General features: G+C 39.1%; 10 protein-coding genes across 11 annotated transcripts; 7 read left to right on the top strand and 3 right to left on the bottom strand.

Moving 5' to 3' along the window:
• Positions 1 to 5681: 5681 nt before the first annotated feature.
• On the top strand, positions 5682 to 6289 carry LOC110721316 (uncharacterized mitochondrial protein AtMg00810-like). The gene is made up of 2 exons (XM_021900455.1): positions 5682 to 5831; positions 5930 to 6289. Exons 1-2 carry the CDS (start codon positions 5682 to 5684, stop codon positions 6287 to 6289), a joined length of 510 nt encoding a protein of 169 aa, XP_021756147.1.
• A 23881-nt stretch (positions 6290 to 30170) lies between these two features.
• On the top strand, positions 30171 to 32849 carry LOC110721637 (thioredoxin-like 4, chloroplastic). 2 transcript variants are annotated; one of them, XM_021900827.1, is made up of 4 exons: positions 30171 to 30304; positions 30822 to 31476; positions 31622 to 31675; positions 32296 to 32849. In XM_021900827.1, exons 2-4 carry the CDS (start codon positions 31006 to 31008, stop codon positions 32425 to 32427), a joined length of 657 nt encoding a protein of 218 aa, XP_021756519.1. In that variant the 5' UTR covers positions 30171 to 30304; positions 30822 to 31005; the 3' UTR covers positions 32428 to 32849. The 2 variants fall into 2 exon arrangements, with proteins under 2 accessions (XP_021756519.1, XP_021756520.1); XM_021900828.1 differs by having other exon boundaries at positions 30181 to 30304; positions 30800 to 31476.
• Positions 32850 to 66922: 34073 nt separating this feature from the next.
• LOC110721344 (prolyl endopeptidase-like) lies at positions 66923 to 71769 on the top strand. Its single transcript, XM_021900480.1, has 12 exons — positions 66923 to 67106; positions 68063 to 68282; positions 68393 to 68593; positions 68741 to 68811; positions 68916 to 69075; positions 69286 to 69879; positions 70019 to 70399; positions 70503 to 70578; positions 70670 to 70733; positions 70899 to 71034; positions 71264 to 71377; positions 71466 to 71769. Exons 1-12 carry the CDS (start codon positions 66997 to 66999, stop codon positions 71532 to 71534), a joined length of 2196 nt encoding a protein of 731 aa, XP_021756172.1. The 5' UTR covers positions 66923 to 66996; the 3' UTR covers positions 71535 to 71769.
• A 1228-nt stretch (positions 71770 to 72997) lies between these two features.
• LOC110721635 (prolyl endopeptidase-like) lies at positions 72998 to 83116 on the top strand. Its single transcript, XM_021900826.1, has 12 exons — positions 72998 to 73366; positions 73550 to 73769; positions 74807 to 75007; positions 75104 to 75174; positions 79076 to 79238; positions 79414 to 80007; positions 81000 to 81380; positions 81512 to 81587; positions 81672 to 81735; positions 82239 to 82374; positions 82550 to 82663; positions 82747 to 83116. The coding sequence occupies exons 1-12, from the start codon at positions 73035 to 73037 to the stop codon at positions 82810 to 82812; spliced, it is 2418 nt and encodes an 805-aa protein (XP_021756518.1). The 5' UTR covers positions 72998 to 73034; the 3' UTR covers positions 82813 to 83116.
• Positions 83117 to 83333: 217 nt separating this feature from the next.
• LOC110721315 (putative tRNA pseudouridine synthase Pus10) lies at positions 83334 to 92353 on the bottom strand. The gene is made up of 16 exons (XM_021900452.1): positions 92166 to 92353; positions 91433 to 91776; positions 91179 to 91299; positions 90871 to 90988; positions 90398 to 90488; positions 89846 to 89852; positions 89693 to 89761; positions 87178 to 87246; positions 86999 to 87079; positions 86804 to 86923; positions 86627 to 86701; positions 86164 to 86244; positions 84945 to 85017; positions 84771 to 84832; positions 84324 to 84379; positions 83334 to 83774 (listed from the first exon to the last, which is right to left on the bottom strand). The coding sequence occupies exons 1-16, from the start codon at positions 92259 to 92261 to the stop codon at positions 83690 to 83692; spliced, it is 1548 nt and encodes a 515-aa protein (XP_021756144.1). The 5' UTR covers positions 92262 to 92353; the 3' UTR covers positions 83334 to 83689.
• Positions 92354 to 95137: 2784 nt separating this feature from the next.
• LOC110721314 (phosphoglycerate kinase, chloroplastic-like) lies at positions 95138 to 97711 on the top strand. Its single transcript, XM_021900451.1, has 3 exons — positions 95138 to 95150; positions 96871 to 96968; positions 97346 to 97711. Exons 1-3 carry the CDS (start codon positions 95138 to 95140, stop codon positions 97553 to 97555), a joined length of 321 nt encoding a protein of 106 aa, XP_021756143.1. The 3' UTR covers positions 97556 to 97711.
• Positions 97712 to 100483: 2772 nt separating this feature from the next.
• LOC110721312 lies at positions 100484 to 103657 on the top strand. Its single transcript, XM_021900450.1, has 5 exons — positions 100484 to 100552; positions 100992 to 101756; positions 101841 to 102130; positions 102232 to 102918; positions 103066 to 103657. Exons 1-5 carry the CDS (start codon positions 100484 to 100486, stop codon positions 103655 to 103657), a joined length of 2403 nt encoding a protein of 800 aa, XP_021756142.1.
• Positions 103658 to 104224: 567 nt separating this feature from the next.
• Positions 104225 to 108499, bottom strand: LOC110721634 (DEAD-box ATP-dependent RNA helicase 36-like). The gene is made up of 5 exons (XM_021900825.1): positions 108275 to 108499; positions 108107 to 108188; positions 107923 to 108021; positions 105574 to 105726; positions 104225 to 104892 (listed from the first exon to the last, which is right to left on the bottom strand). Exons 1-4 carry the CDS (start codon positions 108454 to 108456, stop codon positions 105598 to 105600), a joined length of 492 nt encoding a protein of 163 aa, XP_021756517.1. The 5' UTR covers positions 108457 to 108499; the 3' UTR covers positions 104225 to 104892; positions 105574 to 105597.
• A 2617-nt stretch (positions 108500 to 111116) lies between these two features.
• Positions 111117 to 112426, top strand: LOC110721311. Its single transcript, XM_021900449.1, has 4 exons — positions 111117 to 111341; positions 111473 to 111616; positions 111709 to 111842; positions 111898 to 112426. The coding sequence occupies exons 1-4, from the start codon at positions 111117 to 111119 to the stop codon at positions 112424 to 112426; spliced, it is 1032 nt and encodes a 343-aa protein (XP_021756141.1).
• Positions 112427 to 127398: 14972 nt separating this feature from the next.
• On the bottom strand, positions 127399 to 128343 carry LOC110721310 (DNA damage-inducible protein 1-like). Its single transcript, XM_021900448.1, has one exon. The coding sequence runs from the start codon at positions 128341 to 128343 to the stop codon at positions 127399 to 127401; it is 945 nt and encodes a 314-aa protein (XP_021756140.1).
• Between the last annotated feature and the right edge of the window lie 7831 nt (positions 128344 to 136174).

Genomic DNA, 136174 nt, shown 5'->3' with positions numbered 1-136174 from the left:
TAGGCAGCTGGTATATATTAACTGAATATGATGCTGTCGTCATTTTTAAATGGAATGTATGTAGTTGTAAAAACAATTGCTTGCATTGTTTGATCATCGAACGTACTATATATATATTGATTAATATGATATTGGTCGTATGAATGTATACCTGATTAGGCCAAAAAAATGAATATGCCTGCCTTAGTGGCCTCCATTATTATTTCTTCCATTCCATCATTAATCACGATATTTCATGAATAATGTTATGATTTTCATTTGAAAATAAATTATCAAGTTCGCAAATACGAGTTAATAATTAGATAATACTCCGTTTAATTAAAAAAGACAATCATGATAGAATAAAAATACATGACTCCCTCTCAAATGCACAAAATAAATACTCCGTAATAAATAAATAAATAATTTTAAAACAGTAAAAATAAGATGAAGTTGTTTCTTCGCCTTTACATACAAAAATTACAAATTACTCGGTATGAAAAGGAATTTATATGAACTTGATTATCTAGAAAATTAAAATATCAAATACCTAGCAGGATTTGTGTTTAAAATTATAAATTACTTTTGTTTTAATTAATTTGTTTATAAATTCAAACAATATCCTCCATTATTGTTTTATTTCCCTTATAAATTACTTTTGTTTTAATTAATTTGTTTATAAACTCAAACAATATCCTCCATTGTTGTTTTATTTCCATTATAAATTACTTTTGTTTTAATTAATTTGTTTATAAATTAAAGCATGATATGGAATACTTAATATGAAGTGCTCGGTATAACTTTAAAAATTGTATTGGACGCATTTTTTATGTCCCCAATATGATGTTTTTAACAATCCATTTTATGTAGATGAAATAAACTAAATATATTATTGTAGTTAAAATTAAAGAACACATTTTGTTTTCTTCTTTTTATGTTCTTTTGTCACAAATTAAATGTCATGTTTTTAAAATTTTAAATAGATTTTCTTAAATACCATTATATATATATATATATATATATATATATATATATAACACTTGTATTTGAATTGTCAATGAAAAAGTACGCTATGTATATAACAAAATATTTAAACTAAAGTCACACATTAAAAACATATTACGCACTGTGCACTTGAGTATATCTGCTAATTATTAAGTTAGCTTATAACGTTCATATTGGCTAACTTTTTTCAAACACGTAGTAAGCCATTCTATCCATATACTTCATAGAAAGGAGTGTGTTTGTGTGTAAAAATTTCAATGAGTCCAAATAATCGAAGAACTCAAAGTATGGAGTAATAAGGTTGCTTTTTGAGGGTGATACTTATATCGACAATATGAATATACTATGTATAAATACGAAGTAATTCTTAATTAAAGCACATTTGACTTTGCTGATAGTTTCTCATAATGCATAATGATGACATTAAGGAAAAAAGTAATGGGTTAAATGTCTTTTTGACGTGATGTAATGAAGCGTCTGAGTGTGAAGAGTGATATTGTTTCGGCTCTGATAAAGTTCCACATGCATATCGGATACGTAGCTGGGTCCTTTTGTGCTCACAACTTTTCCAAAACCTCATTATTATTGCTACCAAATATACTTGTAATATGCCTTTTAAGTCTAAGGTACGAATATATATGAGGCCAACTTCTACCAAAGATGCGCACATCAATTGCAAATAGCTAGGGAGTGTAACATGTACGTAACCAATTAAAGGATACAAATTAAGAAACCTGAACACTAGACAAACGTAAGTAATCGATCTGATCACGTGTATTTTAATAAGGTAAAGGTAAGGAGAAGGATCTTGATGACATTACCATCTATGCATGTAAACCCACATTTAGATCATAGAACATTTTGTATGTGAAGGCCATGAATTAGGAGGTGGCTCAGGAAAAGTAGTTACATATAAGAAGGATCTTCATTCTCTTAACATGATCTCCAATACAATTGTTGAATACAGTCCCAACAGCTCAGGTTCTAGAAGCATCCAGAGTATTCCAGAAACTTCCTCTAAGAATCAGTTATCCTACCTGGCAGGTTGTTACGATAATTTTCTATTTTGTTAGGTTGATGTAATATTTAGAGCTAAGATATTTTGTTGTAAATATCTACACTATAAATAATTGTATGCTTCCCCATTTATCATTATTCAAAAATATACCAAAAGTTCCAGAAAGTTCTCTCTACTTCCTTCAATCTGTTCTTCATTTTTTCTCCAATTTTCCTCTGATTTTAACATGGTATCAGAGCTGTAGAATTAGCTCGTGAATTCTTGATTTTTCTAAAGTTGTTCTACTACATTTTGATCCTGTTGAATTGAAGATTCGTTTGATTTCTGCGATTGAAATTCAGTTTGTAAGTAATTCTTTGATCGATTTCTGGTGATAATTTTCTTTTAAGGCTCAATATTGATTGAAGTTGAAGATATTGTTGTTTTTGAATTGAGGATTGACTCGATTGCTTGATATTGTTGATTCTGGAGCATTTCTGCAATTTTCTAAAGTATTTTCTACTTGATTGCAATTTTTCTGAAGTTTTTCTCTGCATTCGCAAGTATCAATTCAATCAATTTTAACCTAGAAATATGGCTGCTACTTCTTCTCAAAACACTGATCCTTCCTTAGATCCTGCTTCTCCTTACTATCTTCATCCTAGTGATTCTCAGTATAAGCTTGTTCCTATGAAGTTTGATGGAAATAGCTATAATGATTAGAAGAGATCAGTGATAATAAGACTATCTGCTAAGAATAAGCTAGGATTCATTGATGGAACAATAATCGTTAAGCCTGTTGTAACCTCACATCTGTATAAAGCTTGGGAGAGATGCAATTGTACTTTGATTTCCTGGTTTATCCAAGTTCTTGATGCAAACATTGCTAGGAGTATTCTGTACTTTGACACAGCTAGAGATATTTGGCTTAATCTGGAAGAACGTTTTGGCCAATCGTCTGGAGCACAACTCTATTCAATTCAGCAACAACTTGCTGAGATTCATCAAGGATTTGAGAATATTTCTACATTCTACACAAAGATCAAGATGCTTTGGGATGAATATGATGCTAATGATTCGCTACCTACATGTCAATGCTCTCAATGCAATTGCAACATCACCAGAAAAATTCTTAAGTCACAGCAAGATCAGAGACTAACTCAGTTTCTCATGAAGCTAAGGGAAGAGTTCAGTTAAGTTAGAGCTAACATTATGATGCAGTTTCCTCTTCCTACCATTTCTCATGCATATCGCCTTCTGATGCAAGAAGAAAGGCACAGAGATGTCTATAATTCTACTCATTCTAATAATACTGAAGATGCAATGGCTCTTGCAGCATCAAACAAGAAAAGGTATTATGAACAGCACAATTCTTATAGAAACAACAACAATCCAGCTACAGATCAGAACACTTTCAATAGGAATGGAAATTCTGCTCCAATTGGCTCTTCACAAACTGGCAATATTAGAGGTCCTTGGAATCAATATATCGAAGATCTTCACCATACTTTTGTGAATATTGCAAGATTTCTTGCCACACAATTGACAGATGCAGGAAAGTGCATAGATATCCTCAATTCTCTAAAAATAATTAGCAGAACAAAAGAGTTGCTGTTACAGCCTATACCAATGATCAAGATGCTGAAACTTCAGAGCAGAAGAGTCCTATCATTACAGTTGAGCAATACAACAATTTGTTGTCTCTCTTGGACAAGCAAGTGACTGTTGAGAATCAGAACAATAACAATGCTGCTATTGCTCTGATTCTCTCTGCTTACTATCTTTGAATAATCAGCATTGGACTATAGATAGTGGAGCCACAGATCATATGGCTCATAATTTGAATCTATTTGATGAGTATTTTCCTGCTGGTAATGGTCTAAACAATATTACTATACCTGTTGGAAAGCAAATTGCAGTAATGAATAAAGGAACAGTGATACTTGGACATGATATAATCCTTAAGGATGTAATACATGTTCCTGGCTTCCAATTTAACCTCATTTATGTTCCTAAACTCTGTAAGGACATGCAATGTGAAGCTTATTTTTCTTGTGACAAATGTTATCTTCAGGGGCCTGCTTTGAGAATGCCACTGCTGCTTGGTAAACTAATTGATGGACTGTATTGTCTAGAGCAGTCTTTTGTTGATGAAGCTCGAGTGTTCAAGAATAATGACTCAAGTCTAGATGTTGCTAATGTCACTAGTTTGTCAGTCTTAGATTTTGCAAAATTATGCCATTTGAGGCTATGTCATATGTCATTTTTGCATCTTAATAAGATAAGACCAGAAATAAATGTCAAGGAATATCTTGATAATTGTACTTGTCAAGTGTGTCATTTTGCTAGACAACCTAGACTACCTTTTGGACATAGCCAAATAAAAACTTCTGGTGTATTTCAGTTGTTGCATTTAGATGTTTGGGGTCCACATAGAGTGGGTACTCATCATGGTTGTACACTCTTTCTTACAATAGTGGATGATTTTTCAAGGTTCACTTGGGTTTTCTTGTTGAAATATAAATCTGATGTTGCCAAGATATTCAGAGAATTTGCTGCCTTGATTTCTAATCAGTTCGGTTGTAAAATCACAGTTGTAAGAACTGATAATGCACCTGAACTTTGTGAGGGTGAAATTAAACAGTTTTATTTTAAAATGGCATTTCTCATCCGTCTAGTTGTCCTAACACACCATAGCAAAATGGTGTTGTTGAAAGAAAACACAAACACCTTCTAGAAACTGCTAGAGCCCTATATTTTCAGTCCAAAGTTCCTAAGAAATTCTGGGGTGATAGTGTTTTAACAACTACTCATTTAGCAAACAGAATTCCATTACAAAGCCTTAATATCTCTTCCCTTTTTGAAATCCTTTTTGGTCACACTCCTCAACTAGACTACCTTAGAGTGTTTGGTTGTCTATGCTACATTTCTACTCTTAAACAAGGTATATCTAAGTTAGATCCATGTGTCTTTATTGGATATCCTAGTTCTCAAAAGGGTTATAAAGTCTTTAGTCTGAAAACTAACAAAATTTCACTTTCCAGGGATGTTGTTTTCTATGAGAAAAATTTTCCTTTTCTCTTTCTAATTATGATTCTCCCATTTCCACACAAATTTTTCTGCCTTTAAACACACCTCTTCCTGATATTTTCTTTGATGATTTCCCTCCCACTTCTCCTACTCAGAATTTCAATACTTCTCCTCCTCCTATTTCTTATCCTTCTCCTTCTCTTTCTCCTTTTCCCTCTCCTCCACCTATTTTTCATCCTATTCCTGATCCCACCCTTCTCAGAAGATCTGTCTGAACCAGATTCCACCCAAATACCACAAAGATTATCTTGTCACTGCCCCCAACAAACACTGGTGCAACATGGTTCTGTTTACAGAACTTCCTTCTTCACACTTGACATTTATTGTAGCTCTTGACCATCTGTCAGAACCAGCTACTTATGCTGAAGCTTCTCTGGATAGTAATTGGGTGTTGGCTATGAAAAAAGAACTTGCAGCATTGGAAGAAAATCATACATGGGATTTGGTTGATTTGCCTAAGGGTAAAAAGGCTATAGGATGCAAATAGGTGTTCAAAATCAAGCTCAAAGCTGATGGAAGCATTGAGAGGTTCAAAGCTCGATTAGTTGCCAAAGGTTACACACAGAATTTTGGTATTGATTACTAAGAAACATTTTCACCAGTTGTGAAAATGGCTACAATTCGATGCATCATTGCATTAGCTGCACATCATGGTTGGGAATTGTTTCAACTTGATGTTAATAATGCCTTTTTACACAACACTCTTGATGAGGTGGTGTACATGAAAGCGCCTGATGGTATTCCCAATCCCTTTGGAAAAGTTTGTTTGCTAAAAAAGTCCTATATGAACTCAAACAAGCCTCACGTTAATGGTTTGCTAAACTACTAGCTGAGCTCAAGTTCTTTGGTTATTCTCAGTCTCAATATGATAGCAGCCTGTTCATTAAGAAGTCTAGCATTCACACTACCTTGGTTGTTGTATACGTTGATGACATTATCATTACAGGTAGTGATTTAAGCAGCATTAACTCCTTGAAGACTCATTTACACCAAACCTTCACTATCAAAGATTTAGGAAAGCTACACTATTTTCTTGGAATCGAGGTTGGTTACTTGTCTTCTAGCATATCTCTTACTCAAAAGAAATCCACCAAGGAATTACTTGAAGCTTCTGGTATTTCAGATTTCAAAAAAGTAGTGACTCCTGTGCCTGTTCACTTGAAACTCTCAGCAGATGATGGTGATCTATTACTTGATCCTGATTTTACAGGAAAATGATAGGAAAACTTAATTTCCTCGCCAATATAAGACCAGATTTAGCTTATACTGTTCAATGTTTAAGCCAGTTTCTTAAAGATCCAAGATCCTCTCACCTATAAGCTCTACATCATACTCTCAACTATGTTGCTGCTACTACAGGGAAAAGCATCTTACTTAATGGTTCAGCCACCTATTCTTCAGGCTTATTTCGACTCTGATTGGGGGTCTTGTCTAGACAGTAGAAGGTCAATTACAGGCTTTGTTATTATGCGTGGTAATTCCCCTATTTGCTGGAAGTCTAAGAAACAAGGTACTGTTTCAAAATCATCAAGTGAGGCTGAATATCGAGCAATGGCATCTGCAGCAAGTGAAGTTACTTGGTTGGTTAACTTGTTAGAAGAACTTGATGTTGATCCTTTGAGACCAGTTGTTCTGCATTGTGATAATCAAAGTGCCATTCACATAGCACGAAATCCAGTATTCCATGAACTTACCAAGCACATAAAATTCGATTGTCACTTTACACGTGACAAGGTGCTTGAGGGGCTGTTAAAACTGACATATGTTCCCACTTCAGCTCAACTTGCCGATGTCTTCAATTCACAAAGGTTCTGCCTTCTGCACAACAAGACCTTTTATTGTCCAAACTTGGCATGACGTCACCTATGCCAAGTTTAAGGGGGGATGTTGAATACAGTCCTAGCAGCTCAGGTTCCAGAAGCGTCCAGAGTATTCCAGAAACTTCCTCCGAGAATCAGTTATTCTAACTGGCAGGTTGTTACAACAATTTCTATTTCGTTAGGCTGATGTAATATTTAGAGCTAAGATATTTTGTTGTAAATATCTGCACTATAAATAGTTGTATTCTTCCCGATTTATCATTCAAAAATATACCAAAAATTCGAGAAAGTTCTCTCTGCTTCCTTCAATTTGTTCTTCATTTTTTCTCCAATTTTCCTCTGATTTTAACAGCGATGACTGCCTAGATCTATATTAAGTTAATAATACTACATCATAATTCAATTTCTTATTACATATACTAAATTTGATTAAAAAGGATCATTAGATCGCACTTATATTCGGAAAAGCACAATAAGGTTATCTTTAGAACCACCTACTTGTTCTCCAAGTATTTATAACTTACAAGTACATATATATGATTCAAATCCCTCCATGCTTATAAGACCGTCTCAAAAGTAGCTTAGTACTCGTATATGTGAGAGTAACATTGTAACTCCTCTCGACCTTTTAAGGCATGGACACATATAATTAAAGAGATAAATTAATTATAGGGAAATTTGTGACAATTTTAGCAAGACGAAGGTATACCTTGGATATATATACTTTTATTGTTACTCTGTCGTTGTTCTATATTGACTTTTATGTTGTCGGTACACAAATTCAATCATACGTATTATTTTTAATTTTTCATTAGTAAAAATCATAGAAATAAAGTTAAGAAATTGAAAACAATACACACGAGGAAAAAAAATAGTAAGATTCAACACAATTATAATATCTATGTTTATGCTTATATTGTATAACTATTGAAGGTCATCAAGTTTGATCATGTTAAATTTAAAAGTTAGTGTGGAACAATTTAAATAAAAAACGGAGAAATAATTTATTATAGTATGATCAAGTCCTATAATCAAATATTAGAATATAGATCTTATTCCTCCATATCTCTCTCCTCTCTCCTCTCTTCTAAACCTTAGCCTCCATTTTTTAAAGGGCTTTCATCAGTTTCAACTGATGGAAAGCCCCCAATTTTTTGTTTTTTTTAAAGCTTTTTTAGGTTTATAATAATGCTTCCTCCTTTTGGAAGGAACTTTTCTCCCTCGAAAGAAAGGGTTTCCGATCTCCTTCGAAAGACAAGGGTTTTTAGACCTCTTTCGAAAGATAAGGTTTATCTCCTCTTTTCTGGGGAGAAATTTCTTAGTATTGAATCCATGATATTAGGTCTAATGGATTGTTGTAAAATTATTTCGTTGGTGAAAAATTATGCGAGATCGCAAAGGTTATCAAGATTTCGAATACAAACAGATGAATCAGAAGGAAAACATCCTCACGACTACAAAGAATCGTTAGATTATCTCTTCAACAAGTTGTATTTTTCAGCGAGATAAGCGGGAGATGTTGTATAGTGCAAGATCTATCCGAAGATCGTAGTTTTTATGAAGGAAAATTTTATTTGATTCAATATTTTATGTATTTGTTAAAGTTGAATCTCTTTTGTAGATGTCGTATGACTTTTTAATAATGAACTAGTGTGTGACCCGGGCTTTGCCCCGGGTGATACTTTGAATAATTTCATTTTTATATTAGACGCATTAAAAGACTTATTAATTTTTTTTAACGTGGGTAAATTAGAATACAATGACAACAATAATTTATTCTACATTCTAATACATGTATGTATTTATATATAAATTTGGATTAATAGAGCATGAATTAATTCTAGTCAAGATTGTAATACATATTGTTTCGGGTTTTTCTGATGTTCTGCGGGAGAGTTACAATTCCGAGACTGGAACCGGACGCCTGTACCTGCAAAACAACGGAGACTCCTGGTGGTGGGAGCTCCGCCTCCAACGATCAAGTTAGTACTAGATTAAGGAGTAATTAATGCGGAAATTAAAGTGATTGGGTCTCTCTAGGTGAGAGTGTTTAATGTAGGTAATCTGCTTTTTTAGCGTGATCAGCCTGTTATTCCTGTAATCTCCCTTAATGAGGATTAAGGGAGGTATTTATAACCTTGGGAAACGTGCTAATCCTAGGTTTAGGTTAACCTAGGGCTGATTGGGCTTCCCTCGGAAGTTGGGCCTGGGTGGCCGGTTTCTCCATTAGGCATGGAGTATGCCACGTGTCATGACATAATAGGTCCAAGGTGGACGAATAAGCGTGTGCCACGTGGCAAGCCCTGACAGTTCCAACTGGGGGACACTTGGCAGGACCTGATTGACCCACGTGGCGCATTCCGATTGGTGTGAGCAAAATCCCCTAATCATTTGCCCCTCACAGGTGGCACGTGACTGGTCACGTGTTACCTGTGACAGGTGTCGCACTGTAACAGGCGACGGCCTGCTACAGGTGTCACTCGGCGAAAGGTCGAGAGATTCTCCCGCCCAAATTATGAATTCTGGAAGTGACCCTTCGCCTTCTCACTTCGCCTATATAAGGGAGTGTTGACTTCAGTCATTTTCACACTTTAGAACTTTGTGAGAGAACATTCGGACCCCTGAACTTGCTCTGACAATTTGGACCCTTTCTGCCTACCGCCTGTTCTGACAAGCCGACTGCACAAGATTTTCAGAACTCCATCAACGTCACTCGTTCAGGTAACCGTCGTTCTCTTACTCTTAATTTTCTCTTTATTTTATTCTTTTTTGAAATGGCACCACGGAAGCACACGACACGACCTAGGTTAGTGATCAGCCGGTCACCGGGGACGGCTGAATCTAGGACTAGGAGTGCCGCCTGCCCTTTTCGGACCCATCTTTGCCCTTTATACAAAGTCCGACTGTATCTGTGTCTATGCAGAGCATGATGGCCAGAACAAAAAAGACTGCCAGGATCTCAAACTCAGACGTCTCCTCCCACAGGGTGCCGATTAGTGAAACATCTGACCAGGCACCAGATGTGGAAGTGAAACAAGCGGCTTGAAAGCCGGCAGTTCTGAGGGAGGAGTCAAGGTGACCCCTTCCCAATTTACAGTTGACAATTCTTCATTCTCTCCTGCTCCTTTTAAAGGAGAGGAGGCGGGCCCCTCCGGGAGAGGGGAGGAGTCGTCCTCTTCGGACTCGTCAGAGGACGATTCCGAGTCTATCTCTTATGGCCATGCTTCTCTGGACACAGAAGAGAAAAACAGTCGCCTGCAACAGGCGAGGCTTTCTCACGCAGTTGAGAAGGGGGACGATTGGGCGGAGCCATCCGCCTCTCACCGAGAGCAAAATACCCCCTACTACTGCACGGTACCTCGGGGCCGGATCACGGCCATGCAAGAGAAAGTGGAGAGCTTTATCGCAAACCACACAATGGGCCCCGGCTTTTTAGTGTTTGTGCCGGATCCAGAAGACACAGTCGTCTGGCCGGCTGGTACCAGTTATGATAGCGCCTGCTTTGGCTGCTACGAGGCGGCCATCAAGGCTGGGTTGCGCTTCCCACTACATCCAGCTGTTCAGCGGATCTTGGATGGGTATGAGTTGGGGTTATGGCAGTTAGCCCCAAACTCCTGGGTCAACGTACTCGGCTATGTGGACGGGTGCGAACTGCACGGGGTGGAGCCGAGCTTCGAGGCTTTCGCCCACATGAACTATCTCAGCCGGACCCCTAAGGCAAGCGGTACCGGCTGGTATCAATTGACGAGCCACAGGGGCTACCTCATGACGAGAGGTAAAACAAACAAGTGGAAGGTCTGGCGGAGCACCTTCCTCGTCATTGAGAGTTCAGACAGAGAGCTGAACAAGCGCTTCAACAGGTGGAACAGGAATCCGCCCCTTCTTGTAGGCGGCCGAAGCATGCCGCCTGTTCCCCCCAAGGCTAAGAAAGAGATTCTGGATAAAGGACTCTTCAAAGTAGAGTCGAAGGTGAACTCTACTTCAGGGGTACGAGAGCAAGTACCCCTGCATTGCGTCCCGAGCTTCAAATGTCTCTACGACGAGTACTTTTTGGCCGCCTGTGGCCTCAGCAGTCGGTGCTCCAGAGGTAGCCGGCCTGTCGAATACTCTGTTGTTTCGTGCATTTCTTGTTATGACTTTTATTAACTTTGATATTTGTTTTTACAGCGGACGCCATGAGCAAAATTACCGCCTCCAAGACTGCGGCGGCCATGTTGCGGGCCTCCATCATGCAACAGTCTTCAACCGACTCCCCCAACAAGGGGGCACCCTTGGTGGGCTTCGAACCTTTCACCCTCTTTTTGGAGTTGTGTTTATGCATATACTGACTTTTCTTCTTTTTTAGACGGGCGCTCCAAGAGCTTCTTCTTCCCAACAGCCGGACCCCAAGGCCCGGAGGACGACTGTTGCAAGCTCTCCTGGTTCTGCCAGGAAACATGCGGCGGCTGAGAAACAGCCGGCCACTTCTTCTAAAACTCCAGTTGGGCCGCCTAGAAGTATGAAGTTTTCCTTGTAAATTTTAGACTTGCTCCCTTCTTTACTAGGTCTAATCCGTTTGTTTATGCTTGATGCAGCCGGCCCTCAGGAGCCTGACTTGGTCGAGGTGGCCAAGTCTATGATCAAGGTCGTTCCTCCAGCTGAAAGAGAGGCGGTCAGGGGTGTCGGCACCCTTGACCTAGACGGGATTGCAGGGGTCCTTGCTGAGGTATACTTGGCATATTTTTGAGTATTTGAATTCTAGGACGCCAGTTTTCTTTTTGTTTGGAAACTGACGCCTGTTCCCCTTTTTACTTAGGCCCTGCTCCGAGTGAACGGCCTTCGCAAGCCGCTTGACCGGAAGAACAAAGAGGTAAAGGCTGCAAAAGCTATGGCCGCCTCTGACTGTGATAAGGCAATGTTTCAAATTGCCCAAAATGAAGTTCTGACCATTGATATTCTTTATTATCAGGCGCAGGCTACCGCCGCTATCCGGGCTCAGTTAAAGGCGGCCCAGAAGAGGATTAGCGAGCTGGAGGCGACCATCAACAGCCTCAAGGCCGAGCTGAGACCTCTTCGCCAAAAGATGTCCTCATACGAAACCTTGGAGAAATCCTTGGCGAGCGTAAAGGTACGCCTGGTGACCCAGGAGAAGAGTCTTACTCAGGAGCTCTCGGAAAAGGCCGAGCAAGAGAAGAAAGAGCTGGTCCGGGAGATGATGGAAGACTCTGCTCAAATCCAGCGCATGACTTGGGGCCTCCTCTTCCCCAATGCCGACTTTGCCTCATGGGAAAAAACGTACCGCCAGTGTTCTGATAGATATAATCAAGAGATCCTGGCGGCTGCTGAGAAAGAGGCGTTGGAGGAGGAGGAGGAGCCGGTAGTGGCGCTTGTGCCGCTTGGGGGTAATGCATCAAAGAAGGATGCAGCTGAAGCCGAGTCCAGCAAGAAGAGTGCTGACCAGGCAGCAGCTGCTGATATTGAAGATCTGCCCCCTTCTTAAGCTTTATGTCTTCTTTCCACGGCCTGCGTGCCGTTTGTTTGTATTTACCCGACCAGGGGGCCGGGGCTCTGAATATTTTGCCGGTCTTTAATGACCGGCTTCTTTTTAATGAATTTTTTTTGTTTTGCTTCAAATTTGTTTAAGTATTGAATATTCTGATATCCAATTGTACACTATACCGACTGTTTTACATGGCCGATAGTTGCAGACAGGTACGGATAGTTAGTCACGCCGCCTATGCCCCTGGACGACTGGTTGTCTGTTTCCAGGCTAGACGATCAGTCGGCCATTTATCCAATCGGTATTCGAACCATTTTAAAGACTGGATCCCCTTTAGGCAGGCGGTCCTGTCATTTGTAAAATTAACCAAGTAGGAAAGTGGTTTGACCAAGTAAACATGATTGTTACCTAGTCGCCAAGTAACTGAGTAGTAGAGGTATCAAGCGGTTGGTACCGGTTGTTCCCCTTTATTCGCCAATGTTTGTTGGCTTTTAACTCATAGGTTGTTAACCTAGAAGGAGTAGTGGTTCAGAGCCCCTGTTTGCTAAAAACAGGCGGACGACTCATACCTTTTAGGCTCCATACTAAGTTTGAGAGAGTGACTATGAGTTAACTTTGGTGTTACTCAGTCGCCGTCACTCCTGCTTGAGTAATAAAGGTACCAGGCGGCGGAGGCCGACTGAACCTTTTGATTCGCCAATGTTTCGTTGGCTATTAACTCAAGAGGTACCCCCTGCATTTATCCCAAGTAATACAGGCGGTCATTTGACTCAGATGTCAACTGTTACCACTAGTTTGGTTAGTGATAGAGTTATCCTTGTCTCAAAAACGGCTACGTGGTTGCCCTTGGGGACAGTCGTATAGGTGCCGTGTAATTAGTTTATAGAGCAATGTTCCACCCAAAAGGGAGCTGCTCTCTGCGACGAATTTCATCCGGAGGGATGCCGCCGGACGCCTGCTATGATGTTGGGACAGGTCGTATTAGTTTTGAAGATTGGATCAGTTGGCTTGGCGCCTGGACTGATCATTTGGCCTGTGGCCTTGGTTAGTTCTTGGTGAACGTAGGTGCTAAGTAAAAGGAGGGTAGCCGCCTGTTTAGGCACAGGGTCGGCCAGGCCCTAATGATTTTTAGTTAAGTATAATGGGGGTGGCTGTGTGTTTGGAACCAGTCGGCCCTCTTCTATGGAGAGTAGCCGACTATATGTCCAGACGGCATGCCCCTATGGTGAGTAAAATACTCAATGGAGAGTAGCCGACTGTAAAGGTACAGGCGGCATGCCCCTCTGAAGATGAGAAATACTCAATGGAGAGTAGCCGAATGTAAAGTTACAGATGGCATGCCCCTCTGAAGATAGAGTAAAATACTCAATGGAGAGTAGCCGACTGTAAAGGTACAGACGGCATGCCCCTCTGAAGATAGAGTAAAATACTTAATGGAGAGTAGCCGACTGTAAAGGTACAGACGGCATGCCCCTCTGAAGATAGAGTAAAATACTCAATGGAGAGTAACCGACTGTAAATGTATAGGCAGCCCCTCTTAGTACAAAATTGAATATTATGCAAACTTTTATTAAGTAGCCCTTGACTATTTACATCATTCAAAAGAAATATTTCTTAAGATTATCTACATTCCAAGTTCGAGGCAACGGTTGGCCGTCTGGTGTTTCCAGACGGTAGGTACCGTCCCTGACCTCTTCACAGATTCGGTAGGGTCCTTCCCAGTTGGGAGTTAGTTTGCCAGACTCATTCGCCCTACCAACTGCTTCCATTTTTCTAAGTACAAAGTCCCCCACTTTGAGTGGACGCCTGTGTACTTTTTTGTTGTATGATCTAGTCATTCTCAAGCGGTAAATTTCATGGCGCAAGACAGCATTGCCCCTCCTTTCAGGAAGTGAGTCTAATGCCAGGCGCATGGCTTCCCAGTTTGCCTCTTCGTCATATAGCATTACTCGAAGAGTCGGCTTGTAGTGTTCTATTGGAAGAACAGCTTCCGCACCATAAGTTAGGAGGAATGGAGTTTCTCCAGTCGCCCCTTTTTCAGTCGTCCTAATGGCCCAGAGAACATGTGGTAATTCATCCGCCCATAGGCCGCCTGCACGTTCAATCTTTTTCTAGAGACCGTCTGAGATGATTTTATTAAAGGCTTCTACCTGGCCGTTTGCTTGTGGACGGCCGACAGATGCAAAGTAGTGTGCAATTCCTTGGTCACCCAACCAGCTTTTGAGAACAGGCGTCTCAAACTGGGGACCATTATCAAAAACCATAGACATGGGAACCCCGAACCGAGTGATGACATTTTTCCAAATGAATGAAATTACATCCTTCGTCTTGATTCCCTTTACAGCCTCCGCCTCTACCCATTTAGTGAAGTAGTCGACGGCAACAAGTATGTACCTCCTTCCGCCTGTAGCAGGCGTATATGGACCCAGAATATCCATGCCCCACTTAGCAAACGGTAGTGGGCTATGAATAGTAGTGAGGTCAGTAGCCGGACGGTGAATTAGCTTGCCAAACCTTTGGCACTTGTTACATTTTTTCACCATCTCCATTGCATCTGCTTCTAAAGTAGGCCTGAAGTAGCCCTGCCGCCTTGCCCGTTGAGCAAGCGTCCTAGGTCAGTCGATGACTTGGCTTTCAACTAATCTCTTTCTTTGCCACCTATATGAGAAGCACAGTAACCAGAGTGAAGATCGTCTAGTATCTCTCGTCCCTTTTCAGGAGTAACACACTTTTAAGAAGGATTGAAGGTACCCCTTTTTGTGAAGTTCTCCCTTTATCATTTCAAAACTGGTTGCTCGTTTTTTCAGTGCGGCCGCCTGTTGATGATCATCCGGCAGGATACCGTTTGTCAGATATGCCCTGATTGGATCCATCCAGGTTGAGCTTCTGTCTAGGATTGCAATAGGTTCTTCCTCAATGCTTCTCCTAACCATTACTTCCCAAAAAACAGTTCGAGGAGTATCACAGGAGGCGGATGATGCTAATTTCGAAAGTGCATCCGCCTGGTTGTTTTCTGATCTCGGCACTTGGACCAGATGGAAATCCTCAAGGGAGCCGACTGCTTGTCGGACCGCCTGTAAATACTTGATCATGGCCGGATGGGTTGCTTCGTATTCGCCATTGTACTGACTCACTATCAATTGTGAATCGGAACAGGCGTCTATTTTTCTTGCCCCTGCCGCCTTGCACATGCGGATTCCGGCTAGTAAAGCTTCATATTCTGCCTCATTGTTTGAGGCCTGAAAACTGAAGCGTAGAGCATACTCGTACCTGTCGCCCTCTGGCGACTGACATATGACGCCTGCTCCACAACCATTTGAAGTAGAGCTTCCATCCACATATACCTTCCAGACTTGGTCTGGAACTTGAGAGTCAGGAGGACGAGTCATCTCAACAATAAAGTCAGCAAAGGCTTGCCCCTTCACTGCTTTTCTAGGCTCGAAAGTAACTTCGAGGCTCTGTATTTCTATGGCCCATTTGATCATTCGGCCTGACGACTCCATGATGGTCAGTTGCCGCTTGATAGGTTGGTCTGTATACACGACGACTGCATGTGCCAAAAAGTAGGGCTTCAACTTTTTAACAGCCATGAAGAGTGCAAGACCAAATTTCTCCACTAAGGGATACCTCAACTCGGCATTTTTCAGTACGTGACTGACAAAGTAGACCGGGAGCTGACAGCCGTCTCTTTCAGCAAGGAGAACAGCGCTTAACGCATGATCAGAGACGGTCAGGTACATGTAGAGTACTTCTTTGGGCAAAGGGCTGACCAGCCTCGGCAAGGAATGCAAGTGAACTTTCAATTTCTGGAAGGCGGCCTCAGCATCCGGCCCCCATTCAAACCTTGCCTTTTTCTTAATTGCCTGGAAAAAGTATAGGCATTTGACGCCTGATCGGCTTAGAAATCTTCCCAAGGCCGCCAGACAACCTGTTAACTTCTGAACCTCTCGGATGGTACGAGGCGACTGCATGTCAATGATCGCCTGCACCTTCTCAGGGTTCGCCTCTATTCCTCTCTGATTGATAAGGAATCCGAGAAATTTCCTAGACTCAACTCCAAAGACACATTTCTTGGGATTGAGCATGACATGGTGCCGCCTGAGTGTGGCGAAAGTTTCTCGGAGGTCCGACAGATGATCTTTCTGATCTTTAGTCTTGATAATCATATCATCAATGTATGCCTCGACATTTCTCCCAATCTGATCAAAGAACACAGTGTTTATCATTCGCTGGAAGGTAGCCGGGGCATTCTTAAGACCAAACGGCATGACCGTGTAACAGTATAACCCCTGATCAGTGACGAAGGTCGTCTTCTCCTGATCTTTCTTCCATAAAGGAATTTGATGGAAACCAGAGTAGGCGTCCATAAAGCTCATCAAAGCATGGCCGGCTGTTGAGTCGACCAGGTTATCAATTTTAGGCAGAGGGTAACTGTCTTTGGGGCACGCCTTGTTTAAGTCTGTGTAGTCTACACACATTCGCCAGGTTCCATTCGGCTTTTTAACTAGCACCACATTTGCAACCCAGTCTGGGAAGTAACATTTCCGAATGAACCCTGCATCAAGTAATTTTTTAACTTCGGCGGCTGCCGCCTGACTTCTTTCTTCGCCATGGTTCCACTTCTTCTGCCGTACCGGCTTCTTTTTCGGATCCACGGCCAGTTTATGTACCGCCAGATCAGGACTAATGCCTGGCATTTCATGGACTTCGAATGCAAAGATGTCCTTGTATTCTTTCAATAGTTTGTGAAAGTCGTCACATAGGACTCTTAGAGCAGTCGTCCCAACTTTGACTGTTCGGTCAGGACGCGAGTCCTCTAGGATCAGGTCCGTATGCTCACCAGCCGGCTGAGGGCGGAATTCATCCGACCGCTCCTCTGCCAATGATTGCTATTTTCTGTCTTTTCTTGCGGCCCCTGTCTGGGATGCCTTTCTCTTCTTGCCGCCTTCTTCTTGAACAGGCGCACTCTCCTTGACATTGTCAAGGTCTATTTTTCCACCACTCGACCCAGTGGCCATAACAGTGGGCTTGACATCCGAGAGATAGCACTCTCGGGCCATCCTCTAATCTCCCCTTAGGGACCCAACTGTTCCATTATCCCTCTCAAACTTGAGCAACATAAGAGATGGGATTATAACAGCCTTGGAATTATTCAGGGTTGGTCGTCCCAGAATCATGTTGTAGGCCGAGAGTTCTTCTACTACCAGAAACCGGACTACCATGTGTCGTCCTTCCCCTTTTTCGCCCAGGCGAATGGGTAAATCCACTCGTCCCACTGGGTGGACGACTCCTCCTCCAAACCCTACTAAAGGGTGGGATGCCGGATGTATGCAATCAGTCTGATATTTTAGTTTCGACAGACATTTGCTACTGATGAGATCTGAGGAGCTTCCGGTATCTATGAGGATTCGGCCAACTCTCTGGTTGGCCACTTTACATTCAATAACGATAGGGTCGTCATGCGGCCCTCTTACCCCTCCTAGATCTTCTTCAGTGATGACAATCTCAGGAAATGAATATTTGGAGGGCTGTTCTTGGTGAACGGAATTTACATATAACCGTCTGATGTTGTCTTTGTTGCCCCTAATAGTGGGGCCGCCTCCTGAGAAGCCGCCTGCAATGGTGTAGACGACTGCATCATCTGTATCGGAGCTGTCGGCCTGTTGATTCTTTTTGGCCGACTGCTTTTTCGAGGAAGTGTTCCCCGTAGATTTCTTGACATAAGTGTCAAGATCACCTTGTTCAGCCAGGCGGTCCAGATACCGCATGAGACTGATGCATTCATTGGTGTGATGACCAACATCTTCATGATAAGCACAGAATTTATCTTGGTTCCGGTTGTTTGCAGAACCCTTCATGGGGACCGGCTTCTCAATTGAGATCCGTCCCTTGATTTCCTTTAGGATAAACTGGCTATCCTTGTTAAACGCATACTTTGGGGAGTATGGTTTGAATTCTTTTTTCTTTTTCTGGGCCGGCTGTTTAGAGGAATCAGCCGCCCAGACCTCTTTTCTCTTGTCTTTGTTTGACGAATGTTTCTGTCGTCCTTATCTTTTGTCGGACCTTTTCCCGTCTGACTGTTTTACCGTACCACAAAGATCAGTCGCCTGTATATAGGCTTCCGCTTCAATCAAGGCCTCTTGAAGAGTCGCCACCCTCTTTCGGACCAAATCAAATTTGAAGGTCGACCCGTCTTTGAGACCTCTGAAAAAGTCAGTATAGGCTACTTCATCCGGTAACCCTTGAATCTGTATTCTCATCAGGTTAAACCGCCTGATGTAAGAACGAAGCCCCTCCTTCTCGCCCTGCTGAATTGTTCCTAAATCAAGGGTCGTCTTCTTCGCAGGGATGTTCATGGCGAAGTTGGAGGTGAATAAGTAAGCAAGCGTCCTGAAGTTATTTACACAACCAGTCGGCAGGTTGCCGAACCATTGTTGTGCGATTCCTTTGAGATTCGCTGGGAAACACTTGCACCAAGTGGGATCATCCAACCCTTGAAGGTACATCAGGTTGGTGAATGCCATCAGATGGTCTTCGGGGTTAGTAGTGCCGTCATAGGCGCCTACTAATACATTTTTCACTTTGGCCGGCTGAGCGGCTTCAGTAATTTCCTTGGAGAAGGCCGACGGCTGTTCACCAAGTCTAAGCAACCGAAGCTGCCAGTCCATAGGTTGGACATTTTTTGCTGCATGACCACCAAACGGAGGTGGCTGTAAAAAATACTGTTGTTGCGGTACAAAGTTTGGTACCGCCTGGTCGCTATGAAAGCCGGACTGACGGGAGGTGCCGCCTGACTGACTCTCACGATACGACTAAGTATGCCTCATTGAGGTATTTCGCAGACTGTCTTCGAAGTTTGAAGTAGAGGCCGACTCTGACAATCGGTCACTCTTCTTCTGCTCTAGCAGTAGCCGAGCGTCTGTGTATGTTTGCTTCGACCCGTCCGCCTGAATATGACGAACAGGTTTCCTATTTCCTGGAGTAGGAAAACGGTATTTTGTGAAATCAAGGGCAGTCGGCTCCCGCTTCCTAGATTTAGGATGAGGAGTCGCCTCTCGCCCTTGAACTGGCTTCCTCTTCAGCGAAGTGGAGGGTTTCTTAGCCGACTGCTCCTTGCCCAGAGCAGGCGGCTTCTTGTTGATCAACTCTTGAATTTCTCCCTTGAAGTCCCTCATGAAGGTCATGAGTTCACTCCTTGTGATGGGAGCAGACCCATCAGTCGGCTGTTGCCGAACAGGCGGTGCGCTTGCTGGCTCGCTTCCTGTATGAAGATGTTTCTGTTCCCTCCTTTCGGTATGACGGGTACGTCGGGCCCTTAGGGTCCCGTCTGAAGCTGTGTGAGCTTCAACTTCAAATTCATTCTTAGTATCGTGGTCCGACTGAACTTGAGGGTCGTCTAGGGGACGCCTCTCTTCAGGAGTCGGTACAGACTTGGATGCCATCTCAGAAGTACTCTCCCCACAGACGGCGCCAAATGTTTCGGGTTTTTCTGATGTCCTGCGGGAGAGTTACAATTCCGAGACTGGAACCGGACGCCTGTACCTGCAAAACAACGGAGACTCCTGGTGGTGGGAGCTCCGCCTCCAACGATCAAGTTAGTACTAGATTAAGGAGTAATTAATGCGGAAATTAAAGTGATTGAGTCTCTCTAGGTGAGAGTGTTTAATGTAGGTAATCTGCTTTTTTAGCGTGATCAGCCTGTTATTCCTGTAATCTCCCTTAATGAGGATTAAGGGAGGTATTTATAACCTTGGGAAACGTGCTAATCCTAGGTTTAGGTTAACCTAGGGCTGATTGGGCTTCCCTCGGAAGTTGGGCCTGGGTGGCCGGTTTCTCCATTAGGCATGGAGTATGCCACGTGTCATGACATAATAGGTCCAAGGTGGACGAATAAGCGTGTGCCACGTGGCAAGCCCTGACAGTTCCAACTGGGGGACACTTGGCAGGACCTGATTGACCCACGTGGCGCATTCCGATTGGTGTGAGCAAAATCCCCTAATAACATATAGTTTCCATTCAATGAGGTTTGGGGTTCAAATCTCTTTGCTATACTGGTGTATGAAAGGATACACGTGGCACATACACAATTTTATGAACGTCTTTTAATATATAATATAGATTATTTTTATTATTTTAATACTTAGCTTCTTATGTGATAAATTACTCATCTTGATTTATATTGATTCTTGTAATTATAATCTTTTTGTGAAAAAAGTGATCAGATTAGTATGAACAATCTATTTTTTTTAACATAAAACAGAAGATATATTACTTTCTTAAAGATATATTGATCAGATTAGTGAGAACAATCTAAAAAGAAAGGAGTAAGAACATTCTACATAATAAGTGTAAGATATTAAGTCTACACTATAATTTTTTTTTTTGATGGGATTAAATTTCAATATGGACTATAGATTACGATTATAACTTTATCGTTGCACAATTATGAGGTACAAATGCAATTAAAGAAAACGTAGTAATTAAGAATATAAACATCAAAATAGACAAACAATTAGTACAAGCACAGTTAGATTGACAATGCGAAATGACATAGATTTTTTTCTTCTTTTTACTGTTTTGGTTTAAAGTTTTTATCTAAAAAATTGAACTTTATTTTTATTTTGTTATATGACATTTATAAGACGCGCACCAAAAACTCTCAAATTCTCTATCCCACACCATCTTCTTAAATACCCACCCAAACTGACCCTACTTACTTCTTCCCCGTCTCCTTCTCTTCCCTCTCTCTTTCTCTCTCTTAAATCTTTCTTTCTCCCTCATCCATGGAAGCAACTCTTAATCATCATTTTTCTCTTTTTCACGGAGGTTTCGCAAAGGACAGCTTTACAGAGAAATCTTTGGCATTCTGTCCACCTCCTGTAGAAAAGGGGAACTCTTGTATAACTTGGGAGGTGGGCATCCTGCCAATAGAGCTCTGTTTGGCTTTCCTTTGTAAAACCTTCTTGATCTTTATTTCTTCCTTATTTTGCTGCTTTGATTTCTCAACTAGGTAATCTTTTTTCTTAATTTTTTTTTAAATTATAAATTTGATGTCAAAAGTAAAACTGTTGGACTTTTTTCTACTGTTGTGTTAATCCAACTCCACTAATTTAGTGGTTGACTTTTTATTGCAAGTTTGGTTTCTTGTGAAATATCAGATTCCCTTCAGATTTCTCATAGTTATCATTATTTTTGCCGTGTGATTACTAACTCATACTTTGAAACCCTAATTATTTGTTTGTGTTTTATAAACTAAAATATATGTTAGGGTTACGAAGTATTCTATGTTTTTGTATTTTGTTTATCTATAACTACGTACTTACTGTTATTAATTTTCTGGTTATATGTAGAAGAAATTTGTTTTATTACACCTTTACATTTTTTTGGTTGATGTACACCTAACGAGTTCTTAAGAGTTCAAGTGAGCTAAATATTAAAGAGAATATTAAGTTATGATTAAATAAAAATCCCTTAATCTATTCTCGACGGAATTGATTTAGTTGTCACGTTACTAGTTATGTTGATTCATACTTTCAACACGACAGTTAATTTAGTACAGATCTAAGTTAGGGAGCGAAAGTAGTACTATGTTTCATAAAGTCAGCTATATTTATTTAGTGAGTTGTGAATTTTAATTATTTGGAGGGTATCCTCTTGAATGAGAAAATGATAATAAAAGCTGTATTATTGTTGTTGTGGCTGCCTCTTGAATATTCATGGTCCTGCTAATCCATGGATCTGCAGTTTGGTAGTAAGAGTATTGGAAAGAGGGTCCCAAGTCTGAAGTAAACAACTCTTCATGATTGCAATACCTGGGATTGTATGTTAAATTATATTGTGAATGGCATGATTCGTATCATAGTTTCATAGTCTATACTCCGTAACTGTTTAGCTAAAGTGGTTAGAGTTTTTTTCCCGATTTCAGGAGATTCTGGAATTAATTTTCATCACCCGTCCTTAAATCTCTTTAGATACCAAATAAAAAAAAATGAATATAATCATATGATTCAAACATAAATTTGGTATTACAAGTATCATTTTGGTCTCGTATTGTTTCATTTTCAACTGTCTGTCTTGGATTGATATGGACTATTGTTTTGTGGTTTATTGAGAGTCTTAGATATAAGTCATGTAAACGAGGTTTGATCTAGGTAAGTTTGAATTTTACTTGGCTAGACTATTGATGAAGTTGTTGACATCTTTGGTCTACCTTAAAATCATGATGAAATTAAACACAATTTGATGAAGGTATGAATATGACTTTTATACATATGTTTGAGTACACAATATATACTTTCTAATGTCAAAATTTTATTGTCTTCTCGTTAGCACCTTTACAACATCGGCATAGAATATGATGAAAGGTGAATACATTTTTCACTGACCTTTTTTTAAGGGAGATGATGAACAGTTTCAAAAAGTTATTGCTAGAGTTTTGAGTGTTCAAATAGTAATCTTGTAAATTTAACTCTTTTTTTTTCTTCTTTAATTAAAATTATTATTGCATTAAACTCTTGTAGAGTTGTAAACGTATACTCCTTCATTACTCCATTCATTTCGGTTATCGTTTGTGTATTCTATTTACATTTATTCTGTATTTGCGGCATGGGGTTTAATTTCATACTTTGTACTCCGTATTACTTTTCAAATAGTCTTCTGATCCGTGTAATGCACGGGTCACTCATTGGTATATAATGTAATTTTTTGTTTTATAATATGTTTTTAATTTAATGAAAAAATAAATACTCTCTTCGTCCCATAACCGTCCCATAATATTGTTTTCACGGTATTTAAAAAATAGAAGAATAAAGTGGATGAAGTACATTAATAAAAGTGAAAAGTATAATTATACACAAAAGTTAGAGAAAAAAAGTACAAAAAAGTACAAAAAAGTACAAGGTATGTGCAAAATTTAAGGGTAATTTAAGGAGTATAATAAATAAAGTTAAAAAAGTAACTATAATAGTCTTTACATATTATTTAAAAATCGAGACAGAAATAACATTTTGGATCTCCAAAGTAGGAAAATAGGAACTATATTATGAAACGGATGGAGTAGTGTATAAAGGAGAAGTAGGGTTGGAAATTGAATGAACTTGAAAGAGATAATAATTAGAGGAAAATGGACAAAACAACATTTATATACGTATTAAATTAAGGTTTATATTTATTTATTTATTTTATTAAATGTTAGGAGGGGGATAAAATGGATAGGGTAAATGAGATGACATGTGGTGATGTGACATTGTCTAAGAAAATGGTTTGTGTTTTTAAATATATAGATTTGTTGTATATGATTCAATTTGTAGTATAATTTATACTTCATATGTATGTTTTTAAATACGGTGCTTTATTTTATGTAATAAAAAATGAACTATTACGGAGTACGTATAATCTATGATATTCCGTAGCTTGTGTTAGCCTAAGCATTGTAGTCTTTAGTTGTAACACTTGTTATAGATAGAAATCTGTTTAATTTGTTTTATTTATGAAGAGGGTGGGCTTTACTGTGCTAGAAATTTCATGAAGTCTAATTAAATTAAAGATGAACCCACCATAAGAATAAGAATGAAAAATTCGAGTGTGTTTTATGATGATGTTTGTTGATAACAAGAAAAATATTTAGATGTGATTTGAAGTTTGTAAGAGAAAGATAGTGATTGAGAGAGAATATCAAGGGACCCTGCAAGGCTGCAAATGCATGCTGCTGGCAATTAAATAGGGTTGAAAGCGCTGCAAATATGTTTGTCTGCGCACTCTTTCCATCCCTTAATATTAATTTCATTACTTGACATTAATAAATAAGAAAAATATACATATATAATCATATGTAGGGTTTTCTTAAATTTGTTTAAAAGTTTGTTAATATATATATGTGTCATACTCCGTATTTGTTTTTTAATAAATTTACGCGTATAAACCTTTTACATAAATATAAATAACTACGATTTATAGTGGTAGATCCAGGATTTTATAGGTGCTTGGTCACAGCCAACCATCAACTGCTTAGTTTCTCCAAAATCCAAACCCCTAAAGCGAAGGTTAAATATTGCAAAGCAATCGACAATCTAAGATAATTAATTTGAGTAATTGCATATTTATTTATCACAACTAGTAAAATTGAACAAAGAGCATACTCAATTATAAGACTACTATCTGTCAAAAACATTACAAGACTACTAGTTGCATAATATTGCTTTGTAGCCTCCAAATTAACAGGAATCACGGTCACAACATTTCACCTGATTTGGTCAAAAGTTGACAAATTCCTACAAAATTTGATACTCCGCATACCCATATGAAATTTCTTGTTCTAACTGACAAAATACAACATTGAGATTAATGGGTGATCTAAATTGCAAAAAATCACAACCAAGTCTGACTAATGAAATTAGAAATACTCTGACTAGCTAGACTTGGTTAATCAAAGAACATCCCTTAGCACCCTTACAATACTACCCATACCAGTATTGTATAAGATAATTTTAATTAGTTAATTGATGTATATAATAAAATACATGTACAAAATAAAACGTGAGGAAAAAAAAACATAAAGTGTTTGGTCTAGGATTTGATCCCGCGCCAACATACTAAAAGCTTTCAACCACTGAACCATAGGGATGCATAAGTTCTACACATGCTTTCATTTAATTTTTAACCTTAAATTTTCCGTGACCCAACAAAAACAACGTTAGGTCCGCCACTGACGATTTAAGGCGTGAAATGAAAATTAAAAAGTCATATTGTGCAAGGGTTGTAAGAATATTATTAAGATCTTGCTAATAAGCGTTTTAAGGGCGTTAATAACTAATTACTCCCTCTGTATTTTAATAATTGTTACAGTTTGACTTTTTTTACCATTTACATAATGGTTTCGACTTGATTAATTTACTAATATATAAAAACAAATGTTATTATGTAATACATTGTTGGAATCGTTATAATGTATATTTTCATATTATAAAATTTCTTATGATTTTACTGACATATAATTAGATAAATTAATGGTCAAAATCGTGTCTCGACATACGTATTTGGTTAAATTATAATACTTATTAAAACACAGAGGAAGTAATATATTACCAAAAATGGTATAAAATTTGAAATGTATGTTAAAATCACGCGTCAATTGTCGTAATTATTGTTTATTTTACTTTAATATTTATAATTTTACACGTTTATTCGCTTCTGCCATATTACTAGCATTTGTTAAGAAAATTACAAAAATAAAAAATAAAAATAAAAAATAAAATAAATAAATAAATAAATAAATTACTATTACAACTTAGTTATAACTTATATAAGGTGGGGTTCATGATTGATTCACGGGTTTTGAGGTATTTTGGTCAATATTTATTGCTTCCACCTTTCCTTCCTTTTTAATTTCCTTTTCTCTATTTTCTTCACAAAGTTTGTGTTTTTACTCACTCATTATTACCTTCTCTTTGTTTCTAAAGTTATTGCCCATATTTTTACTACGGTCAATGAGTTTTTATGCTTTTTGTTATTTTTGTTTAGCTCTTTCTGCTACCTTTTTCCTTCTAAAGTTAAACCCTGGCTTAAAGTGTCCTATGTAATGGTGAATGGAGTATGATTTTAAAGGAATTGTTGTACTCTTTCCGTACTTTAATTTGAAATTTATTTCTCTTTATTATGTGAGTAATAAATATTAAAAATAGGATTTTGATAAAGGAACGAAGGGAGTAGAATTTATTATATTGAGATCAATAATAAACACCTACCCCTTCCTTTTGTAGAAGTGATTCTTTTTGTTAGAGGTTGTGAACGGATTGTTTAAATTGGGTTCACATTTGTTGAATTATTAAATGTTATGCATAATTTTGGACTTTTAGGCTTAGCTCAAAATATCGAGTATGGTCGAGGTCTTGTAATTACGGAATATTATATTTCTAACAAATATAGGTATTGTTGCACAACTTGCTACAATTAAGATTCATCATTCATGTAACATCTTTTTTCTTTTTGGTAGTTTTCAAGCATTTCTTAAACGGAAACTACAAATTATGACTATATCGGCTCATTTAATTATAAGCGATATAAATGGTGGTAATACCTTAATATGAATAAATATGTATGTGAATTTGTAACAAACAATATCCATTCACATGGTAATGAATTAATGATATGTCACCTCAAATTATTTTTATTTCTTCATTCACAAAATTGTATTATTACCTATATTATCAATTTGGAAGTTGAAATTTGGAGTTAAGATAGCATCACTGTGAACTTTAGGGATGTATAGAGTGCGGTTTAGACCGCACCAAACCAAACCAAACTGCGGTTTGTGATTTGGTGCGGTTTCAAAAAATATTTAGACCAAATCGCACCGCAATCCGCACTTTAATGCGATTTACGGTTTTTATACTATATTTTTATTAAAAAAATATAAAAGAACTAAAATATATGAGCTAATCTTTGACTATTAGTTAATTAGAGGTAAAAAAAAAGTATTTAATATTTGAATTAAAAATTAATAATTACAAAATAAAATAAAAGTTTGGTTAAAAAGAATAATTATAATTTTAAAAAAGTATGGTTAAACTGCAAACTGTACCGCACCAAATCGTATTTTTGCCAAACCGCATTTTTGGGTGCGGTTTGGTGCGCTTTTTTAGAAGTGCGGTTTGAAAAAATTGCAAACCGCAATTTTACGGTTTGGTGTAGTTTAAGATCCAAACCGCACCGCGAACACGCAAAATGAATTTAACGGTGTTACTTTGCTAGTGAAATTAAACTTCAATTCTTTTCGCTACTGACTACTTATACTCCCTCCGTCCCTTATTATTTGTACCATTTGACTCAAAAAATTCTCATAAAAAGTAGGCCATGATGCAACAAAAAAGGATTAAGGGAGTAATTGGTTATCAAATGGGTTGTACAAGAATAAGGTGAAGCATTTAATGCATTAGCATCTTTCAAATTTCTGATGGAGTTCAATCAATGGGATGTATGGAAAACCTTTCTGATATTCTACAAAGTGTCAGTGTGTAGAAGTCTATGTGTATTACAGTACATCTCAAGTTTGGGCATCTTTTTGGTGTGAAAGTAAATGCAAATCATACACTTTGGTTAGGTCGAGGATATGCTCAACAATGAGCTTTTTGCAACTTTTATTTTGTGAACGATGGGCCCTTGACTGGGCTTGCTTATGTTACATTCTTACAACCCAACTTATTTGAATATGGTATCTTGGCCCAATGATATGATCCTAAGTGAACTAATCTAAGATGGGTTTTGTTGAATTGAGATCTTGTTGGATTGGTTATTTTCACCTGATTTAGATAGTTCGACATTAGTTTTTGAGTAGCTTTTAACGGTTTGACCAGGTTAAACCACTACTCCCTCCGTATTTTTTTACTTGCTTCATTTCTCTATGCGCAGAGTTTTAAGTGGAATAGTAGAAAGTAATAAAATATGATGGAAGTGGGGTTAGTTGAAGAATAAAAAATTTAAAAAGCAAAAGTGAGTATAAGAACATGTTCTCTTCACCTAAAAAAAGGAGATCTGGTATGATTTTATTAAGGTCTGATCTGAATTTTTATTATTTGGTCTGGTCTGATCTGATTTAATAATTTGACTAAACTTTGATCACATTTTAATACTAATCTATAGAAAAACATTATCGAAATGGATCGATCTTGTTAGATTCGTCTCATTATGAACTTTCAAATATGTAATTTTCATAATTTATTTTAATACGCAATTAACGAGATTTAGCAATATGTAGGTGATAATTAAAAGTCCTAATCTAATCTGATCTAAATGTTTCTGTTCTGGCCTGATTTGATACAAATTTATTAAGGAATATATAATAAGTATCTGAAACAAGTTGAAGAGAACAAGTCCTAAGTTGGGAAGAGAGAGAATATGAAAATATTAAAGTATGATATGGGGGGACCACTAGTGGGGAGGGAAATAGTAAAACATTGTTAAAATTTTCCAAAAATGAAAATGGAACAAGTAATAAAATACGACCGCAAAAGAAAAGTGGACACAAGTAATAAAATACGGAGGGAATACTTAATACAGAGTAAAAAAAAATGAGTGTTTGTCACTATAGTGGTCCGGGTATCTTTTAGTATTAAAGTTTTTATCAAAACCTAAAATTATTACTCAACTTTTGAAAATTAATAGTTGTTGAGAATTTTTTTCTATACTTTTAGGAAGAATGTTAATTTATATATGTAACTAGATTAGTGCCCGTGCGATGCACGATAGTAATAATCTTTTTTCCATAATAAATTATGATATAATATAAAAATGAGGCAACTCATGTGGAATAAACAAATGCAATGCATATTGAAAAATAAAATAATAAGGCAAAAATTATTAAAATTACAATTGAGAAAAAAAAAATATTGTTGATTAGTTGTGTTGAAAGTATTTTAAAATAGTATATATTATATTACGTTAATGATTCATATTATTCTCAATAAAACTATACAATTTAGTGACTGTATGACTAAAGACTTATTTATAAATTCCTTTTGATAAACATCTAATTATTAATCAAACAACAGACTAAAATCTACAACAAAATTATTAGTACAACATTCATGTAAAATATATAAATTACAAATAATATATCACCTTTGTATCCAATAAAATAATTTCAATGGAAATAAATACTACTTGGATCATTAAAGGCAATAATAATCCATAATTAGAAAACACTAACTTATATTATTAGTAGTACATTTTCTGTTTAAGGATTGATGCTCTACATATGATCGTCTCTCTTTGTTATTATATAAAAATGTGTTTGAAGCTAACCAATAATTGTAGTTTGACATTGTTTGTTTATTGCCTTAAAAGTTTATTTGTAGTTGATAGCTATTTATCCAAAAAAATGGGATATTTAAGAAGATGTCACTTGTCACTACGTCCGACGTGTCATTTACTATGCAGCTTATTTATGAAAGTCGAATGTAATTAATTAATTCTCAATCAAATGTTTCAGCAAAACATGATAATTTTTTTTTGTATTTACTAAGATATTAATTATTTTAAATATGTAATAACAAAAAAATGATTGATATTTTACATTTTCCTAGAATTATATATATGATATAGTTTTTTAACACAATATATCATATCTAATACTCCTTTAGTCTAAGAAACAAAATATTAGAGGTACTTGGAAAAAAATTAAAGTGATGTTTTTAAGTAATTTCTTTAATATTTATCAATTATATCAATTTTATTATTATTTTTTTGACAAAATTCAATAATACTCCGTTCAAAAGATGTCTAGGCGGTAATGAAGTATCTTGTACTTGAATCAGTGGCTCACTTTTTCTAAAATTTAGAAAGAGTTAGAATAATATTTTAGGTAAATGTGTATGGGAGAATTAAGAACACGAAATAAGAAGAAATACATTTTAATTTATATAAAGATAATAAATATAAGATTTGAAATAATATTATTATAGTTGTATTATACAAATATTCCAAAAATAAAAGATTTTTTGTTATAGGGGAGAGGGAGCTTTAGAGGGGAAAAAAAGCACCAGAAAGTGACATGTATCATTTCTTATGTTTGTTTTAGTATTATGTTATTATTATTGATAGCTAGTTAACAATTACTTCACCTAATACTTATATTTAATTTTCAATTTTCAGAACTAATAGTTTATTGATATAACAATTACTCGCAGAGCTTATAACTACCTTTACAACTATATTTACTGAACATTGCCTATATGTTTTTTTTTTCCAAATATGAGGTAAGATTAATGGGACATTAGACCAAAGTGAAAATGAATAAAAAGAAAGTCAAGAAGAGAGAAATGGATAAGGCGATATTTAAACCCTTTGAACTTTGCTTTGTTGCTGATCACTCGTTACAAACTCTATCTCGTGCGCGGGAACCACCATTCTAATCCAACCATTACACTGCCCTGCTTTAAGGTATTTCCCTTTATTTATATTTTATTTTTAACAATTTGTAATTTATTTATTTTTAATTTCATTGATGTATGTAATGTTACTTGTATAAGTGATCGCAAATTGTATAGAATGAATTACTTGTTCAGGATTTAAAGTGTTTTATTTTATGAGAAAATCCAAATATAATATACATATGAAACATAATCAGACTATCTATTTTGAATTACTTGAATTTTTTTCTAATTTTGAATAGATTATAATTTATTAATAAAACATACCCATTTGAATATAATCTGAATTTCTGCTAAGATTTTCAATTTCGCCTATCAAAATTAAGTTGCATTTTATTTTAGTGATACATACTGAATATGTTTCTCAATTGTATGTAGCCTTTTAATTTCTAGTTTACGGACTATAGATGATTAATTTTTGGTTCATATAGCTGACCCCATTAGTGGGTTTGATATTATTATTTTGTTATGTATAAGTGTAAGGTTCCTCACTTCTGATTCACAGAACGAATGGCATCATTTTGCAGATCATAATTAAGTTGAAGGCCTTCTTTTGAAAGAATGCATTGGGCTATTCAATTGTAGCTCGGTTTCATGCTTCATAGTTGTTAAGATTTTAGGAACATATAATTAGAAATGTTATAATACTGTTATGTTATTGTAAACACATCTGTAATTTTACCAACTTATAATTGCCGATATTCTTAGATCATGCCAACAGTAGGATCCATATTGCGTCTGTGTTACAATTGCTGTACATATAGATCACCAATTCATTTGAGGAACTACTGTAACGAGCAATTTAATTTCAGAACTTACTCAATATTTGTGTCGAGGCCTAGAAATCCAGCTATTTTTAATGGGTTTGTAGGTGTGGTTTCCGTGATCAATGACTCGAGTGTTAAGCAGCAATCATTGAAGTCTGTTACGGATGAAAATCAAGATTTTATACTTGATGAAGAAGAAGAAGAAGATCTGTGCCCTGTCGAATGTGTCAGAGAATTCTATACTGATGAAGAGTTCTTGAGAATTTTAGAGAAGGCCAAGAAGAATAATACTTTGGTTGTGGTAGACTTTTATCGTACTTCTTGTGGCAGCTGCAAGTACATCGAGCAAGGGTTTTCTAAACTCTGCAAAGCTTCTGGTGATGATGATGTTCCTGTCATATTCTTAAAGCATAATGTGAGAACTCAATTCACTATTTTTGCCTTTGATCTTGCAATATTTTCTTATTTAGTTTCCTTGGTTTATCTTTCTGTTATTGCTTTCTGTCAAGGAGATTTTAGCAATTGATTTGAGTCTGTACCTATGCTTCCATGTATTCCAGGTGTTAGACGAATATGATGAGCAATCAGAGGTTGCTGAACGACTTAGAATCAAGGTAAATAACTGGCTCTGTGTACTCTATGCTTCAAATCTTTCAGTTTGATCACACATATATCTCATTCAGATCACCTTAAGTTTTCATTAAGGAATAGGTTCAGTAGAAAGTAAAGTAACTTTTTACATACAATGCATCTGTTACAGTAGAGCTCATAGAGTTGTACTACTGTTGTCCCTATCTCTGTCTATAGGGTGAGACTGCCTGCATCTGGAAGTTCTTGAATTGGACACGGCATGATTGCATAGTTGATAAACCTTTTTACAGATGTAGATAACAAATCCTCATGTCCCTCATTAGTTCAATCAATTGGCAGTCTATTTTATCAGGCAAACTCTCTAGTTTGCCACATGCTTAACAATGTGGTGGGATTTTCCCCGTATAAGCCTTACTGTTTTTACTGATACCAGTTTCATTAGTCCTCATTCAAACTTCTTTGAACTAAAGTTGTGAGTTGAACTCGAGTTGCCCCTTTGGAACTTATTGGCTCTTACCTGAGATTTATCATTCCTGAAACTTAACTCTATACGGTGAAGAGAACAAATTCTTACATGTACACCTAGCCTGTTACCAAGACATTTTCATTCTGATTATGATAGAATGGTTCTTTTCAAATGCAGACAGTGCCACTATTCCACTTCTACAAAAACGGGGTTCTGCTGGAAGCGTTTCCTACCAGAGACAAAGAGAGAATCACAGAGGCAATTTATAAGTATTCATCATCTCCTGCACCTCAAGAGAGTACAAACTAGTCCCTTCAAATGCTGTATTTCTGCTATACACATTATTGGTGATAAAGAGGGCCAGCCGTTGTTTGGAGTGAATGTATAAATTACCGATTTAGAAGTCTTTGCTTGGCAATATAGAGACACTCATAGCCTGGAACATTGAACTTCAGGGAAGCTGTCTTGACCCTTCCCCATCATTTTCTATTCCAAACTAATTATTCATACACTCATACTTAGGAGATGATGTTGTTTGATCAAACTCTATAATCCTAGCGAATGGTGTGATAGTTTGTTTGAATAATGTTGTTACCAGTGTTTGAATTTTTTTTTTTTTTTTTTTTCTATATATTTTGTCCAAAGAAGTTTCTAGAAAACTTTTGAAGCATGTACTGTTAAGGGAATTCTTAAACGAACGGAACTCTGCTTGTAATGCAGCTGTAACCAAACCTAGCTTGCTTGTGTAGCACTTGGTCTTGACTCAATCAAAACTCAGCGAGCCTATCAAATCTTTATAGTGTATAGATGCAAGTCCAAGCCCTGTTAATTTTGGCGTAGACAGGCTGACTGGCTGAGTGTACGAAGCATTGTTTTATTCGATGAATATGGCTCATTTTATTTTCAAAATAATTTGAAGGCACTTCAAGCTTGGGCCTTAAGCTCGGCAGCTTTGAGCCAACCTAGATTTCAATTCGACCTTGGAGGCTTGTGTCTTTACACCTTTATATAAGAGACCTTGAAAGGTAAGCTACTTTTTACATTCTGAATGGTGAAAAAGGTTTGGATCCCATAAATAAAAGGGTTAAAAATGGCAGGGTTTGGAGAGTAATGGACATTTTACAAGATCATTTGGTCATTTGAGCCTTTGAGGGTAGTGTATAATCCCTTGGTATGTAAGTTAGCGTTGTTATGCTTAATATAAGGTGGAAAATGAGTATATAATGTTGCCTTACTGTTATTAGCTTTTCGCGAAACAATACACATGTTTGGAATGGAGGGAGTTTATATGGTTACTGATTAGGGAGATACAAAATGCCAGAGCATTAAGTTACAGAAGTTATGTTATATACACATGTAAAATAAAAAGGCAAAATTCATCTGTTCTTCCTAGGCATAGAACTTCATTTGATAGGCTGCAAGACCGAAGTAATAGAGAGACAAGAAGCCGGCCAATGTGACATCCTTCAGAGCTCTGTATCAACATAAAATTTGCAACTGTACATCTCATTGAAATGGAAGATTATAACTTCAATGATGCTCGTTCAGGGAAATAGCTTCTTGTTTTTCAGATTCAGACCTTTACTGCTGATCCGAGGCCCTAGCATTACCGCTCTTCAATGTCCCAAGCTCTCTTTTTCTGTTAACGAGTAACATGGAATCAGTTGAATCCTCTGAGTAGAAATGATCAGAAATAATTTGTTAGGAAGATTAACCAATCATTATGAACATATGTACACTACACTGCTTGTCAAAGCAAATAAAAAAAATGTACCTTTTCTATCTAAGTTATTTAATTACATATAATTTGTGTGTATATACACTCGGATGCATAATAGACTTACCTAGGCGTGCCTTTTGCCGTGGAGAAGGACATGAACATGAAGCTTAAATAGAAAATGTCTTCTCCTTTGTTGCATCTATTTTAAGTTCCTTGTTCATACACTTCTCCACGGCAACTTAAGCCATGACTTCAGTAAAGGATCCTCTCTAGTGCATAGGAAGGTTAGATTACAAGAGGGTGGAGGAAAATATAGATCGGGTCGACCTCCCGTTATAATTTTCTCCTAACTCTTATAATCGAGTATGCAAGACCATCCCATATACTGGACAAGAACCAAAACCGATTTCTTTTTATAGATTATATCGACCAATCACCTTTATTATAAAAGAATAATAAAGACGGAATTTAATAAGAAAGAGATAGATTGTCGAAACTAAAAACTATTTTCCAAACTAATGTGTTTCCACTTTTCACAAAATAGTGCTCTTCATGAAAAAAAAAAATTGGCAAAATTTTTTAGGAAATTTTATAAAGTAATATTATTCCAAAACTTGGAATTTTACTTCTTGGATTGAATATTTGAAATGAATTAGAAGAATACGTTGAGGTTGAGTAATATATACCTCATAAAGAGGAAATATAAAGGATTAAAAGGTACCTACCCAAAAAAAATGGCAACATACTTTTCATAAAATGACCACATATTTACACCATTTTTAATGTACCTAGTAATTTACCACAAAAAACAGTCATCAAAGTATTCTTTATAATTATATGCGAAGATTCCTTGTACAAAATCTTGACATTTTCATATCATCGTTAGAACATCCTATTTTTTTCTAGTTAAAAAAAGTATTAGAGGTTGATTTTGAAAAATTTAGGTGTGTAATGAAAAATCTAGAATGGAGTAGAAAACTCAAGTGATGTATCTAAAAATATCTTGTAAAAAATCTAAGTTGAGTGATGTATTACGTATTAGAGGTTAATTTAGAAAAATTTAGGTGTGCAATGAAAAATGTTAAATGGAGTAGAAAACTCAAGTGATGTTGTATCTAAAAATATCTTGTAAAACATCTAAGTTAATCTAGATACGTGTAATATTAGACAAGTGTTGAAAAATCTAGAGAATAGGAGACTGATAAAATATATTCATAATATATTAGTTAAGTGTATATTTTGTGCATATCCTTTCCTAGTTCGTTAGCTTAATTATAGCCTAGGATTGCTATTGTAGCATAATTAGGGTTCATGACTTACACAATCATATTATTCCTCCTACGGAGACGAAGGAGAAAGCCACTTATCAGGCCACCAAAGATGCGGATCCGGCTCTATGGAAACGCCTCGACGCTGCGGTTTTACAGTGGATTTATGGGACTATTTCCACCGACCTCCTTCATGCTATTCTCCTCAAAGATGACACCGCTCAAGGGGCACGGGCTCGTCTCGAGTCAATGTTCCAGGACAACAGGGCCTCTCGTGCCACTCATCTTGAGGAAGAGCTCGCGGAGATCGATTTCGAGAATTTTTCTTCCATTGATGGCTATTGCGATCATATCAAATCTCTCGCTGATCGACTCGCTGAAGTTGACGCTCCTATTTCGAATAGCAGATTGGTTTTAAAGCTTATGGGTGTGTTTCGGGTGAAAACAATGGGACCTTGCCGAAGGTCCGCTGAAACGGAGAAGGCTGGATTCGGTCCAAGTTATGTTGGGCCGAAGGTTTCCTGCACAGTAAACACACGTAAACTAGCCTCGGGGGTGTTGCCGAGGAAGGCCCCTCCGATGCTAAAGTCAGTACAATGTGTAAGAAGAGGACACTATGCAAGAGAGTTTGTTGCTTGAGGCTTTAATGGAATATATCAGAATATATGAATGAATATATGAATGAACATATGAATGAACATATGAATGAATATATTGATGGCTTTTATACCTCATCATACATGGAGAGGTTGGGCCTTAGCCCAATTGGCTTGCTTTGTGGGCTGACCTTTGACTTTAGCACAATTGGAGAGTTGAACCTTGACCTTGGGCTTTTAATTGGATCATTTAGTGCCTAGGCCCAATTGGACTAAATTGGACCCAAACAACTTGCCCCCCAGACCCGATTTGGAAGGATGACGGGTCGGGTTTGATTTAATTCAGAAAAGGAGGGAAGTAAATGATTTAATTAATCCAAAAATTTGAATTTAAACCGTAATTAATGAGATAACAACGGTTAAGGCGGATGATTGTGGAAGTTGGACGGATAATGGGCAGTTTAATCACAAGATCATGTGTTTAACGGTTACTTAGTGGAGTATTTAAGAGAAATTAAAACGCAGACTCCTCGTATCCCATTCCTGGAGATATAAACAGAGGCGCGTCATCTCTCCTCACTTATTCACCAACACAAACCCAGAATTCTCGAGAGAGAAACCAAGAACCCGCATCAAAACTTCGCAAATTCCCCGAGCATTAAGCTTAGAAACTGAGACTTGCCACTACGAACTCGTAAATCGGCAACTTTCGCTTCAGATTAAGGTAAATTCCTTTGATTTCAGTAGAGCTGATAGATACCCTACAAGATAGGGTAGACGCTGCTGTGCACGACAAGAAGGTAGCTGAAGAGGAATTAAAGCTTGCTAAGCTGAAGCAAGCAGCAGCTGAAGAGAAGCAGCAGAAGGGTGAGGAGTACGAGAAAAGAGCTGCTGAAGCCCTTTAAACCTTCTGCGACGCTATGGAAGGGGAAAAATTCCTCCAGGAGCATATGGGAGTGGACGTCTCCAAATTCAAGGCTGCTGTTGAGAGCCGTATTCAGGAAGGAGCTGCTGCACAAGCTGAAGTGCAGCAACGTCTAGAAGCTCTTGAAGCCAGCCGAATGGCTGCTGAAGAGCTGCTCCAGGCCAAAGATGTCCAACTCTCAGAGGTTGCTGCTGCTGCCGAAGCTCAGAGAGCTAAACTCCATGAGGCTGAGGATCAACTGATGACCAAAAAAGTTGAAGTGGCCCAGGCTCAGACAAAGGCTTCCCAAGTTCAGCAGGAGCTGAATGAGCTGAAAGGTTCCTCCTCCAAGCTCGCTGATGAGCTGAAGAAATCCAAGGAAGACTTGGAGGAGACCCAGAAGAAGCTGGCTGATGCTGAGGCTGTACTCAAAGTCCGTGTCTATACCCAAGAGGAATATGAGATGGGTTTCAGAAACGGGTTCAGAGTATGCCGAAGAGTCTGCCTTCATGCTGAACCGAAGCTGGACTGGTCTAAATGTGCTGAATGGGTCCAGAATCCCGAAGACCCTCATATGAAGTATGCAACTCCAGTCGAAGCTGAAATTCTTAAGGCTGAGGAAGCCGAAGAGGAAGCTGAGAGAATGGAGTTGGAAGCTGAACAGAGGGAAAGGGAGGCTCGGCAGAGTGCAAAGCCCGCTTCTTCTGCTGCTGGGGCTGAGGCCACCATGGGGCTCAACGCTGATCAATCTGATCCTCAGGCTGAAGCATAGGAACTCGGGCAGTCGTCTTCAGAATCTTGCTGTTCATCATGCGCTTAACTTTAGACTTGCCGCTTTCTGAATTTTTTGCCTTGTTTTTTTGCTTCAGCTTGCCTTGTCGTACAACAGTTTATTTATTTTTGCTTATGTACGTATTTCGGCAGCTGTTATTTTCCGCTTGTGGGCGGCTGCCGATACAGTTTAATTGAACTTGTAGCTCAATTTCTGAGCATGAATTATTAATCTGATGCTCTTTTCTTCAGTTGCTTTGTTTTTGAATGCTTTACTGTTTCTGTTTCTTCAATTCTGCCGAACATACTTCAATTCTGCCGTACATACTTGCACTGAGAGTGCTTCTTGCCCCCCCCAGAAATTGAAGTATGACTTCAGCTGAATAAGCAATTTCTTCACTTCTTCAAAATGGGTATCCGAAACACAGGGCCAACTGAAGGCAATGCTTCTGGGATACAAGTCTTACTGAAGATTGACTTCATCTGAAAGTTGGATATCCGAAACACAGGGCCAACTGAAGGCAATGCTTCGGATATTAGCTTTCTGGGATACAAGGCTCAGTTAAGGCAATATCCCAGAATTGTCCATGGACTCATGTCTTTGGAGAACAAGTCTTACTGAAGTTTGACTTCAGCTGAAAGACCAGCGTTCTTTAAAAAGACGCATATCCGAAACACAGGGCCAACTGAAGGCAATGTTTCGAAAAATGGCTTTCTGGGATACAAGGCTCAGTTAAGGCAATATCCCAGAATTGTCCATGGACTAATGTCTTTGGAGAACAAGTCTTACTGAAGTTTGACTTCAGCTGAAAGACCAGTGTTCTTTAAAAAGACGAATTTTGTCAGCCATCTGAAACCCAGTTACCCGAAGGCGAAGGTTTCAGACGAGGCTGATTTAAAAATTTTCAACTGTTGCTGTTATCCTTGATTTTCTGTCTATCTTTGAAAATGGATACCCGAAACACAGGGCCAACTTAAGGCAATGTTTCGGATAATGGCTCTCTGGGATACAAGGCTCAGTTAAGGCAATATCCCAGAATTGTCCATGGACTCATGTCTTTGGAGAACAAGTCTTACTGAAGTTTGACTTCAGCTGAAAGACCAGTGTTCTTTAAAAAGACGAGTTTTGTCAGCAATCTGAAACCCAGTTACCCGAAGGCGAAGGTTTCAGACGAGGCTGAATAAAAAACCCTTAAAGAGTAGACAGAACAAAGAAAATTTTGAAAGGATAAAAAGTTGTAAACATTTATATAAATGGCGGCTCCAAGGCCTTTCATTAATTCAAAATGTACTTACAAAGATTGTTCTGCCCCGAAGGGTTTACACATGGTATTTTTTCAATACATCAGCGTTCCAGTGATTTTTCAACTCAGTTCCATCCAACTGCCGAAGTCGGTATGTCCCTGGCTGAAGCTCATCATAAATTTCATAAGGTCCTTCCCATGCAGCTGAGAGTTTCCCATGGATTCGGCCTTTCTGAACTGCAGCAGCATTCCGAAGGACAAGGTCTCCAATTTTGGGAGGCCTTGCATGGACCCTTCGGTTATAAAATTTGCTGATTCTCTGCTTATAGGCGGCCATTCCGTCTCGGGCTGAGTCTCTTACTTCGTCGAGGAAATCGAGAGATTCCCTCATCAGTCGCTCATTCTCAGCCGAGAAGTGGTGCACTCGAAGGCTCTCAGAGCCAATTTCCACTGGAAGGACGGCTTCGGCACCATACACCAGTTCAAAAGGTGAGTGGCCCGTTGCCTCTTTTTCAGTTGTCCGAAGGGACCAAAGGGTTCCAGGGAGCTCCTCTAGCCATTTGGACTTTTGATCTTCCACCCTCTTCTTGAGGGCATTTAAGATCTGTTTATTTGCAGCTTCGGCTTGTCCGTTACTTTGCGGGTGGCATACCGCTGAATATGCCAGTTTGATGCCGAACTGATCTGTATACCGCTTCAGCGGCAAGTTATCGAATTGCCTCCCATGATCGAAGACAAATACTCTCGGGATGCCAAATCGAGTGATGATATTCTGCCAGATAAATTTTCTGACAGTTTGCTCTGTAATGTTCGAGGCTGCTTCGGCCTCGATCCATTTACTGAAGTAGTCGACACCAACTATCAGCCATTTTTTCTGGTACACAGCCTCCGGAAATGGTCCCAGTATATCCAGTCCCCATTGGGCAAACGGGAGTGGATTAAGGATCGGCTGAAGATCCCTTGCTGGCTGATGGATAACTGGAGCGTATTTTTGACATTTTTCGCATTTCCGAACCAGCTCCTTAGCATCTGCGATCATGGTGGGCCAGTAATATCCAGCCCTCAATGCCTTGTGGGCTAAGGTTCTTCCCCCAATGTGGTTCCCACAGATGCCGAGGTGAATCTCCCGTAGGATATAATCTGCATCTGTTGGTCCCACGCATTTCAGCAATGGGGCTGAGAAGGACTTTTTCAGAAGTTCCCCCCTGAAGACAATGAACCTAGAGCTGGTTCTCTTCATCTTGGAGGCCAAAGCTTTATCTTCAGGAGTTTCTCCCCGAAGCTTGAAAGCTAGGATGGGGTCCATCCAACTAGGCTCTGGGTCAGCGCAGCACACTTCAGGTGCTTCGTCGACACTTCTCTCTCGACGCACTTCTACATATACAGATCTGTTCAGCTCGGTAAAAGATGAACTAGCAAGTTTGGAGAGTGCATCGGCTTGAGTATTCTGGCCCCTTGGGATCAGCTGAACCTCAAAAGTTTTCAGCTCTGCAATGACTGATTTGATCTTGGCAAGATAAGCTATCATGGAGGGCTCTTTGGCCTCGTAGCTGCCACTGATCTGATATGCAACTAGCTGAGAGTCTGTTTTTAAGCAGACATGATCGGCTTCCAGGGAGATGCACAATTCTAGGCCGGCGATTGCGGCCTCATACTCGGCTTCATTGTTCGAGGCCTTAAAAGAAAACTTTAGTGCATACTCAAAGGATTTGCCTTCGGGAGAAGTTATCACTACTCCTGCCCCTGAACCGTTTTCGGTGGAAGATCCATCCGTAAACACGGTCCCAACTTTCTTTTCACTGTCTAGCGCTTCTTGGTATGAGCATTCGGCCAGGAAATCTGCTAGAGCTTGAGCCTTAATGGAAGCCCTCGGACGGTAGCTGATGCTGAATTCGGTGAGCTCAAAAGCCCACTTGGCTAGCCTACCAGATTTTTCAACCTTGCCGAGAACTTTTTCCAACGGCTGATCAGTTAAGACCACTATCTGATGACAATCAAAATAGGGCCTCAGCTTCTGAGCAGCTACTACTACTGCGAAAGCAACTTTCTCGAGTAGTGGATAGCGAGTCTCAGCATCCGTCAGTGTATGACTGACGAAGTAGATCGGTTGCTGACTTTTACTCTCTTCCTTCAGCAATACTGCGCTGATAGTGGAAGGGCTAACGGCCACATATAGGTATAAAGTTTCTCCTTCAGCTGGGCTAGCCAGCGTTGGGAGTTCAGCCAGATGCTCCCGAAGCTGTTTAAAGGCGTCTTTTTTCTCTTCCTCCCAAACGAGCTCTTTTGTTTTCGGGAGTTTCAGGGCTTTGAAGAAAGGTAACCCCTTATCCGAAGCTCTGGAAATGAACCTCGAGAGGGCTGCCATTCTTCCGGTGAGCCGCTGAACATCCCGCTTCGTTTTCGGCTCAGGAAGGTCGAGTGCCGCTTTGACTTTAGAGGGATTGGCATCAATCCCCCTTTTGCTGACCATGAACCCAAGGAATTTCCCTGACTTCACGCCGAAGACACACTTCTTCGGATTCAGCTTCATTTGATGCTTTCTCAAGGTGGCGAAAGTTTCAGCCAGGTCCTTTACATGGTCCTCTAGTTTTTTGCTTTTGACGATCGAATCGTCAACATAGACTTCCATGTTTCGGCCCTTTTGATCGGCGAAAACTTGATCCACCAGCCTTTGATAGATTGCCCCCGCATTTTTCAATCCGAAGGGCATCATTTTGTAATTGTACACCCCAACGTTCGTGACGAATGCTGTCTTTGCTCGATCGTCGGGGTGCATAAAGATCTGATGATACCCCGAGAATGCGTCCATGAAACTAAGCAAGGCATGGCCACTTGTCGAATCGACTAGCTGATCGATCCTCGGCAAGGGATAGAAATCCTTTGGACAAGCCTTATTTAGGTCCGTGAAGTCAACGCACATCCTCCAGGTACCATTGGGCTTCTGAACCATCACCACATTTGCCAGCCATTCTGGATATTGGCAAGGTTCGATGAATCCTGCCTCCAATAATTTTTTGACCTCGGCTGCGATGTCTCGGTTCTTATTGGCGGAGTAATTCCGCTTCTTTTGCTTAACTGGTCGACACGTCGGGTCAACATTAAGCTTATGGGAGATGAGGTCTGAACTTATCCCGGGCATATCAGCTGCGGAGAAAGCAAACACATCTCTGTTGTCCCGAAGGAGCTGAATAAGTTCACAACGGGTGTTCGGATCAAGGTCCATCCCGATTGTTACACATTTCTCACCGTCTCCTTCGGCCAACTCAACTGTTTCAGTCTGTTGGTCCATGTCCATTGCCGATGGACTGGACTCTTCAGAATCTGGCCTGCTGCCAATGTCAGCAGGTGTCCCAGTCCTTTTGTTCTTCGGCTGGCTCTCTGAGTCTTGCGGCTCAGCTGAAGAGCTAGCCTTTTCCCTTTCAGGCCCTTTTTCTCTGGGCACAGATCCTTGGGCCGAAGCACTTAGGCCTTTTGGCTTTTTTGTGCTTGGCTCTCTTTCTTTTTCTTTCTCCTCCTCATCCTTGTCGTCATCTGGGCGACTACTGGATGGCTTGAGGTAGTTGCACCTTCGGGCGTCCTTTTGGTTGCCCTGTATCCTTTCGGGGAAGCCGGCGTCTGAGACGTAAATCATCAGCTGATGATAAGTTGAGACGACCCCTTGGATCTCGTGAATTATGGGTCTCCCCAAAATCACGTTGTACATTTAAGGAGCGTCGATGACCAAAAATTCAATCATGACGTTCCGGGCTGGCTCATCGCAACCGATGGTGACAGGAAGTGTCACCTTCCCATCTGGATAAGTTGAAGCCCCATTGAACCCGGATACCGGGTAGGGTATTGGCGTAAGGTGCTTGGGCTTCAGCTTAATTTGATTGTAGGCCTTTCGGAACAGAATGTTTGCTCCACTGCCACCGTCAACAAGGACCTTACTGACGTCGTGGTTGGCCACCGTGGCGATGATCACCAACGGATCCTCGTGAGGGAACGTAATCCCCCGGCAGTCGGCGGCTGTGAACGTCATGTTCGGCACCGGCGACTGGGGAGATTGAATGTCAGCGTTGTTCACCTGGTGAGTCAAAGATCTAAGGTGGCGCTTGTGCTCCCTCCGAGAGTATATTCCTCCCGAGATAACATTGATCGGAGGGAATTTCCCCTCTGGCTTTTTACTGTTTTTCCGGGGGAAGTCGAGGTCCTGCCGAGGGTCCTTTGCTGACCTCTCGGATTCTTTTTTCTCGCGGTGATCCGCGATGTACTTTTTCAAGTATCCCTTCCGGACCATGTCCTCTATCTGGTCCTTCAGTTGGATACACTCCTCAGTGTTGTGTCCCGAGGACTCGTGGAACTCGCACCACTGATTTTTATTTTTTCGCTGATACCACTCTGGGAGTGGTCTCGGCTTTCGGTAACTCTGCTCCTCCTTCGTCACGCTGTAAATTTTGGCGCGTGAAAGAGAGAGCGGAGTGTAGGACTCGTATCTGCCTGTGTATGAGGAAGATCTTTCCTTCTTTGGGTCGATGGCCAAAGATTGCTCCGGGGCCTTTGACTTTCCCTTTGCCTTATGGCCTTAACCTTCAGACAAGGGTATTTGTCTCTGTTTCCCTCCCCCAAATTGAGGTTGGGTTTTCTCTTTGTTCCATTCTTCGGCTCGGATGAACTTATCCGAAGCATTAAGAGCTTCCTCCAAGGTCTGCGGGGTATGCATGACCATGAAGTCTAGGAACTTTCCGGGCTAAAGGCCATTCTGCATTGCGAAAACGGCTAGCCCCTGGTCCAGCTGGGAGACGCTTGATGACTCGTTACTGAAACGGGTCAGGTAGTCTCGGAGGCTTTCGGTTTCCCCCTGTTGCAGACTCATGAGCTCTGCGGTAGTCTTCTCTCGGCGGTTTGCCGTGGAAAACTTGCTCCTGAACTTGGAGGACAGATCATCCCACCCTGTTATGGAGCCTTGCCTTACTCCCTTGGAGATCCACGCTTGCGCGACCCCCTTGAGAGTGGTTGGGAAATATTTGCACCAAGTCGCCTCGGATCTGGGGCAAAGATGCATATGAGTCTCATACGAGGCCACGTGATCCTTCAGATCCGTGGTCCCGTCATATGTGATGTGCGACGGTATTTTAACCGTGGGTACGCGCTCTTCCAGTATCCATTGCTCGAATGGTGAACTGGCGAGTAGCATAACGGCCTTGCCCTTGTTCCTGGCCGAAGGGACCGCGCTCCGCCCTCTTAGAGAGGTAGGAGTGGTTTTCGTCCCTGGCTGGGAAGTTTGGGCCTCGGCTGCAGGGAACGAGAGGCGACTGTGCACGCTCGGTTCCTTGCCGCCGAGTCGGTCAAGGACACTTCTGCGAACAGTCTCAGGTTCTCGGTGAGTAGATTCTGGCCGAGAAGCTGAGCTACTGCTCTTATGCGCTTCTGGTCTTGAGGATGAGGATCCTTTTAAAAGTTGAGGGTTCTTTTTCCTCTGTTTTTCATTTTTCCAGGAATCCTTCTCCCACTCTTCCAGTTCCCGGAAGGAAGGAAGCTTCCCACCATCATGGTCTAACTTCCTCCGCTGATGCCGGGTATGCGGAGGAGTTCGATCACGAGGTGGTGGCATATTTTGTGCCCTCATCGCCTCCATGAGTACTGCCAGCGCTCTTGCCACCTCTTCCGAGCTGGGCCCCGTCAAAGGGGTCCTCGGCCGAGTGTGGGAATGAGGGCGCGCAGCCGATGGTTGGCTTTGGGACACTGAATGTGTCCTATGATCGGACTCACCCCTGCTAGACCGAGAGTGACCCGGCCTATAATGAGAGTCATGAATTACGGGAGATAGGGAATCCTCCTTGTATGATCCTCCCCCCGAGCCGGCACCCTTAGGAGAGTTCCGGTCCGGCGAGGGTGATGGTGTAGGGGTTTTAGGCTTTTCGCCCGCTCCTTGACGGAGGCTTTTGCTCTTGCGGTTCTTAGCCATTGCTGCTAAGATAATTGCAAGATGATCTTGGTTAGGAATTTGGCTTAAATATTTTTGAAAGTCTTCCCCACAGACGGCGCCTAATTGTTTCGGGTGAAAACAATGGGACCTTGCCGAAGGTCCGCTGAAACGGAGAAGGCTGGATTCGGTCCAAGTTATGTTGGGCCGAAGGTTTCCTGCACAGTAAACACACGTAAACTAGCCTCGGGGGTGTTGCCGAGGAAGGCCCCTCCGATGCTAAAGTCAGTACAATGTGTAAGAAGAGGACACTATGCAAGAGAGTTTGTTGCTTGAGGCTTTAATGGAATATATCAGAATATATGAATGAATATATGAATGAACATATGAATGAACATATGAATGAACATATGAATGAATATATTGATGGCTTTTATACCTCATCATACATGGAGAGGTTGGGCCTTAGCCCAATTGGCTTGCTTTGTGGGCTGACCTTTGACTTTAGCACAATTGGAGAGTTGAACCTTGACCTTGGGCTTTTAATTGGATCATTTAGTGCCTAGGCCCAATTGGACTAAATTGGACCCAAACAGGGTGGTTTACCAGAAGCATATGTCGGCACCGTGGATTTCATACAAAATCAGGAACCACTTTCCATCATTTGAAAGTTGTCGTTCTCGATTGAAACTTGCCGAACGTACTATCAAAAATCGTTTGGCTACGGAAAATGGCTCCGGCAGCCGCACCACCTCTAGCTCCACTACCCTCCTTGCCTCTACTGGCCGTATTGACTCGGGCTCCTCTTCCTCCTCCTCTCGCCAGAGTTCAAAGAGCAACAAGCAGAAGAAATCCTCTTAACAAAATTCTGGAAAAGGCCGCAATTCTTTAACTGGGAACTCGACCCAACAGCAAGCCGGTTTAGCAGCAGTAACCGTGGGCTGCTTGGGCTCCATGGCTAGCACAATGGCCCAATCCTCCTCCTTGCCTATATCTTGCTTCCTCTTGGGCATCGACGGCTGCTTCCGCTCCAAACAGTGGGCCTCGGCCTGCTGGGCTTGGTATTCTAGGCTCTAGACCTCAGGCATACAGTGCTATGGGGCCTTCTAGCTACACTCCGACGAATGTTGAAGCAGCTATGAGTGCTCTCGCCTTTCCCCCACCGGAAAGTATCTATTAATTGGACACCAGCGCCACATCTCATATGACTTCGGACTAAGGTATTCTTTCTTCCTATGTCAATTCGAGCATTCCTCATAATAACAATTGTTGTTGGTAATGGTCATTTAATTCTAATAGTTGGTCACCGTAGTACTACTTTGCCTTACCCTTACCCACCCCTCACCTTAAACAATGTTGTCCATAAATTCACCTCTGACAATAATGTTTCCATTGGATTTGACCCGTATGGATTTTCTGTGAATGATTTACAGACGGGAACCAAACTTCTGAGATGTGACAGTTCGGGGTGATCTAAACCCTCTTTTCTCCAACTCACAAGCCAGTCCTCAAGTCAATCACTCCGCTCTTACTGCTATTTCTTCCGATCATCGGCACAGTCGCTTGGATCATCTTCGTGATGCCGTTCTTAGATCTCTAAGTAGTAAAAAGTTTATTGATTGTAATAAGTCTTGTACTTCCTTTTGTTCTTCTTGTCCTTTCGGGAAACATTCTAAATTACCCTTTTATGATTCTATGTCACATACTGTTTTTCCGATTGTTATAAATCATAGTGATCTTTGGACATCTCCTATATTAAGTTCTTCCGGCTATTGTGTTTTATTTGTATGGACATTCCCTATTTCTAACAAGTCTCAAGTTAAACACTTGTTCAAATCTTTTCACTTGATTGTCCAAACTCAATTTGAACGTAACATTAAGACTTTTCGATGTGACAATGGCACTGAGTATATTAATGGAACTTTAAAGGAATTTTTTATCACCATGGTATGTTGTTCCGGCTTTCTTGTCCTCACACCTCTCCTCAAAACGAAAAAGTAGAACATCACATAAAATCAGTAAATAACATCATTCGGACCTTACTTGCTCATGCCTCTTAAACTCTCACATTTTGGCATCATGCTTTAGAAGTGGCTACTTACTTGTTAAAACATTCTTCCCACCAAAGTTCTAGGATTTAAGTCACCCACTCAAATTCTATATCAAAGTGATCCCATCTACTTGGTATTACGTGTCTTTGGTTGTCTTTGCTTTCCTTTATTTCCATCCACGTCTTTACATAAATTGCAACAAAGGTCCACTCCATGTGTCTATCTTGGTCACGCTTCTAATCATCGTGGCTCTAAGTGTTACAATATCTCAAATGGTAAAATTCTAATTTGTCGTCATGTGAAATTTGTTGAAACCGAGTTCCCTTTCTCCACACTTCACACACCTCAAAAAGAGGATTATAATGTTATTGATTATAATCTGACCCTCCTCCATTTGCAATCACAACATGCCACAGTTACCCCTCCTACTCCACCCGTCATAAGTGAAGCAAAAGCAGCAGGGGCATCACCCGTAGCTCGGCCTTCGGGCGCTGGGTTGCTGCGTGACACCCCCCACCCTCGCAGCTACTGCTTGACGCTATGGATATCTAGTGCCTGCTAGCTCGGCATCCACGCCATCCTCCCCCAGAAGGCCTCACCCCCCCGACTGTCACACTCTCCCCTACTGCCTCCTCCCAACCTACCCTGCGCACTCATACACCTGAGTTGCGAATTGGCCAACCACTTTCACACACAAACCAATCCCCACAAAATCCCGATACACAAAGCAACCAACCCCAGCCCGTACCTATCACCCACGGTATGACTATAAGAGCAAAAAATGGCATCTACAAGCCAAATTCCAAATACTTTCACAACTTAAACACCGTGACTACCCCTAACATATCTCCTATACCCAATGACCCTGTTAGTGCTATTCATGACCCGAATTGGAAAAATGCAATGTTAGATAAATACAATGCTCTTATTGCTAATAATACATGGGAATTGGTACCTAAGCCACCGGGTGTTAATGTTATCAGGTCCGTGTGGATTTTTTGCCATAAACGTCTCTCTGATGGGTCGTTTGAAAGGCATAAAGCCTGGCTTGTAGGTGACGGGAAAACTCATAGGCAAGGTATTGATTGTGATGAAACTTTCAGTCCGGTTGTCAAACCGGCGACTATTCGTACTGTTCTAAGTCCTGGCCTATTCATTAGTTAGATGTCAAGAATGCTTTCTTGCATGGTTATCTCAATGAAGCAGTTTATATGCATTAACCCATGGGATTTCGTGACAAGAGTCGTCCTAATCATGTTTGTTTACTTAAGAAATTCCTCTATGGCCTCAAATAGGCTCCACAAGCCTGGTATCAGCGTTTCGCAGATTATGTTGCTACTATTGGTTTTTATAATTGTAAATCCGACCACTCTATTTTCATTTATAGACAAGGTTTCGATATGGCTTATATTTTGTTATATATTGATGATATAATTCTTACAGCATCTTCTGATCATCTCCGACAGCAGTTTATGACTCTTTTGGGTAATGAATTTGCTATGAAAGATTTAGGTTCCCTAAGTTTCTTCTTAGGGATTGTTGTGACTCGAAGTGCATCTGGTATGTTCTTGCCTTAGAAACATTACGCTACAGAAATCATAGACAGGGTAGGCATGGCTAACTGTAATAGTTGCTCCACACCGGTTGATACTAAACCGAAACTCAGTGCTTCCAAGGACATTCCATACGAAGATCCCACTAAGTATTGAAATTTGGCTGGGGCATTGTCGTATCTCACTTTCACCAGACCTGACATCTCTATGCAGTTCAGCAAATTTGTCTCCACATGCACGATCCCCAGAACGAGCATATGAGTGCTCTCAAGCGTGTTATACACTATCTGCAAGGTACTTTGTCATATGGTCTTCATCTTTATAAATCTTCCTTCGATAAGCTTATTTCTTATACTGATGCTGATTGGGGTGGATGCCCTGACACCTGACGTTCTACTTTGGGTTACTGTGTTTATCTTGGTGACAACTTAATTTCTTGGTCGTCTAAGCGACAACCTACTTTGTCACGCTCTAGTGCTGAAGCTGAGTATCGTGGAGTTGCTAATGTTGTCTCTGATTCTTGTTGGATCAGAAATTTACTACTTGAGCTACATTATCCGATTAATAAAGCAACTCTGGTATATTGTGACAACGTGATTGCCATTTGTCTCTCGGGTAATCCGGTGCAACATCAACGCACCAAACATATTGAAATGGACATTCATTTTATACGTGAGAAAGTTGCTAAAGGCGAAGTATGGGTTCTCCATGTTCCCTCTCGTTTCCAGATCGCATACATTTTTACAAAAGGACTCCCACTGGTTCTATTTGATGATTTCGGGACAGCCTTAGCATTCGTGAACTACCCGCTACGACTGTGGGGGTGTGTTAGAATATATTCATAATATATTCTGAGTTTGTATATATCACTAAGTTAGTTAAGTGTATATTTTGTGCATATCCTTTCCTAGTTTGTTAGCTTAATTATAGCCTAGGATTGCTATTGTATTTTGTATAAAATCGCAACACTGCTAATGAGAATCCTCAAGCAATTAATCTCTTGAAGAGAAAAATAGGTTGTATGTGCATGGGTAAGGAAGTGAGCTAAACAAGAGAGCTCCAACAATGGTTGATAGAAACTAAGGGTTCTATCAAGAGAGTGAGAGACATGAACTCACACAAACATGTTTGTACAATATAATTTATGAAATTTTAAAAATTATTATATGATATTCGGGTCTAACAATCTTCGCGTGCGCCCAAATTCTATCATGGTATTAGAGTCGGAACGTGATTACGAAGAATTTGAAGAGCGAAGGACTGAGATATGAAGGATCTTAAGATCAACATTGAAGATGTATATATGGAGGAAGAAAGCAAGGGCAAGTTTTTTGAAGATTAATGTTTTTGAAAAAATATCAAAAGAAAAAATTTAACTTGAAGAGATATTTTATAGAAAAATCAAAGATTGAAGTTAAAATAAATAAATATTATTGGAGTTGCTAATGACAAGAGTATTAGCGCGGTGGTTGGTGACATGAGCAACAACAAAGTAAAATTGTTGGTAACATGAGTACCAACAAGAAAGTTGAAAAGTTATAATTACGGCCTTACAGGGAACAAGTTGGTAACACGAGTGACAACACAAATAAAAACATTGGACAACAACAAGATGTGACGAAGAAGCAAAATTGGGATAGTTGGTAAAATGGGTACCAACACAAAAGATCAATGGTTGGTGACATAAGCACCAACGTGCATAACAAGAAAACCTATATATATACATATATATATAATTTGGAGATTATTGATTAAAGAAGCATCAACAAAGTTATTTTTCAATGAAGATTTTTCAAGATTAGGGGGAGTATTAGAGGTTAATCTAGAAAAATCTAGATGTACAATGAAAAACATTGAATGGACTAGAAAACTCAATTGATATTGTATCTAGAAATATCTTATAAAAAATCTAAGATGAGTGATGTAGAAATATCTAGGTACATGTAATATTAGACAAGTGTAGAAAAATCTAGAGAATAGGAGACAACAACTATAACTAGGTTGTATGTGCATAGGTTAGGAAGTGAGCTAAACAAGAGAGCTCCACTAATAGTTGATAGAAACTAAAGGTTCTATCAAGAGAGTGAGAGACATGAGCTATCACAAACATGTTTGTATAATTTATGATGTAATTTATGAAATTATAAAATTGTTATATGATATTCGAGTCTATCAATCTTCCGCGTGCGCCCAAATTCTATCAAAAAGTTGCTTAATTAATAATCTATCTGCCTACCTTTTTTTTTTATTCTGGCAACATCATAGGGGTGAAACTAATTCGGTTTAAAATCGAACCAAACCGCAAACCGAACCGAATTAGAAATACGGTGTAGTTTTTTTCGAAAGTGGTTCGGTTTGGTTTTTTTAAAAAAAATAAATTTTGATTTTCGGTTTGATTGAAAAATCGAAAAAAACAAAAGCAAACCGAAATTTCGACCCAAACCCCAAATATCCCTAATCTAACATTCCTCCTCTGAGCCTCACACTCTCTTATTCGGCTACTTCTACTCCATCTCACTAAGACACTGACTCACTTCATCAGTTGGTCACTCCACTGTCCACCGTCGTCCGACCACCGTCCCACTGCACTCACACTCGGAGGCCATCGCATGTCCGCATATCTTCTTCGCGAGTCTTTTCTCCTCCGAAATTCTGAATTTGTTTGTTTAATTTTTTAAAATTAAACATAATTGCTGATCTAATTAATTGCTGAATAATTGAATGTGAATTGTGATGTTACTCAGTTATAATTTTACTTGGTTTTTAAATTGATAATTAAAAGTTCTTTTTGTCAGATTTGTGTTTATTGGAATTTTGTTTTATGTGTAATATCGTTTTTTTGCAATAGAATTATCATTTAAAGAATAATTCGGATGCGGTTCGATTTTTTTTTTTGAAAACCGAAATTCATATGGTTTGGTTTGGTTTGTTTCAAGAGTAAAATGGTGCGGTGTGGTTTGTAAAATCCAAAAACCGAATTAGAGTGGTTCGATTTCGGTTTGGGCTATAAACCAAACCGATAACCGAACTTTCACCCCTACAACATCCTACATTATTTTTAATTCTTCTTAACATTGTAATGTTTGTTAATAATTTTTATGGGTTTCCTCAAACTCTCCTTTTTTTTTTCCTTCTTTTGACCGGTTCCTAAGATTCTCCTTACTATTTATACATATCTAAATTTAATTTCATCAATTTACTAAATTCCTTTCCTAAGAGAAAAAATGGGGTCGTTTCTACTATAGATACACCGTTGAAGTATCCAAATGCATGTTGTGTGAATCTGTTGTAGACTACTACCATAGTTTTCCAGTCTCTGACCCGTATTGTTGGTACATCTTTATTGAATTTAGGCCCTATTTAGTTCACCTTATTTTTGCTTATTTGAACTTATCTGATCTAGTCTGATCTGATTTTATTGTCTGATTTGACAAAACTTTGACCTTAAGTGTACGATATCTGTAAGGAAAAAATATATTAATTGGGATCTTGTTAGATTTGTAATAATGTGTATTTTAGTAATATGTAATTTTCATAATTTTTTTATTACGAAATTAAAGATATCTAGCGATAAAAAAAATTGCACATAAAACGATAATCTGATATGAACTTATTATTTCTTATCTGACCTGATCTAAGCTTATTTTTTCTGATCTGATCAGATCTGAACTTATTTCTTCTGAAATAAGTATAAATATTTTTTACGGAAAATAAGTAAAAATAAGTTGAACTAAACAACACCTTAATTCCGTTTATCGTATACCAGTGTGTATCTACTGTCTAGAAATTACGTAGTACTTTGCATGTTGGAAGGACCAATTTCAAATTTACTCTTTTCATATATTTGTACATATTTACTATTATGTCTACAAGTAGTACATTTACAATCTGGCTTGTTGTCAATATCAGCAGGCTTCCCTGACTTCAGCTAGTGCTCTGAGTCTTTCGGCTCAGATGAGGAACCAGCCTTTGCTTTCCCCAAAGATTTTTCTTTTTGCGTTGGGGTACCTTGGGCCGAAGCACTTAAACCTTTAGGCTTCTTTGTGCATCGGTCCTTTTCTCTTTCTTCCTCATCATCCTTGTCGCCGCGACGACTTTTGGATGGCTTGAGGTAGTTACATCTTCAAGCCTCCTTTTGGCTGCCCTGGATTGTTTCGGAGCGTCCCTCGTCCGAGACATATATCATCATCTGATGGTACGTCGAGTTGACTCCTTGGATCTCGTGAATTATGGGTCTCCCCATAATCACGTTGTACACAAACGGAATGTCCACGACCCAAAATTCGGCCATGATATTCCGGGCTGCTCAGTCTTTGCTGATGATGACAGGAAGCAAAATTTTCCCATTAGAATATGTTGAAGAACCATTAAATCCAGATACCGGGTAGGGTATTGGAGTCAGGTGCTTGGTTTCCAATTTCAGCTGGTCGAATGCCTCCTGAAAGAGGATATTTGCACCACTTCCACCGTCGACGAGTGTTCGCCAGACGTTGTGGTTCGCGATGTCCGTAACAATTACCAGCGAGTCATCATGGGGGTATGCCACCCCCCGGCAATCTTCGGTTGTGAACGTGATGTTCGGCACGCGAGATTAGGGTGCTCGGATGTCGGCATGATTTACTTGATGAATCAAGCCCCTCAAGTGGCGTTTTAATGCTTTCCGAGAGTATATTCCTCCGGAAATGACAAGGATATCAGGATTGTCTTTGCCTTGCGGCTTGTCCTTTTTCCGGGGAAAATCCAGTTCTTGGCGAGAATCTTTCTCGGCTCTCTTCTCTTCGCGGCGGTCCGCGAGATATTTTTTCAAGTAACCCTTTCGGACCATATCCTTGATCTGATCCTTCCGCTGGATACAATCCTCAGTGTTATGCTCAGGAAATTCGTGGAATTCACACCATCGATCCTTGTTTTTCTGCTGATGCCACGATGGTAGTGGCCTCGGCTTTTTGTATCTCCCCTCGTCCTTAGTTATGTTGTATATTTTAGCATGTGGAAGGGTGAGAGGAGTGTACGATTCATATCTCCCCATGAATGGGGTTTTTTCCTTTCTTCGGCTCAGGAGTCGAGGACGGTTTTGAGGCTTTTGCCTTCTCTTTCCTCTGGCCCTGGCGTTCGGACTGTTGTCCTTTTCCCTTCCTAGCCCCGGATTGGATTGGGATTTGGTTTTGTTCCATTCTTCGGCTCGGATGTATTTATTCGAGGCATCCAAAACTTCCTCCAAGGTCTGCGGTGGATGCACGACCATGAAGTCAAGGAACTTTCCAGCCTGCAGGCCGTTCCATAGTGCGAAAACGGCTAGCCCTTGGTCCAGACTTGTGATTGTGGACGACTCGTTGCTGAAGCGAGTTAGATAGTCTCGGAGGCTCTCGTCCTCCCCTTGTTGCAGACCCATCAGTTCTGCAGTCGTTTTCTCTCGGTGGTTCGCCATAAAAAACTTGCTCTTGAATTTGTTGGAAAGGTTTTTCCAACCAGTTATTGAGCCTTCCTTTACTCCCTTGGTGATCCACGCTTGTGCAACACCCTTAAGAGTGGTTGGGAAGTATTTGCACCGGGTTGCTTCGGACCTGGGGTTAAGGTACATGTGCCCCTTGTAAAAGGCAATAAGGTCCTTCGGGTCCGAAGTACCATCATAAGTGATGTGCGTTGGGATTTTCGCCGTTGACACATGCTCCTCCAGAATCCAGCTTTGGGAGGGTGAGCTGGTAGGAACCATTACAACCTTTCCTTTATGTCTAGCTGACGCAACCTCGCTTCTCCCTCTCAGAGAGGTGGAAGTAGTTTTTGTCCCTGGCTGTGACAACTCGGGATAGGGCTTAGTTCCCTTTGGGTAGGTGAGGCGACTATGCACGCTCACCTCCCTTGAGCCAAGATGTTCGTGAACGTTTAGGCGAGTAGGCTCTTGCCATGCGGAGGTGGTATTGCTGCTTTTATAGCTTCGGGAGTCTCGGGTTTCGGAATTTTCAAAGAACCGAGGGTTATTTTTCCTCTCCCGCTCGGTCCTCCAAGCGTCCTCCTCCCATTTATCCCCGAGCTCCTTGAAGGATGGGGCTCGTCCAGTTTCCTCTTGGCCGGTCCTCCTTCTCAGGTTTCTTGGAGAAAGAGGTGAGTGATCACGGGGCGTTAGCGGAAAATTGCCTCCTTGGGCCTTCATGAGGTCCATGAGTACTGCGACGGCTCTCGCCACTTCCTCCGTAGAGGGCCCCGTTTGAGGAGTTGTTCTCGGTTGACATCGAGAACGGAAGCTTCGAGGGGGACTCTTTGCGTTGGATTGACTCAGCTGATGTGAGCTAGTCGGCTGGTGAGTATGATGGGACGGTGACCTCTCCGGCGCTACCCTTTCGAGGGAAGAGGGAGCTTTCGAAGAAGAAGAAGAAAGTTCCAGTGATGGTGGAATAGGTGGATTCCTTCTCCCCGTAATTAGACCTTTCCTCGAAGAGGAAGGATCATTCTTCTTAGTACACTTTTCACTCTTAGTCATTTTTGCTAAGGTTAATCGATTTTTGGCTTGTTATTTTTATGTATATCCTCATAGACGGCGCCAAATTGTTTCGGTTGAAAACAATAGGACCTTCGGATCGGCCCTTTTCTTGGGTTGAAGACTAAACTCGCTCCAAGTTATGACTGGGCCGAGGATTTCCTGCACAGTAAACACACGTAAAATTGGCCTTGGGGGTTGTGCTGAGGAAAGCCCCTCCGATGCCGAAATCAGTACAGAGTTAGAGAGAGAAAGCTATGCAAGAGAATAAATGCTTGAGGCTTAATGTGGATGGTTGTAAGAAGAGACAATTGAAGGCTTTTATACCTTGCTCAAATAGGTAAACTGAGCCATGAACCAAAGTGGGCTTGCCACAGTGACTGGGCCTTGACTGACTTTGCATTTGGACCGAAGAGTTGAACCTTGCTTTTGGGCTTTTGATTAAAACATTTGGACCGGCCCAATTGGATTGAATTGGACCCAAACAGGTTCAAATCATAAATTTTAGATTATATAAAGAGTTGTAATTTTCAAATTTAATAAATTATAAGGTTAGGGTTTTAAGTTATTTAAAAACATGGTTTTTAGGGTTCTTATACAAATTGATTTGGGGCTCTTGTATATCTAATGATTTTATTGATTAATTGGGCATAAAAGTATGTTTTAATAAAGTATTTAAGGGTTTTTAATCAAGGAATATTGCTGGAATTTTATTTAAAGTAGTAGTGTTGTGATTTTAATGAAAGGGTTTAATTACCCATTAAAAGGGATGTTAATTAGGGGTTTTTAAATAATTTTCAGATTATTTTAAGTAGTCTAAAGTGAATTTAAGTTGCTGAAAAATTGTGTATACAAGGAGAAGTAATATAGTGTTATTGTCCCTTTATGTAGGAGACTTGGTTCGGGAATTGTTGTAGTGTATTCGGCTACTTTAAGGGCTTATTTGAGATACATACGCGTACTCGGAAATTTATTAAGCGTGTAGAAACATGCTAGGATTTATTTAATTGATTTCAAGTTAGTATCATGCTAGGAATTGTTGAATTGAAATGAGATTGGTGATTTGATTGGATTGATTAAATTGGAATGGTTTTGTATAATATTTGTGAAGCATGATTGGTTAAATAAATTATTTATTGGAATTGGTGATATTGGAATATTGTTATTGAACCATACTTTTATTGGCATGTTTGAAGGTTTGCTTAATTAAACTAAATGTTTAATTTGGTTTGGAATATTGAAAGAGAATTTTATTATGGTTCATATAATTTTTATTGGTGCTTTTAAGCATGAGAATTGAGCTATTAAGTGTCTTAGTACACATGGATAAATTATATTGCGGTGCCTACATGCACTTCAGATGTTTATACACTGAGGGATAGGATTTGCGGTGTTTTATGCACTTAAGGTGTTTTTACACCGAGGTAGTTTTAAAAAGGGTTCAACATTAAATTAAATGTAATCACTAATTATTCAAGAATTGAATTGGAATGTTTGATTACTTGAATGATTTATGTTGATTGATTGTGTTGTGGTTGAGAGTCATCACCAAATATAAAATATGTAAAATCACGTAAAGTGAAAGAGATTACGCACTAAAACTCTTGGAATGTATATACCTCGAGTATGAACTTATGGGGGGAGTTATGCGTCTTTATATTTAACCATAACTTCTACTAGGAGTACAAGATGCTGTATTTTCCTTTTTATTATTTTATGCGCAGGACGTCCGTCACTCTCATGTGACATTTGCCTACTCGGTTAGCTCCGGTGTAGTTTACCTCAATTTATTTGGGGCAAGGATTTGGTAAGGAACCCGTTCGATGCGTAATTAAATTAAATAAATAATTTATTTATTTAATTATTGGTTAAGTTGTATGTTGTATGCTTGTAAACAGGTACAACAAGGTAAGTTGTGTAATGCTAGGATGTAAGCATGTTAGTGTGACTCGTTTACGCTTATGTACTCAGCATTGCTGATTGTGTGTTTGTTTGGTCTGGTCCTTATCTTGACCCTACGACGACCCATTTCTTATGGTGAGTAGTAGGGACAGTTAAAGAGAAGCTTTTCAAGTGATGCGGCATATTCATATTGGGGTTTGAGTGAAGAGCGAATCTTATATTCAAATTTTATCTTGAATATGTGTTTATTATTGATTATTGGTTTATTATTGTTGTTTACTGAGACTAACACATTAGCTTTAAACATTCATTTGGTTTTGAAAGGGCCTACAATGGTTCCAAGTTGTAAGTTTGACTTCATTCGACTTTGGTTTGACTTTACTTTTGTTTGGTGGACTGTTGGACTTTGACTTTGTTTTGAAAGGTTTTGAAAATGTCTTCCGCTGTGTATCTTTGATAAATGTCTTAGTCATTATCTCGGTGGCGGTAATACCTTTGCTATTTCCTATTTTGTATTTTAAAAGGGTAAAACAAGTATTTTAAAAGGGGAAAATTTCCAAGGTGTTACAGTACCCATGAAAAATGCACGGGATATATATTATATTAGAAAGATATTAAATATATAATAAAAGAAAAAATATATTTCAAATACGGGAAGTTGATTGTGATGTGGTAACTTATGCCTAATTCTTTTGAGCTGCTGTGGTCTGCCTTATTCTGCTAAAATTTGCTTAGCTCTACTCTATTGAAATCTAATGTGCCTTGCTCTGCTCAAAAAGTCAAAAGAACAGGCCTTACTCTTATACGTGGGTGGCCACGCAATTAGCCAGCTATGATGGGGTTACTTTGTGAAAGGTATAAAGGTTACCCATTTAGTGTTATAGGAGTTACTCGGTTAGTGTCATAGGGGTTGTTCCATCAGTGCTGTTGGGGTTACTTTTTTGTTTCTCAAGCAGCTATTCGGTGAGGTTAATCGTGCAAAAAGCATGTTGTACATTTTTTGTTTTTGTTTTGATGATTAGAGAAGTGGAAGTTGTTTGGAGGATGTCTCCAAAAAAATGCATATAATTGAAGGGTTGGGAATTTTGAGTGCTATGGTGATTGTTGATAGCGGAATTGTATACCCGTGCTGAAGCACGACATATATTATACGCGAAAGTGAAATGCTAGTAGTGTTTCAAAAGAGAAATGTTATTAGTAGTTATTGTAGTCTCTTGAAAAAATACAAATAAGAAAATAAAATAAAATGGGATGGGTAGTTATTGATTTTTTTTTTTTAAGTTAAAAAAAAAGTAGTGGGATGGGTAGTTATTGGTATTAAAAAAAAATAGTTCCAAAAAAAATGACACAAGGTGAAATTTTGAGTGCTATGGTGAATTGTTGATAAAGGAACTGTATATTATACGCGAAAGAAAATGACACAAGGTGAAATTTTAGTAGTGTTTTCAAAAAAAAAAAAAAAAAAAAAAAAAAAAAAACAAGTTATAAATGCAGTACAAAATAACCTAAATGCAGAAAAAGATTAAAAATATGTAAATAAAAAAAGACAAAAATATCCTATTCTAAATTAATTCCTTTATTTCACTAATTGTTTCTTCACTCTTCCCCTAATGTAATCCTTTAAACCACTTCTACATTGACTTCATCTCTTAAACATTTTTGGTTGCTTAATCGATTAATTTAACAAATTGTTGTTATTGTTTCATAATTAGGTTGCTTAATTCTTCTATATACATGTCTAGTTGGTAAAAAAAATGCCATATAGTTACTGTAATCAATCTATGGGCATCATAATATAAATATCTTGTGGCTCGAATATTGACAAAGGTATTTGCCATGACCATCGGTAACACCAACCGGTAGGTAGCTTAGATCCCTGGAAACATCATCCGATAGGCAGCTTAGAGCCCTGGAAACTTTATCCAGTAGGTAGCTTAGAGCCCCGGAAATATCATCCGGTAGGTAGCTTAGAGCCCCGGAAATTTCATCCAGTAGGTAGATACAACTTTTGAAAATATTGTCATAATGCAATTCATTACTTCTGTCAATCTTTTAGAGCGAATCTTCCATCAATCTCACAAAGAGGGAGTTTGGTGCGTTAAAGAGGATGACTTGGAGACTGGTGACTGATTTTTACAGGGATCTCTTTACATCTTTGATGCCTTCTCAAGCGAGTTGTTCGAGGGTGCTTGAGTCTGTGAATGAAGTCATTTCCCAGGAGCAAAATGATTTGCTTCTCCGGCCTTTTTCTAAAGATGAAATTTTTGCTGCTATTGGTGATATGCACCCCTGCAAGGCCCTAGGACCGGATGGTATCTATGCCATATTTTACCAGAAATTTTGGCACATAGTTGGGGATGATGTGACTGCTCAACTATGTGGGATTTTGCATGGTTCTTGCTCTCCGGAGCTAATCCAACAAAACTTACATTGCCCTCATTCGGAAAATCCCTTCCCCCACCTCTATGTCCCAATTTTGGCCTATTGCATTGTGTAATGTTCTCTACAAACTTGTGTCAAAGGCAATTGTGCACCGGTTGAAAAATATTATTCCTGGTATTATTTCAGACAATCAGAGTGCTTTTGTTCCAGGAAGCCTAATCAAAAATTATGCTCTTATCGCCCTGGAAATTTTTCATACTATGAAAAAGTGGAGTTCCAGTCGAAAGGGCTCGATCTCTTTGAAATTGGATATGAGCAAGGCATATGAAAGAGTTGAGTGGGATTTTTTAGAAAAATTGCTTTTGAAGATGGTTTTTTCCTGGGACTGGGTAAGAGTTGCCATGAGATGTGTAACTATAGTGTCGTACTCTTACATCATCAATGGAGTGGTGTATGGTGATTTGTCCCCGTCTAGGGGTCTCAGACAGGGAGATCCACTTTCTCCATATCTTTTTATTCTGATTGCTGACGCTCTTTCAGGGATGATCGGGAGGGCGGTGGAGGATAGATCTTTACATGGTATCTGGGCTATCAGGAATGGGCCAGAAGTTTCTCATCTCTTCTTTGCAGACCACAGTTTACTCTTTGCTAGAGCCAACCGAGTGGAATGCTAAAAAATAGTTGAAATTCTCAACCTTTATGAAGCAGCTTTCGGGCAGAAAATTAATTATGAGAAGTTGGAGGTATCTTTTAACAAAGGGGTTTGTGAGTCGAAGCAAAATGAGTTAATTGAATTACTGGGAATGAGACTTGTTGATGAGCATGAAAAATATTTGGGAAGTCCTACAATTATTGGAAGATCCAAAAAATCAATTTTTGCAGCTTTAAAAGATCGAATTTGGAAAAAACTTCAAGGGTGGAAGGAGAAGTTGTTGTCTAGAGCCGGAAAGAGGTCCTCATAAAATCCGTGATCCAAGCCATTCCAACTTATTTAATGAGTGTATACCGAATTCCTTTCGGGATTTTAGATGATATTCGGTCTCTTACGGCCAAGTTTTGGTGGGGTAGTTCGGAAGGTAGACATCAAGTCCACTGGCAAAATTGGGACTCCATGTGCACACCTAAATGTCTCGGGGGACTCAGATTTCGAGACATGGATGTGTTTAATCAAGCTTTGCTGCACTTGGACGACAGGTGTGGCGCCTTGTCCAAGCTCCCTCCTCTCTTTTTGCTCAGGTTATGAAATGTAAGTATTTCCCAAATTCGTCGTTCCTGGACTCTTCCTTGGGTCTGGCTGGCAGCTACTCGTGAAAAAGCATTTGGGGGTCAAAATCTTTGCTTAAGAAGGGTTTAATATGGAGAGTGGATGATGGTGCTAGCATTGACATTTGGAGCGACCCTTGGGTTGTAGACGATCAAGGGTGGTTCATTACCAGTGATAGAATAGGGTATGTTTCTAATGTCAGAGATCTTATTGATACTCAACGGAAGGAGTGGAATTATGAGCTCGTGACATCCCTGTTCAACGAGAGAGATACAAACTGTATCATGGCTATTCTGCTTGTGTCTTGCGATGACTTGGGCATTCACATTAAATGGACTATACTATGTCAAAACGGCTTATTTGCTGGGAAAATTGTGCAACCTCGACAATTTTCACCGTGCCTAGGTCTGAATCTGGAAGTTAGAATCCACTCAAAAAGTGCGACATTTTTTGTGGCGATTATGCACTAAGACACTACATGTTCGCACCCTGCTTAAGAGGAGGCATATGATTGAAAGTGATTGCTGCCCTTGGTGTGATAGTTCATAATCAGTGTGTCATGCACTATTTGATTGTCATACGGTTAGGAAACACTAGGAGGAAATTGGCTACGAGGACATAAGGTCAAACGCGGGAGGATTAAGCATTGTTGATCTGGTAGCTTCGTGGGAGCAGGTGGACAGCAAGAAACGCCAACTTGGGGCTGCTTTGATGTGGAAAATCTGGTGCAGGAGGAACGAGAAGGTCTTCAATAACAAAGATACTCCTCACTTGCTCATCCTTGACAGAGTCCATAGACTTGTTGCTAACTACAACAAGTACGCTACCAGAATTTACAGTTGTGGCTCCAAGGCTCCCAAGCACAGTCTTAAGAGATGGATGGCTCCACGTGGTGAGGTATTTAAAATTAACTGTGATGCTTCTCTTAGCGACGAGGAGTAGGTTGGTCTTGGGGATGTTGCTAAGAACGAAAAGGGTGAGGTTCTTTTTGCTGGTAGCAGGCATATGAGGGGCAGGTGGCCTCCTGAGGTGGCTGAAGGTATGGCCATCAGGTTCGCAGTGACTCTTGGGCGTAGATATGGGATCAAGAAAGTCGTTGTGGAATCGGATTGCAAGGGTCTTGTTTCAAGATTGAATGCTGCTGCCACTTACTTCTCAGATCTAGACAAGATTTTGCATAATATTTTAGTGTTAAGTTTGCATTTTGATTTCATTAGTTGGTCTCATGTAAATCGCGAGGGCAATTTCGTTGCACACCACCTCGCTAAGTTAGTGCCATTTGGGGTAGAGCAAGTTTGGGAGAATCATTGTCCAAACGAAATATCCCTGTATGTACTCACGGACCCTTTGTCTTTGAACATTGATTAATAAAAGCATTAACTTGATTTCAAATAAAAAAATAATTAAAGGGTAAGATTGGAAATCTATTTTTTCATAAAAATTCTTTTGTTATGCATTTAGGTGATTTAGTACTTGCATTTAGTACCTCCCAAAAAAAAAAGTGAAATGTTATTAGTAGTTAGTTCAATCCCTTGAAAAAATACAAAAAATAAAGAAAATAGTGGGATGGGTAGTTATTGATGTTTTTTTTTTTAAAAGTTAAAAAAATAAGTAAATAAAATAGTGAGATGGATAGTTATTGATATTTAAAAAAAAAATTAAAATGCATGAGATTTGAGTATTGGGGATTTGGAGGGCTGTGGTGAAAGAAAAACAATAGAAGTTGTGGAAGTTATAAAAAATTAAAAAAAAATAGAAAAATGGAAGTTATTTATTTGGATGTTCTAAAAAAAAAAAAAAAAAAAAAAACCTAAAATGCATAAGATTTGAGAATTGGACTTTTGGAGGGATGCGGTTAAGTGGATCTTGAATTATACAAGTATATAAGATAAGAACAAAGAAACCTGATCTCTGTTACAACCGGTCTCTTTGTATTTTATTTTTTTTAAAAATAAAAAACCGATAATATCGTTAGCGGTTTTATTAATAAAATCGTTAATGACATTAGCAGTTCTAAGCTGAATCAAGCATCGATCCTACTTGAACGGTATCTTGAGAATTTATTTTTAAACCAATGTATAATGGAAATTAATTTTTGATTCAACTATATCGAGGGAAATCATTTGCTAATTATAAGACTCTCCTAACTACTTATCTAAAATTCATTTCATCAGGAAATTACTAAATTCGATTCTTCTAGGAGGAAAAATGGGGTTGTTGTCTACTATAGATACACCGTTGAAGTATCCAAACACCGTTGAAGTATCCAAATGCACGTTGTAGTGATGAATCTATTGTAGACTACTACCATAATTTTCCAGTCTATGATCCTTTTAGATGTTTCGTTTTTATATACCAGTGTGTATCTAGCAATTACGTAGTATTTCGGAAGGACTAATTTCAAATTTGCTCTTAACTTTGTATGATGCACGAGTGTTTATTTGGTTGTTATTCTTGTAATTGACTTAATTATTAGTGTAGGTTGAAAAACTGTAAAATCAGAAATAAAGATTGAATGTGGGCCGAATTTCTTAATGTATGTAAAACGCTATGACGTGTTAGAAACACTGTCATAGAAGCAAAATTCGCCCCCGACTACGGTGCAATCAGAAATGGCGTTGCCCCCCAAGATTTAACATAGCGATCTCTCTTAATGTGCACTCAAAAAGAGAGATTAGGAACTCACAAAATGACCAGAACAACTGTAGAGGAGAACCGAAAACAAAAGAGGAAGAAGATGAAAGAATTTCTGGGTTCTCTAAAAGCCACAAAAGTACCAATTTTTAAAGAAAAAGAAAACTGTAACTGCTGGAGATAATCAAGCCACGTAAATAATCGTGGAGGAAAATCAGCGAACATTTACAACGTTTAAAAGATCGAGTCAAACGTTGTTGTGGACTTCGTAACTGAACAATCTCATAAAAGCTGGAATGTCAGCTACGACTTAGCCCAAAAAAAGGTAGACACACCACACCGCGCACGTGCCACGAACACGAACCAACCGGACGACAGTAGCAGCGCGAAATCACACCCCCTTCTAGCCCACAAGATTAGGGAAAGCACTTCAAAGTATGAACACACATATTTAAACCAAGTAAAATATACTTCTCCCACCAATATGGGACAAAAACCCTTTTTCTCCCAATATATAAAACAAGTAAAACTTCCCTATCCCACCAATGTGGGATAAAGGATTTTCCTTCAAAACAACATAAAACCTTCCTTAGCATTTATTTCCAACAATTAGTACCAATATTGTCAAAATTTACTCATATAACATGCTATTATCTTTTTTAATTGAGTGTCTTATGATGAAAAAAGTCAATTTTTGAATTTTAGTTAAACATGAGTTATCGTATTTCCATAATTTTTTTTTTTTTTTTTGAATAATGGGCAATTGACTAATTGCATATGGGGTTAGCATTGCTCATTGCTTTAGCCATTCCAATTTTATTTTATTATAAATATGCTAGTATGAAGAGGGAATTAAACATGGGTATATATGCATTTAGTAAACTAAGAAGACATCTTTCCTTAAAAAAAAAAAAAATAAAATAAAAAAAAAAAAAAACCAAACTAAGAAGACAATAATAACACAGGACCGTCAAAAAAAGTGGGATTGCTAAACATCGCCCGCAAATCTCCACATAAAGCCCGCAAACTTATATTGAAGTTACAATATTGCCCTTGACCTTAAAAAAAACACAACCTCAATAAAAATCAAAGTACGGGGATGTCGAGGCTCGTGGCGGCAAGGTGGTGGTGGCGCCAGGTCCGGCAGCCACGTCCACCGGCCTGGCGTCTGGGCAGGACGCCCAGCCACGGTGAGTGGCGTTTGGGACAGGCGCCAATCACTGTGGCTGGGCGTCCTGCCCAGACGCCAGGCCGGTGGACGTGGCTGTCGGACCTGGCGCCACCACCAGCCATCGGCCGTCCTGGCCAGGCGCCCCACCACCTTGCCGTGGTTGTTTTTTATTTTATTTTTATTTTTTTGTTTTTTTGTATAATATTTTTTTTTGTTGGAAATTGAGATTTTTTTTTCTATTTTTGTGTAATATCATGTTTTTTTTTTTGTTTTTTTTTGTTGGTAACTGAGAAAATTTTTTATTTTGAATTTTAAGCAAGTCAAATGTGAAAAAAAAAAAAGTGGCCGGACCACCACCCTGGAACCGGCGCCTGGCCGGGACGCTGCCACCATGGTGGTGGCGCCTAGCCGGGACGCCAGTACCATGGTCATGGCGCCTGCCCTGGAAGCCTCAACCATGGTACAGGCGTCTTGGCTAGCGCCACCGCCATGGTGGCGGCGTCCCGGCCAGGCGCCGGTGCCACGGTGGTGGCGGCTCCTCCGGACGCCAGCCGTCTTTTCCGATGACATTCGTCCCCCGGATCTCCGGCCTCCCCTGGCGTCCCCGTACGACTCCACATTTTTCGGTGAGTGAAATTTTCGTTTTCAGAGAAAATTGACAAAGGGGCAAAACTGTCAAATCATATTAATTTTGTGGGCTTTATGTAGTAATTTGTGGGCGATGTTTAACAAATCCCCAAAAAAATTGGACAACCTTTTGAAGTGAATTGAAGTAGAAATTATTAGTTCATGTTGATAACTTAAGCTATCATCATCTTGTGAGTTACACTTTTACTTATTTTGTGAGGATAAAAGGCCAAAGTGATCAAAGAAAGACATACAAAATTCATGAGCCTTTAGGGCTTTTTCCTTATTCATATACGGAGTTATTCTCTATACCAACTTAAGTAGTTCCTTTTGGTAAAGAACCCTCTTTGGTGCATACAAAGAAAGGTTGGATTACAAAAGAGATAGATGAGGAAATTATAGATGTGGATCATCGATCTCCCTTACAATATCCTCCTACATCTCATATTCAAGTATGCAAGACAACATCGTCCCATGCCTACCATGCATACGTCTGATGAATTATTTCACTTCTCAAGTGAAGGTTGTCTTAATTTTTAGGTCCAAGTTATGAGTTTTGACCAACACTTCTCCAACTTGTCTAGACGCTATTTGCTGTTAGATTCTTATTGACAAGTGCTACTAGTGTGTCTTCTCCTACAAATACTAACTATTGTCATGTTATCACCCAAATTGCTGTCTAAAATAGTTCAGTTTAAAGGAGTTGACTTAACTTAATCATCCTACTTATGGTTGGTTTGTTGAAACTCTTAAAATTGACATGTTCTCTTTAGAGTGTATAGTATTTTCTTCGCCTTGTTGGACATAAATCTATCTGAAATTTAACTTATCTGAACTGAACTTGACTGAACTTATCTAGCCTTATTAAACTTATTAGACTTTATTGAATTTATTAGACCGATTGAACTTATTAGACATAATTAGAACTTATTGGACCTGATTATTATTAGACTTGATTAGAATTTATTGTAACGTATTAGAGCTTATTTAACTTATTTAACTTATGTAACTTATCTGAATTTAAATTGATCTGAATATTTGAACTAATTAGACCTTAAACTTAATTTTATTATAAGTTAAAAAGAATATGGCATGGTGCTAACATGTTTAGCTGCATGTCATTGATATACTTCCACGGTTGTAGTTCCACATGATTTTATCCTTACAAACATTGTTATAGTTGTGGACTTGTGTTGTGGCAAAATTTACCCCCCAAAAAAATCCCTTCAAAGAATCAATTAATCAATCAATCAAATTCTTAATCCCATAAATAGGATCGGCTACATGAATCAAAATGATTATTTCGTGTGGTTGTCTGCAAAAATCTTCCTCCTCCATCCCTTACGATCCAATACCTCACCCTCATGCAAGTCCATAAACTTCATATCCTTCCTAATTCCTTCCAACCAAGTCATTTTCGTTCTCCCTCTCCCTCGTTTAACCCCTCCATGGTCCCACCCTTCCACTCTTCGTACCGGTGCACCCTCTGGTCTCGTCTTACATGCCCAAACCAACGCAAACGATTCTCCCTTAGTTTGTCTGCAATGTCTGCCACACCTACTTTCTTGCGGATAACCTCATTTCTGATTCTATCTCTTAGAGTGTTCTCACACATCCACCTTAACATGCGCATTTTTGTAACCTCCATCTTTTTTAATGTGCTTCTTCTTAGAAGCCCAACAATTTGTAGCATAGAGCAACACTGGTCTAATGGCAGTCCTGTAGAATCAAAGGGGAAAAAAAATGTATTTCATATATATTGAAAAATCTTGAATTTGTTATATACACCCGGGTGCACCATACACCCAACTAATTCAAAGTTAGTTTTTAAAAGAAAAACAATCATCAAAATGAGAACAAAATACTCATAGGTGTATGATGCACCCGGATGTATATAACAATCTCTCGAAAAATCAAGTTATTCGATTTCGTTTAAACCGAAACTAATTTAACACGTTGAGTATTGAGTAATATGTACTCCATAATTCAAAAATGGAAAGCCAAAGTAGTTAATTTCTACCAATAAAAATGGCAACAGTATACAATAAAATGACAACATCCTTACACCATTATTTAATGCTCCCAATGACTTAAGCCACTAAAACTTCTAATTTTCCTTCTTTAAAATGCCAGGAACTAGGAATCATAGGAAGATACCTAGAATAAAATCGTAACATTTTCATAACATTGTTACAACATCATATTCTAAAGTTTTATTTATTTAAATAAAGTTGCCTAACTAATACTCCAAGTTTCCAACTGTTCCACCTGTTAATTCTTTTAAGTCATTCTGGCGACATCCTATATTCTATATCCTCCTTTTAATCTATTTTTAAGGGCTGCAAAATTGCACTAAAATTTCATTTCTTCTAAGACAATATAATTTCTGGGTTATAACATTGCAACAAGAAATGGGATCGTTATCTATCATTGATGCACCATTGAAGTATCCAAAAGCACGACGCGATGAGTCTCTTGTAGATTACTACCATGGTACTCCTGTTTCCGATCCTTATAGATGGTACGTAATACTTTTATTCAATACGTATATGTAGTCCTTAAAAGAAATACCAGTTTTCGTTTTGTCGCGTGACATATTATAAGTAGTAGTAAGTACTAGCCCTACTAGGTAACACCACATCAATCCTATTTTTTTAATAGTATACGAAAAAAATTTGGATATTAATGTTTATTTATATTTAAAAATTCGATACATCCGTTTACATTTCTTAAATATTCATTTGTTGGTTTATTTTATGTTTTGGTTGAATGGTATATGTTCGTTTAATTAATTGTTCGTTAGATTATGAAGTTGTAAAAGATGATGTCGTGGTCAACCAACTAGGGTGTGGACTTGTGGTTCCGTAGTTGGAAAAATAAGTTATCATTAAGGTGAGAATACTTTAGCAAACTCAATCAAGACTCAATCTCTAGTTGATTAGGGATTTTAGGGTCATATTCAACTAGTCTATATATTATTATGTACTTCTTAATTTCGTATAAGATATGGTATATAGGGCCCTTCTCCTTAATGTGTAAGATGGATGGATACATGGTGTAGTCGTGTAGATATAAATAAAACAATTTTGAAGGTCCAATTATCGACTTAAGATTTCGGTTGAGTTATCTCTACATAGTACAAGCGGATACAAACAACTTTTCTTAGCCTAATATCTAGGAGAATAATTGACTAATCATATAAAAATAAATAAATATATAAAAGAAGTTGTGAATACCTTTAAAATAGTGGGAAAATAACTTAATGTGGGTACTTATTTGATTTATTATTGTTGTAACTCTTTGACAACTTTGTTTTTCACATAGTTACACTTACACAGTGATTTATTTTATGGGGTGAAAAATCCTAAAGTACAAAATTAAGTGAATAAAGCAAATATTAGTGTTTTCCTAACATACTATCTAGCTTTTTATACGTTAACTATGACTAATGTGCTTGGTTTAACAACTATAATCAAGGTTGGAAGATCCGGATTCAGAAGAAACTAAAGAATTTGTGAAGAGTCAAGTGGAACTCACAGAATCTCTGCTTAAACCTTGTGTAATAAGGGAGAAGATTAAGGGAAGGTTGAAGGAGGTTTTCGAGTTTGAGAGGTTTCAAGTGCCTTTCAAACGCGGTGACAAATACTTTTTCTTCCACAACAAAGGTCTTCAGCCCCAAGATGTGCTCTATGTTCAGGTTTAAGGAATCATATTTTTTAACCCCATTTAAAATTAATAGTCACGTACACTATTATTAATGATATGCATTCGTCTTTTCATATGTACTAATTCTAAATTGATTGACAGGATAGTTTGGACGGTGAGCCAAGAGTGTTGCTTGATCCAAATGAGCTTAGTAAGGATGGAACCGCGTCTCTCCACATTTGTGCAGTAAGCGAGAATGCTCAGTACTTGGCATACGGCCTAAGCACTTGTGGAAGTGATTGGATTACCATAAAGGTTATGAGTGTCGCGGATCAGGCTTCCCTACCTGATACTATAAGATGGGTTAGTATTTATCTAGCTACATGTAACATGTTCGTGAATTACTGTATTAAATTTCAGACAAATCAAATTCAAGTTACATTACTGAATCACTGAATTTTCTTGCAAAAAATCTTATTACTATGTTTTTCATAATGTTATTCTTGGCAGGTCAAGTTCAGTGGTCTCGCTTGGACTCATGATAATAAAGGATTTTTCTACAGTCGATATCCTGCCCCTAAGTAAGCCATTTAGTTCATCATGAACAAGCATCAAATCTGATGATGTTAAACTTGAATTATCAATAATTTGCTCCATTAGTCATTATTATGTACTTCTTCTGCAGAGGAGAGTGCACAGGTTGTGGCACTGAAACGAATATAAATCTGAATCACGAACTATATTATCATGTTCTTGGTACGGATCAGTCTGAAGATATTCTATGCTGGAAAGACCTTGAGCATCCTAGATACAGATTTTACCCTCGTGTAACTGATGATGGAAAGGTAACAGCAGATTACTACATATTAATTGGGACTATAATCAAAACTTTGTGTGCCCGCCAAAATATTAGTAGAATGTCTGTAATATAGATATGTCAACCTCCTAGAATTGTTCTGTATGTAACTATTACATATGTTTCGGGATCTTTCCTCTGAGTTTATTTACTTGTGACAATCTTGGTTTGTAAGCTAATAATCTAATGTGTTTTGCAGTATCTTCTTCTGCAAATTGAGGAAAACTGTGAAGAAGTGAACAAACTCTACTATCTAAATCTTTCTTCCCTTCTACATGATGGCCTAAGAAGTGCCCAAGATGCCAATGGTTTGCTTCCTTTTACAAGACTCGTTGATGACTTAGATGCACTTTATCACTATGTTGCTAATGATGATACCAAGTTTACTTTCAAAACAAACAAGAATGCTCCGAGATGCAAGCTAGTATGTGTTGATCTAAATGAACCGGATGTTTGGATTGATGTCCTTCCAGAATCTGAAAAGGATGTACTTGTATCAACTGAGGTTGCTAATAAAACCCAACTTATTGTGTGTTATCTGAGAGATGTGAAGCATGTGCTAGAGATCAGAGACCTTCAGACAGGGGCTTTCCTGCATCATTTACCTATAGACATTGGCACAGTTAGAATTAGTGCTAGGCGGAATGATAGTACCGTGTTTATATCTTTTACTAGCTTCCTTACCTTCAACATAACATACCATTGTGACTTAGCAACAGAAGTTCCAGAAATGAAGATATTTCGAGAAATTTCTGTTCCCAATTTTGATCGCGCTGACTATAAGATTGATCAGGTAAGTAGATGTGACACCAACTTAATTATATACACTATTGTGAAATTTGTTTGTTTTTCTTTTAGTTATATCACTTTTATGCCTTGATGATAATGCCGTCAATCTGCTACTGAATTATCTGTCTGCAATTGTTTTTCAGATATTTGTACCCAGCAAGGATGGCACAAAGATACCAATGTTCGTAGTGGCTAGAAAGGATGTAGTTTTAGATAAATCGAATCCATGTTTACTATATGCCTATGGTGGATTTAACGTTAGTGTAACACCGGGTTTTAGTGTCATCCGTACCGTTCTTCTGAAACACTTAGGTGCCATCTTCTGCATTGCAAATGTTCGTGGTGGTGGGGAGTATGGTGAAGAGTGGCATAGAGAAGGCACCTTAGAAAGAAAACAAAACTGCTTCGATGACTTCATCTCTGCAGCAGAGTTTCTTGTCTCGAATGGTTATACACAACCTTCAAAGTTGTGCATCGAAGGTAGAAGCAATGGCGGTCTCTTAATTGGTGCTTGCATAAATCAGGTACTCAGTTTTATCTAATAGTCTATCTCTTTCCTATAATATGATACATGAAACTATGATTTATAAGACTAATAACCATTTTTCTTTATTATGAATGTGGCAGAGGCCAGATCTTTTTGGTTGTGCTTTGGCTCATGTCGGTGTCATGGACATGCTTCGATTTCACAAATTTACTATTGGTTAGTTGTCAATCCACCATTGTTAGTTAGGAAGTCAATACACTTGATCTCCTTAGATATGTTAATGCTGATCAGTTTTCCATGTTTACAGGTCATGCATGGACTGCGGATTTTGGTTGTTCAGAAAAAGAGGAAGAGTTTAATTCATTAATTAAGTGAGTTATCAATCATCATAATTCTAGTAGCTTAGTAATAACTAGCTAGAAATGAATTGATTAACCATCTTTATTTTAGTATTGTAATAACTTAGAAACTATTAATATAAGTAGGATGATAATTGTATATTTTTGACACTTCTGGTTGAAATGAATATGCCACAGATATTCACCACTTCATAATGTTAGAAGGCCATGGGAAAATTCTTCTGGCCGGTACATACAGTATCCAGCAACAATGCTACTGACTGCTGATCATGATGACCGTGTTGTCCCGTTGCACTCACTTAAGTTGTTAGCAGTAAGTATGCTTACTTATATTAGCTTGTAGGATACCTTCTGCTTCAATTAATACCTCTGCTTTAAAGAATTTCTCGATACTGGCAATTTTTTTGTTGTTTATGTTTGGTGATTTTCTTGTTAGCATGCACTTTCACATAGATCAGTATTTTAGAAATTTCGGCTTTTTCTAAACTGTGGTTATTGCTTTGAACTTTATATTCGTATTCGTTCTCTTGTTGATATTGCAGACTATGCAATATACACTATGTACAAGCTTGACAAGAAGTCCGCAGATTAATCCAATAGTAGGGCGGATCGAATGCAAGGCTGGTCATGGATGTGGACGTCCAATACATAAAGAGGTATGAAATCTCCTCTTAAAACCCATAAAACATTAACATTATCTGTATTCGTGTTTTATGGATGTGGACTAATTCATATGCATTGCAGATTGATGAAGCTGCTGATAGGTACAGTTTTATGGCTAAGATGGTGGATGCTTCATGGAATGACTATTAATATGGTCCTCAACATCATCATTAATGGATCGATTTTATTTATTTTTTTCTTTTCTTTTATGATGTATTATAATGATATTAATATATGCTATCTATATATTAAGGACATCATTTTGTCCTAAGCTACTTGGGATCTCAATATCTCATATATATGGAGGCGTGGATCAAATTTAAACATGATTCATAGAATTTTGTACACAATTAACATGCACAAGAATATGAATGAAGAGTTATTTCAATATGTGTTATACTTTTCATTCCACGTTCTTCATTGTGTAATTTCAATTACTTATACCTTTAATTATCAATATGTAAAATTATAAATTTAGACGAATATAACTTGTCCCACATGACTCAGAGTCAAAGTATAGGGTGCCAATAATACAAAATCGTTACAACTAAATAAAATAAGATGATTTACTCGGCATCTCCGTATGCGTTAGGAATTAGGGATGTCAATGGGGCAGGTTAAATAAGAAACCCGCTTCATCTTCGCCCAAGTGGAGCGGGGATGGAGGGTGGTTTAGCGGGTGATCTGATGGGGCAGGATTAGGGATAAAAATTGTACCCAACATGAGTGATGGATCGGATATAGATTTTAGACTATACTCGGCCCACCCATCCCCGCAATAATGTCTTATATAAATCCAATCTAAGTTCATTACTATAATTAAGGAAATTATGAATATTGTATAAATTTATGGCAATGGCATGTCTCATTGTTGTTAGGTACTTAAGTAGTATGTGATACTTTAATAATTTTTTTGTTTTAAAAATGTAGACATTAGCGAGTGTGGGGCAGGTATGGAGCGAGTGTAAGGCTATCCAAATGGGTGGTGGGGTAGAGATGGATTTTAGGTTGTACTCGATGGGATAGGGATGGATGTAGATACTGTATCTGCCATGGCGGTGGGACGGGGATGCGTATGTGGAGGTACTATCCCTTACCTTCAACCCACCCTGTTGACATCCCTATAAGGAAATTCCTTCGGTTGTAGCTTCGATCAAGATTGTGCTGAAAATTCCAAAAACATACTATGCTCTCTAAACCCTCACTTTCTCTCTATTTTTTGTGTGTGTTTTCTAATCTGAAAATGCTGAATGTTTTATAGCAAGAACAAACCTCATAAAGTCTCTTTTGGAAGCCATAAGACCCATGCCTAAAATGGACCCAAGAATAAGACATAATAAGTCCATCATAAAAACCCACAATACGTGTGTCCAAAAGTAATACAAGTATAAGGTTTGCAAATTGGGTTCGATACCACAATAGGATATAATATTGTACCCGTCATTAGTGGTGGGTCGAAAATGAGTATGAGATTTTTAGGCAAAGATGGGTGTGGAGGTACTATCCCCGCCTTCAACCCACCCAATTGTGATCCCTATTAGGAACTCTTATCCATGGACAAGATGACACGAACACACGTTGTCACCTTCAAAAAAGGGTCGTTAAATTGGTATCCATAGTACCTAAACTAATCACTTTCCAACGTCAAAAATGTTGGCTAAGAGGCCCATATTCGGATATTCCAAATTTCAATTGTGCGGAAAATTCCTCCTCTTCCCTCGCTCCTCCTCCACCTTTCCACTTCATCCATCTTCTTCCTCAGTTTCAGTACCCAATCACAAATTCAACTCTAACCATTTCACTTCTCTTCCTCGAAAACTCCATCCTACTCATTTTCTCTCTCCTATTACCTCTTCATCCTCCTCAACCTTCTCTTCAATGGCGTCCGCTTTCCAGAAACCCTTGCATTATCCACTCTCTCGCCGTGATGATTCCGTTGTCGAAGATTACTTCGGCGTCAAAATCGCCGATCCTTATCGATGGTTAGCATTTCGATTTTCTTCTGCAATTCTATTTTATCTCTAGTTCGTTTCGGTGTTGAATTTGGTTGAGTTTGCGGGGAATTTTAGGTTTTTGTATTGGATGATTATTGTTGATGACATTTTTAATTCAAGTAATATTTGGATGATAAAGTGTTTGATTTTGATTTGTTTTGGATGATTTAGGCTTGAAGATCCGGATTCTGAAGAGACGAAAGAGTTTGTTGAGAATCAAGTGAAGCTAACTGATTCTGTGCTTAAAGAATGTGAGACCAGAGATAAGCTTAAGGAGAAGATGACCGAGCTTTTCGATTATCCGCGGTTTTATCCGCCATTTAAGCGTTGTGATAAGTTTTTCTACTTCCATAACTCTGGTCTTCAACCGCAAAGTGTGCTTTATGTTCAGGTTTGTTGTGTTAGAGTTCAATATCTTTTTCCTCGAGGTTTGCATGTGATGATATATAATTATGTTATATAGTGTAAGATGTGGTGTTTATATTTACCGAATTGATGATCGAGTGTTGCAGTTGCTACTTCAGTTGTGTTGCTTTTTATCAAAATCGGATTAGTAAATTTGGTTATCCTCTCGAGATTTTAGGTGAACGATTTCTGTTTCGATTTTATAACAGAAGGATTTGGAACAACAGGCATATCAGTGAGATTACCATTGCAAAGATGATGGTGGACAATGTCGGTGGCGTGAAGAATTCTTATAAATAGGCTGAAATAGTTCAAGCTAGATTCAAATGATGAGGTGAGACGTGTGTGTATGGCGTAGTAATAAGATGAAATCAGTAAGGATAACATAATTAGAGATGAATTCACTCTAAGGAAGAAGTACAAGTGATTCTAGAATAATATTGGAAAGAACTTAAACGTGCTATATATTTGGGGAGAGGAGAGGGAGAAACCTGTGTTTTTATTACTTGAAAAAATTTCTGAGAGCCAAGGTCTTTTGATAGCGACACGAGTACATATTTGTTATGAATTCTCAGCTCGTCAGCTCGGTGTAAATAGAATAATGTTTGCTGAATTTGTACCAAGTTTTCTGAATGATATGCTTTTCTAGTTGGTGGACCAATATCGTGCGTTGTTAATTAAGGAAAGTATGCTATGATATGCTATTCTAGTCGGTTGAACAATTCCTTGCATAGTTTACAAGTACTAGAACTTATTGCTTGTAAAGTGCATGTTGTGTACAAAGAACTTCCTTACAACAATTTACTTATTTAAGCTACTTTAGGTAGCTACATAAAGCAAGCTGTTGATTTTTATTATGCCCTAAGCTGATTTGGTCTCTGCATTTTGGAAATGATTTTAACACAGATGTAATTGATAGTTTAGATTGAATTATTGCTTGCTTGTTAGTGCAGTGGTTCTGAACTGAGTCTCTCTTCTATCTAGCTAGCTAATGTTACATAATTTTTTTATCATTTCTACCAGGATAGTCTAGATGGAAAGCCAGAGGTGCTGCTTGATCCTAATCAGCTTAGTGATGATGGAACAGTGGCTTTGAACACTTATTCTGTGAGCGAGGATGCCAAATATTTTGCATATGGTTTGAGTGCAAGTGGAAGTGATTGGGTAACAATCAAAGTAATGAAAATTGAAGATAAAAGGGTTGAACCTGACACTCTATCCTGGGTCAGTATATATCAAATTTTTCTGATTTATTGATAAGAATGTCTTTCTCTACAAGCAATCGTTATGCTTACTTAGCTTGATTTTTATGTACTACAGGTTAAGTTTAGTGGTATTACTTGGACACATGACAATAAAGGATTCTTCTATAGTCGCTACCCACCGCCCAAGTAAGTTGTCATTTCTTTTGAAAGTTTGATATTGATTACATCTGACACCTACACAATTCCTGATTTTGTGTCTAAACTCTAGAGTATAACGTCTGATGATTATCAGTTTGAAACAAGATTTTTTTTTGGCCTGTTTGTTAAATTATGTTAATTTAATCGTAAAATTCTTTTTAAGAATTCCGTTGATCCTATTGTAAGAGAATTTCAAGGAGTTTAATCTTCCACACATGTAAATTTACTATACTAATTTGGATGTTCAAAAAAAGTTGCTGAATTTCCTTTACATTTAAATTTCTCAAAATGCCCCTTCCTAGTTTAAGTGATGGTCTATGTTACAGTAATGCTTTATTTCATCTCAAGTACCCATGTGTCCTCAAAAACTTCAGCATTGGTAAGGTTGTTTGAACAATTGGCACAATGGCACTTCATTTTGAACCTAAATATATGGGAATTTCCTTGCTGGGAAATTTCTTAAGGTGGCCCAATGGTTTTGCAAAACACTGAAATTAACCTTTTGATTTGTTGTAGAATATGGTTTTTTTTTTTTTTTTTATATATATATATATATATATATATATATATATATATATACCTAGTGACCTTAAAAGTCTTTATTGATGACATAATTGCAACTTTCAATAACTATATTTGCTTAAATTGTAAGTTCATAAAGAGTTTCAAAATCCTACATTGAAAATAACCCAAAGAGAAACATCCTATTTCTAGAACATTCCTAATCTCTTCTAATGGAGGGTTCTACATACTAGCTTGCGAGATGGTTCCCACCTCTAATAGAACCATCTATAGAAGGAGGATTTTACGTACTTCCATCCTAGCATGTACACGATTGTTCTAGACATACACAAGAACACTTTAGGGCTTCAAAAGCACTAACTGCCATGTTGTCCACAAACTTGTATTTCAGGACCTTGTCATGGAAATTCAGCATCACAATCGTATTCCTTGACCCAAAATGTGGTGGACCTCCAATCTTGAGTCCGTTTGGCTCACTTAATGTCTTATTATTATTTTACCATCAAATGGGGGTTCATTGGGAATAGAAAGCTAAACCAAAATAAAGCTTTTTAGGGGGAGTGCTGCTCCAGTGCTCCTAGCAGCTCATGGGACCCCCCTAGACCATGATACTGCCCTCATGACCAACAACTTATCTGATGCCCCATGTATTATGGGAGATGACCCGTGAGTCCGTGACATCTTGCTTCCTTACCACCTGCAATTATCATTATTAACCCTGTCACAATTGGCTGGTGCCTAAGCGTGCATATCTCTATCTCACTTTCCTTTAAACCCTTTCTTTGCACCCTTCTCCTAGCCTGTAACGGTGTAACCCCTTGAACCACCACTTCCTCTCTCCTCTACGTGACCCCTTCATGCCTCTCCATTCAGCTCACTGCTCACTTTGGTAAAAATTTTTGTATTAGAACTGCAAACTGACTGTCACACATGCGACACAGCCACACAGCATTACATTAATGTTATGAAATTTTCTTTGTTTGGTTAGGATATATTGGAATTCTATTCTATAGTAAAATTTAGAAACAACACTAACAGAACTGGAAAGGAAAAAAGAAAAATAGATCTTAGAAATTAAAGGGAAAATAATACTAGTATGATTCAGAGGAGATGATGTAAATGGGATAGGGTAAAGGAGAAATGATAAATGCTAAGTTCTGGGTATTTGGAGTTAGAGACTGAAAAATGAGGAGAAAGGGCTTGTCTAATTAGCTGTGAGGGATTGGTGATTGCTAGTTGCAAAAGGATCGTGATGGTGGTACAAGGGTCTAAAAAATAAGAGATTGAAAGGGGAGATTGCGAGAGTAAGAGAGTTGAGCGTGGTTGCTCTCCTAGTGGGAACGAGAGAATCAAAACAGGATATGGAGTCAAGAGAGTTCAAACGACCTTCTTAAGGAATCCCTGTCTCTGGTCCTACTCCAATTCGTGGGCAGTATATTAGATAAGGTTGACTAAAGTTTCTTATATAAGAAGCACACCCTATCTAACGGTGTAAGCATTCAGGTCATTTTAGTAAAAAATTTTAACCTTCAGGATAGTCCAGGCAGTCGCAAAACACAAGGTCAATTTGAACTTTTTGCTACACTCGATAAGGATGTGTAACAGTTGGACACTACCTATGTTTGACAAAACTACCTTGGTAACATAGCTTATGTGGGAATGATCCAATTATTACAGAGGATCTTCTAGTAATATTTTGGCATGTTCTTCATTAAGAGAGGTTGGACTATGCTATTGTTGTCTCCCTAAAGCTATCGAGATTGTTGCCACCTATAAAGGAACCATCTATACAAGGAGGTATTTTCATACTTCCATCCTAGCATGTAAAAGATTATTCTAGACATACACTAGAACACCTTAGGGCTTCCAAAGCACTAACTTCCATGTGGTCCACAAACTTGTTTTCAGGACCTTGTCTCGGAAATCCAACATCACCATCGTATTCCTTGACCCAATGTACGGTGGACCTCCAATTTTGAGTCCAATTGGAGCTCTTTTGGCCCACTAAATGGCCCATTATTATGTTATCATCAAATGGAGATTCATTGGAATTAGAAAGCTAAACCAAAATAAAGCTTTTTAGGGGGGAGTGTTGCTCCTAGCCTAGGCCATGATACTGCTGTCATGAACAATGACCCATTTGACACCCCATGTATTATCGGAGATGACCCATGACATCCTGCTTCCTTACCACCTGCTATTGCCATTGTTAACCCTGTCATAATTGGCTGCTGCCCTAGCGTGCATATCTATGATTCACTTTCCTTTGAAACCTTTTGCGTCTCTTCTCCTAGCTTGTAACCCCCTAGAACCACCTCTTCCTCTCTCCTCAACCTAACCCCTTCACACCTCTCCATTCAGCTCAATGCCCACTTTGGTAAATTTTTTTTGCTTAACTTCAAATTTTTTACTGTCACGCTATCATAGGCACATCCGCGCTGTATAACAATAAATACATTGTGTTAATGTAGTTCAAATTCCTTTGTTTGGTTAGGATACATTGGATTTCTATTCTACATCGAAATTTAAAAACAACACTAAAATAATGCAAAGGAAAAAAGAAAAAGAGAATTTGGAAATTAAAGGGAAAATAAAATAATACTAGTATTGTTTAGAGAAGATGATGAGATTGAGATAGGGTAAAGGAGAAATGCTAAATGCTAATTTTTGGGTATTTGGAGTTAGAGACTGAAAAATGAGGGGAATGAGTTTGTCTTAGGTGGGGGGGGGGGGGGGGATTGGTTATTGCTAGTTGCAAGGATGGTGATGGTGGTACAAGGGTTTAGAAAATAGAATAGTGAAAGGTGACATTGCAAGACTAAGAGTGTTGAGTGTGGCTGCTTTCAGTTGGAACGAGAGAGAATCAAAACCTTCTCCTAAGGAATCCCTGTCTATGGTCCTATTCTAATTTGTGGGCAGTCCGTTAGATAAGATTGACTAAAGTTTCTTATTTTTGAAACACACTATTTAACGGCGTAATCATTAGGGTCATTGTAGCAAAACTTTGTGACCTTGAGGATAGCCCAGGCAGTCGCAAGAATACAAGGTCAATTCAAACATTTAGCTACACTCATGGATTAGGATTAGGTCCCTAGAAAATTTCCCATCTTTAATATTCTTGTAACATAGGTTATGTGGGAATGATCCCATTATTACAGAGGATATTCTAGTAGTATTTTGGCATGCTCTTCATTAGGAGAGGTTGGACTATGCTACTGTTGTATTCCCAAAGTCTGAAGCTGTATATTATAATTTGTTTGTTCGTAAAGATTCTAAAGAATGAAGATGACCGTGATTTTCCGATGACCTTTTATGCTCATGTAGCTAGGAGCCTTGGAAATATCTGAAACTTGTATTTCTGGTGCAGTGAAGGAAAAACATCAGATGCTGGAACTGAAACAAATTCTAACCTTAACCAAGAGCTGTATTATCATGTTCTTGGCACTGATCAGTCTGAGGATATTTTGTGTTGGAGAGACCCTGAAAACCCAAAACACTCATTTGGGGCCGAGGTAACAGATGATGGAAAGGTAATTGCTGTTCTGTGCCAACTTAACACTACCTTTATAATTATTATTAGTGCTGCAGTTTGCTAAAAAGTTGAAAGGATAGGTATTTTCTCATTTATATACCATTATTGCATTTTTTTTTTTTTTTGAGATCTCCAGCTTTTGACCATGATCCTTTTTTGTCTGTATATTTCAGTATCTTCTTTTATATACTTCAGAGAGCTGTGAAGTGGTGAATAAAGTGTACTACTTAGATTTGACAACACTCCCTAATGGGATTGAAGGTTTTCGTGGGGGAAAAGAGTTGCTTCCTTTCACAAAGCTTATTGATACATTTGATGCGGCTTATGACGCTGTTGCTAACGATGATACTGCATTTATTTTTCGAACTAATAAGGATGCTCCAAGATATAAGTTAGTTCGTGTTGATTTGAAAGCCCCAGGAATATGGACTGATGTTATTCCGCAGTCTGAGAAGGATGTGCTTGAATCAGCCTATGCTGTCAATGGAAACCATCTTCTTGTCTGTTACTTGAATGACGTGAAACATGTTCTTGAGGTTAGAGACCTTGAAACAGGCTCTCTGTTGCATCACTTACCCCTTGATATTGGATCAGTTGATGATATCTCTGCAAGGAGAAAAGACAGTGTGGTGTTTTTTAGGTTTACAAGCTTCTTGTCTCCAGGCATAATTTACCAGTGTGACTTAAAATCAGATGTACCAGAATTGAAGATCTTTAGAGAAATTGTTGTCCCCAAATTTGATCGTGATGAGTTTCAGGTTGATCAGGTATATGCTTTTACTTCTATCTTCTTTGCATAAATATCTTCATTCATGTGATGTGAAGTAATGTTTGCTATTATCTGTATCTTCTTTTCCTGTGCTTGCTTTGGCTCATGAGTCATGACTTTGACATTTAGACTTAGTTTTGATGTGAACCTTTTAATTTTGGTGTTTATGTTCATGCTTTGTATGTTTTAATGACAATAGGTATGTATACCTTGATGCTAAATTCTCGATTTATGTCTGTCTAAATCCATTGAGATGTATGATCGAAGAGTTCCGGGAATCATAGCTCGAAACATATTATATCTTAACACTTTTGAAATGACTCTAGTCATTAGGTCTCTAATATGTGTAATGCAATTGCTAAATCTATTGCTGTTTGTTTTACTTTGTAAAACTTCCTCCATATCTTTTTGTTTGACACATTTCTTTAGTCACGTTTGCCAATGCACAAATTTAATCATTAATCTATAAAGATTGATAAGCAAAATTTATCAAAAGTTGATATTTTTAAACTACATATTGAGATGAATCTTACAAGACTCCACATGACTATATTTTCCATTATTATAAATGACAAGATACAATCAAAAGGGAGTTTGTGAATAGTGCTAAATTCAAAACGTATCAACTATGTGTAAATCACAAAATATTATTGATCGTTTGTACCAATATGTCCTTGTTCTGTAAACAGATTTTTTCAAATTGAACGTCAATTTTATTAGATATACAGAATGTCTAATCTCTGTACGTAGTTTGTTAAATATTTTTGAAGTATACTTAAAATCTTACCTGTTCAAATAATTGCTCCATTATGTCATTGTTTCTGTCTGTTTAGTGGTTTGTCTTGTTTTCTGTCAACTTAAATCCTCTCTTAACTCAAGCTTCTTGCTCCTGCCAGTCTTCCACCCTCCCTCTTTTTGGGCGTGAGTCATTTGTCTAGGCGCACATATTTCTATTTTACTCTTATCAGCTTCTTTCTCATCTGCTTTCAGGTTTTTGTTACCAGTAAAGATGGCACTAAGATACCAATGTTCATAGTTTCAAGAAAGGGAATTGTTTTGGATGGTTCACACCCATGCTTATTATATGGTTACGGTGGGTTTAACATAAGTATCACACCATCTTTTGGTGTCAGTCGCATTGTTCTCTTAAAAAATCTTGGTGCTATTTTTTGCATTGCTAATATCCGGGGTGGTGGTGAATATGGAGAAGAATGGCACAAGGCAGGATCCCTTGCAAAGAAGCAGAACTGCTTTGATGATTTTATTTCTGCTGCTGAGTTTCTTGTTTCTAATGGTTATACCCAGCCAAAAAAGTTGTGTATAGAAGGTGGAAGTAATGGTGGGCTTCTTGTCGGTGCATGTATTAATCAGGTATCTGCTAGCATCCCCCCACTCCACAACACACACCTTTTTTTTTTTTGGTATTATTATTAATAATATTTTCAACTTCTCCCATGCTGTTGTTAACCCATTGTATTCTACTATAATAATTGTGAATGTAGAGACCTGACATCTTTGGCTGTGCTCTGGCTCATGTTGGTGTCATGGACATGCTCCGATTTCACAAATTTACCATTGGTGAGTGAATATTGCTGTACTCCAAAATAAAAGTGGTTCTTTGTTACTATTGATACACTTTGCTGATACCTGAGCTATTTCCAGGTCATGCTTGGACATCAGATTATGGTTGCTCTGATAAGGAAGAGGAATTCCACTGGCTAATAAAGTAAGTAGTATCATGCGTTCAAGAGTGGGCGTTGAGCGAATAGATATAGTGCTGTGGTTTTGAAACTTTTCAAATATACACAATACAGAATTTAATTGAATAAAATTTTACATGAACTTTTAGGCTTTTCATGTGATACATTTACTGAAAAATATGTAAAGATCTGTCTGACATAGCAAGCATGCAAGGTGATTCTGAGTGTAATACTGTATTAGGCATTGCTTTTATTGGCAGAGTACTTAATCTGAAGTATATTAATTCATTAGGTGAGACTCAACGTGTTTTTTGGCATAGTACTTTGATTTCACTTTGATAGATCTGCCATTTGTTAGTCCATGCAGTCTGTTAATGACCATGAGGAGAAAACGATTTATAATAGAAGCAGATGAGTGAGATGACATTTAGACTTTGGTGGTTCAGCCCATACATGTCCTATTACAACTCAAATCCCATTCATTCATCTTTTGTTTCCTACACTGAGCAGAGCTCATTCTTGCTTACAGGTACTCGCCTCTACACAATGTTAGGAGACCATGGGAACAATCATCTGATAGAACTGCACAGTACCCCTCTACCATGTTATTGACAGCTGACCATGATGATCGTGTGGTGCCTTTGCACTCCCTGAAGTTACTGGCTGTAAGTTCTCTTGAACTATTACTTGCAACTACTGTTACATGAAAGTGAACATTAGTGCATTAACTCATTCACATTAGCACTCTGCAATGTCTGCATCCTTTTTCTTATGGCCAAGTAAATGCACAGCGCCTTTCCTATCCTTGAAAGATTTTATTGTATGTATATGTACTTGCAGACAATGCAGCATGTTCTTTGCACAAGCTTGGATGATAGCCCTCAGAAGAACCCAATTATTGGTAGAATTGAGTGCAAGGCTGGTCATGGAGCAGGACGCCCAACACAAAAAATGGTTGGTACCATATAGAATGTTTTCATGTCAAAATTATTGGGTATGACTTTGTCGGCTAACCTATAATTTGCTACCTTTTGTAGATTGATGAGGCAGCAGATCGTTATGGCTTTATGGCTAAGATGGTAAATGCATCGTGGATTGATTAAAGAATTGCTACATAAAAATGGAGTGATTCCGGGTTGAATCTTTTACTTTTTGATTCGTCTATCATGGATAGGAGGAAGACCTCTATTATTTTGCGATGACACATTTATCTCATTTTCTATAGTCATTCTTGGGGTCTTGGGTAGATCATTTTATTCAATGATTAGCGTCATTTTGACTTGAGTTGGAATGTAGTTGCTTGTAAGGTAGTGATTGAAGTTGAATAGCTTTGGAAGAAGTAAGTTTTTTTTTTGGTTTTTTTTTTTTTTAATTGCAAACTAAAGATCTGGACTTACTTTCTTTGAACTTATTGACATTTACGGAGGAATTTAGATTTAAATCGGGAGCGAGGTAAATCAAGAGCTGGTGGTAAATCAAAAGTTTGACATTTTTCTACCTTATTTTTTTTTCCTTTCTAATAGAGAAAGAGGGAGTGAGGAAGACAAATGCAATTAATTCAAAAAAATATGCTGTACCTCTTTTGCTTCCAAGATTACCATCAATCAATATTAAAGGTAAATAATAAAACGTAAAATTGATTGATAATATAATATGCAATCATGCATATGATTTAGATACGGTATTATCAATTATGCATATGTGATCAAAAAGAGGTCTCTTAAATCGATACATTTCATACGAACTGTGCCTTTGAATCAGACACGTTTATCAATTGCAGAATCTATTCTCCACTCCATATCGTCAATAACTAATTAAAAAAAGAGAGAAAAAACATTATAGCCACTAAACCCTGAGTCACCCTAAACCCCAAAATTTTTCTCTTGCCAACTAAAAATTATAAATCGGTCTGACTGGTCACCATTGGTTGTGGAAGTACTTAAGATGATGAGTTTGTTCAGAATATTGAAAACCGTATCTTCATTCAGTCAGGAAACAGTCCATCTTCACATCTGTTACATCAAGCTGGAGGATCTCTGCTCTACAACCCAGAATCGAGCCAAGGCTGGAGAAAAGAGAAAAACACATTGTAACACAAATCTGAGGCATTGAGGCAAAGGTCTAACTCAAGAGTAAGAAAACGAATATGACTGTTTCTGTCAGGTTATCCAGTTTGGAAGTAAATAATACTCCATTGTATTGGATGGGCACATGAAAAAAGGTTGATAAAGTAAGAGAGAGGAACTAAAATGGTGAAGGTGTAAGAAAAGGTGAATAAAGTTATAGGAGGAGAAAGGTGGATGAAGTAAATAATGGAGTAAAGAAGATGGCAAAAAGTGTTTTACCAAAATTGGCATAAGTGGGTTAAAAAAACGATATAAGGAAGAACAAAAACATGGAGGGAGTATCTAGATTTGGAAACTATAACCCATAGGCACCTCCTCGCATGGTGCTAGGAATTAGGATTTCCCCTAAACTCGGCTCTACCGAGCAAAAATTTTTTTAAACTGAACTGAAAAGGAATCCGACATTTGACATATTCATCCAAACGAAGACAAGGAAACTATACATAGAAAAATTAAGTTCAAAAATGAGAAGACAATTATAAGCATACCTTGGATAAGTGCGTCCAAGATCTCCATGGACAAATTCCTTGATGTATGTTCCTGCCTACAATGAAGATTTTGTATTACTATTATCCAAATAATGGTTAAAAAGGCTTTTGTTTGGGCAGCAATTTTTAGACATAGTCATATTTGTTTACACTTGCACCATAACCTAGCATGCTAAATCCATAAACAATCCAAAAGAAGAGGGCAAAACATGTGCTAAAGAGAGATTGAATTTTTTTTTTTTTTTTTTTTTTTTTTTTTTTTACCAAGGCACTTAAACCCTTACATCCCTGAAGACCCTGACAACAAAGTTTGAAGATGTGCAAAAGTGATCCACCATTCTTTGAAAACGAATTTGGAAAGGAAAGGATTTACTCTTTATGAATCCCAGATCAAATAATCAAATAATCGATAGTTCAAATAGGTCAATGATTAGCCACGGGAAGTACCTGTGTGCAGAGATGGAGGAGGAAAAACTGGGTACTTCCAGACATCTTCTCAATATTCATCCTGTTATTAAGAAGATTAATATGAAAAGAGGAGAAGATATTCAGGATGAGAAAAACACCAAGCATCCTAAATGAATAAATGGAAAGAAATCAAGTCTAGTCAGGAGTCTTAGAAATGAATTATCTTTTCACGTTCTAGAGGACTTCGACGATGAAGTACCCTCACCGGGGTTCTCTGTGATAATTTCTATTCAATAAGAAAATAGAGAAATTATGATTAGTTGCACAGTTACCACCAAGGACCAGCAACAATGTTCAGGCAAATTAAGAATGTACATAGCTGGAGACTAACTCCCAAAATAATGACCTACAGATAATAGGCATTTCCATCCACAATACCCATAGAAAGTAAGCCACTTATATATTACAGTACTAAAGGCAAGATGAAAATACATTATCTGCATCATAGATCAGTTATATGCATACACAAGTGTAGAACATTGTATGAGAGCATGAAAGTTTCCCCGATGCCCGACACAGCAAGTCCCAAATGAGGCGACCTCCTTATGCATGTGCGCCTTACCGCTACATGTCTTTGTGGTGTAGCTTAGTATCATTGTGTGTTGTTTCCTCTATTTATTAGCTTGTTGCGCTTATGGGGAAGGCTGGCCTGGATTGAGCCTTGGGGATTCAAGCACCACAAGGGCGATCTGCGCTCTTCCCGTGCTTGTCCTGTGATATCAAAGCCTTCTCAACATCGTTTAAATAGGGAGGTTCTATTCACCATCAAGGAGATCCACCATTTTCAACTATGGCACAGGGATAGTTGATCTATTTTCTCGTGTATGAATATGGGATGAGGAAGAAGGGAATTGAATTGGAAATATTCATTTCCATGCTCTAAAAAAACCAAAATCCTTTTACTATTAGATGGGAAGGAGAACATACGCCCACTCATTCCCTCCCATCACCTCCCCTCCTCTCCATTATTGCCAACCAAAGACACTGTAATTGACATTTTAATGAATTATAAGCTCACTTATACACAGAAATATGAGAGAGTAAAGGATAGCTCAAGTGGTTAAAGCTCCTCTCCCGGTTCTAGGAAATCCTGATATCGATTCTCATCACTTGCCCTTGTGGCTCTCCAAACACCAAAATAATGCACAGAGAATATGACGATAAAATTATGAGGATTTCCACAATCAATAGAATTCCCCCTTCCCCAAATGTTGGAGCCTATGTAAAGGAAATGCAGTCGTGTTTAAGTGATGTATGCGTAAGTAAATAAAATTGTGAAGCAATTGTAAACAATGTAATATATCGTAGAACAACCAACTTTGTCAAAATATAAATCTAAAGTGAAGTGATAATAAATTCATCAGAAACTCACCAAATCTTTAAGTAAAGATAAAGTCATCAAATCTTTATCCTCAAGCTGACGAGAAATCCACACTAGGGCTGTATATTGCTTCTGCATAAAAGAATAGTATCGAACATTTTTTATAGAGTCAAAGCAAAATAGGGAAATGACAAAGATTATAGAAAGTGACAAATAAAAACACAGAAAATTCGGGTATGTGGGAGGGAGCCCCAACTTTAGGGAAAAAATAGAGACAAAACTTGCCCAAGATATACATAATATGTTGCAATAAATAGGGACATCACAAAGAAAAATATATTGCAATTTACTCCCTAGTCCCTACGTCTCTACATGTTGTTCCTACTTTGACTTTTTTTGTAAGACAATCACCATCAAAGTGGGAACAACAAAAAGAGATGGAGGGAGTATAAGGGATGGAAGGAGTAACAAAAACTTTTATTCAAATAATATAATTGGTTTCACCGAGGATAACCTGCTTCTCTGCTTCACCTTCACGCATTAGGGTCCAAACTTGTTCATCAACAACTTTAAGGTTTTTCACCTTCACCTAAGTAATAAATGAGATCTACTCAAAAAGAACCGAAAGAAGTCTATACCAAAATGATATAAAAGAAATGACAGCATTACAAGATACTTGGTCCTCTCTTACCAATTTTCCTTCCAAACTATTAATTTTCATTTCCATCTCTTTTAGTGACAATTCTGATGGCAACATTCGGGGATTTTGAATTTCAAGTAAAAAAGGACGTCCAGAGCCCAACATTCGGACCTGAAATTTACAAGAGTAAATAAAAATAATAATTCATAAAATTACATCAAACACGAGAACTCACATGCTTAGTACATCTATGTCTTCTCTGCCAGCAGCATGAAACTTGTAATTATCACCCCTACACAACGGAAGAATGCTATTTCCCACAATCTCCTGTAAATTACAGCAAAAGGTTTCATAAATCAGTTGTCACGCTTCACGGGGGAAAATAGTTAACACTTCATATAGCCAAACAGTTATCCAGGTAGTACCTCAACAGATGCTTCTCCCATTCTTTCATCATCAATAATCCATCGTGACTGGCTCACATTTCTAGAGTACTGCAATACAATGTATAAAGCATGAATCCCACACCAATCTAAGGAAGTCAAGGTATCTAAGCTGCTTCTTCAACATAACTATGAGCTCAGAGATAGACTTTAAAAACCTATGATACATAATAAATTATAACCAATGATTGGATGCCATAGCTTTCACGATTATATATTGGACACCATAATTTTATGAGCACACGAGAGCTGAAGCAAAAAGTAGGCATGGCAGATTCCGCTTAAAAAAAGATTAGGATCTAGTAGTAAGAAAGGTGAGAAGCAATTAGATACATCAAGTACTGTAATTACTGCAAATACATTGAAGCAATATTGAAACTACATCAAATACCCATTACAAATACATTAAATACACGATTTAGGTACATCAAGATTGTGAATAGATATTTCAACCAAAACTGAACAATATATAATAGAAAACAGATGTCAAATAAAGCTTGCTGCACCGTACATAATCCAATTCCTAGACTCAACGAATAAATGACTAGTTTAATGTGTGAAAGACCATTTGACATAAAAATTAAAGAGTTTATGGGAAAAAATCAAAGCTAGGGATATGTTGTGCCAATTATCATTAATGCCAAGAAAAATGAGATTCATTAATGGCGGAGGGGTAAGAGCTGAGGGATCCACGACCAATTTACCGGCAGTAGAAGTGTGGTTGTCAAGTTCATTGCAGCTGTCGAGTTGATGGTGGTTGTGAGAACTTTAAGTTAATGTCGGAAAAAAAAAAATAACGAGGAGGTTAAGAGGATGGCCAAAGGAATAAATGAGGGAAATAAAAAAAACAAGGAGATGCTTTAAATCTTGACGATAAGATCTAAGGTATAAGTACAAGGTTGGGATCCAATGAGAAGGATTAATGTGCAAAAAAAAAGATCTAAGGTATATCTAATATATGTGCAAAATATATCCATATATATTTTATCTCTCTCTCTCTCTCTCTCTCTCTCTCTCTCTATCTATCTATCTATCTATCTATCTATATATATATATATCCCCCTCTCTCCCTCTCTCTCCGCCTGTCTCACTCTCTCCAAAAAAACATGCATAAAAGTAATATGAATCATAGAATGGATTAGAAATATTTGATGTGTGCTTTCAATGTTACCTTCAACCTCTTGCTTGGAAATTAGAGACTCAAACATCGCTACTCTATTGTTAGTCCACAAGCGCAGATTGCATTTCCACGAATGCTTATTCACAAGGATATACGTAATTACCTTGCTTTTAGGGAGGGGAGGGGGTGGATTTTGGGACAAAAATATTATGTTCAATTTGTTGTGGAATAATTTTACTAGAAATCTCACTCTTATCCCTAAATATATAATCTTATTATCTATTTTAGGAGTGGTGTGTTTGCTTCAATCCTTCAGTTCACGTGTGACCTCATAGGATTCAATTTATTGATAGTGGATCTAATCCTATAAGTCCACGGATTATAATTATTCTGGTCTCTAATAAGACGTTATGAGTTATGACCACCTAAATAACCATACTAATTATCTCCTGAACCTTGTTATATTTAATAATTGCACTAATGCTTGAGGATACCCACTTGTCTAAGAACAAGTGCGTAATCTTCAAATATATCAAGCATCATTAAAAAGATAACAAGTTTAACTCTTTCGGAGGTCATAATGTCTAGCTGGAGACTAATTATGGTATGTAGACTAATAAGATTAGGTCAATTGCTAATTAATCGGATCCTATGAGGTCACACAATAAGCGACAAATCGAAGAAAACACGCCATGAGTTTAGTAGATAAAAAATGGAGGAGCAACGTTTGAGGCTCTAATCTCCAAGTACAGGTCGAAGGTAGCATTAGAATCATGCATCAAATATCTTACTTCTAATCCATTCTATGGCTCATATAATTTATATGCACGTGATCTGTTTAGGTGTTAAGAATATGATTCTAGAAATTCCACTAAACGCACCTAAAACCCTACGGTTGCACATTTAGTTCAAAATAATATGCATATAAAATTTCATCATCCTTCTCATTTTATGGATCTTTTCATAATGAAGCAAGCAAAAAAGGGCCTTGGTGGATTGCATAAAAAATAATTCATTAAGACAATAGCATTGAAATTATCATATTCACACAAAAATTTCATTAGGCTAATGAGTGCCATCTGCTATGCCTAATTGGGTGATCTTGTAGCCCTAATATTAAATGTAGAAATATTTGGTAATGAGACTGACTAATCTCAAAATAATTAAATGATTAACACAGATTATCTAGCTGGTGAAGAATCCAAGTAATGCTGTTTTCCTTTGTTTTGGTTTAGGCTTTATTTTTTAAGCCAAATAAACAAGGCATTATGTATATGAAGAAACAAAACCAAAGAAACCAAAATAAAATATTTCAGATGCTAAATTTTTAACGATACCAAAGTAAGAGTTTTAAGAATATGCAAATTAGTATTATACCTTCAAGTATCTACCCCCAATATAGATAGGTGTACTGGAACAAAGAACCTCCAAGCTGCAAGCTGGTATCTAAGGTTAAAAAGAAAACAAGTTAATTTCCTAAATTCTGAAAATAAACTAGGCCATTAAAATAATTATCTATGATACACATACACCAGATCTAACAAGAAACAGGTACACCCAAGCACAAGTTTTCAATGTCTCATGCACCTTCTAGAACAGTCATAATTTCCCCTTCTATAAGAAATTGGGTATGAGTTTACCTATTTCTAGGTACCACCAGAGCCTGGCAACCCAGGTATATGAAAGAAATTGTAAGCATAACAGCTCATACAGTAAGACAATGTTAACCTTAAAGGTAATGCATGATGTCAACTCCAGTATTTAAGTCCTAGAAAAACATTGTTTTCAGTTGTGCGTCCAATAAAAGCTGGCAGCAATTTTGTATTAATGCTTTTCGTTCTGAATCTGCTACATTGATTGGATATTGGTCATATGACAAAAGGAAATGAAAGGATGAGCTCAAGTCATTAAGTGTGTTATGCCTCGAGTGAGACACGTGCTACAACAAGTAGGAAAAGTAACATAAAACAAGGTCATTCTGGAAGAGACTGATTACAAGCACTCTGACCATCTTCTTGATTGAATACTAAGCAACATACACGTATACCATCAAGTGTGAATACGAAAGGAAAAAAAAATCACCTTCTCCAATGGGGTCTGAAGGGTTTTGCTTCTAGCAAATTGTTTGCACATTGCTTCAAATTGAAATCATTCTCAGTAATTTCAGACCTTCCTGTTCCAACAAATAGACTACTTCAATATTGAAAGGCACAAGTGATCACTAGGTATTCCATGAAAACAATAGCAATGATATTAAAAATTTGGTTCACATGCAGCTAATGATGCCATCAGCAAGTTTTAATGTAATCTTCAGTGTTCGATCTTCAAAGGCCTACCAGTACTAATTTAGAACGATTCATCATCAGTACAGAACAACAACGCCTAGGAGACGACGACGACAACAACAACAACAACACACACATACACACACACACAAAAAAAAAAATTCCAAGCTTCATCCTCATCTTGACAGCTCGAAAGTTAGCCACATCAAGAGGCAACGACAAAATGCAAACAGATGTATAGAAGCAATGAGTAGAAAAGTATGAACTTGCCTATTTTCAGCTTCCTGCTGCCTTGGTTATTTTCTTTTCCATTATCAGTCTTCAGTGGCGTTTCAGAAGATGTATAAGTCAACCGAACACGGAAAGAGCTTGAACCAGATTTGACACCCTGTAAAACCTCACAACTTGATCATGGCAACCTTGGTAGAGAAATATATATTTCTTTTTATGTTATTTTATTAAACAAGCATGAACATCAAATCACAATTTTGGCTACAAAGATACGAATTTTAAAGACATAACTAAGTACACAATGCTTTGAATTATATATGTTCACCTAACAGAGCAGTCCTACTTACCAACAACGTTTCAAGAGGCTCTATTATAGATAGCTTCAGTGAATCCTTGACTGAAATGGCTTCAGACTGGAGCGTTTCTTGAAACCATTCCTCAGAACTGTACTTCTGTTTCATAGATAGCCTACACATCAATAAAAACAATTATATACACACAATCTGAAAGGTTTATGCATAAAATCATAATAACCAGTTTTATTAGAAACCATATAATGATAAAATATCAACTGGATAACTAAGCCACTTAGACTGATAACCTGACAGCATTTTCGTTCTCCACGATAATTGGTGGTATAGAGACTTCAAGAGAAAAGCTATCTGCTAGATGACCTTCCTTTTTCACCAGTTCATAGATCAATGCAGCAAAGTCATTGGCACAACCCCTGTTCACCAATGCTTGTTTCTCATCCACACAAACATACTGCAGAATCCCAAAACAAACACTGCAAATACCATCCTCATTGGCAGACTCTTTCAGCACAGGATCATCGTAGCTAGGCTGATGCGCAACGAATTCCGACAATATAGTACAGATTCGGGAATAGTGGGTGTAAATTGGTCCGTATTTCCCAAATAATCGAAGGATACACTGAGGACAGACCTAACATCACACCATTCACTTCATCAATGCAATACTCTTGTATAACGTATACTAATGTCCAAACAAATTTTATCATATTGAAATTAAATAGAAGTAGAATAATTCTAAAATAAAACAATGTGAAAACATTAATGCAATCACTTCATTAATGCAATACTCTTGTATGAAAAAAAATGTCCAAACAAATTTCATCAAATTGAAATTAAATAGACTACTTTTACAATGAAATAGTCAGAAAATGAAATCAATTGCACTATGAAGTATTTTCTAAAATCAATGTTTTTCTATAAACTCCTCAAAAATATAGTTTTTCACCTCAAAATATAATTGCAGTGATACAACTAAATCAATTCAAGGAATTAATATTTAAGAGAGAGAAATTTTCGTACTCGGAGGGTTAGGAGATAATTCACTGCTGCCTCCGGTAGAGACCGTAAAACATCGTCGAGCAGGCGGAGCTCCTCGTCAGCGTTGTTCGCCGCCATTGTTAGAGAAAATCAGTTGAATTGCTATGGCGACCTTATTTAAGTACTCGTCACTTAGGTTGCACAAGATCGGGTACTAACACGGATACTGGTATGAAATGGAAACGGAAACGGGAAAATGTCTATGTCTAAATAAGGGACACGGATACCGGAGGTTAAAATTCATATAATATATTTTTTTTTAAAAAAAATTGACCATATAGTTGTCATTCCTTCCTCTCGTTAGATCATATTATATCATATTAACAATGAACTGTATATGAAGGCACACATATTATTTAACAATTACCTTATTTATCTTACTTTACTCGGGTTGGGTTTAGCGAGGCGGGTCTATTTTTTAGTTGAGTTATGTTAAATTATTTTATGCGACCGATTTAATCTAAATCGATTTGAAAAACATTCTAATTAACCATCTCAACCAACTTTTATTAGTGTTTTAAATTTCACATTAATTACATTATATATTCTTTCAAATTAGAGGTTATTTAATTTATTTATTGTTCAAGAGATTAGAAAATAAATACATATGAGGTACAAAATACCGTAACATCTTAGGCAACGCTCGCATCACATACTAGGGACAGGTGTACAAGAACTCTTTTTTCGAAGTCGTGATTACTGAGGAAGACTTGGACAAAATCAGGAGACCGCATAATGACCCCATAGTTATGGAATGCAAAGTTACCAACCAAAGAGTTGGTCGAATCCTCATTGACACTAGGAGTTCATCTGACCTCATCAGTCACAAGTGCTCGGCCAAGCTCAGTTACAAGCCTGAGAGTATGCACCTAGTCTTCCATTTCTTGGTGGAATTTGGGGGAGGTGTTGTGCATCCGGTAGGACCTGTAGACCTACCCATTTAGCTGGGCAAAAAAGGGGAGGGACGCCACATGTACTGTGGATCCGGTTCATAGTTGTTGAAGAAGTAACGACCTATAACATGATTTTGGGGCGTCCACCCTCAATGAATCAAAAGTTGTTATCATTCCTTCTCTTATGCTTCTTAAGTTTGAGAAGGATGATGGAATAGTCGGCTTCCTTAGGGGAGATCAAAACATGGCAAGGGAGTGTTATCTCTCTAATGTCAAACCCACTATGGTCGCATCCGGCCCCAGTGGAGAAACTACTGACCTTGACCAAGTCAAGGAAGTCGTGCTTGATGCCACAGCAGCCAGCAAGGAAAGAAAGGCCAACCAAATGGTGGCCGAGAAAAGAGACAAACAATAGTAATCATTGACCGGTAAAAGGCCTAATGAACACCGTCCCCAACTGACTGGTGAGCATATGGACATCGTTCTAGATGACTCTCGTCCTGAACAAACTGTTAAGGTTGGGACGACTGCTTTTGCTAAACTAGGTGCAGACTTGCACCACTTGTTAAGAGAGTTCAAAGACATCTTTGCCTTTAAAGTTGACGAGATGACATGCATCAGCACGGATCTAGCCGTCAACAAACTTGTTGTGGATCTTAAAAAGAAGCCAGTAAGGCAAAAGAAGAGGAACCATGGTGAAGACAGAAGCCAGGCGGCAGCCGCCGAGGTGAAGAAATTGTTAGATGCTGGGTTCATTCGGCAGTGCTACTTCCCTGATTGGGTTGCCAATGTTGTTCTTGTAAAAATGCCAAATGCTACCTGGCGCATGTGTGTAGACTACACAGACTTGAAAAAGGCATTTCCAAAGGACAGTTATCCCCTCCCAAAGATTGATAGTCTAGCCGACTCTACAGCTGGCCATGCCTTGATGAGCTTCATGGACGGGAGCTCCACAATGAATGGCTGTGGTGCAGGCGTCATATGTCAGTTCCCTGAAAGGGACAGGTACGAATATGCACTACGATTTAAGTTCCAGGCCTCAAACAACGAGGTAGAATATGAAGCCCTACTAGCTGGCAACCGCATGTGTAAGGCGGCCGGGGCAAAGAAAGTAGACGCCTTTTCTGATTAACAATTGATCGTTAGCCAATATCATGGTGACTATGAAGCCACACATCCGGCTATGATCAAGTACTTAGAGGCAGTAAAGGAAGAAGCTGCAACACTTTAGGAATTCCACCTAATCTCCATGGCTACTTCTAGCCTACTCTGGAAGCAGACGCCATGGAGATGGTGAAAAATGTGACAAGTGCCAAAGGTTTGGCACTCATCCATCGTCCGACTACTGACTTGATAGCTATCCACAGCCTAGTACTATTCGCCAAATGGGGCATGTACATTCTAGGTCCATATACGCCTGCTACAGGTGGACGAAGATACATATTGGTAGCAGTCAACTACTTCACCAAGTGGGTAGAGGCAGATGCAGTCAAAGACATTAAAACAAAAGATGTTATCTCCTTCATCAAGAGAAATGTCATCACTCGATTTGGGGTGCCTATGTCTACGGTCTTTGTTAACGACCCTCAATTTGAGACGCTGGCTCTTAAGAATAGGTTGGAAGACCAAGGGATTTCCCATTGCTTTGCACTAGTCGGTTGACCTCAAGCAAACGGCCAGGTTGAAGCTTTTAACAAATTAATCTCTGATGGCATCAAGCAGAAAATAGAAAAAGCCGGAAGCCTATGGGCAGACGAACTGTCGTATGTTCTTTGGGCCATCAGGACGACTAAAAAAGGGGCGACTGGTGAAAACCCATTCCTCATGACTTATGGTGCTGAAGCTGTTTTGCCTATTGAGCATTATGAGCCGACTCTTCGAGTCATCCTTTATGACGAAGAGGCCAACTGGGAAGTCATGCGGCTAGCATTGGACTCACTCCTAGAACGCAGGGGCAATGCAGCCATGCGTCATGAAATCTACCATCTGAGAATGACAAGAGCTTATAATAAAAGAGTACACAAGCGGCCCCTGAAAGTGGGGGACTTTGTGTTACGAAAAATGGAAGCAATCGGTAAGGCCAACGAGCTGGGAAAGTTAACTCATAATTGGGATGACCCCTACCGAATCTATGAAGAAGTAAGAGGCGGCACCTACCGCCTGGAGACACTAGACGGCAGGAAGCTAAATTGAAAAAGTACTACTTCTAAGATATGTAAACTATTTGTACATAAGTTATCAATAAAACTTGCAATTTATTTCAATACTTTGTACATATCCTAACAATAGGGCAAGCCGCTTGTACTATTCACAGTCGACCACCTTTTAACTCTAACACGAATAAAAAGCTAAGTCTAGATAACTTAGCGCCTGTGTGTTCTTTTCGAACCTAATGAGGCCTATGGCCGGATGATCAATTTAAGGCCTTTGACCGGATGAACAATTTGAGGCCCGTGGCCGGATGATCAATTTGAGGCCCATGGATGGATGATCTTGTATATTAAACTAATACGTCTTTCCCAAAATTAGAGAAGGCGTCCGGTGACATCCATCTGGGTGAATTCGTCATAGAGAGCATCTCCCATTCGGGTGGCACATTGCTCTATAAACCTAAAACAAACGGCCCTACCGAGTGTCTCTACAGACAACCTCATAGTTGTTTGGCTTGAGACGAAGATAAATGTACCATTTCTCACAAACAAGCGGAAAACAGTTAAAATCTAAGTCAGAAACCACCTGGTATTACTTGGGATAAATACAGTCGGCACAATTTGAGTAAATAGCTAAGCAAAACTTGGCGAATAAAGGTTAATTCATAGTGACTCAACCAACCTAGTACAAAACCTAAACGGTGCGAGCAAGACCGACTTTATTTAGCAAACGGAGGCACTCGACCACTATTCTTACTAGTTTAGCTAAACAACAAAAGCTACCGCCTGTATTCCAACTGGAGTAACTACTTCGGTTGGACATCCCGTTTAACGCCTGCTTTTATGTAGGTACCATAGATGATGGACAGTTAACATCTAATAAAAATAAACTAAGTATAAACTTAATATGTTGTGATTTATATTAAGTTCTATGAGGCCAATGGCCGGATGATATAAAATTAAAACAATACGTCATCCCTTAACATGAGCAGGCGTCCAGCGACATTCATTCGGGTGAATTCGTCGCAGAAAGCATCTCCCATTTGGGTGGCACACTACTCTATAAACAAAAACAAACGGCCCTACCGGCTATCCATATAGACAAGCTCGTAGTCGTTTGCAATGATAAAATGAGAAAAGGATAACAAAGACTACCGACTTTTCTACAAAATAAGCGGTAATCTATAATATTTGAGTCGGATAACCGTCTGCTGTTGTTCACGAGCAACTCAGTCGGCTAAAAGTTTGAGGACTCAAGCTAAGTTAAAAAATTAGCAGCTGATGAGCATGCGAAGCAATCAAGCGGCCTACGCCGTCTGCTCCCTCTATATGCTTACATCTAAGAGGCATAGACTGATTAATCCAAGGGGATAATTCACAGTCACTCGACCTGAAAAACTCAAAAAGGAATATAAAAGGCAAGAGCGAAACCGCCTGTCTTAGTAGCACTAGACGGCACCCAACCACTGTGCCTACTACGGTTGTAAAACTAAGATAGTCGAAGCTACCGCCTATAAAATAATAGGCGGTTGCTATCTTAGTTGTTTGTACCATTTGGCGCCTGTCATTTGTCAAACCATCGTACAAACGACATATTTTGAATACACAAATTAAGCTAAGTATAAGAGTCTGGCACTCTGGCAGTTAAGAAATTTAGTGATGCTTTGGACACTACCCAGACAGTCATCTGGAATGGTCCCATGGGAGTCTTTGAATTTGACAAGTTCGCTGTTGGCACAGAGGTAAGACATTGGTTGCTTATGCCTTTAGTAATTTTGAGGTACTCTGCTGAATCATGCTTGATCTGTAGTTTCAATTAATTACATGTATCCGATAAATTATTTCACTAATAGATGTGCTTTTAAGATCTGTAAGTCATGATCCCAATCATTTTTTTGTTTTCATTTGCTGCAATTTGGCACTTAGTCATTTGTTTATCACCAGGGTAAAACCCATTTGAAACTTTGTCCTTATATGCTGATTGGTTCTTGCTTTGCTAACTCACCCACACAAACAACTCTTTTTGCTATATTGATAATTATTGAACATCATGATCTTAAATATTGTTCATTAACGTTCTGAAGTTTGCTTCTCGTTTGATTCTGCTTCTTGTTTGCAGGCTATTGCCAAGAAGCTAGAGGAGATTAGTAAGAAGGGTGCAACCACAATTATTGGTGGTGGTGACTCTGTTGCTGCAGTAGAGAAGGTAGGAGTCGCAGAGGCAATGAGCCACATATCAACTGGTGGTGGTGCTAGTTTGGAGCTGTTAGAAGGCAAAGAACTTCTTGGAGTGCTTGCTCTTGATGAAGCCGAGCCAGTTCCGTTTTAAGACAAGTTCATCACGGAATACAAATTCTATTTTTTCTCATCTTCCCTTTCCCAGGTTCAGCCTCTTAACATGAGTTTGTAACCGAGAAACAGATATAAAATGAGCCTCTTTGTAGATTACCATTATTTGCAATAAATGTGTTTGATGTTGATCATATGAAGATGTTGCGCAAATTTTGTGGAAATACGTATTCCATACAGAAGAATCATGATGTTGACGTGTTGTTTGGAGTGTATCTATAGTATTTATAACTCATACATGCGCACAAGTGTTGAAATATATGGCATTGAAATTTACAATAGTTTAATAGGGAAAATATTTGAGTAATTAGAATATACAGTACAAGCTTTGAAACAGACAAATCATGTGTGTGCAAATGTGTAATATAATTCTCCTCGTTCAAATAATAAAAAATATAAACAATAAATATTAGTGGGAGTATATTTTATAACAACGTATTTTCTATGTGATTATGTGGTCACCTGCAAATAAAATGAAGTAGCCTCTTTAACACTAATGTAGTAATTCATATTATACTAATAGAGTAACTCTTATTATACTTTCGCAGTAACCTTTATTATAATAATAGAGAAACCCTTACAACATTGAAAGATCAACACCTATATTACTAATAGAGTAACCCCTATAACACTAATAGAGTTACTCCATGGTGGCTCTAAAAGTTTGTGATACATGCTATCTCTATATGCATGCGATGCGTGAGTGATTGATATGTGAAAGCATATAAGTATTCATGTGCTTTAGAAATTAAAACATCTATTAACCTTAATGTAACACGTGTCCTTCCTCAACCTTAATATCATTTCAAAAATTAAAATAAATATTTTAAAATGAAAAAAAAAATCTATACATCATATAAAAAGTTAAGTATTTAAAAAATTAATATCATTTGCAAAAAATACATATATCTTGATTAAAATAAAAAAATTCAAACCAATCTTAATCTATTATGTGTCCTTCCTCAACCTATAAAACAGGTTACTGGTTTTATAAAGTTATTTATAAAAGATGTGTCAAAGGTCATTTTATTCCAAAATAAAAAAAAATGTCGATTTATTTTTAAAATACATGTAAAGGTCATATTAGTTTCATAACTTATAACTCCGTATTTTTTTTATAATTTTTTGGATATTTTGGATTTTAACACCTGATAAAAATTCGAAAATGGTTTTTAACACCAAAAAAAAAAAACTTTTATTTTAACACCTGACAAAAAATATAAAAATGGTTTTTACCACCATTTAACTGATTCCGTTTAGGATTCCGTTAAGTGGGTTCATGAGCCACGTGTCGCTTTATTATTGGCCGAAAAATTAAAAATAAATAAATAAATAAATAAATAAATAAAACCTAAAACTACCCAGCCACCTAGCCCCATCGCCGCCCCACCACTGCCACCTTCTTCTTCAGCTTGACCCACAACCGGTGACGTAACGACCGGCGCACCACCTCTCCCTCCCTCACCGGCCGACCTAAACCCATCCCCACCCTTTTCCCGCGGCCCTAAACCACCCTAGCCCGACCACTGTCATCACCAAGCCCGAATATTTTGGCGTTGATTCGGCCACGAATTCGGCCATTGATGGCCGAAATCGGCCGGTTAAGGCCACTTAGCCCCAAAACCGGTCGATTTCAGCCATTAATTGGAAAATTCGCCAGATTTTTTTGGGGAAGGAAGGCTGCTACCACCACCCCTGAAAATTCGTCGCTGTTTTCTAGGCACGATTTTCGGTGGGGGTTCTCGAATTTCGGCTGCGGGAAGCGGGGGTACGTCGAGTTCCGGTGTCAAGAAAGGTTCGGTGGCGAAACCCGGTGACGAGGGGCTTGGAGAGGGTGGTTCGAGGGTTGGCCGGGGAGAAGGGCCACCGTTGGTGGCTGCCTTCTGGTTGTTTGAGCTTTTTAAAAAAAAATCTATTTTTTTTTGTTTTTTATTTTTATTTTTTAAAAACAAGTAAAATGGTGACACGTGTCATTGTAGACCCCACTTAATGGAATTTTTGGACGGAAACCGTTAAGTGGTGGTAAAAACCATTTTCGTAACATTTGTCTAATGTTAAAATAAAACTTTGTTTTTGGAGGTGTTAAAACCCATTTTCGGGTTTTTGTCAGGTGTTAAAATCCAAAATATCCTAATTTTTTTAAACATATTCAACTATAAAAACATATATAAAGTACACCAATAACCCTTAAAAATTGTTAAACATAACAAAATTGCACATGTGAAATATTCTAGACTTTTAACTGTTTATTAAATGAGTTTTTTTTTTCTTTCTTAATAATTATTTTTACAATTGGTTAGGATATTCCTCTATCTGGATCACCCCCACATGTGAAATATTCTAGACTTTTAACTGTTTATTACATGAGTTTTTTTTTTTCTTTCTTAATAATCATTCTGAATTGCTAAATCGCTACCGGTATTTACCCGGTAACGCCCGTATTTTAACATGAAATTACAGTTATGCCCTCTTTTTAATTGTATCCTAATTTACTCTTACCCTAATTTACTTTTATACCTTATAAATTTACCCTATTTTATTTTTACCCCACTAGCCACCGCCACCAGACAACCACCAGCCACCATTATTCATCATCCCCCCAAAAAAAAACCTTTATTCAAAAACGATTTACACAAGCGGTGAATGGACGAGTTTGCAGAATTGTCGACGCCACCGGAGAGGTCGCATGTGAGTACGAAGATTTTTTGTCGTTTTTTTTTTATTTCGTAATTGCCAGAGAAATGTCTGATAATTTAGAATCTACCACGGCAGGAACGCCAAAAAATTTAGAATGTCCTCGGTAGATTCAAAAATATCAGGCGTTCCTTGCATTATATTTTCAAATGTTCATGGGAACGCCTGACAATTTAGAATCTACCATGGTACATTCTAAATATTTAGGCGAAACATGGTAGGAACACCTGAAATTTTAGAATGTCCCATGGTAGATTCTAAATTTCCAGGCGTTTCTTCCATGGTACATTCAAAAATATCAGGCGTTCCTAACAATGTATTTGCAAATGTTCATGGAAGAAATGCCTGAAAATTTAGAATCCTACCATGGACATTCTAAAATTTCAGGCAAACCATGGTTGGAACGCCTGAAATTTTAGAATGTCCTATGGTAGATTCTAAATTTTCAGACGTTTCTTCCATGGTACATTCAATCATTTCAGGTGTTTGTACTTATTATTATCGTATATATGTCGTTTATTATTAAATTATTATTATTATTATTATTATTATTATTATTATTATTATTATCATCATCATCATCATCATCATCATCATCATCATCATCATCATCATCATCATCATCACCATCACCATCACCATCACCATCACCATCACCATCACCATCATTATTATTATTATTATATGGGTTCTTAAGTAGTTTGTTTATGGTTTTTATATAGGATTCGGAATCAGAAAACGGTGGTGATGGTGTGAATTATAGTGGCCATTTTCAAACCGACACAGTGTTTCCTAGTTATGATGCTACTGTTCAATGGGCGAAAGAAATTTCCCGGCCAATTGGATTTATATTTGTCTCATCATCGTACAAAACAACCACCGATGGTCGGTCGTTTCGATATTTGGCTTGCGATCGTGGTCGGAAGAAAAGGCCAAGAGATTTGGAGAATGTGATTCGCAAGGACACTAAAACCAAGTCCGTTGGGTGTCCTTTCTTCATCAAGATTTATTACGAGAGAAGCACCGATGGTTGGAGGATCTGTGCTAAAAATGATGTAACCGGCACCCACAATCATCCATTCATTGTGTATCCTGAAGGTCATCGACAAATCAGCGGTCTTAGTCCAGGTGCGAAACAGGTTGTGCGTAACTTGATGAGGTCAAAGGTTGCCTCTCGTAACATCATGTCAACCATTATAGAGCAATTTCCTGAAGATCATCCGAACATCATGCATATATACAATAGTAGAAGTGACATCAGAATGGATGATTCCGAAGGAAGAGGAGTGGTTCAACAATTACTGCATTTGGCTAGAGAGAGTCACTACCTTTACTGGGTTATGGCTGATGACATCGGTGTTTTACAACATGCATTCATGGTGCATCCAATCACGTGCAACTTGTTACACACATACCCGTACGTGATTGGTATGGACTCTACGTACAAGACAAACATATACGACATGCCATTCTTTGAGATAGTTGGGGTTACATCGACCAATCAGAATTTCCTTGTTGGATATGTGTTCATGAGAAACGAGACACAAGCTAGTTATTGATGGGTGCTTCAGAGATTGAGGGATTTGATCGGATACCAACGGGAGCCATCAGTGTTCTTAACTGACCGTGAGCTTGGACTTTGTGCATCATTGAAAGCCGAGTTTCCTCACCTTACACATTTACTTTGTAGGTGGCACATTAATAAGGATGTCGAAGCTTATGTGACTGGATTGTTCAAGGACAAGACAGTGGGTGCAAAGTTCAAAAATGGTAGATGGAAACGAGTCATGGATGCAGCATCTGAGCCGGAATATGAGTTAGCCTTGCAGAGATTGAAAACAAGTTGGGTCGATATCCGAAAGTTGTGGATTACGTTGAGACTACTTGGCTTCCCCATAAAGAGAAATTTGTGACGTGTTGGACGAACAAAGTTATGCACTATGGTAACGTTTCTACATGTAGGGTTGAGAGTCAGCACTCGGCGGTCAAGAGTTGGATAGAATCATCGACTGGTTCTTTGGATACGGTATGGGCTCGAGTGCATTGCCAGATTGGAAATCAGATCGTTGGAATACGTAACGCTTTGGAGGCTAGTAGATCTAAAGTGGGTGAGAAGTACAGGCACATGCCGTTGCAGCGGCTTAATGGAAAAGTTTCTCATTATTGTCTGTCTGTTCTTTACGATGAGACGGAAAGACTGAGAGAGTTGAGTTGTGAGGTGCATGTGCGTTGCCGTTGTGCTCTATGGATCACCAACGGGATACCATGTGCTTGCCAGATTTATGATTCAATGCGTGATAAGAAGTGGTTGTATTGTAGCCAAATTCATCCATTTTGGCAGAGCCTTGTCATTGGTGATGATGTTGATATACCGGAGTTCGTCAATGAGTCGGCAGAAGAAGAAACACATTTTCGTTCCCTTGTCAATGAGGTTTTGGCTAGTGACCCTGTTACGATTTGGAATGTTTCTCGCATCATTGAAGATGAGCTGCATCCGAATCATTCAAATATTGAGGAGCCGGAAGTGAATCACTCAACACGAGGTCGACCACAGGATCGTTCTACTAAGCGTGATTGTAGCCATTTCGAGAATGTTGAGCGTAACACAAGCGGTCGTGGAGGGAGAAGGTCGAGACAACATAATTCAAGGCAAAACCGTCAAACTGAATCCGGTATGTTTTATTTTTTGTAATAATTTTTTTTATAACATACATATCTATTAATTGATTATTTATTTTCTACCAATTACGAATGTGTATTTTTAGGAGGAAATGGATTCAACATCGAATAATGTAGGTACGCTCACTTGCTCCTCGGACCTATATTGCCTTACATAAACGGATGGAATGATGTCATTGGTGATGGTAATTGCGGCTTTCGTTGTATTGCCTCCTGCTTCATGGGTGATCAAGAGCAATGGAGATTAGCTCGACAAATCATGGCTAATGAGATCACTGGTTATCCACCCTATACAGGAGGATTTATTATGAGCCAGGGTGGTTTGAATTTTGAGATACAACGTATTCGTTGGAGCGGTGGTACATGTGGGGAAAGACATTGGATGGTAGCCTTTCAGGATTTGTATGTAATTGCTACCTTGTACAATGCAACTGTGATTTGTTATGGAATTGGATTGACACCGACGAGCTACTATCCTTGCATCATTGTGTTACCGTTGCAGGCCCCCGACAATGCTACTGCACCAGCTCGAGAGTTTGTTATAGGTACTGTGGGTGGGTCGCATTTTATTCTTTTACAGCTTGATCAAGACCATCCGATTCCCCCGATTGCAGATGTTTGGTACCGGGCTCGTGAACCTAGCGTTATTGGATGGGAGCAACGATACCAGTGTAGAATTAGTTTGTGGGAAAGATTAGTTGCGTCATGATACATGTAATGTAATTCCTACAACTCGTGATTGGAAATTATTTTTGTCATTAACAAAACAATTTACATGGTAAGCTCAATGTAGTTAAAGCATAGGGGGATTTGTACACACACATCAAATTGAGATTGTCATATAAATATTTTGTATACCAAGATTAAAATTTACACGAATTCGTTACGTCATGATACATGTAATGTAATTCATAAAACTCGTGATTGGAAATTTTTTTTGTCATTAACAAAACAATTTGCATGGTAAGCTCAATGCAGTTAAAGCATAAGGGGATTTGTACTCACACATTAAATTTAGCTTGTCATACAAATATTTTGTATACCAAGATTAAAATCCAGGTATAACTGTATCAAGTACAGTTGTGATGATACATATGTGCTCTATCACAATACTTCAATAGACGATGATGATAAGTTAGATGGTTGTGGTGGTTGGATGTACAGATATTTGTACCTCCAGAAACAAAGTTATCATGCATGCTTAACATATCCCACAGAAATAGATACAGACAAGAGGAACTAACTTGAAGTCTCATTAATAGTTTCAGTTATTTGGAAATTTTCAGGTGAGAATTCTTCACTTTGATTTTTTTGCAACGTGCTAGGAACTTCAGAACACGTATACTCTATAAGCATACTTAGTTTATCAGCATCATCTTTATTTCCAGGCATCTCAAAGACGGATAGATCGTATAGATCGATCCTACTGTCTTCACTAGTGCAATTTATGTATTTGTCGCTAATAAACAATGACTCCACTAGAAACAGAACAACACCAGGACAACAACAACAACAAAACAACAAAACAGGGACAGCAACAGAAACAGAACAACAAAACAGGGACAGCTGGCAGGCTGGGCAGAAATAGAACAACCCCAACAGCAATCCAGCAACACAGCAGCAACAAAACAGGGACAGCAAGCAAAGCAACAAAAACCAGCAGCTCCAAGCTGGAGCAAACAGGCAGCAGCTGCAATAACAACAAACAACAGTTGCCAACAGCAACAACAATACAGCAGCAGCAACCAGAAATAACAGCAGCAACCTAACAGCAGGCCCCAACATGCCATCTACAGCACCAGCCAGCAACCTGAGGCACAACCCGAACCCAACAGGCCAGCTACTGCCTCAGCCAGCAACACAAAACACAGCAGGCAGCATAGCAGCTAGCAGGAAACCAGGCAGCTAGCACCAGCAACACTAGGCACCAACTAGCAGCAGGAACTGAACAGAAGGAACATAGCCACAATCAACAGCACAAACTAGCAGTATGACATGAGATATTTCCGAGCTCCTTATTTTATAAAAATGTGTGTCAAAGGTCGTTTTATTCCAAAATAATAAAATGTCGATTTATTTTTAAAATACATGTAAAGGTCATATTAGTTTCATAATTTATAACTCCGTATTTTTTTTTAATTTTTTTTAAACATATTCAACTATGAAAACATATACAAAGTACACCAATAACCCTTAAAAATTGTTAAACATAACAACAATCGCACATGTGAAATATTCTAGACTTTTAACTGTTTATTACATGAGTTTTTTTTTTCTTTCTTAATCATCATTTTTACAACTGGTTAGGATATTCCCCTATCTGGATCACCCCCACTTCCCCCCCCCCACCCCGTCTCAACACACACTTCCCTCACCTACATACTCAATTTGTTATTCAATGGAAAATATTTTATCCTTTTCCCTTCTCTTATTTTCCTTCACTTCTATAGTATCCAAAAATTTGCTATTTATAACGAACGCTATAGCAATGTTAATTCACAATCTATTTTCCTAATCCAAATTAAAGCTGCTGGACAAAAATGCAGCTTAGAGTTAAATGCAATTCTGTGGTCAATGTAAGTAACCAAAAAGATAATTACAGAGTTCAAGGTCTTTAAACAATACCAATACAATAGTTTACTAATTGAGCTAGAAGACTTGTGCCCTCTTTCGCTTTCGGTTTTTATCTGCTAGTTTTTTCTTCTTGCGTGCTTTCACTCTATCCTCAAAGCCATCATCCAACATCTTCATATTTGCAACCCTCCTTGCCTTGGTAACCTGCAGGACATAGAGGTTTTGCAAGAAAAAGGTTAAATCACTCCCGCCTCAAGTGAATATAGTGTATATAAAGAAGAAAGAAATCTAGCAAAGAAACAAACGTAAAATAAGAATTACATGATCTGCTTCCCAAAGAAAAAAAAAAGCAGATTCTATCTTATGAGATAAAAAGTCTACACGATGTTCATAGACAAGACCATTGTTCATGACTAGATCTACACTTATAACTATTGTTGTTTTTTGTGTTCAAGACATGTCCATGACTTGTGGCATGCTATCATCAGCCTAAATAAGCAATGGGGATCTCTAATTTTAGATCAATGAATGATCATGACCATTGCTAAGTAGTTCACATTGAACAGAAGAAAAGATATCAGAAAAGAGGCCTAAAAAATTGAGAAAGTGGTTCATTAATCTTGTTTACTTAAGGGACACATATCAGTTTTCCATGTTCTGCAAACTTCCACAGCCATTTTCCACAACAAAAAAAGGTCATCCCTTTCTCACTTTGAATTCCTTCAACTCATCCTCCGTCTCACCACCAATTTCAACCCAAAGCTCCATGTTCCATTAATTTTTGTTTACATAATGGACAAAATCAGTCACCATATTTCTACAAACTTCCAAGATTTCTACAAGGGTGGTCTCTTATCTCAATTTCTTTTACATGGAACCAAAATCACTGTCACCCCTCGTCAAATTTTATCATAATCGAAGCCCTACCTCGAGATGGTTTAAATCAACCTATGTGACTACGATTTTAGAGTGGAGTTAATCACCCAATGACAAAAATTGCAATTCTTTGTGGTTTCTTACCTTTTGACAAGTTAGAAGCCTACAACTTGTAACTTGTAAGGTATGTAGGAGGAATTCTGTTAATTTTGAGCTATACTAAAGGCTGATTGTGATGTTGTTGCATAGTAATGCTGTATTTTTTGAGAAGGTGAGAGGAGCGTTGATTGCAACATCGATGATGGGCTAGCGGTTGTTTGAGAGGCGGTGGATGTAGTGATAGAGGCAGATGCCAAAGGTAGCAAGGAAGAGTTGTTTGCCAAGGATGGAAGTACAAAATTATGATATTGTGATCTTTTTGGAGAGCGGTTGTGTAGTATAAGAGAGTTACAAAAGGAAGGAGGAAATTCTGAAATTACCACAGAGGATTGCTAAGAAATCCAAAAAGAAAAAATGGTAAGATAGTAGAAAGAATAGCCAATTAATAAGGGAAATAGGGGTTTGTATTACATTACCTTTTTATGAATTTTCCCAACCAAAAAACCAGTTAGATAAAGTATCGAAAGAAATTAGGAGTACATCACGAATATGTTCACTTCACCTGAACTTATGTACTTGGTCAAATCTTATTTAGTTCAGATCTGGATTTATTTGAATTTTTTTATCTAATCTGTTTTTTTTTTTAAATTATGAATTATTTTAGTCTGGTCTGATGTGATTTTATGTACTATTCTGACACACCTTTGACTGTATTTTTAAAAATTAATATAAGAAAAAACATAATGAAGGGAAAATTTGTCAGATTCATTCCATTGTGTAATTTCTATGTTATTTTCATTTTTCAAGTCTACCCCTAACCCGGAACCTGACTCCTGCTAACCTGCGACTATGTTAGATTCTGCTTAATGAATTTTTATAACTGTGCAATTAAAGATATATGGTAGTAAATAAACAATAACTAAAAGCATATTAGTCTGAGGTAAGTTGAAGTTAACAAATTCTAATAATCTAATTCAAGTTTTCCAAATTATTTAATCAACATAACAGTCAAACACTGAAAGTGTATTAGTGATCCAGGAAAGACAATTGCACCCAGCCTTACCCTAACTACTAATTTATTTCACCATAAGTGGATTTTGATAAACTATGCCATTATAAAAGGATGAAGCATAATCTGAAATCTATTGGATATTTATTGCTAAAGCATACCTCATTGTAGTTGTTGTGTCATGTGGCATACAACATTGTGATTAAAAACAAGTGACTGAATACTAATACCTTGCTAATTTGCTATAGTTTCATCAAACCAGTAATATGTATGATGAGCAGATAGTAAGGGTGATTGATGTGAATGTTTAGAATGTTGGAATAGCAGTTTCTTTATATATTTATTTTTATTAGAAAGTGTTTTTTCTCTTATTTTCAACTATTGTAAGTCAAGGTAAAACATATTCGCACTCTCACCTTGGTCATCTCGGCAACCACCTCTTTTTCTTTACATTCAAACTTTTCCATTTGCTTACCAAGTGTTGCTTCTATTCCATGTAAAAGATTCACATCATTCTGCAAAAAATAATAAGCAAAAAACATGAAGCCACCGGAAAAACAAATGTTTCATCATTGCGCAGACAGAAATGTTAATTCTCACCCCTGATACAATGCTCAGCACAAGTCCCTCTCTACCAGCTCTTGCAGTACGTCCTGCACGATGAACATATTCAACAGGATCCCTGCAGTCATCACATATTAGCATAAAGCATATACATGGTATTACTTCATTAGATAACAATTTCCAAATAGAGTGTGAGCATGTAACCTTGGTACGTCATAAAGTATGACTAGATCCACCATCAGAATATCTAGCCCGCGTTCAACAACTCCTGTAGCCAGCAATATAGGAACTTTCCCAGACTTAAAACGGTGAACAGAAGCTTGTCTTGAAGACTGAGGTATCATTGAGTTCAGCTCAGCAACCTTGAATTCAAGTTCTTCCAACATCAAAGCCAATCGGTGGCATGTCCTATTTGCAAGAGCAAGATGCCTAACTTTGAGCTTAACTAGTCTTTGAACCAAGCTAAGCTTTGAATAATATTTTTAAAAAACTTCTTTGATTTTTGGATCAATCAATATTTGAACAAAATTAATTTATTAAAAAAAGGATTTAGGGAGATAATCTAAATTTTTTTTAGGAAATTTTGAGTTTTACCACCAAAAAATTTCAACAAATTGTTTTTTACCACCTACTATTTTCAATCTTTTATTTTACCACCAAATAAAAAAATTAAAGTTGTTTTTTTACCACCTTTACCCAATTCCGGTGACTGAAAAGTGTTGTGGGGCCCACCCTTTTTAATTTCCCTCCAATTTTATTTACACCCACCCCGATTTATTTCTTCTGTTGATTAACCCCAACCAACTTCATTTAATTCCTCTAACTTTCTCACCTTCCTCTCATTTAGTACTCTGAATTTCACTCCTCTTCTCACTCTTCTGACCCTAAATTTTCCTCTTCCCATTTGAATTTTGATGTTGTTGTTGGAGTAACGAAGAGGTGGCACCACAGAAACCCTACAACTCAGCTTCAATTCATCACTTTCAACAAGGGGGGGCCTAAAGTGTTGGACTTTACTGACATAGATTCGAGATTCTGACAAAGCAAGGTACTTTTAGCATCTTTTAGCATCTTAACTGTAGTTAGTGTGTGTGATTGTGGTGTAATTGTTGATTTTATATGCTAAATATGGGGTGTTGTGGACTTTGTGTTGATTAACCCTAAAATTCGAATCTTAGACATGTGTGGATGCATTATGCTGTGATTACTGTATAATTAAAAATTAGGGTTATATATTGTTGGTATGTGGATTTACCATTGAGTCTATGGTCAAGCTTTGACCTGATTGATATATTAAGTGTTTAAAGACTTGTTTGCATTGAACACTGCGTAAAGTATCAGTTACATTAATTAATGAATTATTTGGGACTAAATTGAGTTATGTTATGTTTATGTGTTGTGTGTGTAGCAGAATGAACAAAGTCCAACTTAAACTGACATTGGGTGGTGCTTTTATACCTTCTTTAATTGGAAAAAAAAAAGAAAAAGAGGCTATTAAGCTGGGATGGGGGATGGGTATACTGGAAGAAAAATGTGAATCCCTCCAAGATTGATGTGCATTTTATAAGAGAAGTTGATGTCCATGGGTTTGTGTCTGTTAATGTACAAGTCCCTACTAAGTTTAGTTGCTGGTATAGACAAAAGGGGAGGACATTTACAACTGGTAAAAGGGAGTTGGTGAACAGTGAAGAGATAAAAGGATTGTTAGATACAGTGAACAGGGAGGGAGTTATTGAGGTGTTTGTCACAAGTGGGGAACCAATCCAAGCCACTCCCATTACACCTTTTCATATTTATGATGGGAATTCTATGAGTGCAAAAGAAAGAAATAAGTTGAGTAAAGATCCATTTGTGCCCAAATTAAAGCCCAACCCAGTTACTTCCAGCCCAACAATAAAGGCCCTTACTGAAGAACCACTTAGGAGAAGCCCTAGATTATCTATTAAAGGTAGGGATAAGGTTGATGCTGATGATGCAGCAGCTAAGAGGTTTAGTGCTACAGATAAGGGGAAGGGAAACCTAGTTGAAGAGGAGGTGGAAGGTAGTGAGAGGAATACAGTAAGTAGGGAGTTGTTTAAGGATGGTGAAGGGGACTATAATCTTTCAGATTTGTCTGATAGTGAGCTTAGTGACCCTGATGTAGATTGGAGTGAAGGAGAAGAAGAGTTTTATGATGTTGTTGATGATGATGAGTGGGTGAGACAGAATACATAGTTGGTGAACAGGGAAGTGATTAGGTGTTTCAGTGAAGAGAAACAAGATTTGCAACAAAAACAAGCTGGTGCAGGAACTGAGATTGAAAGGCATTTGAGGGAGATTGATATCAGTTTCCAGCAGGAGCAGGAAGAGGATTCTGATGAACTTAGGAGTGTTCACAGTGATTCTGATGTTGAGGAGTGCATAAGCCCATGGTTTAATGGGGAGACTGATTTTGGAAAGCCTATTCAGCTTGTGCAAGGGCTGAGGTTCAGCAATGTGTATGTACTCAGGAAAGCTTTGAGAGTTCATGCTATAGAAAATAGGTATGAGTACTATTTTCTTCATAATGACACCAAGAGGCTGACTATACATTGCAAGAGGAGGTGCAACTGTGTGTATAACAAGAAAACTTGTAGGCTGCCTAAGTGTGTGTGTAGGAAGAGTGTTAAATGTCCATTTAAGGTGTATGCTGCAAGATTGGTGAAGTCAGAAACTTGGCAAATCAAGTCACTGAGATTGAAGCATCTTTGTATGAGAACAAAGATGAATAAGAAAGTTACAGCTGAGTTCTTAGCTGATAGATACTTGGAGGAGTTTAGAAGCAATCCAACTTGGAAGATTAGACAAATACAGGAGAGACCTTTGACTGATTTGGGAATTAAAGTGAGCTACTTTAAAGCTTGGTTGGCTAGGTGTAGGGCAAAGCTAATTATTTTTGGGTCTTCAGCTGAGCAGTATGCCAAGGTATGGGACTATGCTAAGGCATTAGTGGTGCACAACCCTGGGACTGGTTGTGTGGTTGTTGTAGATGGGATAGAGTAGCCTGAACCCCCTCTTTTTTTTGAGAATGTTTGTGTATCTTGCACCATTAAGGGATGGTTTTGTTAGTGGATGCAGACCAATTATTGGAGTAGATGGCTGCCATCTTAAGGGTGCTTACCCTGGCCAAATTTTAGTTGCTGTAGCTAAGGATGGTAATAACCACATATTTCCACTAGCATGGGCAACTGTGGAAATTGAGAACAAGGACACATGGTCATGGTTCCTTGAGGCATTGGAGGTCAAGATGAAGGTGAAGGGTTGACTTTTATGTCTGACAGGCAGAAAGTAAGTTGATAAATTTCCAGGTTGACTTTTATGTTTTTTTAGTTTGAGATAGGTGTAGCATACTAATTATTGTGTAACTTTTTTGTGTAAATGCAGGGCCTGCTAGAAGCATTTGAGAATGTTGTACCTAAGGCTGAGACTAGGTACTGTGTTAGACACATCTGGTCTAACTTCAAACAACAATTCCAAGGATCTCTATTCAAAGAGCTATTTTGGAATGCAGCTAGGGCTTACACTCAGGTATAATAGTTAAATCCTCCTAGTTTTGTTGATTGTGAGTTTCTGGTTTTGGTTAGTTCCATTTGATTTTTACTGTGTGTGTCTTAATTTAGTATTATAATGCATATGGTCAGACTGATTTTGAAGTGGCTATGGAGTCTATAAACTTTTTATCTGAAGAAGCCTATGATTACCTAGCAAATATCCCCCCCCCAACATTGGTCCAGACATGCATTCTCCCCAACATGTAAGTCAAACATGTTGTTAAACAATTTGTGTGAGACTTTTAACGTTGTTATAAGGGATGCTAGGGATAAGCCAATCTTAACACAAATGGAATGGCTTAGAAGATACATGATGAAGAGGACCAATGATAAATGGATGGCAGCCTCTGAATGGGAAGGGTTGTGTGTTCCTTATGTGAAAAAGGTGTTTGATGGGTTGGAAAAGTATGCAAGGACATGCACTGTCCAGTCAGGTAGGGGTGAGCTTTATGAAGTGGAGTATAAGGATGATACATGTGTTGTTAACCTTGAAGCAAGGACATGTACTTGTTACAGATGGGATTTGACAGGATTGCCTTGTGTCCATGCTTTTGCTGCTTTGGTGGATAAAAGGGTTGATCCAGAGCTTTATGTCCACCCATACTACCACATAGAGACTTACCTGGCTGCCTATGAGACTCCCATTCAGTCCATGCCTGGAGCCAAGCATTGGGATAAGGTGCATATGAGAGAGCCTATGCCTCCAGCTTTTAAGGTCCAACCTGGGAGACCAAAAGCTAAAAAGAGGAAGCTTGAACAAGGGGAGGGGAGTTCTGCACCTAATTAAGAGAACAAGAAAGTGAAGAGAAGGAATTAATGCAAGAAATGTGGGGGTTTTGGCCATTATGCCAAAACTTGTTCTCTAAATCCTGCCCCTACACCAGTTCAAGTTCAGAACACAGCACCATCAGGAGGTAGGCCAGCATTGGACAACCCTTGGATGAAGGAATAGAGGAGGAAGAGTGAATTGAGAGCTATGAAAAAGGTAAATTCACTTACACTATTTTTGATACTTAGATTGTCATGTGTATTGTACCTATTTACTGATATGAATGTATGTATACAGAGTGCAGCATTAGGAGCTACTGCAGGACCCAATAGCATTGGAATCAAGAAGTTTCCTCAAGAATTGGCAAAAGAAAAAGCAGTTGAGGCATCTTCTGCTTGTAATGCATCTCAGCCAACTGAGCAAGTGCAGCCTTCTACAATGGAAGCATCAGCAAGCCAGCCCATGACTAGGAGCAGAACAAAGCTTACTGAAACTTCCCATACCTCAGCCTCTCAGCCTCTTCCCAGACAGCATAATACCAGGCATAAGTTATCAGTATCAAAGGGTTTACATCAACATCAGTTCATGCACAAGGATAATATGTGGGAACTTGGCCATGATATGTAATTTACTGCCTTAAATTTGGTTTACTGTAGACAGACAAGTGGTTTTTTTTATCAGTTTGCTTAAGTATTTGAACAACTAAGGGTGGCAAGTCCATCATTTTGTGCACTTAACTATTTGGAATGAACAATATTAACTAGGGCAGGAACCCTGATTTTGTAGTATGTTGAACCACTTCTAAAATATAATCGATCAGCACCTGTTTATAACATTTGCATATGTAATTGGATTCAATTATTTTCATTTCAGTGCATAACCAAATTTTCATTTCATTTCATAACCAATACAACAATAACACAACATCCTTGTAAAAATTTCACAATCAATTGTTCCATTCCTAAAACTAAACCAACAAAACAAATAACAACAAACAGATTCATAGATGATGTCTTCCTGCCTTCAACCTCCTGTGTCATCTTTTTCCTATCAGAGCTAAGGGCCTTGCATTTCAATTTCAAGCTATCAATCTCATTTAGCAAGCATCTTCTTTGTCCACAAAAATCATCAACTTCTCTCTTTAAGTCAGCATGCTCACCCTTCATCAACTTCTTATCCAATAGCAAGTTGTTAATTACTTCAGTTTTCCAACTTGTGCCATTTGGTTGATCAATCCACTCAAATGATTTACAGCCCCTTGATTCAGTCACTGGATCATAGAATTTGCAAGATCTAAACTTCCTCCCAGGATTTTCCCTAGTCCAAGAAGTTAACCTTGCAAAGGGTACTCCACATTGGCATTTCCTCTCTTTTGAAGGAGAAAAACTTAAGGAAGACATTCCTTCTGCAAAATGACACTTAGCAACTGCAATAGTAGTACATAATCACCTTAATTAGCTTTCCATACACCTAATTTCTATTAACAATCAGTAACTCATAAAACCCCCAATTTCAATTTTAATATGAACCCTAATTTAATAAAAACTGAATGTGGGTTTCAATTGCTAACTTGTTTTGACCAAATTCTGGATTAATAACCTCTACATGAACGAATGAACAAATTAATTGAATCAATCCTTTTATTTAATCAGCTAATTAAACTTGTGCATGACATACCTTAACTGCTTCAATTCCCACTGCTAAAGCAAATTGGTTTTCAAATCTTTAGATAACTAATGATTTATGGCTGATTGCTTGATGTTATTGCAGTACATTGAGAGAATTGGTATAAATCGAATTTTTGGAACAACAAATGATGAACTAGGGGTTTTATAGGATAGAAGATCGTGATTTAAAAGGGTAAAAATCAAAAAGTATCCGTTTTAGTGGGCCCTACAGCACTTTTCAGTCACCGGAATTGGGTAAAGGTGGTAAAAAAAAACTTTAATTTTTTTATTTGGTGGTAAAATAAAAGATTGAAAATAGTAGGTGGTAAAAAACAATTTGTTGAAATTTTTTGGTGGTAAAACTCAAAATTTCCTTTTTTTTAAGTGAAGAATTTTTTTTTTATAGAAAACCATATTTTTATTGAAAAGAATAAAAAGAATAATTAATGATGAAGATACCCACCATCAAATACAACAAATAGTAGGTGGTTTATAGACCAAACCTATGTGCCATAATCATCTACTTGCCTAAACATTACAAAATCAAATCGAAAAGATCTCAATTCCCATCATAAATATACACACATTCCCCTCTACGTGCACCAAACATTACTCATATGACAACAGTTTCATCATCCTCAAAAACAAATAACCTGACACTAACAAATCAGAAAGCATAAAATTAGACTACTCATATTGATTAGGAGATTTTCCTCAACCAATCAGAGTGCGCCACGTGGACCTATCAGGGCCTACCACGTGGCGTACTACTACTTGTCCACCATGGACCAACCACGTCATGATACGTGGCCTGTGAGCCTCCCATTAAGGAGCACGACCACCAAGGCCCGAACTCCAAAAAGCCCAGTCAACTCTAGGGTTTGTCAGAAACCCTAGAGTCAGGCACGCTTCCCAAGACTATAAATACCGTCATTAATCCTCATTAATGATGAATTGATTACACACAGATTATTGTAATCAGAAAACTTACACTCTTGCTAGACCTGTCCTAGCAGGCGTACCCCTCTTACTTTTCGTACTTTAACTCCACATACAAGAACTAACTTGATCGTCGGAGGCGGAGCTCCCACCACCCGGAGTCTCCATTATTTTGCAAGTACAGTGCGTGGATCCAGTCTCGAAGTTGTAACTCTCCCGCAGGACATCAAAAAACCCCAAAACGTTTTGGCGCCGTCTGTGGGGAGAGTACCTTTGAGATGGAACAATCTGTACCGAGTCAACCTGAGAGGCGCCTAGAGGATGACTATCTTGTGGACGACCCTCAAGTCTACACTGACATGGATACAGAACCAGAGGTCAAGACCCATACGGCCCCTGACGGGTCGTTAAGGGCGCGACGTACTCGTTTTACCGAAAGGAAGGAACGGCGGGATCAAGTTGGACCCAGCCATCCAGCCGTTCCTCCGACTGAAGCTCATCAGGCGGCCAACGGATTGGCCCCTATCACCAGATTCGACCTCATGACCATCATGAAAAGTTTCAAAGGGGAGATCCAGGACATTATCAACAAAAGGGCACCTATTCCACCAAAGGAACAGTCGGCCGGAAGACCTTCTCAATCTGGGAAGAAGAAATCTGTTAAAAATAGAGAGGCGACCCCCTATCCTCGACATGGGGACAAGCGGGCGCCCTTGATTGATCTGACTAAATACTGATTTCCCGTTGGGGAAGTAAGAAAGCCCATCCGCATGGTTCAGCCGGATGGGACCAAGAAGTCATTCTCTGATGCTCGGATGGTAATCTAGCATAAGAGAAATCAGCAACAGTCTGAGTCGGCCTCCACGTCCGGTTTCCCAGACAGCCTACCGAATACCTCACAAGGGTATTCTAAATCACACCATGAGGACCGAACAGGCGGCACAACCTCCTGTTCGGGTTCCCACAAAGATCAGTCGGTACCGTATGTGCCTCAACATCCATACGCCCCGCGCACCCAATTCTTTATACCGCCTCCTCCTTTTGGAGGACAGGCGGCACAGAATGTTCAACCTTTGGACTGGAAACTTAGGTTGCTTCAACTTGGAGAACAACCATCCGCATTCTCCAAGGAAATAATGGAAGCCGCCCAACCGGCTAAGGTTAAAAATGTGTTAGTAGGCGCCTATGATGGCACTGCTAACTCAGAAGACCATCTGATGGCATATACCAACTTAATGTACCCCCAAGGGTTGGATGATGCCACTTGGTGTAAGTGTTTCCCGGCCACTTTGAAAGGCCTAGCCTAGCAATTGTTCGGCAATCTGTCGGCCGGCTGCATCAACAATTTCAAGACGCTTACTTATCTGTTCGCTTCAAAAATTTCAATGAATATCCCTGCCAAGAAGACGACTCTTGACTTAGGAGCCGTCCAACAGGGAGAAAAGGAAGGATTACGCTCCTACACTAGGAGGTTTAACCTAATGAGAATTCAGATACCCAACCTACCGGATGAGGTAGTATACACTGATTTCTTTAAAATGTTGAAGGACGGGTCGAATTTAAAATTCAACTTGGTCAGAAAGAGGGTTACCACCCTCCAAGAGGCCATGATGGAGGCCGACGCCTACATACAAGCGGTTGATCTCTGTCATATGGGAAAACAGACGGACTACAAAAATTCCGAAAAGAAAGAAGGTCGACCTCAGCAGTCGGCTAATAAGGAAGAGAAGAAGAGAAAAGATGTATGGATGGCCGACTCCTCTGGTCAGTCGTCCAAGAAGAAAAGAAAGGAATTCACTCCATACTCCCCTAAGTATGAGTTCAACAAGGATAGCAATGCTATCCTGATGGAAATAAAAGATTGACTCTCCATTGAGAAGCCGACTGCAATGAAAGGTTCCGCCAACAATCGGAACCAAAGTAATTTCTGCCACTATCATGAGGATGTTGGTCATGAAACCAATGAATGTATCAGCCTCAAACGTCTACTAGACCGCCTGGCAGATAAAGGAGATCTTGACTCTTATGTCAAGAAATCTAAGGGGACTCAACCCCAAAAACAAAAACAGGCGGCCAGGAGAAGGCAAAGGTCAGACGACAGTTCTAACATTGACGAAGCGCCCATCTATACCATAGTAGGCGGCTTCGCAGGAGGAGGCCCTACTACCCAGGGAAACAAGGATAACATCAGGCGGCTTGATGTTAACATTGTAAAGCAGGGGCAGACCTCTCAGAGTAAATTTCCTGAGTTCATCATCACTGAGGAAGACTCGGAGGGTATCAGGGGGCCGCATGACGACCCCATTGTGATTGAATGCAAGGTGGCTAACCAGAGGGTTGGCCAGATCCTGATAGATACTGGAAGTTCATCAAATCTCATCAGTCATAGGTGCTTGACCAAGCTCAAGTACAAACCAGAAAGTATACATCCTGTCTCCCATCCTCTAGTAGGATTTGGAGGAGGAATCGTCCACCCAGTCGGCCAAGTAGACCTATTTGTCCGCTTGGGTGAGAAGAGAGAGGGTCGTCACATGGTAGTCCGTTTCTTAGTTGTTGAAGAACTAACGGCCTACAACATGATCCTAGGGCGCCCCACCCTAAATGAATCAAAAGCTGTGATAATCCCATCTCTTATGCTGATTAAATTTGAGAGGGATGACAAAACAGTCGGCTCCTTAAGGGGAGACCAGAAAATGGCAAGGGAGTGTTATCTCTCTGATGTTAAGACCACTGTGGCAGCATCCGAATTTAGTGGAGAAAAAGACCTTGTTTACAAGGAAAATGCGCCTGCTCAAGAAGCAGGCGGCAAGAAAAGAAAAGCCGTCCAAATGGGGGCCGAAAGAAAAGAAAAACAATAGCAGTCACTGACTAAGGAGCGGTCAGATGAGTTCCGCCCTCAGCCGGCTGGTGAGCATGTGGACGTCATTCTGGATGACACACGCCCTGATCGAACTATCAAGGTCGGGACGATTGCTCTTGCTAAACTTGGTGACGAGTTTCATCAATTGTTGAAAGATTCTAAGATATATTTGCATTCGAGGTGCATGAAATGCCAGGTATTAGTCCAAAACTGGCGGTACATAAGTTGGCTGTGGATCCAAAAAAGAAGCCGGTCAGGCAAAAACCAAGGAATCATGGACCAATACAAAACCAGGCGGTCGCCGCCGAGGTTAAAAAGTTACTTGACGCAGGGTTCATTCGGCAATGCTATTTCCCTGAATGGGTTGCAAATGTGGTTTTGGTAAAAAATCTGAATGGTACCTGGCGCATATGTGTGGACTACACAAATCTGAACAAGGCATGTCTAAAGGATAGCTACCCATTGCCAAGATTGACAGCCTGGTCGACTCTACAGCTGGCTATGCCTTGATGAGTTTCATGGACGCCTACTCAGGCTTCCATAAAATTCCACTATGGAAGAAAGATCAGAAAAAAATGGCCTTCGTCACAGAACAAGGGCTTTACTGTTACACGGTCATGCCGTTTGGTCTAAAGAATGCCCCAGCCACCTTCCAAAGAATGATAAACACAGTGTTCCTCAAGCAAATTGGAAGAAATGTGGAGGCGTACATAGACGACGTGATTGTAAAATCCAAACTCCAAACGGATCACTTGGCAGATCTCCGAGAAACATTTACCACACTCAGGCGGCACCGAGTCATGCTTAACCCCAAGAAGTGTGTTTTCGGAGTTGAGTTTGGGAAGTTCCTCGGATTCCTGATCAATCAAAGAGGGATAGTGGCGAATCCTGATAAAGTACAGGCAGTAATAGACATGTAGTCGCCCTGTACCGTCCAAGAGGTTCAGAAGTTAATAGGATGCCTCGCAGCTCTGGGGAGATTCCTCAGTCGGGCAGGCGACAAGTGCCTTTACTTTTTTCAGGCAATCAAGAAAAGAGAAAGGTTTGAATGGGGGCCGGATGCTGAGGCGGCCTTCCAGAAGTTTAAAGAACACTTGCACTTGAAAGGAATGGTGTCCTTCCAACAAGTGTATTCTTCCGATAGAGGGTTCAAAATTATTACGGAGCTAATTCTTCAGTAAGGTCAAGTGATCGGAATGCCTAGGTGGAGGCCGCTTCCGATCAGTAATATCAATGTACAATTGATGTTACAGCTTAATCTTAACTGAACCCTTCGGGTCGAACCCAATCGAATCACCGATCCGAGACGACGAATTAATCCGAAAGGATTTAATGAGTCAGCAGAGTTTTATGAATACAGACGTCGGATATCGAGTCTAGGGCGTCGAGACCGAGCGTCGCAAAATCACAAGCAACAAGTATGAGCGTAGCCGTAGTTAGGCTAGGCTAGCTCATCGCAAGCCCAGAGGCACCATGTGTGTGCTAGGCGCACCATGGTGTGCTAGGCGAGGCATAAGTGCCAGGCACCATCGTAGCCCTAGCATGATGCCTAGGCGCCATCGCAGCCCTAGCATCATGCCTAGGCGCGCGTGGCAAGCCACACGCACCAAGCACAGCCATCGCAGTGTTGGGCACTGGCGCATGGGCCTGTGCGTGCATGCCTCGCACCATCGCAGCCTTATCGCACCAAGCACAGCACCCATGAGTGCGTGCGTGTGCGTGGGCGCTGTCGCAGCACCCTAGCACCACGCACAGCACCATCGTAGTGCTAGGCACATGCGTGTGTGCGTGTGCACCATCGCTCAGCAGCCTCGCAATGAGGCACCAAGTTGTGTGTGACTTCGCATGGCAGCACCAAGCACAACAAGCTAGCAAGGAGCACCAAGCCCAGCATGTGTGGCTCGCTAGCAGCACGCATGCTAGGCCTTGCGTGCATGAGTGCGCTGGCTGGGCTATGCGTATGCCGACCTGGCTGTGCTGGCTATGCGAGAGCCTTGCATGTATGTGTGCGATAGCAAGGCAGTAGCATCATGCATGCATGTGCGTGTGCCTGCGATAGCAAGGCAACAACGCCCAGCGCCCAGCACAAGGCGTGGCTCGCTAGAAGCACGCAAGTGCTGGGCTAGGTGATGCGTGATGTGCCAGCCAGGCATGCTAGGGTGGTTGTGCGTGCTGGCAGTACCAGGTGGCAGCCAGCCCAGCTGCCTTGTGAATGGCGGTTTAGGAGAGGTGGGGACCAAAGCCTCTAAGCTTCCCTTGGGGAGCAAGGCAATGGTCCCCCCATGGGATATGGTCCTCACCTAACTCATTCTCTCCTCTTGCCACTTGTTGCCTTGTGATTGCTTTTGCCTAATAATTTATTTTGGAATTAAATAAATTATTGCAATTGCACATGATCCCACATTGATCATGAAAAGGGGTTTCAAGTCCCCATTCTCTATAAATACCCACTTGGTTGGAATTTTGAGAATACAACCTTGAGTAGAATTAAAAAGGCAACTCTAAGTAAGAGTAAACCTTTGATTCGTAAAACTCATAGTTATTTTGTCCGGGTCTTGACTAACCTTCAAGACTTAGGACACTCGGGTCGGGTCGAGGGTACGATCCGTCGGAGATCTCGTCTTTTCGGGATTTTGAAGTAAGAGCTCTTTTGGAGCGAAGCACGCGTCAAAGGTATAATTCTTGTTCTTAATCTTGTTTGATTAAGTTTAATATGCTTGTTAATTGTTTTTATTAAGGAGCGGGTCTTGGTGGATTTCCTTCCGCGTAGTGTCGGGTCACTACGAAACCCTACAGCACTCCTTACCAAGGCTGGTCAGCCCTCTGCCCAAGGAAGTACTCTACATGTATCTGGCCGTGTCCGACCATTCCATAAGTGATGTTCTTCTTGCTGAAAGAGACGGCTGTTAGCTCCCTGTATACTTTGTTAGCCATGTTTTGAAAAATGCCGAGTTACGGTACCCCCTGATTGAGAAATTTGGGTTTGCCCTCTTTGTGGCTGTAAAAAGATCGAAGCCCTATTTTCTATCACATCCGGTTGTTGTATATACAGATCAGCCAATCAAGCGGCTACTTACAACAATGGAGTCGTCAGACCGGATGATTAAATGGGCAGTGGACATACAGAGTCTTGAAATCACATTCGAGCCAAGGAAAGCAGTGAAGGGGCAAGCGTTTGCCGACTTCATAGTAGAAATGACTCGGCCACCTATTTTTGAAAATATTGACCAAGTCTGGAAGGTTTATGTAGACGGGAGCTCCACTATGAACGGTTGTGGGGCAGACGTCATATGTCAGTCGCCAGAAGGCGACAGGTATGAGTATGCACTTCGCTTCAAGTTCCAGGCATCTAACAACGAATCAGAGTACAAAGCCCTTTTGGCCGGTATCCGCATGTGCAAAGCGGCCGGGGCAAGAAAGATAGCCGCTTGCTCTGATTCACAGTTAATTGTAAGCCAGTACAAAGGCGATTATGAAGCCACTCATCATCCGGCCATGATTAAACACTTACAAGCAGTAAAGCAGGCGGCAGGGTCAAGAGTTTTTGTTAACTCAAGTACCTAGGTCCGAGAATAACCAGGTGGACGCCTTGTCCAAAATGGCATCCTCGGCCTCATGTGACACCCCAAGGACTATATTCTGGGAAGTCATGGACAAACGAAGCATTGAAGAAGACCTAGTTGAGATTCAAGACAGAAGTTCTACTTGGATGGACGACATCCGAGCTTACCTAACGGCCGGTATCCTACCAGATGATCACTCACAGGCGGTTCTACTCAAGAAACGGGCGTCCAATTTTCAAAGGTGCAAGGGTGAGCTCTTCAAGAAAGGGTACATGCAACCCCTTTTGAAATGTGTCACCCCAAAAGGGGACGAGAGGTCCTAGAAGACCTACACTCCGGATACTGCGCCTCACATGTAGGCGGCAGAATGCTTGCTCAAAGAGCAAGACGACAAGGTTACTTTTGGCTAAACTTAGAAGCATACGCCATGGAAATGGTTAAAAAATGTGACAAGTGTCAAAGGTTTGGTAAGCTGATCCACAGTTCGGCCACAGACCTCACGACTATCCATAGTCCCATTCCATTTGCTGAATGGGGCATGGATATTCTGGGCCCCTATACGCCTGCAACAGGCGGTAGGAGATATATATTGGTAGCAGTCGACTACTTTCACCAAATGGGTGGAGGCCGAGGCAGTAAAGGGTATCAAGACCAAGGATGTAATCTCTTTCATTTGGAGAAATATTATCACTCGGTTTGGAGTACCCATGTCCATGGTTTTTGACAATGGTGCTCAGTTCAAGACGCCTGTGCTCAAAACCTGGTTAGAGGACCAAGGCATATCCCATTGTTTTGCATCAGTCGGCAGGCCACAAGCAAACGGCCAGGTGGAAGCTTTTAATAAAATCATCTCAGACGGAATAAAAAAGAAAATTGAAAGAGAAAGAGGCCTGTGGGCAGATGACTACCACATGTTCTCTAGGCCATCCAGACGACTGAAAAAGGGGTGACTGGAGAAACTCCATTCCTCCTAACCTATGGGCCAGAAGCTGTTCTTCCCATTGAACTTTATGAACCGACTCTTCTCATAATGCTGTATGACGAAGAGGCCAACTGAATCCATGCGCCTAGCACTGGATTCACTCCCAGAACATAGGGGCAATGCTGCCCTGCGCCATGAGATTTACCGCCTGAGAATGACAAGAGCGTATAATAAAAGGGTATACAGGCGTCCACTCAAGGTGGGAGACTTTGTACTAGGAAAGATGGAATCAATGAGTTACGGAAATTAACTCCCAACTGGGAAGGACCCTACTGTATCTATGAGGAAGTTAGGTACGACACTTATCGCTTGGAAACACCAGACGATCGGCCCCTACCTAGAACTTGGAATGTAGATAATTTGAAGAAATATTATTTTTGAATAATGTAACTGCTGAAAGCTTTTAATAAAATTGCACGATTTCTTAATTTATTATTGTAAACAGAGGAGCATGACCGCCTGCTTCCAAAGCAGACGGTTACTCTTAATTTTGTACCAACTAAGGGGCATGTTGCCTGGTCTAACAGACGGCTACTCTCCATGATCAGCCCAGGCCCAACGCCGCCTGATCATGCTCTAAATTTATAAACTAATACAACTTGTCCCAACAATACAGCAGGCGTCCGGCGACATCCATCCGGATGAGATTCTTTGCAGAGAGTAGCTCCCTTTTGGGTGGAATAATGCTCTATAAACTAAAGTACACGACACCTAAACGACTGTCCCCAAGGACAACCACGTAGTCGTTTTGAGACAAGGATAACTCTAACACCTGTCAAGACAAGTGATAACATTTGACATTTGAGTCGGATTACCGCCTGTATTACTTGGGATAAGTACAGGAGGTACCTCTTGAGTTAATACCTCTACTACTCAAGCAGGAGTGGCGGCGACTGGGTAACCCCAAGGTTAACTCACAGTCACTCCCTCAGACTTAATCAGAAACCTAAAAGGTTTGAAAGACACGTCTATTTTCTGAAAGACAGGGGTACTCAAATCACTATTCCTACTAAGTCACCCCTCCTTGGGTTAATAGCCAACAAACATTGGCAAATCAAGGGAAACAGCCGGCATCTGCCGCCTAATTTTTCTACTAGCCAAGCCTAAGTGACGAAGACTAGGGCGATGTTAAGGGTAACTCACAGTCACTCTCATACTTAGAAGAAAACTAAAAGATTTGACGAGTCCGCGTGTTTTTTGGAAACAGGACCTCTCAGATCACTAATCTATCTAAGTAAACACCATTTTAGTTGATAGCCAAGCAACACTTGGTGAATCAAGGGGGTTAGTCGGTACACACCGCCTAGTTACTTTATTACTCAAACTAAAGTGGCGATGCCTGGTACACCTACATGAGTTGCCAGACGTTCCCCCAAGTATGAAACCAAAAGGTTCACAGGTTGACTGTTTTTTGGCAAACAGGGACCCTAGAACCCTATTACTACTTGCTCAAAGTTGAACAGGCGTCCTATTAGAGGTCGACCTGTCTTAGCACACTTAGCGAAGTAATATAGAACCCAACCTCCAAGGTTGCGTCTACAAACTAAATCAGGCGGACCAGAAAGAGCCGACTGTTCCCAGAACTAGGCAGCTTATCCCCGCTACAGAATTTCCCTAAAAACAAAGTTTGGGAAATGTGATCTAGGTTGTATAACGCTTAAAAGGTTGAACTAGTCAGCACCTAGCCACTACGACTCATAAAGCGGCCAATACTTTTGTTCTACAATTTTGCTAAGTATCCCTAATAAGGACGACTGAGTGATTGGCCGACTAATTGCCTCTTTTGAATGACAACCGGTCGTCTAGGGGCATATAGGCAGTTTCCAACAATCGTCATTGGTGCTCATTACACTTAGAAAATTTTGTGAAAATTAAATTTTTTGGCGCTTGCACAGAAATCAACTTATCAAAACAGTCGGTATGGCGTACAGGCGGCTACACAGACCCCCCATACTTTGTTAAATCAATGCAAAAATAAATAGCAGGAGAAAGAAGCATGAATCAAAAGAGGACTAAACAGTCGCCAGTAAAATTAATTAAACAGCCGGTCAAAGACCGGCAAAAATATTCATAACCCCGGCCCCCTGGCTGGGTAAAGAGACAAAGTTAAACGGCACACAGGCCGGAAAAAAGTTTGTAAAATAAGCTTTTAAAATCAGAAGGGAGGCGTCGCAGCTTCACCGGCCGCCTGGTCGAGCTCAACAATGGGCACTTCGTTCTTTGAAGTATCCTAGTTAGGCTCATTCCCAGCAGCCGTCTCCATTGGAACATCCGCCTCCTCCTGCAAAGGAACCTCCTCTTCCTCAGAGATGACGATAACCTTCTCTGCTTCCCTCTCCTCCTCATTAGCCGCCTGTTGCATTATGTGTTGGTTGTATTCATCAGTGCAAGCGATGAACTTGGAGTGCCACTGTTTGTAGTCACATTTGCGGAAGAGAGTGAGCCAGGTCGTCTTCATAATCCTGTTTGAGTCCTCCATCAAGGCCCGAGTAAGAGCCAATTTTTCAGTCTCGAACTCTCGTCTGAGCTCTTGGGTGACGACCTTCTCCAGCTTGGACATCTGGTCCTTCAGACTGTCGTTAGCCTTCTGCAGAGACTCGGCCTTATGACCCGCATATTTGAGCGGCTCTAACTTGGTCTGGAGCTCCTTGACTTTGGTCTCCAGATCTTTATTTCATTTTTTGACCAATTCCATCTCAGTCTTAATCTTCGAAGTGGTCGCCGCCTGGTAATAAAGAATGTCAGTTGTTAGAATTTTGTTTTGGGCAATTTGAAACATTGCCTTGTCAAAGTCACAGGCAGCCCTAGCCTTGGCGGTTTTTACCTCGTGATTTTTGGCATGAATCGGCCTGCGAAGGCCATGTACTCGGAGCAGGCTCTGAAGAAAAAGAAACAAGCGTCATATTATTTCAAAACAGGCGGAGGTCGAACATTCATAGAACTTTCCTTAAAAACAAGTATACCTCAGAAAGGAGGCTCATGATCCCATCAAGGTCAAGGGTGCCGACTCCCTTGACCGACTCCATCTCCTCAAGAGGGATTGCCTTCACCATCGACTTGGCCATTCCAACCAAGTCGGGTCCTTGCTGGTCGCCTACACCAGAAAATCAAAATCAAAACAAAGAATAAGGTGTTAAAGAAAAATGCAAAGGCTAAAAGAGCTAGATGTACCTCTGGGAGGCCGACTGTCCCTTGGGACGACCGCCTGTTTCCCCGCACTTTGCGGCGTAGCAGGCTGTTTTTCAGTCGCGTGCTTCCTTGAGGAACCATGCGTACTGCCAGCAGTTTGCTTCCGAACCTTAGGGTCCGGCTGTTGGGAAGAGGCCGAGGGACGAGACGAGCCAACCTGCGTACAAAGGAAGAGTATTAATATTATCAACTGAGAGAAAGTTGACAAAGGAAAACCCTCTAAGGTTCACAACTCACCTTGGGCGCCTCCTTGGAAGGCGACTCGTCTGCAGTTTTCTCCATCGCCATGACGGAGGATCAGAGAAGGGCGGTTGCCTGCCTAGATGCTTTCATACTGGACATACCATCGACTGCAAAACAAGAATAACAAAGTTAGAAAGGAATTTGAAAACAAACAAGTGATGCAAAGAGAAAACATCAGAGTTCGGCTACCTCTAGAGCACCGACTGCTTAGGCCACAAGCGGTTAAGTAGTACTCATCGTAAAGCCATTCAAACCAGGGGACGCAGTTCAAAGGAACCTGCTCTCTTTTCCCAGTAGAGTCGGCTCTAATCTCTACTTAAAAGAGACCCTGATCCAGGATCTCCTTACGAGCCTTATGAGAAACAGACGGCATGGGACAGCCGCTTGCTAGAAGAGGTGGATCCCTGTTCCATCTATTATACCGCCTGTTTAAAAGTTTATGGGCTTGGAGATTATGAAGAAGGTGTTCCTCCAATATTTCCATTTGTTCTCCTCCCCCCTTGTCATAACATAGCCCTTGTGGCTAGTGATTTGGTACCAGCCGGTCCCGCTTTCTTTGGGGTCCGGCTTAAGTAATTCATTTGGGTGAACGCCGCAAAATCTGGGTCCACCCCATGCATTTCACACCAGGACACATAGCCGAGTATGTTGAACCAAGAATTCGGGGCTGACTGCCATAGCCCCACCTCGTACCCATCGAGGATTTGTTGAACGACCGGATGCAACGGAAACCGAAGACCAACCCTTATGGCCACCTTATAACAGCCAAAGCAGTCGTCTGTATAGCTGGACCTCTCCGGCGATACGACTGTGTCCTCTGCATCCGACACAAACAGGGAGTAATCAGAACCCATCACATGGGCCTCTCTAAAGGTCCCTAGACTTTCGGTCATGACTTTGATTCGGCCTTTAGGGACATGACAAAAGAAGGGAGCGTGAGTTTCCCTTTGAGAAGTAGAGGGCTGAGCCCAGTCATCCCCCTTTTCGGCCGCATGGGACAACCGAGCCTCATGAATGTGTGAATTCCTCTCTTCAGAGGAAGGAGAAAGGTGATCTGAAGAACTGCTAGCAGACTCACTGTCCGAGGAGTCCGACTCCTCCCCACTAGAGGGGGCCGGGTAGATTATTCCTACAGCAAGCAATTTAAGAACCTTTTTTTTCACTACCTCCATCATATTTGGATTAAGCCTTCTTTAAGTTTCTATAGAGGAAAAATGATCGTTCTCAAGGATGATTTTATGCATACAAAAAGAAGGATTAATACCCTTAATATCATCAATGGTGTACCCAATTACACTTTTATACTTTCTTAAGACAGTGAGCAATTTCTCCAATTTTGTGTCCTTAAGTTCAGCATTAACAATAACAGGGTATGAATTATTAGGACTAAGATATGCATATTTTAGATTAGAGGGAAGAGGTTTCAACTCTACCTCGGGAGGCGTAGTACTCTCCCCAACACTCATTGCACTAAGTACTTCAATGATTGGAGTAGTGACTGGGTTGGCCTTTGCTTCTTCAAGTAGCCTGATATACTCCTTTGATTCCTAATCTCCATCATCATCCTTCCCTACTAGCACTATTTCAAGTGCATCATCAATTTTTCTCAAAGGAAGTTGCTCATTCTGCAAATCATCAAGCATATCTACCTGACAAACAGTCTCTCCCATAGGGGGAGTACCCATAGCATTCAAAAGTGAGTATTCAATTTTCTCGTCACCAACCTCAAAGGTGATCTTACCATTTTTCATGTCAATAATTGCACCAGCAGTAGCTAAGAAAGGCCTACCAAGAATAATAGGAACATGTGCATCTTCCTCCATTTCCATCACAACAAAATCACAGGGAATAAAGAATTTACCTACACGAAGAGGTACATCCTCAAAGACACCCAAAGGAAATTTAGCTGACATGTCTACAAGTTCTAGAGATATGTGTGTGGGTTTAAGTTCACCCATTTGCAGCTTCTTACACATAGAGAATGGCATAAGGCTCACACTTGCACCAAGATCACATAATGCTCTGTTAATTTCGATATCTCCATGCTTCACTGAAATTGAATAGCTACCAGGGTCACCTAATTTCTTAGGGAGAGTATTCTGCAAAATAGCACTACACTCTGCAGTCAAAGCAATTGTAGCATTCTCTTCTAGCCTTTTCTTGTTAGAAAGCATATCCTTTAAAAATTTAGCATAAGAAGGCATCTCGGATATAGCATCTAAGAATGGAATATTAATATGAAGCTTTTTCAAGATATCAAGAAATTTACCGTACTTTTTCTCTAGCTTAGCTTGAGCTAACCTCTGTGAAAAAGGAACCTTTGGCACATATGGAACAACAGGTGATGAAGTTGCTTCCTTTGGTTCTTCCTCGATCATAGCATTATCAATCACCTTCTCACTTTCACCTACTTCTTCAACAACCTCCCTTGATGGCTCCTTGATAGGAGGATCTTCCAATGGCTTCCCACTCCTCAAAGTGACAACATTCATATGCCCTTTTTGTGGTTACTCTGTCTGACCCGAAAAAGTGTCCGACGTCTTTAAGGATTGGCCAAATTGGTGAGAAAGTTGACTTATCTGATTTTCTATGAGCTTACTCTAGGCTTGCAACTGTTGAATGGAACTACTTTGTTATTGGATGGCATTGTTGGTTGTGGCAATAAAGCTCTCCATCATCAACCCAAGGCTAGATTTTTGGGGAGGTGGTTGCATGGGTTGTTGGGTTATAGGTGGTCTTTGTTGGAAGCCAGGTGGTGAGTTGTAGTTGTTGGCTCGAGGTGGTGGTGATGGTGGATTTTTTTGTGCTTGGGTGTTCTTATAGGAGAAGTTAAGATGGTGTTTCCAGCCTTCATTGTATGAGTTGGAGTAGGGATCATAGGGCTTTATGGGATTTGAGGTGTAAAATGCATTAGCTTGCTCAATTGACATTTCATTGGAGTTTTGCAGGCAATTGGGTGCGATGTGACCCTGCACATTACACATTTGACAGATCTCCTATGGGCTAGTAGAAGTTCCAGCTTAGAGTTTATCAAACCTGCTTGTTAGTGCCTGTATAGAGCTAGTTAAAATAGTCAAAGCATCAACATCTAGCTTACCTCCTTTTTTCACACTATGTCAACCTCCTGGATTGTAGTTATCGTTGGCCGCCATTTTCTCAATTAGCTCTTTGTCTTATGCTGGGTTCTTAGTCATGAGCGAACCTCTAGATGCAACATCTATATATATGCGGAACTCATGGGTCAGACCATTGTAGAATGTTTGGATCAACATCCACTCTGGGATGCCATGATGAGGGCATTACCTTAGCAACCGCTTGAATCTTCTCCAAGCCTCATAAAGAGACTCGTCATCTGAATGCCGAAAGGTAGATAATTTGTTTCTCAGCCTTGCAGTCTTCTCCTGTCCCAAAAACTTTACTAGGAAAGCTTTCACCAGCTTATCCCATGTATCAAACGATCTAGTGCCTTCATCTCTCAGCCATTCTTTCACCCTATCCCGTAATGAGAAAGGGAAAAGGCGCAATCTCATAGCATCATCTGTAACACCATTCATTTTCATAGTATCACATTTCTCCAAAAAACTATCAATATGACTTACCGGGAAATCATGTGGTGTGCCTGCAAATGAATCATTGGAGATGAATTGAATGAATTGTGGCTTTAGTTCGAAGTGTTGAGCAGTGACAGGTGGCCTGAAAATGCTAGAGAGGAGTCCGGTTTATCAGAAATACCGTACTCCAGAAGGGATTTCGTGGCGTCGTCCATGTTTCTATTATGTTGATTTCTTACTCTCCTTCTCCTTATAGTTGCCTCGATTTCAGAGTTAAATGGTGAAAGATCGTCTGACCCTGAACGTCGTGTTTGCATGCAACAAGAAAACTAAAGGGAGAGTATCAAAAACACAAGAGACAATAGCCGAAGCAACGAATAAAGCTTAGCAAAAACGAATCACAAATAATCAAATAAAACCATTAGTCCCCGGCAACGACGCCAAAAGTTGATAGGCGTGTCGCGTACCTAACAAAAATAACCTAACAAGACCACTACTATGTAGACATGCAAGTAAGGATCGAATCCCAAGAGACTAAAGTTCACTTGACTAAATAGAATTAAATAAGCACTAAGAAAGTATCAAATCAATGGTGAATTATACTAGAAACTAATGTATGAAGAATTTAACTAATCTAAATAATATAATGAATCAATAAACTAAAACATCCAAGATCAAGAATTATCACGAATATAATCAATGCATAAACAATTCTACCCCCAATATTAATTCAATCGACAAGAGGAAAAGTATTCCCTATAAAATACCAAAGGTCTCTTCCGAGTTAGCAATGGCTTCCCAAATCAACTATCAAACCTATTTCCATGGAATCAAGTGAACAAGGGACATTAAACACAATACTTAACTTCCTAATCATTCAATCAACTATTTCCATGATGATCTTCAAACCCTTAATTGAAATACCCAAATCCCGTTAATATTCAACTTCCGTTGCAATAAGAACAAAGGGATTATAACAATACTAATTATTCCCAATCTAGTATTGGCATAAACACAATCAATTAAGCATGTCAATTGGAAATATTATTGGAGAATTTAAAGAATTAACCTAAGCATTAATCATATCCGAGCTTTGCAAGATCCCGGATTATGAATCTACTCACACATACTAGCAAACCCTAAAACAACAATTAATGGAGAAAGCATAATAAAAATAATAATAATTGAAAGAGAAAAGAAAAATAAATGAATACCATGCTTCAATTGAACTAACTCAAATTGTTGATCACAATAATCAAATCTAATGGAAGAATTAAATTGTTTGAAAGAGAGTAAACTAGGGTTCTAAAGAGAGAAATAAATCTTAAGAAAAATAATAAGTATTTTCTAATTGTAATTACAAAGGGTATTTATACCCTCAAGAAAATAAACTTACGAAATTAATTAAAACCAATTCCGCGAAACCTTGCCTGATCGGGCAGCTAGAACTACGGAGCTTCGCTGCATTCTCGTCTTCTTCTCCTTGGCGCCCGATCCCATCGGGCAGGTGGTGCCCGATCGGGCGCGAGGCTCAAATCGTAGCCTGCTTTGCTGCCTTGATCTAATAGCATCTTCCACCACGCGCCCGGTCCAACCAGCAGACCCCGATCGGGCGCGTGAGACGGCTATTAAATCTTGCTTCTTGCCTTCATAAATCTCAGTAAAGCTCCACTTTTCTATGCCCGATCCAATTGGGCACGCACTGCCCAACCGAGCACAGGGGAATTAAATGATTTATAGTCCGTACTTAGCTCGTTCTTCCTCTACGCTTCACCAACATCCTCCATAAACATATAAAACATGTCCGATTCATCCAAGAAACTCCAAATTCCTGTAAAACTCCCAAAAACACATCAAACACACTAAAGAAGAGATTGTTAGCGAGAAACGACTCTAAAAAGCCTAAAATCAAGCAAGAATACGATGTAAAATCGGGATAAATCATGGTATAAAACGTGTACATCACCTAGTGTGAAATAACTTACCACTGAATTTGTCAAACTCAAGAAGTTTGACGGTGTGGAGTTTCGACGATGGAAAAAGAAGATGTATTTTCTTCTTACATCGTTGAAGGTTGCCTATGTGATTAGCACTCCCAGGCCGGTAGAACATGAGAATGATACCATGGAGGATGTTCGTGAGAAATCGAAGTGGGATAATGATGACTTTATATGTGGGGGTCATATTCTCAATGGGATGGAGGATGATTTATTCGATGTGTATCAACATTTTGAGTCCGCTAAGGAGCTATGGGAGTCATTGGAAAGTAAGTATACGACAGAGGATGCTTCTAGCAAGAAATTCCTTGTAAAGTAACTTTAATGATTTCAAGTTTGTTGAGGGTAGATCAATTATGGATCAATTTCATGAGATACAACGTATATATGATAACTTGAAACAACATGCAATTAATGTTGATGAACTATATGTTATTTTAAGTATTATTAATAAGCTGCCTACTAGTTGGAAAGATGTTAAACATGATTTGAAACACAAAAAGAAGGACATATCTTTGTCCAATTTGGCTACCCATCTTCAAATTGAAGAAGGGATTAGGGCCATGGAGAAAGCTAAGGATGAGAATCCTAGCTCTTCCTCCATCAATGTGGTGGAGGAAGGTAAATCTAGTGCTTCAACTAGTGGAAAGAGGAAGAATTTCAATTCTTCCAAAGGAAAGTCCAAAAAAAAGAAGGATAATAACAAGTATGCGTGTTGGGAGTGCGGTAAGACTGGACACCGCAAGAAGGACTGCTACATTTTCAAGAAGAAAATGGAGAAATCTAAGGAGGGTCAAGCTTCTAAGAGAAAGGACATCCACCAAAGGTAATCTTTTACATGAGGTTGAATTTAATTCTAGTATGGATTTAAATGCAACGGATCCTAACATTCTTATGGTGCAGGATGATGACTCATGGTGGATAGATTCGGGAGCTTCAAGGCATGTATGCAAGGTGAAGCATTGGTTCAAAACCTTCCACAAGGTTGTTGATGGAGAAGAACTCTTTATGGGGAACAATTCTACCATCATGGTTCAAGGAAGAGGACAAGTTGAGCTGATGTTTAGTTCGGGCAATGATATTATTCTTAGGGATGTATTATATGCTCCTGAGATTTCTAGAAATCTTGTATCTGGCCCTACCCTGAATCGACTTGGATATAAACTAGTATTTGAAGCAGATAGATGTATTATTACTAGAGGTAGCACTTTTATAGGAAGTTGTTATTTAACTCATGGCTTGTTTAAACTCTCGTTAAGAGAGAAGTGTGTAATGTTGAATGATGTTTCTATGAATGTTGGTAATGAAAATGGTGTGAATTTGTTTTATTTATGGCATTCTGGATTAGGTCATGTTAATTACAATAAGTTGAATTTCATGTCTAAACTAGAGTTAATTCCTCCATGTGATATTTCTCTTAATAAATGTTCTACTTTCATGCTTAATAAGATCACTAGAACTCCTTTTAAGAGAGTTGAGAGATGTTCTAAAATTTTAGAATTGGTTCATAGTGACTTATGTGACTTTTATAGTACACCTTCTTTGGGAAATAAAAGATACATAGTTACTTTTATTGATGATTTTTCAATATTTTGCTATGTGTATCTTTTATATTCCAAAGATGAAGCCTTGGTAAAATTTGATACTTATAAGAAAGAGGTAGAAGTGCAAGTAGAATCTTTAATTAAGAGATTAAGAACCGATAAGGGAGGGGAGTATTATGATCCAACGTATTTCCAATCTTTGGTTATAATTCATGAGACTACAGCTGGTTATGCACCACAATCAAATGGTGTAGCTAAAAGGAAAAACAAAACTCTTCAAGAAATGGTTAATTCCATGTTATCCTACTCTGGTTTGAGTGAAGGGTTTTGGGGTGAAGCTATGTTGACAGCTTTTCACATACTTAATCGTGTTCCCACTAAAGGAAAAGATTCTACTCCTTATGAAATTTGGTACAAAAGGAAACCAAACTTGAAGTATCTCAGGGTTTTAGGGCAGTTGTAAGAGTGCTCGACAACAAGAAAAGAAAGCTCGGTGAAAGGGGCTTGGAATGCATTTTTATAGGTTATGCTGAGCATAGCAAAACCCATAGGTTCTATGTGATAGAACAAAGTGACTATATTTTTAAAGACTCGATTATTGAGTCACAAGATGCAATTTTGATGATAATCGATTTTCATCAATGAGTAGACCTAAGGATCTACAAGAAAGTACCAAAGGAAAGGAAATTGTTGATTATGATGATCAACTTAAATCTCATGAATATTCATCTAATAATGAGGATGATACTTCTCATATTAGAAGAAGTAAGAGACAAAGGAAAACCTAAGAACTTCGGAGATGATTTTATAATTTATCTTGTTGAAGGTTCTAGGGATGTCCTTAGTTCTACTACTCCATATTGCTTCAATGTGGATAGTGACCCAAAAACTTATAGCGAGGCCATATCTTCCCAAGATAGTGCATTTTGGAAAGAATCTATAAATGATGAGATGGACTCCATCATGGGAAATGACACTTGGGTCTTAGAGGATTTACCTCCCGGTTGCAAGTGGATTTTCACTAGGAAAAGGAGATCGGATGGCTCCATAGTGAAATTTAAAGCCAGATTGGTAATCCAAGGCTTTAGGCAAAAGCATGGTGTTGATTATTTTGACACATATGCACCGGTTGCAAGAATAACCTCCAAAAGGTTGTTAATTGCAATGGCTTCGGTATATAATCTAGTGATACATCAAATGGATGTCAAAACGACATTCCTATATGGAGATCTAGAGGAAGAAGTGTATATGAAACAACCCGAAGGGTTTGTTTTGAAAGGACAGGAAAATAAGGTGTGTAAATTGGTTAAGTCATTGTGTGGACTTAAACAAGCACCAAAGCAGTGACATCGGAAATTTGATGACACAATTTTTTCCTTTGGATTCAAGGTGAATCAAGCTGATAAGTGTATATATATAAAATTTGATGACAAAGGTCATGATGTCATCATTTATCTACATGTTGATGATATGCTTATCTTTGGTACAAGTCTACAACAAGTAGAATTGACCAAGGAATTCTTATCCTCATCTTTTCAGATGAAGGATTTGGGGGAGGCGGATGTCATTTTGGGCATCAGGATTATTAGGGACAATGATAGACTTATTTTAAGTCAACCACATTATATTGAGAAAATGATCAAATGGTTTAATATGTTTGATAAGAGTCCCGTAAATACCCCCATGGAACCTATTGTTAAATTGGTTAAGAATTCGGGGAAAACGATTTCCCAATTGGAGTATTCAAGGATGATTGGATCCTTGATGTATGCCATGGCAAGTACAAGACCAGATATTGCGTTAGCTGTAGGAAAACTTAGTAGATTTACTAATAACCCGGGTGTACAGCATTGGTTTGCAATTCAGAGGGTCTTGAGGTACCTTAAGGGTACGTTGGATTATGGTTTGTCTTATAGTGGTTTTCCTTCGGTTTTTGAAGGATACTCTAATGCAAGTTGGATCACTTACAAAGAGGATGACTCTTCTATAAGTGGTTGGGTGTTTATGTTTGGGGGAGGTGTCATTTTATGGTCTTCCAAGAAACAAACTTGCATTGTCGATTCCACTATGGCAGCATAATTCATAGCTCTTGCCTCAGCTAGTAAGGAAGCTGAGTGGTTGAGAAATCTCATGTTAGAGTTGTCTTTATTGCCTACGCCAATATCACCGGTGGCTATTCAGTGTGATTCGAAATTGGCTTTGATAAAGGCATATAGTCAAGTGTATAATGGTAAGTCTCGGCATATTTCACTTAGGCATAGCCTAGTGAAAGAGCTTATCAATGATGGGGTCATAAGTCTTGACTATGTTCCTACGAAAATGAATTTGGCAGATTGTTTTACTAAAGCAATGCCAAGACATTCCATCATATTTTCTTTAAATGGAATGGGTTTATGTCCTAAAACACAAATTTGTGAAACCCAATATAATGCTTGAAGAAACATCAAATCTTAGATTCAATGTGGTTGAATTACATTTATGTTGTTTGATAGCAATATTTGATGACCCGAATTGCTATGATACTTGTGATGTGCTAGGTAGCGTTTATTTAAAGTTCTCAAAGATTTAGAGTTGAGAAGGTCTAAATGATGGTGTCTTGTCACAAGGGAACTTTTACGTATATGAGAACCTACCTATATAAGTTCTTAGTTTAGCCGCTTCAAGAAGTCTAGATGGACATATAGACTTTGATGAACTTATGATAGATACAAACACATGGCTGTATAAAAGTGTCGATTGATGTTAAATTCAAGTTATTTGTGTGTATTTCACCTTTGAATGATTAGAGATATCCGTGTGATTCAATCCATATGGAAATCGTAGGATATGATCATCGTTAAGTGTGTTATACTAAGTGTCAATTCAATCCGTAGGGACATTGACATTGATGCATGAGATGAAGCCTAATTGATAGAAGTGGAGAAGGTTTTTAAAGGAACACTCTAAATGGGGGAGGATTGTTGATTAATTTAGAGTGTTGCTGTAGGAGCGCTCGCTTTTCTATTTAGCGCGCTGGTGAAAGGCAGGCGCGACCCGCGCCGGAAGCGCGACAAAATCGCGCTGAGTTTCAAGAAATTCTGGCAGATTTTGGAGGCGCGCCCGCGTCACCGTATGGCGCGACCCGCGCCTAGGTCGTGACAAAATTGCGCCAGGTTTCTGGAAAGTTGGATTTTTGGAAGAACGAGGGAGGCGCGCCCGCGCGATCAGGTGGCGCGCCCGCGCGATCAGGTG

The sequence above is a fragment of the Chenopodium quinoa genome, unplaced genomic scaffold, assembly GCF_001683475.1.
Source record: "Chenopodium quinoa cultivar QQ74 unplaced genomic scaffold, ASM168347v1, whole genome shotgun sequence".
Taxonomy (NCBI): domain Eukaryota; kingdom Viridiplantae; phylum Streptophyta; class Magnoliopsida; order Caryophyllales; family Amaranthaceae; genus Chenopodium; species Chenopodium quinoa.
The sequence above is the reverse complement of the archived record's forward strand: the minus strand, read 5'-3'. Positions and strand labels throughout refer to the sequence as shown.

Coding starts and splice junctions, on each gene's coding strand:
- LOC110721316 (XM_021900455.1), top strand. CDS start 5,682: ATGGCTACAATTCGATGCATCATTGCATTAGCTGCACATCATGGTTGG. Junction 5,832..5,929: donor TTCCCAATCCCTTTGGAAAA/GTTTGTTTGCTA, acceptor GGTTATTCTCAG/TCTCAATATGATAGCAGCCT.
- LOC110721637 (XM_021900827.1), top strand. CDS start 31,006: ATGCCAACAGTAGGATCCATATTGCGTCTGTGTTACAATTGCTGTACA. Junction 31,477..31,621: donor TCATATTCTTAAAGCATAAT/GTGAGAACTCAA, acceptor CATGTATTCCAG/GTGTTAGACGAATATGATGA. Junction 31,676..32,295: donor CTGAACGACTTAGAATCAAG/GTAAATAACTGG, acceptor TTTCAAATGCAG/ACAGTGCCACTATTCCACTT.
- LOC110721344 (XM_021900480.1), top strand. CDS start 66,997: ATGGGATCGTTATCTATCATTGATGCACCATTGAAGTATCCAAAAGCA. Junction 68,812..68,915: donor AGTCGATATCCTGCCCCTAA/GTAAGCCATTTA, acceptor CTTCTTCTGCAG/AGGAGAGTGCACAGGTTGTG. Junction 71,378..71,465: donor GACGTCCAATACATAAAGAG/GTATGAAATCTC, acceptor TATGCATTGCAG/ATTGATGAAGCTGCTGATAG.
- LOC110721635 (XM_021900826.1), top strand. CDS start 73,035: ATGTTGGCTAAGAGGCCCATATTCGGATATTCCAAATTTCAATTGTGC. Junction 81,381..81,511: donor TCGGTGCATGTATTAATCAG/GTATCTGCTAGC, acceptor TTGTGAATGTAG/AGACCTGACATCTTTGGCTG. Junction 82,664..82,746: donor GACGCCCAACACAAAAAATG/GTTGGTACCATA, acceptor TACCTTTTGTAG/ATTGATGAGGCAGCAGATCG.
- LOC110721315 (XM_021900452.1), bottom strand. CDS start 92,261: ATGGCGGCGAACAACGCTGACGAGGAGCTCCGCCTGCTCGACGATGTT. Junction 91,300..91,432: donor GAGAACGAAAATGCTGTCAG/GTTATCAGTCTA, acceptor ATTGATGTGTAG/GCTATCTATGAAACAGAAGT. Junction 84,833..84,944: donor ACGTGAAAAGATAATTCATT/TCTAAGACTCCT, acceptor TTCTTAATAACA/GGATGAATATTGAGAAGATG.
- LOC110721314 (XM_021900451.1), top strand. Junction 96,969..97,345: donor AGTTCGCTGTTGGCACAGAG/GTAAGACATTGG, acceptor TCTTGTTTGCAG/GCTATTGCCAAGAAGCTAGA.
- LOC110721312 (XM_021900450.1), top strand. CDS start 100,484: ATGGTAGGAACACCTGAAATTTTAGAATGTCCCATGGTAGATTCTAAA. Junction 101,757..101,840: donor CATTCTTTGAGATAGTTGGG/GTTACATCGACC, acceptor TGGGTGCTTCAG/AGATTGAGGGATTTGATCGG. Junction 102,131..102,231: donor AGTTGGGTCGATATCCGAAA/GTTGTGGATTAC, acceptor TTCTACATGTAG/GGTTGAGAGTCAGCACTCGG.
- LOC110721634 (XM_021900825.1), bottom strand. CDS start 108,456: ATGTTGGAAGAACTTGAATTCAAGGTTGCTGAGCTGAACTCAATGATA. Junction 108,189..108,274: donor ATACTTTATGACGTACCAAG/GTTACATGCTCA, acceptor TGATGACTGCAG/GGATCCTGTTGAATATGTTC. Junction 108,022..108,106: donor TGCTGAGCATTGTATCAGGG/GTGAGAATTAAC, acceptor TATTTTTTGCAG/AATGATGTGAATCTTTTACA.
- LOC110721311 (XM_021900449.1), top strand. CDS start 111,117: ATGTTTGTGTATCTTGCACCATTAAGGGATGGTTTTGTTAGTGGATGC. Junction 111,617..111,708: donor CAGCTAGGGCTTACACTCAG/GTATAATAGTTA, acceptor GTCTTAATTTAG/TATTATAATGCATATGGTCA. Junction 111,843..111,897: donor ACATGCATTCTCCCCAACAT/GTAAGTCAAACA, acceptor CGTTGTTATAAG/GGATGCTAGGGATAAGCCAA.
- LOC110721310 (XM_021900448.1), bottom strand. CDS start 128,343: ATGAATGTTGTCACTTTGAGGAGTGGGAAGCCATTGGAAGATCCTCCT.